This window comes from Drosophila yakuba, unplaced genomic scaffold, assembly GCF_016746365.2.
Source record: "Drosophila yakuba strain Tai18E2 unplaced genomic scaffold, Prin_Dyak_Tai18E2_2.1 Segkk50_quiver_pilon_scaf, whole genome shotgun sequence".
Classification (NCBI taxonomy): Eukaryota; Metazoa; Arthropoda; class Insecta; order Diptera; family Drosophilidae; genus Drosophila; species Drosophila yakuba.
In genome coordinates, this window is record NW_025048817.1 from 1,595,537 (window position 1) to 1,739,715 (window position 144,179).

Genomic DNA, 144,179 nt, shown 5'->3' on the forward strand with positions numbered 1-144,179 from the left:
ATTTTTTAAAAGTGAGGACGTGGCCGTTTTGGGCGGTTTGTGGGCGTTTGAGCGGGCGTAGCAACATGAATCGACAAACGCGCTGCGTCTAGTCTCTGAAGTCTGTATGCTTAGTCTCAACTTTCTAGCTTTTGTAGTTCCGGAGATCTCGACGTTCATATGGACAGACGGACATGGCTATTGATTCTGATCAAGAATATATATACTTTATATGCTCGGAAACGCTTCCCTCTGCCTGTTACATACTTTTCAACGAATCTAGTATACCCTTTTACTCTACGAGTAACGGGTATAATGAAATAGAAGTTCTGAAACTGGATCCCAGATTAATCCCAATGCCTTGGCGGTATTCGATCCATCGTGAAATATGATTAACTGCTCCTTGTGGCAGTCATCACCCTTTTTCAACTTCTCTGAAAACGGCTCCACAATATCCCAGGCAGACAGCTCATTTCTTTATAAATCCTCTTCCCATTGTGAATCACAAGTTCATCCACAGGAAATTCATAGCTTTTTTCGAGGGTTCGAGCGAGCCACGCCGCCTAAACCCGACCGTAGATGTTGTAATTTTTCAATATCTCTTAGCAAGATCGAAAAAAAAACAAGCAAACGAGATTTGGCAACCGATGCTTCCTAGATCGAAAGCCTACTTGCGATGAGCAGCTTATCCTGGGTTTACTTTCGGTCACTCGAGATCTCGGTAAAATCCAATTTATTTAACGAAGTCTGCACCGAATCAAATGCCAACTTTAAAAAATTTATCCATTCCTCTCAAGCCAGTATATCAGCATCATGATAATTAGTGATCAGTGTTTAAGTAAAATTTAACCTAGTTAATTTGCCTCAAATATACATAGATTGGGCTATTGTACGTTGAAAGTCCACTTTACTTGGGGATTCATTTTAAACCCCAAACCAAGCTTTCCGTAACAGACTGGCAAATTGCTTGCAGCGAATATAAATGGTAAACGAATGTATATATGTATGGCAGTGGTATGTAACCAATATGTCGCCCTTACGGTTATAATAAAAAAGAAGAAATATGTGTGAACCGGTGCGAGAGAACGACCGTCAGAAAGAAAGATAAGAAGAAAGAAGGTCGGAAACAAAGACTCGAAGAGCGCTACAGGTGCAGCGGTACACCTATGCGAGCATGACAAGGTTTTGTCTCCGTACAAATTTTCTAAATTTATTTTTATCACAAAGATATATAAACGTTAATAACACGTGATTTATCACAGACAATAAAATATATATATATTTAAAAATAAATATTTCTTATTGTAACTGTTTTATAAGTATGTGCTCGCTCCGAACTGCAACGGCTAGTTCAGAGTTTGTTTGTTCGACCCACCAAATTTATGAAATGGGTTGGATTAGGCAATGCCTAAGAGTAGGATTTAGATCACCAATAATAAGCCAAATATAAAGCAAAATATACAAATTAATTGAATAGTTCATGCTAAATAAGGATTACAGTAACGGTATCATTACGTTTTAATTATAAATATATATACATATACGTTCATTGTGTTTCTCTTACGTTAATTAATAGTTTTCATTAATATTTTAATTTCTTCTTTAAATATACTTTCTTTATAAATTCCCTAAACTTTTATTTCAGTGTTCATCGTGTACTTGGTGTTCTATCTAGATTTAGTTTAATTTTTATATTTCAAAATATTTATACTTTTAACAAGGATAAGTCGGTTCTGTTTGGTTCAGTTTTTAGCAGATTTTACTGATTTTCAGATGAAGATTTTAATTATCAATTTATTTTTAGCGACTAACTGGCAAATATAGGCGTTGTGTAACGACTTTTGTTTAACTTAAAATTTTTGGCCAAGTACTAGCCAATAATTATATTCTTTGTTTGTTGTTACTCACAGTGAAATCATTTTTTTCCCCAGCGGCGAAATATCGATCTCCCGAGCGGTGGCTGTAAACGAATGCGACTTAAGATCGCCAAGGTTTAATTTAAACATTAGTTTTATAAGCGATCACGAGTTCCCCACTGATTTCCCTGTGATGTGTGGCTCGCTTTTAATAAAGGTTCGTCTTTATTATCGAGGGATCACTGTATGGGGCCCACATTTTACAAATCCAAATCTAACAGCCTGGGTTCGGACACGAGTATGGGACTTAAATCTGCCTTTTGGCCACCTTAACGCTATGTCGACTGCACTGAGAACACTGAAGGACAACATCCGCACTATTTATTCCCTTTTATTCTTCTGACTACACTTGGAGATTAAATTCCCTCGATTTTCGGGTGGCCGTAGAGGGTGCTCCGCCGGATGGGGAGGCTTAGCTCTGCTTCCTTGGCGGCCGAGCTAGCTGCTGCGCCTTTCTAGGCGATGATGTTGCTGGTGCCCGCTGCCCTGCGACAGGGGTGCTCCGCTGGACGGGCGAAAAATCCCAATCAGCGTACGGGTCCGGCGCTGCTGCTTCTGGAACACGTAGTCCGTTGATTCCTCAGCTGCCAATGGCTGAGGGGGCGCTCTGCCGTCTTGTCCGCTGCGTCTGAAGGGGTGCTCCTCTGGACACTTCCTATTTCAAACGGTCGGGAAACAAAGATACTGTCAGAATTACGACAGAAAACTATGGGCATTTTGTGGCTTACCTTGCTTTCGCCAACTTATTAGAAATTGAGAAAATTTTCCCTCGTGGGAAAAAAACACTAAGTCGCTGAGGTTATGTTTAGTTATATTGAACCCGCACTCGATTAAAACGCGTGTGGTCGCTTCGGAATTTTCCAAGAAAAGAATGACACCGGAATTCGATCTCAGGCCAGTGAAGTTGGCCGTGGTTCCAAAGCTGAGCTTTGGATTGCGACTCTGTTAAAGCTGCTCACTATCGGTTGCTCCGATTCAGCTGCAGCCTAAGTGCAATAATTGGCAACGAACTATTTAAAGTGCATACTTTCAGGCCAAATATTTATATATGGGCCAAAACGCTTCAGGCGCCGTTACAGAACTGATTATTTAGAACAATAATTTAAATTGATAGCAAGTATTGTTAGGTCTTGAAAACCTATATATAGAGGTTTAGGACCAAAGACCAAGCCAAATCCCTAATTTCCCAAAGACGTCATAATAATATTCTACATTTATTTTTATCACAATGAAATTTATACGTAATCTGAACTTAAACTGACAATAATAAAAATAAATATTTCTTATAAGTGTTTGGCTTTTGGAAAGTGTCAAATTGAAAAGAAGTAAAACTTGACTATACAAGAAGTTTATATGAATTACTGGTTCTTTATAAGCTGGAAAATTCCTTGTAATAGTTAGCCGGTTCTAATAATCAAAATTATGAATGCCTTCATTACATTGAGAAGAGCAATGTTCCTTAAGTGATGGCAGGAGAGTATCTGACGAAGGCTGTCTGAATATAAATAAAAAGCGTATTACTAAAGTTTATTTTTTATCATTATATTATACCTGGCTGTTGTCATCCGATATGAACCAGGCGCTGAATTAGATCGACCTGCGCGGATAAACCGTTCTATCCTTGAGCACCCCGTAAGTGTTGCTGATTTTCCAGAACATCCTTTTACAAATGGATTGCCAAATGAATGCTTTTTTAACATCGTTTTTATTAATATAAGTGTGTCTAATTTAGGAATGCTGCGCACGACGGAGTTTATGTCTTCGTCGTCTACTTGTACCAAACAACAATTTTCTTCTTCGGTAGGCAAGGGACAGTACCCACCAGAAGTTACCCAATTATTAGTCTGAAAATAAAAATATTAATATCTAGATAAAAATCTTTTCGTTTAGCACCTTTAACTGGGGAATCGTAATTCTGTGCGTCGCATTTTTTTCCAACATTTGAACTATGCAACTTTTTAAAATTTCAGTTACTTTATGGTTTTCTGGAAATTTGACAGAATCTTGTTTAATTTTTTCATACAGTAAGGGCACTGAATCTGCCAAAAACGGTACATTTCCGAATATCAAGGAATACAGAGTTGCACCTAAGGCCCAGACATCTGCCGCCCTTCCACAATATTGGTTCTAAATATTAAAATAAAAAAATTTAATGAAGAATGAATAATTTGTATTGTTGATTATGATCTAAGAAACGGTTTACCTGTCCAGGGATTAGAGTTTCTGGAGCCCTAAAAGCTGGAGTTCCAGCCGTTGATCCATTACTTATTGTTGCGTCTTCTCCAAGGAACTCATTGCATACCCCAAGATCAGCTATTTTTACATGTCCAAATTCGGTTAATAATAAATTTCCAGGCTTTATGTCGGCATGGATAATTTTTTGATGGTGCACTGTTTGCAGAAAACACGAAAAATTAAAAATTGTAGAATTGTAACAGTAATATTTTGTTGAAGATTTAAGCAAAGTTAGCTTTTAAATAAGCTGAAAATCGTTTATTTTTAGTATATAAAATGTACAATATATATTAGACGTTCGTCATTAAATTTCTTCTTCGTGAATTCAATAAATATTTTCTAGATTTAAAGAACGGTTTCTTAAATCAAAAACAAATTTCTGTAATGTAGAAGCTGGATACCATAATTATAACTGTTACTCGTAGAGTAAAAGGGGGGTATTCGTTGAAAAGGATGTAACAGGCAGAAGGAAGCGTTTCCGACCATATAAATATATATATTCTTGATCAGGATCAATAGCCGAGTCGATGTGGCCACGTCGCGGCGCGCCGTCTGTCCGTATCTCAGGAGCTACGTACGACCGCCTGTCTGTCCGGCTGTCTGTCAAGATCTCAGGAACTATGAGCCCTGACCACTATTAATTCGCACGGCTGGTGTTTATGCAATTTTAGCACACACTATATGTGATGATAATGCAGATAACACATACAAACATATATTTTTCTGAAAGATAATTTTATTCTCTATATGATAGAATGTTTGTTGTTGTTTAGCTTACAACAACAACAGCATTTATTTACATACACTATTTTTATTATTGTTTACGAACACTTGACCACTATTTCGATTTCTTGTAGGCTTATCAGGTAAGTTGACATGTAAGTTGTTATAGTATGCGCGTCGGTATACGAGCCCAAACCACTATTAATTCGAACAGCATGATTTTTTGCAGTGCACAATGTTCAACACACAATATTTTTAATAGTATTACAGATTAGGAATACCAATATACTATACTATATACTATTGAAAATATCGTGTGTTGAACATTGGGCACTGCAAAAAAACTCTGTTACTTTAGTTTGTGTAAATCTGTTTTTAAGGGATCGGCAGTGTTCTGTGGCAGTATGTCTTTTGTCGTATAAATTTCATTTAAAACTGTTGTTGGGTCATGCAGCCGCCAAAACTATGCAGTAGACTAATCTTATACTCTTAATATTGTAAGCCGAAGTAGTCAGTAGTAGCAGTTGCGATGCCCATAGTGCAAACCGCTGTTCTCGCAGGAATTTATCTGTACGGCGCTCATTCCTTCTTATCTTTGTTATCTACCTACATTAAGCTTGGGCGCAGCATTCGGCTGTCTGTCCCGCCAATTGTCACTTCTTCGTTTTTCGGCAAGACTTGTGATTTCGATATAGCTCTTGGTCGGCCCTAGCTGCCAGTACAATAAAGAAAATAAATAGTATCGGAAATTATTCGGCTATTTGTTATTCGCAACAGCTATTGCTCAATATCCTTGTAGAGTAAAAGAGTATACTAGATTCGTTGAAAAGTATGTAGACGCTAGAAGGAAGCGTTTCCGACCATATAAAGTATATATATTCTTGATCAGGATCAATAGCCGAGTTGATCTGGCCATGTTCGTCTGTCCGTCCGTCTGTCTGTCCGTCCGTATGAACGTCGTGATCTCAGGAACTAAAAAAGCTAGAATGTTGAGATTTGGCATACAGACTCCAGAGACATAGAAGCCCACAAGCCCACTTTAACGCCCACAAACCGCCCAAAACTGCCACGCCCACACTTTTGGAAAATGTTTTGATATTTTTTCATTTTTTTATTAGTGTTGTAAATTTCTATCGACTTGCCACTTTTTGCCACGCCCACTCTAACGCCCACAAACCGCCCAAGGCTGCTACGCCCACACTTTTGAAAAATGTTTTGAAATTTTTTCATTTTTGTATTGGTCTTGTAAATTTCTATCGATTTGCCAAAAAACTTTTTGCCACGCCCACTATAACGCCTACAAACTGCCAAAAACTGTGTTTAAGACTCTCCTTTTCCGTTCCACTAGCTGAGTAACGGGTATCAGATAGTCGGGGAACTCGACTATAGCGTTCTCTCTTGTTTTTTATGTTGATTAATTATAATTCAATCCTAAATCTTTTAAGTTGTCGCCTTCTAATAAAACTTCCAAGACAAACGTCTTGAGTATGGGGACTAGATAAAAGACTTTATTAACGTATTTGGGTTTTTGAATAAATTCACCATCTTGCAGTGAGAGATTAAGTGGCTTACAATTTATAGCTCGTATTCGTCAAGTGTACAGTTTTAATAAAATTAAGAAGGATTTTTTAGACCAACGGTTCGTCTTTGTTGGAAATTTAGGTATTGTGAAAACTGGAAATGTTGTGGAACTGTAATGGGTTTTTTTTTGGGTGGATTTATATGAGCAATAGGCTTTGCAATCCTTAAAACACTTGGTCATAAGTTGTTCTGATTCGGCGCATAATTCCATGCCGACAATTTTATTTAAAATCATCAAAAATAAATGTTTGCTTACTGTATGGGGGAATTCTTCAACAGTTTGATTTACAGCTTGTGTTATTATACCTGTTACTCGTAGAGTAAAAAAACTGCCACGCCCACACTTGAAAAATGTTTTCATATTTTTTTTTCATTTTTGTATTAGTCTTGTAAATTTCTTTCGATTTGCCAAAAAACGTTTTCTGTCTAAAAGCCTCCATAAGCTTCACGTGGTGGGTACTGTCTCTGGCTCGTTGCGCCGTTCTCCTAGCCCTAAGGCATTTAGACCGTAGCTGAGTTAGGGTGGCACTCAACCAATATATAGGTGGTTTGCGCTGTACCTTTGTCTTCCTTGTCATGGTTGCATCGCAAATTGCTCTCTGCATCCCAATTTGGGATTACCACGGAATCTATCTTCCTGGTATCCCATGCTTGAACGGCCGGGAATTCTTCTCCGCCGTCTTCAAGACGTGCCCTCCAGTGAGAGGCTGCTGACAAATGTAACGTTAATAAATGACGTACCCCTATATTTGTTAAACTTCGGCTTCCGTCCATCGTTCAGCAGTTCCAGTTCCTGAACGTGGAGAGGGCTGCAACACTTAATTCACTGACTCGTCATATTTCTGTTGAGCTGCGATACGTATGTATCTTTTTTTGAAACGCAAAGAGGCAGTCCCCTCAATGAAAATCTTTATTACAGTTCATACTCCAACATTTTAAATATATAATTTTAATAGTTCCGTGAACTTTAATTGTTTAGTTTTTGGAATATGTTTGGAATATTAATATTGAAATTACCACTATTAAAAATGGAATAGCTTACATAGAAAGGTTCCATAAATTAAATAACGAAGAGTAGAGAATTATAAATACACATCCAAACGTTGAAGATAAATTAATGAATATTTAAAAAGCCACCCATCTTAATAATCATGAAATATCCCATGTTGCCACATGTAAAACTCCAGCACCAATATTTCTTTATAGTATGGAACCAAACATAAATATGCAAAACCAAAAATAACATAAGATAGATAATAAAAATAAAACTCGCAAGGAATATGAATTTCTTGAATGGTTAAAGAGGCAATGAAACGTAAAGCTAAACTAGTACATCTATTTGAAAAGACAGGAGCTTTAAATCAAAAACTAATAGGGGTTATAAAGCTATAAAACACATAAGCAATGTGAGGAGTTAAAACTCCGCACAAATGCGAATAGTGATCGCATAAGGAGGGTCTGCCGTTGCCAGTTTGCAACAAGTCAAAGCGTAGTAACGGCAGTGCGAAGCCCGGAGAGAGAGAGTTTGGAGACTCTGGGCTGGAGAAAGAGAGTTTGGAGACTCTAGAGGAAGAGAGTTTGGAGACTCGGGAAGTAGAGAGAGAGAGGATGGAGACTCCGGACTTGCTGAAAAGAGAGTTCGGAGAGTCAGCAGGCTCAAAGGCAAATAACGAGACATATCGAACTTTGGACCGGGCCAACGGTAAAATCATGGACTTTGGATCCGGAGACTGGAGATCAAAGGGATAAACCGTTAGAGGAGGCCTATATAAACAGGCCGTGCGCTGGAAGCGGGACCGACAGTCAAGGAAAGCAAGTGTACGAGTCAACAACGTTAGAACGAAGTCAGCAGAGGAGCTACGAACGTGATAGTCACCAAGGAGCAAGATCGCTACGTCAAGACGTTCGGGACAAGAAGGTCTCCGAACTGAGACGCAGGTAGCTGAGGTCCAAACGACGAAGCACGAGTAGCCAGGAGGCAAACAACAGGAGAGGCCAGACCTAAGCGGGCACCCGAGGAAACGGCAGGGATTGTGGTGTAGACCCGGTGGGCTGTGTAGGAGATCGCGTGCTTGAACCAGGCGATAGCCTGGTGTGTCCGTGCAATCCAAGCAGGCGTGGTACCGGAGCCACCAGTCCGAACCAGACGTGGGGTTGACGCGTTGCTGTTCCACAGGCGTTTGCCTTGGGGATCACAGCCGTGAGCTTCCGTGAGTCTGCGTACGACAACAATTCTCAGCCCACGCGACGAGCGCCCAACAACGAAGGTCCGCGCCACCCAGGACGACGAAAGCGGTAAGACAGTGGAACCAGGCCGCCGAGCAGGACATCCAGGTCCGACCGCACCGGCAGAAGAGAAAAGGTAGGGTGGAACGTTCGTCTTTCACTGGGCGTCTTGCTACAGGGACTGCGGCGTATTCGGGCGATAGCGCGGTGCGTCGGAAGGAACTGAACAAGCGTCAAATACCAGGCGAAGGTCCGACGCTACGACGAGAGAGCAGAGGCGTCCGGACAATTGAAGTACATTGTAAACTGAGCTCAAATAAAGACCCGAGAACGAAACTGCGAGTGTTATTACAGGTAACCGGGTGATCACGTTATTCTATAAATTTGGTAGGACGAACGCACAAACTCTACTGAGCTAGCCGCACGTATTCCGTAGCGAGCAGACAAACAAAAACAGTTCGTTACAGCAAATTTAAAAAAGCTTAAACTCAAAACCTCTCGTGTCAGTCCAGGGAAATTTACAGCTCTGACTCTGATTGTAAAATTGACATGGACGAAAATACCATTGACTACATCCCAACAAATTAGTAGTACACCTATAACTTTGAATAACTGTTATTTACACACATAGGGACTATAAAAATACCTCCAAACTACGAACATCATAAGACAAAAATAAATCAAACAAAAATATATGAAAATTACCAAGATTACCAAACATGAAAATCAATTCAAAAAATATCCTGATATTAGCACTACTTCAATTAAAACATGAAATTAAGGTAATAATTTCCTCACAGAGACAAAAACGAGGATTAATTAACTAAGTAGGAACCGCTTATAAATATTTATTTGGAACATGAACTTAAGGTGATAAGAAGGAATTTGAAGATAAACTAGAAGTTTACAAAAAGCAGGTGAGATACGGCCTTGAATGCAAGCAAGGGACGAGATCGCTACGGCGAGCCATTCTGGAAGTTAAGATGATCCTGCAGCACACAAATCTATCCAAGTATACCATGAGCATAGTCCATCGAAATCGCGAAAACTGTACAGCGTTGTTACTGGTAACCGGGTTATCACTATATACATATACATAAATGTTTGGTGGGACGAATACACATATGTATTCTGTTGAACTGGACGCAAGTATTTTGTAACAAGCAGAGCAAGTAAATCAGTATGTTACTGTATCAACACTTTTTAATTAAACATTAAACATCTAAACACGTGATATCAGAAAATTTTTATCAAAGCCTTCTTCTGGTAACAAGAACTTTGGAAACAGTATTTTGCAATCACGGGCGTCCCTGAAGTGTACAGTGGCGCGCAAAAGTGCGTGCATGTTTACAACAATAGACTTTCATCATTCATAAAAAGAAAACAAAACCAGATAATTCAATTGATTTTCTTTACATTTGTTTAACTGCTTTATTCTTCACAAATAGGAGAAAAAAAATAACAAATTGTATTTAACAAAGAGTTAGAAAAAAAAAACAAAAAAAATCGCATATACTCACTTTTGCACGTTGCAAGAAAATAAAGAAAACTATATTTTTTTAATATTTTGTCGATAGTCCCTTATTATTAACAACTTGATTTATAATTTTAGCTGTGTGCTTCGGATCGCCGCATCCCCAAACTATTATATTTTCGCCGCCATGTTCAACCGTTTGCTTTACATGGCGTCTTTGAATCCTTCCTCCGGATCTACGCCAGCAGTATTGTTTTCCATCTAACTGATTCATCAGACCAGACAATACGTTTACAATCATCTTTATTACAATCCATGTACTCTCTTGCTAATTTCAAACGCGCCTTGACATTTTTTTCAGATAATCCAGGTTTGAAGCTTCCTTTTGATGTTAACAGCCTATTTTTCCTCATCTGGGACATCATTAGTCGGGCCCCCAAAGTCCGTTAATAAATTTTGGCGAGCTTTTTATTGCGTTATGGAGGTCACATGTCGACGTTTTTGAGCTGAAATCACTGTCGGTTGGCTAATACCGAGCTTTCTAGAAATGGCTCGTTATGGAGGTCACATGTCGACGTATTTGAGCTGAAATCACTGTCGGTTGGCTAATACCGAGCTTTCTAGAAATGGCTCGTGAAGAGCAGCCATTTTCGGTCAAACACACCCCACTATTTTCCAGTTTTATGTTTTTTAACCTTTTTTTTTTAGATTAATTAACAACTTTTTAAATATGAATGAAATTCACATTTTTTTTGTAATCGCAATATACATGTTTTAAATTGATCTTCAAACAAGAAGAATACAAAAAAGAAAAAGTGAACGCAAAGTTCTGCTGATAAGAGAAGTGGATTAGCGAAAATAGCTGTAACTAGTGAAAAAGTGAGTTGACGCGTTTTTCTTTTTTTTGCTGAATAAAAATTATTATTATTTTTTCTCCTATTTGGTAAGAATAAGACAGTTAGACAAAAATAAAAAAAATCGTTGTTCGACACACAGTGGGGTATTGTGTTCAGGTACGTATTACTATTTTTTGCCTTTTTGAAAACATTAGGTTACGTTTTTCATCAGTAACATCGTAATCAGTTTATTTCTTTACATTTGCCTATGTTTTTCATTTTATTTATTAATTAAAGCCAAAGGCTGACATTAGTATTCAAAGCGCAAAAAGCGACGAATCCGTCAATACTACCCCTGGTCCCTCATCAAGGCTTACTCAAGCGGTCACCACCGCGTAGGCTTAACTTATACGAGGTGGCTTCAGCCCCCAAGGGGTGCGATCTCTGTTCCAGGGAAAACCACCCTATTCGATTATGTTCACGGTTCCTCGAAATGGATGTAAATGGTCGGTCCTACTACATCAGAAGAAGGCAGCCCTGTTTCGCACGACGGCACCAGCAACGGGATTGCATTGGTGCCCACAGCTGCTTCACATGCAGCTGCCGGTATCACACCCTCCTGCACCGCTGTAATCCATTTGCAACCGCTCCAAGTTCGACTGCGACAGCCAGCACTCGGCCCGCACCTATTCCAGAAGGCACGGGCACCTCAGAGGATCCCTCAGATGTGCAAGTAAGCTTCGCTTCCGGTTCAAGAGCCGTTCTACTGGGCACTGCCCTCATTCACGTGTGGGGCATCTTCCAAGCGCGAGCTCTGATTGACCCTGGGTCCGAAGCAACTTTCATTACAGAACGGCTGTTCGACTTAATCAGACTCCCTTTCAAGACTATCCAGGCCCACGTTCCGGCCTAAACCAGACCGTGACTGGTCATGTCACTAAGGTGTGACCGCAGAGACCGTTAGAGACCGCAGCCTATGTTCTTCCGTACCTGACCGGAAATCTGCCCTCGAATCCAATTCCACAAGATCTTCTCAAGGATCTTCCGGACATCCCCCTTGTGAACCCCAAGTTCTTTGAGAGCTCCCTTTCCGGCCAAGAAACCATTTTTAGTTGGGTGTTGACAGGAACTCGTCAGTCAGTCCACGGCCTCCAGCCGCTCCTCGGCTCCCGTCCGCCGCCCTACGACATTCTTCAGCCGCTCGTCGGCAATCGCTTGGCGCTTCCCGACGTCTTTCAGACGCTCCGCGGCCCCCATGAGGGTGCGTCCGTTGCGCCTAGGCAGTTTTCCGCCGCCCGTCCGAGTAGCCCGCCGAGTGCATCCTCCGCTCCGTCGCTGTCGCCCCTGTTACAGCGACACTTCGTCAACCTGCTACCGACTGCTATGGTGCGGATTAATACCGAGACTCAGGTCTTCGACACGGCGGCGCCCATCGAGCCGTGAACGCCTACGACAGCGTTCAGACTGCCAACGACCAGATTTGGAGCTGAGCAGGTTTGCTCGGCCACCGTTAGCTCCAAACGGGACAACAGCGTCCGGTTCGAGCTGGTTATGAAGGTCTAGCCACACGTGCGCATTCGCACTCCAATCCGGGAGCTGAGCGAGACAGTGCGGGCCCACTCCCGGGACATTTCCTTGGCCGATGAGCGTTTTTACCTACCCGCTACGATCTCCGTGGTCCTGGGAGCGCACCTGTATCCGCGAGTGATGAAGCCAGGCTTTCTGAAGATAACAGTCCCTAATGAGCTATTTTCGACCATATGTTCTGGTGATTTTTGGCCGGGTAGTATGGTGGTGAAAGAGTTCGAAGGTAAGATTAAAAATAGGAAAAAAGGGAAAAAGGGCCCGATGGAATTAAACTTCCCTAACGTGGCCAAATCACTGCCCCATCCCCCTCTACTTCTTTATCTTAAAAAAACTAAAATCTGTTATCAAAATGTAAGAGGCTTATGTAGTAAGCAAACTAATTTGTATTCATATAGCCTTTCCTTTGCATCCCATATTATTGTGCATACAGAGACTTGGTAAAAACCAAAGATACTTAACTCTGAAGTTTAGCACCTCCTAGTCAACCAGAAGATCCATGCCATCAAACTTTCGACGTGACACTCGTCACAGGTACCGTAATAAAAGAGAGGCCAGATAAGTCAACTAAACTAATTCATTGTTTCCGTAGGGCAAACTTTCGGAGGCTAAATCTTTTTATACCCGTTACTCGTAGAGTAAAAGGGTATACTAGATTCGTTGAAAAGTATGTAACAGGCAGAAGGAAGCGTTTCCGACCATATAAAGTATATATATTCTTGATCAGGATCAATAGCCGAGTCAATCTGGCCATGTCCGTCTGTCCGTCCGTATGAACGTCGAGATCTCAGGAACTACAAAAACTAGAAAGTTGAGATAAAGCATACAGACTCCAGGGACATAGACGCAGCGCAAGTTTTTCGAATCATGCTGCCACGACCACTCTGACGCCCACAAACCGCCCAAAACTGCCACGCCCACACTTTTGAAAAAGGTTTTGATATTTTTTCATTTTTTCATTAGTTTTGTAAATTTCTATCGATTTGCCAAAAACCTTTTTGCCACGCCCATTTTACCGCCCACAAACCGTCAAACACTGTCAGTGTTGAAGACTCTCATTCGCACTTCCAATAGCTGAGTAACGGGTATCAGATAGTCGGGGAAATCGACTATAGCGTTCTCTCTTGTTATATCTGGCTTTAATTGGTCCGATCTTTATTCTTGCATAATAATTACTGATGCCATAAATATTTTTTATAATGCAATTAAATCATATTTTAACTTTTGTGTTCCCATGTACTATCCGTCTATCTCAAACAAACCTCTTTAATAAAGTTAACACATCTAAGAAATGTTAAGTCCAGACTTTATATAAAATTTAGAAATACCGGTTCTCAATCTATATTTTCTAAATATGTAAGTGCTCGGTTAAATTTTACCGTGCTTAATGCTCAGTGTTATAAGAATTATTTAAACCGTTGTAAGTTCCAGTTCGCACAGGATCCCAAACAGTTTTATAATTTCGTTAACACTAAGCGCAAAACAACCTTCCTCGCTATTTTTTGAAAATACTACGGTAATACCTGATCAGGCAATAGGCGATCTATTTGCGAAGTTTTTTCAAACCACATATTCTACGTTATATTCGGATTTAATATTTTGTCCCACTCTAAACGAAAGCTCACTGCTTTATGATCTTTAGCGAGTTAAGCCTGTTTATTCGTCAGGTCCCGACAAAATTCCTGGCATAGACTCTGTGCGGAAGCCTTGTGCAAACCTCTACTGAAATTGTTCAACTTATCTCTGGAATCTTCACAGTTCCTCCATATATGGAAGGAGTCCTTTGCGATTCCTCTCCAAAAAAAGGTAGCAAATAGGAGGCAAGCAATTACAGAGGAATCTCCAAATTGTCTGCTATCCCTAAGCTTTTTGAAAACTTTATCACTCCTCATTTGCACCACCTTTTTAGGTCTAGAATATCACCATGTCAGCATGGGTTCATGAAACACAGAGAAGCATTAAAGCATTCGACTCTGTTAATCATTCACTTTTAGTAATGAAACTTGATTTATTAGGTTTCCCTGTTGATCTCCCAACTTTAATTCTAAGTTATCTGAATGGCAGGACGCAACGGGTCCTCTTTAAAAATTCTCTATCTCAAACAAACCTCTTTGGTTTAATAAAGAGTTAACACATCTAAGAAATGTTAAGTCCAGACTTTATATAAAATTTAGAAATACCGGTTCTCAATCTATATTTTCTAAATATGTAAGTGCTCGGTTAAATTTTACCGTGCTTAATGCTCAGTGTTATAAGAATTATTTAAACCGTTGTAAGTTCCAGTTCGCACAGGATCCCAAACAGTTTTATAATTTCGTTAACACTAAGCGCAAAACAACCTTCCTCGCTATTTTTTGAAAATACTACGGTAATACCTGATCAGGCAATAGCCGATCTATTTGCGAAGTTTTTTCAAACCACATATTCTACGTTATATTCGGATTTAATATTTTGTCCCACTCTAAACGAAAGCTCACTGCTTTATGATCTTTAGCGAGTTAAGCCTGTTTATTCGTCAGGTCCCGACAAAATTCCTGGCATAGACTCTGTGCGGAAGCCTTGTGCAAACCTCTACTGAAATTGTTCAACTTATCTCTGGAATCTTCACAGTTCCTCCATATATGGAAGGAGTCCTTTGCGATTCCTCTCCAAAAAAGGTAGCAAATAGGAGGCAAGCAATTACAGATGAATCTCCAAATTGTCTGCTATCCCTAAGCTTTTTGAAAACTTTATCACTCCTCATTTGCACCACCTTTTTAGGTCTAGAATATCACCATGTCAGCATGGGTTCATGAAACACAGAGAAGCATTAAAGCATTCGACTCTGTTAATCATTCACTTTTAGTAATGAAACTTGATTTATTAGGTTTCCCTGTTGATCTCCCAACTTTAATTCTAAGTTATCTGAATGGCAGGACGCAGCGGGTCCTCTTTAAAAATTCTCTATCTCAAACAAACCTCTTTGGTTTAATAAAGAGTTAACACATCTAAGAAATGTTAAGTCCAGACTTTATATAAAATTTAGAAATACCGGTTCTCAATCTATATTTTCTAAATATGTAAGTGCTCGGTTAAATTTTACCGTGCTTAATGCTCAGTGTTATAAGAATTATTTAAACCGTTGTAAGTTCCAGTTCGCACAGGATCCCAAACAGTTTTATAATTTCGTTAACACTAAGCGCAAAACAACCTTCCTCGCTATTTTTTGAAAATACTACGGTAATACCTGATCAGGCAATAGCCGATCTATTTGCGAAGTTTTTTCAAACCACATATTCTACGTTATATTCGGATTTAATATTTTGTCCCACTCTAAACGAAAGCTCACTGCTTTATGATCTTTAGCGAGTTAAGCCTGTTTATTCGTCAGGTCCCGACAAAATTCCTGGCATAGACTCTGTGCGGAAGCCTTGTGCAAACCTCTACTGAAATTGTTCAACTTATCTCTGGAATCTTCACAGTTCCTCCATATATGGAAGGAGTCCTTTGCGATTCCTCTCCAAAAAAAGGTAGCAAATAGGAGGCAAGCAATTACAGAGGAATCTCCAAATTGTCTGCTATCCCTAAGCTTTTTGAAAACTTTATCACTCCTCATTTGCACCACCTTTTTAGGTCTAGAATATCACCATGTCAGCATGGGTTCATGAAACACAGAGAAGCATTAAAGCATTCGACTCTGTTAATCATTCACTTTTAGTAATGAAACTTGATTTATTAGGTTTCCCTGTTGATCTCCCAACTTTAATTCTAAGTTATCTGAATGGCAGGACGCAACGGGTCCTCTTTAAAAATTCTCTTTCTTGTATTCTCCGAGTCACATCCGGTGTCCCACAAGGGAGCCACCTAGTTTCGCTCCTCTTTACCTTATTTATTAACGACCTTCCCTTAATAATAAATCATTCGCGTGTACTAATGTACGCTGATGATGTAAAATTATGCTTGCAATATAAGGACATTTCTCGCCATTTGGACTTAAAATCCGATCTAGATTGCTTTCAAACCTGGTGCCGTGATAACATATTAAACTTAAATGGCTCTAAGTGCAAAGTTGTGACCTTATGACTCAATGCACGCAACTTACACTTTAAGTGGGTGCTCTTTGGACACATGTTGATGATCTTGGTGTTCTTCTGGACCCTAAACTTAAATTTTCAGACCATATTTCGTCTATTGTCAATAAGGCCAGGGGTGTGCTTGTTATTATAAAACGGTGGTCAAAGGAATTTGATGGTCCTTACATGACCAAAACCTTATTTATTTCTCTAGTCCGTCCGATCCTCGAGTGTGGATCACCTGTTTGGAGTCTACAATATGAAGTTTACTCGGACCGCATCGAATCGGTTCAAAAGAACTTCTTACTTTTTGGCTTACGGCGCTTTAATTGGGATGCAAACCTTAGATTACCTCCGTATTCAAATAGATTAAGTTTAATTAATTACCCTCCTTAGCTAACCGTAGAACGATGCTTGGAACAGTCTTTATTTTTAACCTTATTCGTGGTGAAGTGGATAGTCCCGACTTGGTTAGTCGGCTAAACTTCACTGTTCCGTGCAGATTTACTAGGAATTACGTACCTCTAATTTTAAATCATTGTAGATCTAACTATGAGTTGCATGATCTCTACAGAGTATTATGTTCTGACTATAATAGATTCTATCCTATTATCTCTAATTCTGACTCTCTGCCGTTTTTAAAGCGATCAATACTAACGTACTTAACGAATTCTTAGATCTCACTACTATATACATACATATACATCGCGCGTTTCCAAAAAAAAAAAAAAAAATTATATAGTTAAATCTTTGCCAGATTTTGAGGGTAAAAGTGAAACACACGTGTCGTGGAGAAATGCGGCTCATGTCGCTTTTAAAGTTTTTGAAAACTACGAGGGAAGTTCAACATTTTACCGAGCTCTTGGTATTATGCGAAATAAAATAAAAGGTCCAGCGAACACTGTATTGGCTTCTTTTAATACTCCGTTACATTCCAAAGAAATAATCAGCCGTCTTGATTTTACATATGCCGACCAAAGACCGATCTACCTAATCGAACAAGAGCTATCAACTTTGCGGCAGGGTGACATGACACTTTCTGAGTTCTATGATGAAGTCGAGAAGAAACTGACCCTACTTACTAACAAGACAATAATGACATTCGATAGTGCCTTGGCGATGTCACTGAACGAAAAGTATAGGGTGGACGCTTTACTATGAATTAAAGGCAATTTAAGGTTTGTAAGGAGTCTTGAAATCTTTATGCAAAGCGTAGGGAAGGCTCAGGGATTTTCACAATGTCAGGTACCCATGTGACAAGTCTGCGAAGTTCAATGCCGGATAGAGTCCGAATCGGAAAGCGAATAGATAGAAGGAAACATAGATTTAGCCTTGCAGAACTTGCAGTGTTGAAACGGCCAGAAAAAGGGACAGACGTGTTGTCTGTTATGGCTGCGGTAAAGCTGATCTTCATGCAGCAAATGTGCTAGATACGCCAAAGAAAAAAACAACTAGGGCGTGCCACAAATGCACAGATGGTTCCTACAACCTACAACCAGATGGACCAGATCCAACAAACGCTAGAATGCACTAATACACCCAGTTCGCAAAACCATAGGTATAATAGGGATAAGCTGCTTCTCTCAGTTATAGTGGGGATGTTATGACTTAATACTTATACTCAGAGGAGTGAGTTCACTGGATACAGGGGCATCAGTTAGCGGTAGTCTGGCCGCAGAGCTTCCAGGACTCAATATTATGCCAGAAACTAGCCACAGGCTTTTATGTAGTCCTGTCTTTAGCATCTGATACCCAATCAGCTAAAAGTGTATTAAAAAACTGTATTACTAATTTGCCTTAGAAGAGCCTTTCGCTCGAGAGCTCACTCAAAGTCAGCAACATGCACCTCTTCAGGTTGTTTAACTTTTACCGTCGTACGCGGAAAGACCCCCATCTGATCACTTACTGTATTGGTGTTGTTCAATCAAAACCAGTGAAGCAACGGCACAATACCGAATCGACCGCAACAAATAAACTAATATACAAGTATGCTCAAGTGAGGTGTTATTGAAGAGACATCCAGCGCTTAGACCTCTCCAGTAATCCTTGACAAAAATCAAAAAATAGATAAAGTTAAACTTTGCATTGATAGCTGAAAGCTTAATTAGGTGAAGGTTAAATATGCGTATCCCATGCCCTTAACAAATAAATAAAATATATGTATAAAATATAAGCTTAGACCCTAAGGATGCATTCCTGCAGATCCCGCTTGTTTTTAAACCGTATTTACAGTGCCAGGGAGACCTCTTTACCAAGATGTGGTTAAACCATTCGCGTAAACGAATTCTCCCCAGTCTACGTGCATGTTGATGGATAAGGTGATACCTACAAATTTGCGAAACCAGGTGTTCATTTATCTAGACGACCTGTGCATAGTTTCAGATACATTCAAAAGACACATAATAGTTTTGACCCTTCGAAAAGCCAATCTGACCATAAACGTGGAAAAGATTAATTTTGGAAGCACATTCGTCGGTTTTTAGGGATGATTGGGTGTTTCCACAATTACCAATACCGATTGCGGCTTGTATTCGTTAAAGTGGGCTTGGCAAAATAAGGGGAGAGAAAATTTACCGCAACGGTAGAGGAATAGAGCGCGGCTCAAAATAGTGGCCCAAAAAGATCTTTCTTCAAAGCTTAAGGCGACTTAAGCTCTTCTTCCCTTTTACAGGCAGTCTACATGAAACGCTTCGTCGTAGTATGTATTAAAGTATGAAAAACATTAAACTTATGAGAAACACAGCAATTTTATTAACAAATATTGTGCCATAGCACGCGAATTAAATAAGGACGTTGATTCGTGGTTGGCACTAGTCGACATTACAACCAAAATTGACGTCCCGCTAAAGAACAGCATGCAAAGAAAAGGAATTTTCAACGCACAAGCCAATAACAGGAAACAGCAGCGGACGAGTTTGCAAAGTAAAAAGTTAAATTGTGTGGTGAGATAAAAAGGACTGTCCGGCTTGTGCCACTTTTTCGCCACATAATTTTTCTGTCCTTTTACAGACATTAAATATATTCCACTTCTCGATTCTTTACTGTGCCCTTACATATGCATATGTATTGTTTTTGTGTGTTCTCCCTCTATCTTACGACGGCATAACAGCCAAGGCTTGAATCCACCGTTCCGGGCTCGCAATTATTTAGTTGAGAATAAGTACATTTTTGCGATTACTATTTTCTGAATTATTAATTAATTATTTTTTAATTACGGGACAAGATCAACCTTTCGTGGACTTAATTTTCTGACCCAACAGAATATAAGAAAGCTCAACGTCCGAGCAACGAAATATTAATATTTGCATTCACATTTTCATGTCCGACGACATTGAGATCTCGGATCTTCTTGCCCGTTTCCAATTCTGTTGTCCATTCCGCAAAGAGCACCATCCCGCGCAACTTTCGCCAGTTTTAGATCCGCTCCGGAGCCGCGGCGCACAATTATTCGTGTGCCACACAGGTCGTTCGCCGCCGGCGAGTATATTTTCTGGCCCATTGGTTTGCGGGCAAGCGTTTTCTAAACCCCTTTTTTTGGCTTTTCCGCCGTTCTTAAATAACCCAGTTTTTTCAACCGGCTTCAGCGGCCGCGTGCCGTTTGGCTGTTCACGTAATTCTTCTCATCTTTTGGCGACGACAAGCTTGTCGTTAGTATGACCGTCTAGCCGCCTCCTACCAAGGCACCCGTTGCCCAAGACAGGTAACAAGCCCTGATCAGCAGAAGTCGATTCTGAGAATGCCCACGGGACGCGACAAGAAGCCGCATACGATCCCTTCGTTCCACTTGGACAGGTCCCAATCCGTATCTCCGCGGCCGTCTCAGTTAAGGCCAAAGGCTACCATTCAACGGGCAAAAAGTGACGAATTCGTCAATACCTCCCCCGGTGCATCATCAAGGTCGACTCGACCGGTCGCAAAAATGGCGCAAAGTGCGTTAGATGTCGCCCTAAAAAGGTTCATTGCCATGACGGACCGAGTTAGCTTATTCGAAACTAACCTCCACACTCCGGGCGCCTCGGAACCTGAGAGATTTTCCCGGCAAATGTGCCGATGAATGTGAAGAAAGGGCTCTGATAGCTGATACCTTTCCGTGCCCGCCGAGGATCCCGACACCTTCACAGTGCTGGAATCCAAATACAGCTACTGTTATTCCGTCTATTTGAGGTCTGTTGCCAAACTTCAGGAGATAATAGAAAAGGCGGCAGTCCAGTCCACTCAGGCTTCCGTCAGTGTTCCCACACCTTCGACGACAGGGTGTCGTCTACCGCCAGTGGACATCGGTGGAAAGGTTGTTTCACTTGCTTGCCAAAACGAGTGGCGATGCACACGTGATTGTGTCGAAGGCACCGGTGACGAATGAAGGGATCGCTATGAAAATAGACGCTTGCTGGTTAACAGCCACTTGAAGATTTTACACAGCCTCCTAACTGTCCACCAAGAGTCCGGGACCGCCTTAAGAGACTTACAGAGCACACTTCAAAGCTGTTTGACAGCCTTGAAGACGTTTTCCTTTCCAGTCGAGGCTTGGGATTGCCTCTTGGTGTTTATGGTGTCCGCAAAGCTTCCTAAAACCACACTATTCTTGTGGGAGCAATCCATCCACAACAAGGCTGAAATTCCAACTTGGAATGAGATGGATGCGTTCCTGACCGAGCGCCATCGTACTCTGGAGGCCGTCGACGACGTCCGGCCTAGCGTTTCGCGGCAATTTCCGCCAAGATCGGCAACTGAGAGCGTCCCACCGCGCAGGCTCAACTCATAGGAGACCAGGGCGACTTCCGCCCCCAATGGTTGTAATCTCTGCTTCAGGGAGAACCACCCTATTCGCTGATGTCCACGGTTTCTCGAAATGGATGTGAATGGTCGCTCCGACTACATCAAGAAAAGGCAGCTCTGCCTGAACTGTTTCGCACGAGGGCACCAGCAACGGGATTGTACTAGTGTCCATAGCTGCTTCACATGCCACAGCTGGCATCACCCCCTCCTGAACGGTGACAATCCATTTGCGACCGCCCCAAGTTGGTCTGCGAAAGCCAGGACTCGGCCCGCACCTATTTCAGAAGGCACTGGTGCCTCAGAGGATCTCTCAGATGTGCAAGTATGCTTCGTTTCCGGTTCAAGAGCCGTTCTACTGGGCACTGCTCTCATTAATGTGTGCCATCTGGGGTGCATCTGGGGTGCAACTTCCAAGCGCGATCCCTGATTGACCCTGGATCCGAAGCAACCTTCATTATAGAACGGCTGTTCAACTTTATCAGATTTCCTTTCAAGACTATCCAATTCCTATCCAGGTCCAAGTGTCCGGCCTAAGCCAAACCGTGACCGGTCAAATCACTAAGGTGTGTAATTTTTTCGATTTAATCGTCTTCCAAACCTGGGATGCAGTTAGAGACCGCAGTCTATGTTCTTCCGCACCTGGCCGGAAATCTGCCCTCGTATCCTATCCCACAAGATATTCTTAATGATCTTTCGGACATTCTTTTTGCGCACCCCAAGTTCTTTGAGAGCTCCCAGATCGGTGTCTTGATAGGAGCAGACATTCTTCTGTCAATTCTCATTGGCAACAGCAAACCATTCCGTCCAGATAACCATTTTTGATGGGTGTTGACAGGCCCAGTCTATTTGGCCGACCTCCGGAGGGTGTCCGACTTCCCCACGCGAGTTACCTGCGCCCTCGAGGACTCGCTGGACCTGCTCCTCACCAAACACTGGTGGAGAAAGGTCCACACAGACCGTCTCCGAGTCTGATTCTTATTGCGAACACAACTTCGTAAAAACCACAAGAAGGGACCATCCTGGTATGTTGTGACGCTCCCCTTGCTTGACCCCGAGCACACGGGTTCCGATCTAGCAGCTTCACGATCCTTTGCTCTGACTCAGTTCCTCCGCAACGAGCACTGGCTGATCTCTTACTCAAAGCCCAGTATGACGCTGTGATCCAAGAAGCCGAGGTTTCTACGACGAGCAGTTCCTGGCAATACGGGTCCTACTACAGCTCGCCGAAGACGAAGAGTCGAGGTATCCGCAGGCGAGTCAGATTATCCGACATTTCATGTCTGGGGCAGACTTAAAGACGGAGGCGCAAGCAGCTATCCGAGAGCTCCAGGGTGACCTTGGTTTGGAAGTGGGCGTCCAATATCAAGGCGATATTGGCAGACATCTGACTGACCATCTCCTTTGGGCTGATTTTCTCGTAATGGACGAAGAGAGCACTGCCAAAATTCTCGGTGTGCGGTGGAAGGCGACGACTGATGAATTTTCCTCGGGGTCGTCGTTCTCGAAGCGCCAAGTCCTTTCCCAAATTGCCAAGTTATTCGATCCATCCGGCTGGATAGCCCCCTTCATGGTCCGAGCAAAGATGTTTATGCAGGACATTTGGTCCCAGTTTCTAGGCTGATCTCGCTGATCTCGTAAGACTTCGCGGACAGTCGGCTGGAGTGGCATGGTCCTGCCTGGTTGCAAGGTCCGCGTTGCAGTGGCCCACTAAAGGCAATGACTCCCCCGAGACGGAACTCGAGAAGCGAGCAGTCAAGGTCCATGTAGCGAAGGCCCCCCGTACGATATTCTTGAGAGTTTTTCCACCCTCGACAAGTCGTTGCGAGTGCTCGCTTATGTCCGTCGCTTTATCAAGCGCGCGCGAATGATCAAGGCTTGGTTTGAGAACCACTTGGTGTCTACTAAGATTGCGTCGCACAATGGCGCAAAAGATACAGATACTATACAAAAATCAAATTTTTGATGAAGGGTCATCAAATCTCGGTAAAACCAAGATAGAATAAATGTATAATATTCTTTGCACGTGCAGGAATACTTGTTTTCCCGAAGTACTAATTTTCACATATTCTTCAACTTTGATGGAAACAAAATCATCGATCGTACGCCGACTTATGGGTTTGGCGTCTGAGGTAAATTTTTTCCTGTATTGGCTGCTTGTTTTTAATAATATTAAATGAAGTAAAATTGAATGATAAAATGAATTATTTGTAAAAAAAAAATAGGTAAAAATAGATGCAAAATTGAAAAAAAAATCCTTTAAAATTTATTTATTTTTTGTTTTTAAAACAAGAAATATGTACCATATTAGCATTTTCAGAGAAAACAATTGAAAAGCATTGGTCGAAATTTGATAGAAATTGAGAAAACTGCCTCCAAAAATCGAAAGGTACTTAAATTACATTTTATTAAAAAATTATGAAATATCTCAACTGGTTCATGAGTTATGATTTTTGTAAGCCAAAATTATCTAGGGCGCCACTGTGCTTCGGCCGAACGTCTCCTAATTTCCGTCACGCAACGTAAGCATTTCATCCATGATTCACAAGTTTCGAGTCGAAGGCCCCCGTAGCTAGTACTCATTAAATTTATTAGGTTTAGTATTGTATACTAGATTTAACTTTGTTAAATAAATAAATAAATAATTTCATCCATGAGATCGGCTGTTTAAGGGGCAAGTGCATGCATCCACTCCTGTTCAAAACTTGAACACGTTTCTTGATTCTCAAGGGCTCATGAGAGCTTGCGGCCGGGTTACGACCTCCGAATTTCTTCAATATGACGAACAGCATCCGGTAATCCTTTCGTTCAGCTGACATCTATCTTGACTCCTCGTCTATTTTACTCATCGCATAACGCTGCACGGCGGTAATCGATTGATGATCCGTCTGCTCCGTTCCAAATTTTAGATTCCGAAGGTAAGAAATTTGGTCAAGTCCGTTATCTATTCGTGCAAGGTATGCGTCATTCTCAAAAAGATAATGCAAACTCAGCTCACGGGAAGGGCTCAAGGAACGGGCGTCCTATTTCTTACTGCTTTCGCCCATTTTGTATCACGAAGAGGATGCCTCCGTCAAGTTCAGTCGGACAATGGAAAGACATTTGTGGGTGCGGCGGGCCAACTCTCCCGCGGTTTTCTCCAAGCACTCAAAGCGGCTGAGACGGGTGCCTATAGGGGGATACAACGTCCATAATAAACCGCTGGCAACTCCTTCAGCAATTTCGTCTGCAATGGAAGGAAGTGTACCTTAAAGATCTCCATAAGCGAAACAAGTGACGAGTCCCTACTAGAGACCTCTGTGTCGGGGATATGGTGTTTGTCAAGGAAGACAACCTTCCGTCCAATGAGTGGCGATTAGGCCGAATAGACGCGGTGTTTCCAGGATCCGACGGCCATGTCCGTAAGGTTGACATCCGCACTGCGCGGCGGCTCATAAAACGTCCCAGAGCAAAGGTCGTCCTTCTTCCGATGGAAGCAGCCGGCTGCCCTCAACAACCAGTAGCCTTTCCACTCCAATGTTCCTCGTCACTTTGCTGTTTTGTAGTTAGTCCAATCCGTAGTTTTACCAGTACTGATTATCGCTTTTCTCACCGTCCTATTACTCCAGTCATATCAAGCACGATGTCTCCACGTGCGCGCAGCACCACCGCATTGGAGAGCAGATGTACACGAGGTACAAACTCCTACCGTTGCCGAGTCTGCAGTGGGATCCATCCGTTATGGAAATGTTGCCGATTTCTTCGCTTGAGTTCCGAGAAGCGGCTACGGGCTGTCCTCGCCAATCGGCACTGCCCCCGCTGTCTGGCCCACGAGCACTCCGATGGAGCGTGTCGGCGAGGGGACTACTGCAAAACGTGCGGTCAGGGTCACCACACGCTGCTGCTCCTCTTTGAGTGCAAGCCGCGTCAGGAGGCGCGCCGGTCGCAGAAGCACTGCCCGCGGAACTCTTCAGACGCGTTCTTCAGCAACTCGTCGGCAATCGCCCGGCGCTTCCCGACGTCTTTCAGCCGCTCCTTGGCCCTCGTCCGCCACACCACGACGTTCCTCGGCCTCTCATGAGGATGCGTACGTTGCGCCTAGGCAGTTCTCCGCCGCCCGTCCCTGTTGCACCGACACAGCGTCAACCTGCTACCGACTGCTCTGGTGCTGATTAATACCGGTCTGGTCTTCGACACGGCGGTACATTTTACATTGTATTTTGTAATGCTTTTTAGAAATATCGCTCCACCACCAACATGACTAAAACGATGTAATTATAACCATGACACATAACAGATAAGTCGCACAAATCTAACGTAACGATATGTCAGACACACACACAGGTACCCGTTACTCAGCTTTAAGTTGGCAATCGGGAAATTTCAACGTATCTATGCATATCGAAAGAAATGCGCATGAAAAGTGTAAAAAGAATCAAACTTAAACAAGAAAAACCGCTAAAGTCGAGTTACCCGACTATCTGATAGAGTTTGCGTTTTGTCCGAGACTGCATGCTGAATATAAACTTTCTAGAATTTATGGTTCCTGAGATCTCGACGTTAATACAGACGGACATCGAAAGATCGGCTCGGATATTGATCAAGAATATATATATATACTCTATACGCTTCCTTCTGCCTGCCACATACTTTTAAACGAGTCTAGTATACCCTTCTACTCTATCTTTGGGAAGATTTGTGGGCGGTGCCGAAGTTCTCTGGTATATTGATAGATAATGGCAAAACAATTGATAAAATTAAACATTTTTATACCCGTAGAATAAAAGGGTACAGTCGATTCGTTAAAAAGTATGTAACAGGCAGAAGGAAGCGTTTCCGACCATATAAAATATATATTCTTGATCAGAATCAATAGCCGAGTCGATATGACCATGTCCGTCTGTCCGTCCGTATGAACGTCGAGATCTCAGGAACTACAAAAACTAGAAAGTTGAGATTAAGCATACAGACTCGAGAGACATAGACGCTGCGCAAGTTTGTCAATTCATGTTGCCACGCCTACTCTAACGCCCACAAACCGCCCAAAGCTGCCACGCCCACAGAAAAATGATTTGATATTTTTTGTGTTTTTGTATTAGTCTTGTAAATTTATATTGATTTGCCAAAAATCTTATTGCCACGCCCACTCTAAGGCCCACAAACCTCTAAAAACTGTCAGTGTTCAAGGCTCTCCTTCGCACTCCCACTAGCGGAGTAACGGATACCAGACTATAACTCCACTATAGCTTTTTCTTTTGTTATACCCGTTACTCGTAGAGTAAAAGGGTATACTAGATTCGTTGAAAAGTATGTAACAGGCAGAAGGAAGCGTTTCCGACCATATAAAGTATATATATTCTTAATCAGGATCAATAGCCGAGTCGATTTGGCTATGTCCGTCTGTCCGTCCGTCTGTCCGTCCGTCTGTCCGTCTGTCTGTCCGTATGAACGTCGAGATCTCAGGAACTACAAAAGCTAGAAAATTGAGATTAGGCATACAGACTCCAGGGACATAAACGCAGCGCAAGTTTGTCGAATCATGCTGCCACGTCCACTCTAACGCCCACAAACCGCCCAAAACTGCCACGCCCACACTTTTGAAAAAATGTTTTAATAATTTTTGTATTGCCACGCCCACTCTAACGCCCACAAACCGCCCAAAGCCTCCACGCCCAGACTTTTGAAAAATGTTTTAATATTTTTTCATTTTTGTATTAGTCTTGTAAATTTCTATCGATTTGCCAAAAAACTTTTTGCCACGCCCACTCTAACGCCCACAAACCGCCAAAAACTGGCCTTCGCACTTACACTAGCTTAGTAACGGGTATCAAATAGTCGGGGAACTCGACTATAGCGTTCTCTCTTGTTTTTAGATCAAAACATTGTTTAAACGGGCGTTGCCTTATCAAAAAGCAAATTGTGTTCCAATAAGGAACCATGTAAATGCTCCATTAGAGAACGGAGACATGTTGACTGTTGAAAGTATTGTTGGCTGAACCCATATTGTCGGTCATTGTTTATTGTTTGTTGTTTATTGTTGGCATATGAAGAAGAAAAAAAATTGTAAGTCTAGTGTAAGTTAGTTTAGGGCGAAGGCAGGAGCATAATAAAGCTCTTTCTCGCTCTTTGCGAATTCGCCTCGCCTTCGCCAACCTCTGTTAAGCTAGTCCTAAGAACACATATGTTAAATAGAGATGTATATGTAAAATAGAAGATCAGATCGAAAATTGAATTCACCCCGAGCATAAGCGTTTCTTTTTCGTTCTCGCCGTTGCGAAATAAAGATTAATTATTCTTGCCACCAAATCCGGTTAATATTTTTCAAGTATGTTAAGGTAACGTGGAACACCTCCGGCTATTTGTTCAATTTTTTCAGTTTGAAAATTTTTTATCAGTGCAGAGTTGGTGAGAAGTAATTTAGCGTGTGAACAAAAAAATGTAAGAAAAAACAAGAGAGAACGCTATAGTCGAGTTCCCCGACTATCTGATACCCGTTACTCAGCTAGTGGAAAGGAGAAGGAGAGTCTTAAACACAGTTTTTGCCGGTTTGTAGGCGTTATAGTGGGCGTGGCAGAAAGTTTTTTGGCAAATCGATAGAAGTTTACAAGACCAATACAAAAATGAAAAAATATCAAAACATTTTTCAAAAGTGTGGGCGTGACAGCTTTGGGCGGTTTGTGGGCGTTAGAGTGGGCGTGGCAAAAAGTTTGTTGGCAAATCGATAGAAATTTACAAGACCAATACAAAAATGAAAAAATATCAAAACATTTTTCAAAAGTGTGGGCGTGACAGCTTTGGGCGGTTTGTGGGCGTTAGAGTGGGCGTGGCAAAAAGTTTTTTTGCAAATCGATAGAAATTTACAAGGCCAATACAAAAATGAAAAAATATTAAAACATTTTTCAAAAATGTGGGCGTGGCAGTTTTGGGCGGTTTGTGGGCGTTAGAGTGGGCGTGGCAACCTGAATCGACAAACTTGCGCTGCGTCTATGTCCCTGGAGTCTGTATACTTAATCTCAACTTTCTAGCTTTTGTAGTTCCTGAGATCTCGACGTTCATACGGACAGACGGACAGACAGACGGACGGACAGACGGACATGGCCAGATCGACTCGGCTACTGATCCTGATCAAGAATATATATACTTTATATGGTCGGAAACGCTTCATTCTGCCTGTTACATACTTTTCAACGAATCTAGTATACCCTTTTACTCTACGAGTAACGGGTATAAAAACCCCGATACGTAAATAATGGTACAAAACAAAAGTTTTATTCCATCCGATTAGTAATCAGCGGGGAGAATCATACATCGCGAGGGAGATAGAGAGAGAGAGACTGGTAAATATTGGAAACTAAAATGGAAAGGTAGAAAACTTGTTATAAAAACACCAATCAATGAGACGCAATCGGCGAAGATGCTGAGGTGCATGTCTACCAGTAGCTAGATGCACCCAATCCGAGAGCACAGACGAACAGAGACACATTAACACATCTTCCTAAACCTATAAAGCCAAGACAATCCACCAGATTCACTCCAAACTAAACTGTAGTATAACGTAGCAAAGGGTAATCCGAGTGGAGTGGAAATTACAATTTGGTGGAACCGACCACAGAGTTGTATGACAACAAGTCTTTAGGAAATTCCATAACCTGCTAGTACGTGCACCCAGAAATAAATTTCTCAACTGGTCGAGAATAGAGCAAAATATTGATTTAGACTAGTTTTCCCTTTTCCAAGACCAAAGGTGACTGTAGAAGTGACACACAAAAACAAATGCACAGCCGACCGATAAATGAAATCCAGGATTTAAGCAGGAAGATATTTCCGACTGTGTCAATGCGAAAGAATTCCATTGAAATCAAAAAGAGTAGCGTCTGGACAACAAAACTTAATCGGGCTGCAAGAAAATTCTTGCACAACATGGTTCGCCATGTGTGCTGCGGAGAAAAAAAAAATGCGTAACAATATAATGAATAAATCCACATGTTATTATAGTAGCTGTTTTTAAGAACAATTTAATGTTTTACAGAAAAGAGACAGTTTATTGCAGAGCAAACAGCAGATCGCTAAGACAAGAGAGCCAGCGCAAAGGAGCTCCCACGGCTTCCCTCAATAGGTAACGAACAATATAATAGCATAGAGCATAGTTGTGTTTCCAAAATTGCACTGTTTACAAAAAAAAAATTTAAGAATCTATGGCGACTTCGAGACCCAACATGCTCCGTTGCACTGTAGTTGGACTTGTAGGGAACCGCGGCCATCAATACGTAGTTCCCGTTGAGATATCGTTATGAAAATATTTGAACATGTATTGGCTGATTGGCTGATTCGGACGACGATATATCAAAAGCTCTCACAGTATGGCTAATATGCCGATGGTGCCAAAACACTTCCAATAGAGTTGCAAGGCTAAACTTCTTTTATTGGCAATTATATAAATTATATTCTGTATACATTTGTGAAAGTTTGACTCCTCACTCTCTCCTGCCCACGGCCCCTCCCATAAGTATGAACAAATAAAAAATCTCTAGTTCTTTCAATCATATATGTATAAGAAAAAATGTATTTTTAATAATAAAAGTAAAATTGAAACGAATTTTAATTTGAATGCAAAAACTTAACAAATATCATCCAACATATCAAATGTCGATGACAAAAATTTAGACTTATCTAAAGGGGTCAAAACGCAACAGAAGTGTATTAATTCTTCAAATCGGTACTCGTCAATATGCGAGACATTTTTCGAGTATGTTGAAGCCGGCACTGGGTTGACGTTCATATCTATAAGTGGCAATAATAGTAGTGGTGGAAGTCAAGTATTCACATTGTAATATTTACTGACAAGCCACCTGTCACAAAATTTAAATCGCCAATTCCGGTATCAAAAGCGGACGATTTTTCGAGTATGTTGAAGCCGGCACTGGGTTGACGTTCATTTCTATAAGAGGCAATAATATTAGTGGTGGAAGTCAAGTATTCACATTGTTATATTTACTGACAAGCCACCTGTCACAAAATTTAAATCGCCAATTCCGGTGTCAAAAGCGGACGATTTGGTTAAAAGTTGAAACAAATTTTCTGATCAGGAAGTTAAAAGGTGCAAAACAAAAATTCCTTTACCTAAATCATCTGCAATAACTGCAATAAGATTCTTAGGCCAGCGGTTCTGTAAGCTATAGATGAGGATGAAACCAAGTGTTTGACAAAGTTCTGACAATAATAAATTGAGTGTCCCGTTGAAATTAAAATTTTAAAAAAGGAAATAATAATAGATATTTACAATACTAATACAATTCTAATATTACTGACATGGCCAGATCGATAGTCGACTGACTATTGATCCTGATCAGGAATAGTCGGAAACGCTTCCCCTACCTGTTACAAACTGTTACTCCTAGAGTAAAGAGTTAAAAAGTATGTAACAGAAAGAATGTATGTAGAAGGAAGCGTTTCGGACAGATTATATAATCTTGTTCGTCTGTCTGTATGAACGCAGTGATTTCTGGAACTATAGAAGCTAGAAAGTTGAAATGAAGCATGCAGATTCTAGCGAGTCCTACGCTGTACAACCTTTTGAAAAAGAATTTATTATTCCCGCTTCTTGTAAAGGTAAAGGTATACTAGATTCGTTGAAAAGTTTGAACAAAGCGTATCCAACAAAATATATATATATTTTTTTTATTAGAATCTAAAGAATTTGAAAGCTAGAAAGTTGAGATTAAGCATAAAGACTCCAGGTACATAGACGCAGCGCAAGTTTAGCGAACCCTGCTGTCACGCCCACTCAAACGCCCACAAACCGCCCAAAACTGCCACGCCCACACTTTTGAAAAATGTTTTAATATTTTTTTATTTTTGTATTGGTGTTGTAAATTTCTATCGATTTGCCAAAAATCTTTTTGCCACGCCCGCTCTAACGCCCACAAACCGCCCAAAGCTGCCACGCCCACACTTTTGAAAAATGTTTTGATATTTTTTCATTTTTGTATTAGTCTTGTTAATTTCTATCGATTTGCCGAAAAACTTTTTGCCACGCCTACTCTAACGCCCACAAACCGCCAAAAACTGTCAGTGTTAAAGACTCTCCTTCGCACTTTTACTAGCTGAGTAACGGGTATCAGATAGTCGGGAAACTCGACTATAGCGTTCTCTCTTGTTTTGTTTTATTTATTACGTTTAACTTGTCGAAGCCAACTTCCTTTCAAATTCTAATTAAATCAAATGTCTTTTACTTTATATATTTTATATAAATCAATTTAGAATACCTAAGGCATTTAAAGCCATTGTTAAATTTAAGACAATCTAATTTTTAATAAAACGATAGCCTAGCTGGAAGAGAGGTTGAAATAGTCAAATTTAATTTTCCAAAGCTTCCACAAGGTACATAAGGTGTCCATTTTAAAAATATTTTTGCACTTAAAAAAAGTGCCCAATTACGTAAAATAATTTTGATTTTATTATTTTTGTGCAAAGATGTTTATATTTGCTGTGTTATACTCACAATATTCCAATCCAAGTAAAGAGTCCCGAAATATACTCCAAGCTCTTTTTTCAGACAAGGGATTATCTGTTGGAATCCTTAAAACTTCACCTTGCTTTACCAATTCAAAAACCATATACAAAGAATCCTCAAGTGGGTCATCCAACACTTCTACCAACTTCACGACGTTTGGATGATCGAGTTTTTTTAAAACTGCTATTTCTCTGTAAACTCGATCTAAAGGTGATGTTGCTTTTCGAGGTCCTCGCCTCATAAATCCAGCTTGTCGTAGCAGGCGCTTTTTTGAAAGAATTTTCATTGCATAATGAGTTGAATCTTCTTCGGAATAAGCTAATTTAACGAGCCCGTAGGAACCCTAAAAGTATACAATTCTCTATAATTTACAATTTAAATCAGTCTAAGCATACTAGAAAACAAGAGAGAACGCTATAGTCGAGTGCCCCGACTATCTGATACCCGTTACTGAGCTAGTGGGAGTGAGAAGGAGAGTCTTTAACACTTACAGTTTTTGGCGGTTTGTGGGCGTTAGAGTGGGCGTGGCAAAAAGTTTTTTGGCAAATCGATAGAAATTTAAAAGACTAATACAAAAACTACTCCTGCCCAACCACTTCACCCCCTCTTCACGGTATATGGAGCAAAACGGCGTCCCCCACATAGTTACCAAGTGCACCCTGTGTTCTGCGAACAGCAACAACACCCAGCAGGGCCTGACGCACGTTAACAGACTGTTCGCTTTTTTACGACTAGCAACATTAACGTAGACGCCATTCCCCGACGACGTTAGGTGGCAGCCCCACCACTGTATAAGCCGCATCTGGCCAATCACCAGATCGGTCGAAAAACTTAAACCGATTACCGAAACGGAAACGAGAGAATTAAACATAAACGGCCCCCCAAATTCGATGACGACCATAGGCATATCAAAACGTACACGAATTGGACAATGGAATGTTAGAACTCTGAGAAAACCATCTAGATTAGCACAGTTCGAGGCGGAGATGGAGAGACTCCATATTGCAATAGCTGGAATCAGTGAGATGAGGTGGTCTGGCAGTGGGGAAAAAACAACATCAAACAGCAATCTAGTCCTACACAGTGGCAACAATGACGGCAGCAGATACGAGGTGGGGATTTATGTGTCCAAGCGCATAAAATAGACACGGCACTCCTGGGAAGCAATTTCTCATGACAGCCAGATTCATGCTATGCCCCGACGGAAGACGCCAAAGACGACACCAAGGACGACTTCTACACTGCTCTCACAGCAACCCTCAGCAAGACGCGGCAAGGTGACATTACCATCCTCATGGGTGACTTTAATGCGAAAGTAGGAACTGGGACTCGCAATGACAACAGAGAGAGATTAGTGGAACTCTCCTAGCTATTCCAACTGGTAATCGGCGGCACAATATTCTCACAAAAAGATGTCCACAAATACTCCTAGACATCTCCTAGTGGTAACACGCGCAATCAGATCGACCACATTTGCATTAGCAGAAAAAGGAGACACTCACTACTGGACGTTCGGAACAAAAGGGGAGCATCTAAAGACAGTGATCATGAGTTGGTCATTGGAGAACTTGAAATAAAGTTGAACCGCAACTACTCAAGAAATACTGATAACAGCCAACACCGACGAGCGCCCCTCCTGAACCTGCATCTCCTTAGCGACTCCACTCTGAGGACGAGAATGACGTCCACATTGCGGGAACAACTGATCCCCCTAGAAGACCACCCTTGAGAGCGCACCTGCAGACAGCTAAGGACCGCAGCTGAGCAAATAATTGGACTGCAACAACGTGGAAGAGCAGACTGGATATCTGAAGGTACCTGGGACCTGATTAGAAGGAGGAACAATCTGAAGCCTCTGGCGGACAAGCTCACACAGAATCGTGATAAATATCGCGAACAGTACAAAGCTGTGAAAAGAGCGGCCAGAAAGGACAAACGAGCGCTACTGGATAGACTTGCCACAGACGCTGAACGAGCAGCCGGCGAGAACAACATGCGCTCGTTATACCAGCAGATTGCACGGATTGCCGGAACCCGCCAGTCAGAGACCTAGAAGGCAACCTCTTATCCAATGATGATGCACAAATCCGGAGATGGCGCCAACACTTCATAGGAATTAACCACACCACCATTAGACACTCAGCTGATGGCTGATACGCATTTCAGAACTGAACTTGAAACGTGAAACGTGCAAATGTTACATTCGCGAACCGGATAAAAAAAATGCCGTGGTGTCTCACTTAATGGAGTTTAAGAGCATAAGAAGATTAACCTTTGGAAGACATGTCACCTCGGTTCAGCAGGCATTCATGTCCAACCTTGCAAAATTTTCCTGGCTGATGGCACCAAGAAACAACCTGTTCTTGAAAAATAAAGTTAGGATTATAAGTGCATACTAGCTTCTGGCCTTTTTTATGCTACCCGGTGTACGGTATTGCTGCCAAAACCCACATAAAAAAATGACGAATACTACAGTCAAAGAGTGGTACATAAGAAACTTCTATATCGAACGTGATCTCAAACTCGCAAAAATAGGAGACAAAATCCTGGAGGTGACCCAAAAACGACTAGTCAACACTGCACTGCGAATTGCATATTCCCGGACAAGAACACGAAGAAGTCTCAAACGTCACCACCTTGATTATCTGCTAGACCCGGTATTGACTTAACATGTATGAACAAAGTTTCTGTTAATGTTATTCATGTTGTGTATAGTTCCACAAAATAGAACTTTATAAAAATATGTAAATAGCTGTATACGTTCTCATTAGATTAAGTGATGGTAGTACGAGTAGTACGATTTTCCTTCAAGTAAGCATTTCCTTCTAAAGATTAAAGAAAAACGGAAGAACAATTTTGTTTGAGGTACGTAATTTCTAGTGAATCTGCTTGGAATAGTGAAGTTTAGCCGACACCCACCCATACAATACATGGGTGGTTTAGTAGAGCTGCGGGATAAGACAACAAATGAAGCAAGCAAGCTAGTGATATAGATATACGGATCAACCCAATCGCGTATTGTATTGTATAACAAAACTACTTCAACTGGCAGCCCCAAATGGGGAAATCCAACATTGGGGAACCACAGAGCACAGATTGTGGTGGCCCTAACAATCATTTCCCCCAAGCCTGCCGCGACAGCATCTCACTTGGCAGTCGGATCATGCAACGCAACAAGTGGAACCTATCGTATGAAGAGGTAATGGCATTCAACAGAGAATCCTAGGTCAAAAGATCGCCTTTACAGAACCCAAGTGATCGCACTAACAAGAGATCAAAAGAAAAGGATCAAAGATCAAGGACCTCCAAGTCAAGCTGCATGATTGGCAGAAGGAATTTGTGCAAGTCGAACGCACTTCAAGAGGTCAGGTGGACCGCTCCGCCCATAAGGAATGCGGACGCATGAAGGAGGGAATGTGGCCGAAACTACAGTTTGTGGGGCAGTCAGGACTGCTAACTGACGAACGGTACGAACTAACGGTACAGGCACTACTAATATTTATTCTCGTTATGATGGAGAGGTGAGGGGCTTACCAAGATCCCACGACCCAAAATCGACGAGCTTACGCTGGCATCATGGTGCCTGAACATCGGAATCCCCTCCCTCGGCATGAGTCCTTATCCAGGACACGGGCACTAATACGCCGACGTAACAATGCCAAAACCCATTAAATTTACCAAAAACTTACAAATCGCTTCATATATAGAAAATAGAAAACAGCAGCAATAAGATCAATTATAGGAAAACTTTGGCACAGATTCTACAAAAAATACAATACAAATACCACCTTAAAAATACAAGTGTCAGACTACCCAAAAATCTGCTATAAGGAGCTCGACAGGAAGTGCTAAAAATTCATCCTATTAAAATTTTCTTAAAAGAACACACACATTTTGCGTGACGACTGCAAGTCTAATCTAAAATTCATTGATGCAGGTGATTATTACGTATTCTGGGGCCAAAATTGTATTCCACTTTCACCGCAGATATACCCACCCATAGAACAGATGTAAACGAAAGTGCTGACGACACTGCAGTCTTAACAAGAAGTAGCTGCATTAACCTAGAAATTAGCGCACTGCAGCAGTACCTATACGCATTTCAGAACTGAACTGAAAACGTGAAACGTGCAAATGTTACATTCGCGAACCGGATAAAAAAATGCCGTGGTGTCTCACTTAATGGAGTTTAAGAGCATAAGAAGATTAACCTTTGGAAGACATGTCACCTCGGTTCAGCAGGCATTCATGTCCAAGCTTGCAAAATTTTCCTGGCTGATGGCACCAAAAAACAACCTGTTCTTGAAAAATAAAGTTAGGATTATAAGTGCATACTAGCTTCTGGCCTATTTTATGCTACCCAAGTGTACGGTATTGCTGCCAAAACCCACATAAAAAAATGACGAATACTACAGTCAAAGAGTGGTAAAGAGTGGTGATCTCAAACTCGCAAAAATAGGAGACAAAATCCTGGAGGTGACCCAAAAACGACTAGTCAACACTGCACTGCGAATTGCATATTCCCGGACAAGAACACGAAGAAGTCTCAAACGTCACCACCTTGATTATCTGCTAGACCCGGTATTGACTTAACATGTATGAACAAAGTTTCTGTTAATGTTATTCATGTTGTGTATAGTTCCACAAAATAGAACTTTATAAAAATATGTAAATAGCTGTATACGTTCTCATTAGATTAAGTGATGGTAGTAGTACGATTTTCCTTCAAGTAAGCATTTCCTTCTAAAGATTAAAGAAAAACGGAAGAACAATTTTGTTTGAGGTACGTAATTTCTAGTGAATCTGCTTGGAATAGTGAAGTTTAGCCGACTAATCTAGTCGGAACTATCAACTTCACCACGAATAAGGTTAAAATAAAGTCTGTTCCAAGCATCGTTCTACGGTTAGCTAAAAATTAGCTCGATACAAGAAGATAGAGATGGAAGATTGAAACAAAAGAGGTCTCCGACCTAAAGCGGAGGAACGCCTGTATTATAGCACGGGTAAAAATAGAGGGGTATATTTTTCAAGCTACAACCAAAATTGGAACCAGCAGGAGTTTCGTGAGCATGCGTTTACATGTTTAGATAATAGTATAATCATCGAAACCACATAAAATCGATAAAATTCCGTCAAGCGTGAACGTGGGTCATAAGCATGTCCAGATTTAAAATTGAGATTTACTTCACAGGGAATGCCAGCAAAATATAGTCGCCGACTCTCTTTCACGTCAGCCATTAGAAGTACTAAATGTGATCAAGGAGACCCCACCTTCGTTATCGCGTCAGGAGATTCGATCTGTTGGTTGATTACGCTGATCTAGTGCAACGGAAAGAGTTCCTAGCTAGCGGATGTGGAATTGTGCATACAATAAATACATGGGTGGTTTAGTAGAGCTGCGGGATAAGACAACAAATGAAGCAAGCAAGCTAGTGTTAATTCGATTGTTTTAAGTTATAACGTACACATCGGCTGCGTATTATAACGATCAGAGCAATTCCGCAATAATAATAATTATAGATATACGGATCAACCCAATCGCGTATTGTATTGTATAACAAAACTACTTCAACTGGCAGCCCCAAATGGGGAAATCCAACATTGGGGAACCACAGAGCACAGATTGTGGTGGCCCTAACAATCATTTCCCCCAAGCCTGCCGCGACAGCATCTCACTTGGCAGTCGGATCATGCAACGCAACAAGTGGAACCTATCGTATGAAGAGGTAATGGCATTCAACAGAGAATCCTAGGTCAAAAGATCGCCTTTACAGAACCCAAGTGATCGCACTAACAAGAGATCAAAAGAAAAGGATCAAAGATCAAGGACCTCCAAGTCAAGCTGCATGATTGGCAGAAGGATGCTGTGCAAGTCGAACGCACTTCAAGAGGTCAGGTGGACCGCTTCGCCCATCGGCGCAGGCAAAAGGCCACATTCTAGTCTCAACACCGGCTGGCAGAGCCACGGAAAAAGAGACCCCTGAGAGAGAGGCCTGATGCGCTGGTCATCATTTCAGCAGTCGGGATACCCTACAGTGAAGTGCTCTCTTTGGTCATAAGTGTCCAAGACGCTACACTCAGAGCCATCGTAGTAAATGTTACCCCTATCGTCATCGGGCCCGAGACCACTGGTGGTACCAGGAGATTAAAACGGCTGCTCCCGCCTGCTTTCTCGCAAGGCGATGCACCAGATGTGCGGCCTCGTTTGCCGAGCGCCATAAAGACCCTTAAGCTGGTCATAGCGAGCGGAAATGCTTTTTTGATCTATACGACGCCCTGTGTAAGCGTCTAAAAGGTGGTGGTCAAAAAGACATACATGAGGACACCTACGCCCCTTTACTCAGAGAAACATCCCACTATAGCCGAGACTCCGTTCCCAAGACAGGCAATGCCCCGCCGATCCCTGAGCACCCGGGTACAATAAAAATTTCCGATACGGTCAGCAACGGGGATAGCCTGGAGTTGCCGGACACTGAAGGACGGCAAGCCCCGGGGCGGATGGCCCAACAGTACGCTTCGGCTCGCTTTGTTCTTCAGCCAACTACTTTGGCGAAGTCTTGGAATGCTTTTGGAGAAACTGGTGTGCTTACGCCTAGAACAGGCCCTCACTGACGGGGGAGACCTCTCACAGACCCTGTTTGGATTCAGAAATGTACGATCTACGGTGGCAAGTAGCGTTCCAAAGAGTCGATAGTGCCTAAAGGTCATCAGGGTTCAACACAAGGCGATGGGACCAGATTTTGTGTTAACGGCTGGTTAAAGTGGTGCAAAGTTATTTTTCTGAAAGGAATCCCGCAAGGGTCTGTCCATTGCCCCCAACTGTACGCCGCGCTACTTCAACTCTCTCTGGTTGGTAGACTGAGGGCTTTGCAGACGATGTGACATTGTTGGTGATCGACCAGGCGGAGGCAAACTGTTACCGCAATATTAGGGCCATCGAACAGTGGCACAGATCAACGGGCCACCAGAAAAGGCAATTGAACCGCCTATTCCGAGAGCATCACCTGCTCGACAATGCTATACGCCGCGACGGCAGAAAACCAATTGGTCTTCAACCAAACTTACGGAGGAGGTCCCTCCCCCAGCTGGCAAAGAGGTGAAACAACGGCGTTAAGGGCCGCTAGAACCGTCACCTAATCTTTAGCCTAAAGAAGTGGATTGAGAAAAACCACTACGAAATAAATTTCCACCTGACGTAGGAGCTGCTTTCGCAGCTATATGAAGCGGAGTGGATTAAGTGCCTGTAAAAAATGTCAAGCGGCTAACAGCTTTGCTGCGGCAATAAATAGAACGTGCGTGAACGAATCCAGCGTTTTCTTGCGAAGCAATGAATCACGCAAGGAGTCTTCACGGAATCACAGCGGGGCGTACTGGATATGCGTACCTTTTTATGTTGCACACTAACTTGTCTAAATAAACGAATTTAAAAAAAGGTGATATTTGGTTATACAAAAAGATTATATGTACATAAACTACCAGAATTCGAAATCTAAATGGACGTTAAGGCCAACAGAACCGAGATACACAGTAGAACAATAATTATAATAAGTATATAATAAAAGTCCATCTAGACAGTCAAGGACATCTAAAGTTTTAAAGTTCGTCCAGCAATTCAAATAGATATGGAAATCGGGCATCGGGGAATGGACCACTGCACAACATTTGTCAAGACGGTAGTGTACATATTTTACATTTAAAGTTTACTGAGCAGAAGAGATAAGAATGTTTTTTTTTATTTCCACCGGTTTTGTACAGAGTTGGATGTGGTTCAGTTATTGACGTGGAAAACGCATCGATTGGTTCGAGAAATGCATTTTACAAAATAAAGTCAGTAGATTTATATACAATAGAAGCGGGACAATAGTTATACCTATTTTAATGCAGTTACAAAACTACAACAACAGTCGTATATGTATATACATGGACATGACCCATTTTTCTGTCATTTCTTGAGAACTCACACTCTTAAAAAAATGGCCTACTTAAAAAATTTATTCTTAAAAATTGGTTATCCTTCCCACATGCACGAAGACTTAAAGGCCAGACACAAGGCAAGTACTTTTAATTTATTGTAAAAAGACCCAGTTATTTAAGCGAATAAATATCCTATGGAGCCCTGTAACTCACAGACGGTTTTGAATTGAACTTGTTGAATACCATTCGTTAAGTAGGAAATTTGTAGTAACAGGAAAAATTTTCGTTTTGGAAACGAAACCTGCAATGCAGTGCTGTTATTTTTCGGCATTTCAAGTAAGTTATTTTCTGCCTTAGTTCCGGCTTATCTCCAAAAACTAAGTATATTTTTGAGTTATTAAGTCACCGTCTGGCGAGTTCTTTGGTTTTTATTTGATGTTTCGTCCGGCGCACTTACTTTGAGTGAGCCCTCAGTAGGCGACGCTTTGTGCGCTTTTGCAGTAATTAGATTGCGAGATATATTTATTGTCATAGCAAAATCATTTAAATCTCAAAGTTTTCTGGGAGCTGAAGGCCAGTAAGTGGGACTGCCTGGTCCAGTTGCTTCGTGATGATTGGCTATTAGAACCTTTACTTTTAGGGTATTTTTTGGTAAAAAATAAAATTGTGGTTCGAGTCTCTAAAAGCTGGATCAAAATGTCCATACGTTTTGCAATTTGTGCATAAAGCAGCCCGTTTAACTAGAAACCCTTATTGCAACCCTAATTGATTTAAGTTGGTGAAATTGCAATGTATTAGTATTTAAAGACTGCTCCTGGTGACTGACTTGCAGTTTGGTGTTGCTGATGGTTTCTTTTTGTGAGTGGAATTACGTGAATAATATCTTTTCCGGCCAGCACAACAATTTTGTTCATCACTTTAATTTTCTTAAATACAATGGTGGCTATGTGGCATGAGGGCGTATGCCGTATGTCGGCAATAGCTCGATCAATTTTGGGTTCCAAATCCGGAATCGTGGTGGGCTTGTTCGCATAGACCAACGAAGCCATGACACAGGACCATTTCTGGAGATAACGCTGTTACCGGGCACAAGACAAAAGACAAATTATAGACAAATGTCTTCTAGACCGCGCACTTTTGAAAACAAAAATTCATCGAGCATGCAAATATCGATGGGCCTAGATGGGACTAGATAAATTCCAAGCAATTCGAATAAAGCATTCCCTCTGGTTATAACTGTTACTTGACTCGTTGAAAAGTATGCAAAAGGTAGATGAAATCGTTTCCGACCGTATAAAGTACATATATTCTTGATCAGGATCAAAAGACGGGTGGATCTGGCCCTAGAAAGTTGAGATTAAGCATACAGACTCCCAAGACATAGAAGCAGCGCAAGTTTGTCGATTCATGTTGCCACGTCCACTCTAACGCCCACAAACCGCCCAAAACTGCCAGTGCAGTTTTGGGAGGTTTTGAGCGTGGCAACAGGGGTCAACAAAGTTGTGCTGTGTATATTTCTGTATGCTTCTGTGTGCTTAATCTCATTCTTATAGCTTAAATAGTTCCTAAGATCTCGACATTCATACGGACGGACAGACTGACGGACGGACGGGCAGACGAACGGACAGACGGACATGGCGAGATCGACTCGGCTATTGATCCTGATCAAGAATATATATACTTTATATGGTCGGAAACGCTTCCTTATGCCTGTTACATACTTTTCAACGAATCTAGTATACCCTTTTACTCTACAAGTAACGGGCATAATGACTGAAAATGTGAAAATTTCGTGTTCGCACTTCCACATGCTGAATAACGGCAACGATTATTTGACAGTCGGGAAACTCGACTATAGCGTTTTCTCTTGTTGTTATCAAATGACAATTATGTTATTTTAAAGTACATATCATATTTAAAAAAAAAAATTAAGGATTTGCCGAACAATAGGCAAATACGAATGATATTTCTTGTCTTTAGGTTAAAACGAATTACAAAATTATATGCAATGGTGGTTATACTTGTCAATTCTAATAAAATTATATTACCTGTCCAATTTGTTCCATTAATCTATATTGATTTAACTGAAGAAAACTTCCAGATTTATCTATCGATATCCTTCTAGACTCCCGAAAAGCTGGTTTCCGTCGACTAGATCGAGGACTACTGAATGGAGTACTATAAGGGCTATACGGCACATTGGGGTAAATAGGACGACTCTCATTTACGATTAAAGGTTTTGATGTAGTATTATTTTGACGTGGTCCATTAGAAACGTTACAAGCATACCTTTCGATGTTTTTATAATCCAAGCCCAAGCACTTTTCAATTTGTTTTGAATCTACTACGCATTTATGAATATCAGTACAAAAGTTTTCCTGTACGCGTAAACTAAATACTTTATCAGCGCACAATTCCAGAGACTGAAATTTAATAAACATTGCTTGTTTATCCAAGGCAATTTTTTCCATAGGACCTACATTTAGGTTTTCATGTAAACTTTTATCGGTTAAATTTATTTCAGAACATTTATCGAAATTCAATATGCACTCGGATTTTTTTAAATTCCGAACCTTATGAATATATTCATCGGTGTTCGTTAATTCATCCGATATTTCATTAATAATTTGTTTATCTTTTGGGAATCCGTACTCGTAAGGTTTTAGTTCTCTCGAACTATTTTTTGAAGAACTTTCTGCAATTTGAATGTCAAGTGACGACTCTTCATTGTTGTTTTTACATTTTAATTGATAAAGTTTATAGTCACTACACCGACTTTCTTCGACATCGTTTTCATGGAACCTTGAAGAAAATACTTCCTCCTTAGTTTTTTTCTCAAAATCAGCTCCTTGCCTTTTGACTGGCTGAGTTATACTTCCAGATTGTGTAATTATTAATGGTTCTTTTTCTTCCATTTTTATATTAGTGTAATATAACGTTTTTTTTGTGATGTACCTAATAAAAGCCTGCAAACAGAAACATTCTTTAATGAATTAAAATGAAATTTAAATAAACGTAAATAAACATAAGCTGGGGTTCCATTTGCTTTTACAAAGTCATGAATTTAAGTTGCTTGATTGGGGGTAGCATAAAATCACATTCTAATGGTCGTTTTACCTAAGATGTTATACAATTAACCTGCTGAGCTAATATGGTATTTTATTATATAAGCTATTAGCTGTTTTTTGAAACGACGATTTCCTTGTGTAGTGATTTCATATGATTTTATTTTGACATCGGTGCGCATGTGTATGTATAAGTTACGACTTAAGGGGCGAACTAGTTGCAGCAAATTAGGTATTTTTGCAGTTATTTTGTAGGGAACTGAAGACATTTCGTTTTAAATCCGTATAATATTTATTATAAGTAAAATTTGTAGTTTAACAAATTTTTGTAAAGATTGTGTAAGACATATGGTCGCTGACATCGTACATTGTGTAACTGAAATCAACACACTAAGAATTTAAGAAAATATTTTTTGTCCATCTATGAACTAAAATTTTCAAAATTAAAAAATTAACCTTGTCAAAAAAGTTAAAAAAAAAAATTGTTGTAATTGTCAAGGTTATAAAAATATTTTTTTTAAAAGCTATATAAAAAATTGTTTATGCTTTTTTAAATGAATGCTACATAATGAAAATCGGTTCAGTATTTTTTCATTATCCCTTACACACGAGAGGGAAGAGCTTTGATAATCACGCAGTTTCTCTGCATAGATAACGAAGGACTCACACAACTGAGGTGACGTATAGATAAAAAAAAAACTAACGGAACATTTTTCTCCCAAAGTTTAATAAATAGGAAATAGGAAAAAAAAAGAATTAATTGAAAAAAAAAATATGGAAGTGCGGGCAGTTTTGGGAGGTTTGTAAGTTTTGGCCAACATGGGTCAACAAAATTGCGCTGCGTCTAAGTCTCTTAAATATGTATGCTTAATCTTCTAGCTTTTATAGTTTCTGAAATCTCGACGTTCACACGGACGGACACGACTCGGCTACTGATCCTGATCAAGAGTATATATACTTTACATGGCCGGAAACGCTTCCGTCATACTTTTGAACGAATCTAGTATACACTTTTACTTTACAAATAACGGGTATAAATATATATGTATATAAAGGATTTTTCATTGGGGGCGCTTGATCTTGGAAATGAAAAATTACATGTAATATTTGCTTAATTTTTTTTTTATTTGAAATCATTATTGACATCATAAAAATGACCGCCACGGCTTTGGTTGGTAACGCGCATTTTTGATGACTCTGCCGCACAAATCGGGCTGCATTTGATCGATGGCATGGCGTATGTGGACTTTGAGGGCATCGGTGGCTTGCGGCTTGTTGGCATAGACCTGCGACTAAAGAAAACCCCACATGAAAAAATGGAAATGCGGGGTCATTGACCATTTCCGGAAATTGCTCGTGCAGAAAATCCATCGTAATGGAACAAAGCGTGGGCTACGCCGTGCTGTTGAAACGACATGATGTCCAGATTCATACTCTGAATATCAGGCCAAAAGAAGTTCGTTATCATCGACCGCTCACCATTGACGGATCAAACAGTCTCTTTCTGCGGATGCATTGGCACTTGGTGAACCTCGTATTGATTGGTTTCGTCTCAAATACGGCAATTATCTTGTTGACAAAACCATTCATCCAAAAATGCGCCTCGTCGCTGATGATATTTTTTGCCAAAATCGGCGTCAACTTCAAACTGCTGTAATGCCCAGTCAATAAACAGACGGCGCTGTCCATGGTCATTAAGCTTAAGCTCCTGGGTCATCTGGATCCTGTACAGGTGCATGCACAAAACCCGACGCGAAATTCGCCAAGTTGTCGTCTACGAAAGGCCGAGTTCCTGTGCTCGACGCGGTATTGACTGCCGCGGGTTTTCGAGGACACTGTCGCGCACAGCGACGATATTCTCGACAAATCTCGCGTTACATTGTCGCACGGGAACCGGCTTATTGTTTACTGACGCGGTTGACTCGAATTTTTCCACCAAACCCATTTTCATAAAACAATGTTATGATTTGCACGTGCTGCTTGACACAGTAAGCTGCCATCGTGGTTCGGGAGGACGGAAGGAATATAACGTACTGCATTTGACATCTGTCATTGAAACAACATGGCCCCAATGAGCTTTCAAAGTTCGAGCCTCCGTATAACCCTTTACATATGTCAAAATGATTTTTATATTTGATTTAAATAGATTCTCGATATCGAAATTGTTTCAATCATTTGACTCAACTACATACTGGGTCACTGCAAGCAGAAATATTTTCCGTTTTTTTTAAATCTGCCAAGAATAAGTATTATGGGCATGTATAGAATGTTAATTTGTTTCAGGTCCGGGAAAACAGTTTTGCAATAATTAATGGTTTTATTTCCGACAACCACGTTCATACAATAATATGTGGTAACTTTATGTCATAATAAATATTAATATAAATTCGTTGATCTAGAAATTCAGAATACGGGTCAAGAAAAAAACATGAAATCTTTATCTATTCTTTACGATTTACTTATGAATATAAATATATCAAGTTCTTACTTTGAGATTTCAATAACTTCAGCCGATCAGGCTTTTAATTATCTACTTCGATTTAAGATGGGAACTACCTTTAGAGGCTGCAAAAAAAGACTTTGTAGGAAACAGGATACTGTTCTTTTTAAATCCATATAATATTTATTCAGAGTGGTTCCTGAGGTAATAAGAATAACTTTTTTACAAACGTGAAAATTGTAACAAAATTATTAGGGGTTATGGTAGTCACCGCTGACATCGCAGATTATGGAGGTTTGCTGTACACATTTTTAGTTTGAAATTAACAACCCAATCATTTTATTACTCAGGTGGGCTTTTTAACGTCGATGAACTGTAATCTTTTCAAAATTCAAAAATTATCTATTATCTTATTTTAGTCTATAAAAAATAGTTTGTATACCGAAAGCGTTTGCGGAAAGCGAGTTTAATATAAACAAGCAGTTATGAAAATTTAAGGTGCTCTATAAATCACGGTGCTCCTTTAAATTTTGCTGATTGTTAAACTCCTAAAAATATTTGTTTCGTTTTGATGTCTTCCCAAATGTTGTTGGCCATATATAGAAAAATCCCAGAAATCCTACCGAAAATGTATTATTTCATAAGAACTTAATCTTGTTTCACTGCTTTAATTCAAAAAACTTCTTATACCCGTTACTCGTTGAAGTATGTAAAAGGCAGAAGGAAACGTTGCCACGCGCACCCTAACGCCCACAAACCGCCCAAAAAAACTTTTGGCCACGCCCATTTTAACGCCCAGAAACCGCCCAAAACTGCCACACATATACTTTCGGAAACACTTTTAATTTTTTTCATTTTGATATATATGTTGTCAATTTCTATAGATTTGGAAAAAACGTTTTGCTCAAGCACTTTAACGCCCACAAACCGCCACAGACTGTCAGTGTTAAAATTGTCCTTCGCACTTCCACTAGCTGAGTAACAGGTATCAGATAGTCGGGGAACTCGACTATAGGGATCTCTCTTGTTTCGAACTGCATACGCACAGGTCTAAAAATACTAACGAGTTTCGGGCGTTTTTTCTTATCAGGGGTTCCACTTCTGGCAATTGACTGGTATCAACTTTAACTATGACACTATTACTTACTAGCTGTTGAAAATAACGAACATGTTTTCAGGTGGCAACGCTGCACTATGGGGCAAACGACCACCTTATGTGGAAAAAACCCATTTTTTAAAAGTCGTTAAAAAAATTATTTAAATTATTTCAATCTATCATGTTACGTACTTAAAATTTTAAAACAGGGCGCCACTGTTCAGTGAACAGCTGTTTATTCAGCTGTTTCGTTTGCGCTGGCACACCGATAACCGAATTTTTGTTAATCGCTAAAAAATCTTACAAGTATCAAAAGTGTTACTTATACGTGAAGTCGAATCCTTGTGGTTTTTAATATGTGTTTGTGATCTTCGAATGTTAAAATTAACTGTGTTGTCCCAATAATCTTCAGTAAGTTCTAACCCTAATAATAGAGCTACAAAGTGAGTCCGTCTCACTCCTTCTCTAAAACCTGTTATATGTTGTAGAGTTATCAATTCTTAGTATATGCTATTAGTATAAATGCACACTTTCTTCAAAATTTAACTTTTAAGGGTCTAACCTCAAAGTGAAAAACAGCAAATTGTTCGAGAAATGGATAACAGAAACGACGAGAAATGCAAAAAAACGACATTTTTAATTGTTTTAAAGCTTTAATTTGTGTATGACGATGAACAATAGGCGTAAAACATAAATATATTTATTACAATAAAATTCTAGTTTCTTGAATTTTATGTTTTTTGGGAATCATTAGTTTTTAAACATATTTATGCTATTTTTAAGAATAAAAGCTGTAAAGCAAGAATAAGAATATATTTTAAATTTTTTCGATCAAAAAATTTTTTGTTGTACACAGAAATAAAATTTGGGCTGTTTTTTTTTTTTTGATGGCAAGACCACGCCCATTTTTCCTCAAATATATTACTATTTTTATCATGAACATAAATCAAAAAACAGAACTTAAATATGTAGCTTCGTTCTCGAATTATTAATTAATTCCACAAAATTGGACGTTCGCCCCATATTGCGCTGTTTCATACGTCATTTTGTAAAATAATAGTAGGCTTTTAGGCTAAATTCATAGCTGACCGCAACATGCCCATTTCTGACCACTTTTCAAAATGTTTAGCAAACACTTGATGAGGCTAACTGGCGGCTGTTAATCTTCGAAACTAAATACAAGTTTTTTTTAGGAAATCCATAAAAATTGGCATGAAAAATAAAAACAAAGTAAATAAAAACAAATATATAAAAAGCTTAGGCTTTTTCTAAGTTTTTCTCGCAGTTATTGTTGCTGAGATTTCGGGGTATACTAGATTTATTTAAAAGTATGTAAGAGTCAGAAGAAAGCGTTTCCGACGATATATAGATATATTCTTGATCAAGATCAATAGCCGAGTCGAACTGGCCATGTTCGTCCGTCCGTCGTATATCAGTATGAACGCTTCGACATAAAACGACAAAAATTGCCATATTTGATATTTTAAAATTTTGTTATTAGTCTTGTAAATTACTATCGATTTACAAAAGAAAGTTTTTGCCATGCCCATTCTAACGTAACTTACACTTTTGGAAACACTTTTAACATTTTTTTTATTTTGATATATATAAATTATATTTATATATTATTTTTATAGATTTGGCAAAAGCTTTTTTCCACGCGCACTTTAACGCCCACAAGCCGCCCAAAACTGTCTCGTCCAATCATCGGGGAAATTTTTGATATCCCCAATTTCTACCGATATTCCAGAAAATGTTGGTATTTTTGTTCGCACTTTCACTACCTGAGTAACGGGTATCTTATAGGCGGGGAACTTGAGTTTTGATCCTTATTGGCAACGCCAATCTTTTGTTTGTTGGAAAATCAAGGGAATTTTATTGGAGATGCCACAAGCGAAGCTGCAAGCAACATATCTAGGAATAACACTGGATAAACGCCTCACCTTTGGGCCGCACCTCAAAAATGCAGTAAAGAAATGTGGTCGCAGATCACAACAAATGATATGGCTCATGAACAGAAGGAACACCCTCTCGCTGAGATGCAAAAGTGCTGTGTATGCGCACTGTATCGTACCGATCTGGTTATACGGGATCCAGATTTGGGGAATCGCAGCCAAATCAAATTATAAACGAATCCAGGTGATGCAAAATCGAGCACTACGACAAATAACTAACTGCCCCTGGTACGTACGGAACTCCACACTCCATAAGGACCTCAATCTCTACACAGTTGAGGAACAAATTGGGAGACACACAAGTCGATACAGTGACAGACTACTGAGTCATAGCAGCCTTCTTGCAAGACGTCTTATCCCAGCTCGACCTCTGAGACGACTTAAAAGGCAAGGCTTTGCCAAGACATTTGGACAGCAGTAAAAACTGTATATATATATGCTCCTACTTCACTAATTTGTATATAGTGTTTGGTAACCCCTAGGATATTTCTCCCCTGTGATGTTAAGATACAATATTATGATGTACGGTTTCTTGATTTAATAAATAAATATAAAAAAAAAAAAAATAAATAAAAAAATACCTGAGTAACGGGTATCTGATAAGTCGGAAAACTCGACTGTAGCATTCTCTCTTACATATATTAGTATCCAATCCTTGCAGAAGTTAGACTTTGCTTCATTTATCGGGACATTAGCTAGATTTTGCACCGCTAAATCATTGTACAACATTAGTGGATCGTTTAGATAACGCGTTCGTAGATGGGCGAAGCGCAAACGGTACCGTTCTTTTATGCCGTAGATATGCCTTATGTCCATTTCCTGTTATGTAAGTATCCCATCCCTATTAGGAAACAATTATTTCACATATCGTGTTGATTTCACATGAGTCTAGGAATATTCTACTTATATTATTTTTCGCAAGAATGCTGTTACTGTCCCACGGGCTATTTGAAGTTTTTTTTTACTTTTTCCAGAACTCTCTTCATCTTATTTTGGTTCGTTTCACTTCGATTCGTTTATTGAGATTCTTCTTCTATCCCCCTATCTGTTAAGATATTGGACACATTGTGACTTCCAAATTTAATTCGAAAATAAGCGTTATTATTTTCTATTCAAATATTGTCATGCTGCGAATATTGCAGTTCACTGCAATCCTTAATTTTCAAGTAAAGACTCATATCTGAGTGAAATTTTCGCGTTCATATATCAAAAAACAGATTATGAGCATATGTATGATTTAAAAATTTAATTACAATTGGAAGATTTTGATCTGAAGAAATTACTATATACAATAACTTAATAAGAGAAGGAACAATTTAAGAGGATGCTATGGTGAAATCATATATCTTAAATCTTATCTTAATTTTTCAAAGAGTTTAAATATGATTCCTAATAGGATAAGTGCTCGTGTTTCTGATGCCATTCAGACTTTCTCCTTAAAAAAAAGACTTTGTGGGGTTTTATGGACGTTTTAATATAATTTGACGATGCGCTGGCTCCATTAGTTAATAATAATGGGTGCATTTCTGGTAACGGGTTTTATTATTTATGTTAAATTGGCTATAAAACTTCTATAAGGATTGCTGTTATTTTAATAAAAATTTACGTTGTAGAATTATTAAGAGTAAAACAGGTGACACTCATTGAAGAGTATAGAACAATTAATATTGTGAGGACCCTTAAAACTTCCACAAATCGAGGTGCAGGAGCTGCTTAGCAAAAGCGAAGAAGGCTGGAATGCAGGAGTCTGCTACTAGTTAAAACGGGAAATAATGGACTTCTCGGCTACGCGGAGAGACCGGGAACTAACGGTACCGCGGTGGACCTTGAACTCAAGGCGGCAAAGGGCGCAGTGGTCGAACGGTAACGGTGTGGACTTTGGACATGCACAACGAGGACGCACCGTAAACTAACTAGGCATTCGTAGACTTTGAACCCGAGCACAGAAAAGGGAAAACAACGGGATCGCTCCGGCGGAAAGGACGACGCATGCGCAGCTCTGGAACGACCTAACGGACGACACACTTTTCGGCCGGCCACCATAACATATTAGATCTCCTTTAAGCTCTGGTTCGACCTAGCGGACGATACACCTTGAGGTCCGCCTTTCTTGGTCCACATAAAATAGCCGATATCTTACAGAAATGGGGAGTAAGGTTTGATGCAACAGTTGAGAGTTTATCGAGTAAAGGGATATTGACGGTTGAACATTTCGATGGTGATCAGCAGAAACATTCATCATCTTTTAATTGGCAAAGCCAGCAGTTGGTTCTGGAGATCCCATAAAAGGGTTCCAACGTTCAATTGGGGAGAGTATTTTGCTGCTTTTCGAGAAGAGAGTAGAACGAGCAAAAGCCAGGAAAATCCTTCGATGTTTGTAAGCTTATGGATACACTGTCAGTGAGTTTTGCCGAAGACGAGTTAGTAGAGATTATCCATGGAAATTTACTAATCGGCATGAAAGAAAGACTGTAGTTTGAATGGAATTATTTTATTTATCCCGGGGGGTTCCGTAGGCTGATTCATAAGCGAGAGAATATTCTTAGGGAAACAGTCCGACTGCGGCCACCCCAAACTAAACCAACTACAAGAAAAGTGAATTTGATAATGAAATTGCAGCAATTCAACGCACAACTCCTCTGTTGAGCTGGAATTGTAGTACTCCAAGCTACATATGGGACAATTTCTAGGCTTAGATACGAATTTTTTGTTATGGTTGCGGAGCCCCGCAAATATATTAACCCAATTGCCAGAACTGCAAGCGAAATGCTGAAAAACGGTAAGGAGGGGCACCCAATCCAGGAAGGGTGCCAAAAGTAAAAGATAGCGCTAGAATAACTGTTGAAAGGCTTACAATTCAAACAAAAAAGTTAGATCAAGAGTCAAATTCTAAAGATAACATACCTTTTAAACTATAGAAACTATTATTTAGTGCGTGAACTAATTTTCGGGCTCTAGAAAGAGAGTGTACGATATACCCACAGAATGCGAAATTATTATCGTTAATTAAAAAAGAAAAGAACTAGGATTGTGTGAACTGTTTTTCAAAACAATATTGATAGTCGTAGTTAAAGTAGTGTAAAATTTGTTTGGGAGCAAACCTAAGTGGTATCGGGTCGTCATTAGCGCTTGAAGACTTTTTAGAGACTTTGTTGTCCCAAGTCCGAGCCGCTGACGCCAAGTCTCACAAAGTTCCTGAAAGTCTAAGCGTAAAAATAAAATATCAAGATAAGGAGATCCTTTCTATAGCTCAGAGATTAATATTAGGTATAGATTTCTGGCGTTTTTAGATTAGCTCCAGGGATCATTGGCTCTATCCTGAATGAGAACATAGAAATATAAGAAAGAGAGGAAAAATTATTTCCAAATTTTGAAAAACAAGGATTAGGTGGCACTGCCTTAATTAAGCATTGTATTGACGTAGGTGAAAACGGGGCTGTAAAACAGCGTTATTATCCTGTGAGCCCTGCAGTAGAAAAAATTATGTACATGGAAATTAATCGCATGCTTAGTATCAGAGTGATCAAACATATGCAAAGTTCGAGTTGTGGTAAAGCCAAACAAAGTACGTTTATGTGTGGATGCACGGAAACTAAACGAGGCTACAAAAAAAGATTTCTATCCGCTGCGAAGCATCGAAAGCGTATTTGATAGTCTGCCAAAGGCATATATAATTTCGAAATTAAATCTCAAAGATGTTTAATGGCAAATTGAGTTGACAGAGGAAGCGAAACCATTGACCGCTTTTACATTCCAGTCGAGCATTATATCACTTTACGGTCCTGCCTTTTGGTTTATGTAATGATCCCTCGACGATGTCTCATCTAATAGATGACCTAATTTCCTCGGATTTACGTCATTGAGTTTTCATATATCTCGACGACCTATGCATTGTCTCAGAAGATTTTGCGTCTATGATCATCATCTGTGATCAATTCAAGAAAGCAAACCTTACACTGAACAAAAAGAAAAGTCACTTTTTTACTAAGGTGATAGAAAATGGTGGAATTGCCATTGATCCAAAAAAAAACTCATGTGTAATAAACTGGCTCACACCCAAAAACTTCAAACAAGTGAGAGGTTTCCTCGGTGTATTTGCTTGGTACTGGCGATTTGGACTTTGCAGACCTGTTCTATTACAGAAGTCTTAAAAACCAAAAACGTTTTAAATGATCTCCGGAAGCCCAGGACACAATGCTAAAACTAAAACAGTTGCTAACGTCAGCACCGGTGTTACAAAATACGGACTTTTCTTGTTAATTTTTTTTAGTGATTATTGCATAGGCGCTGCGCTGGTACAAGTATCTAATACAAGAGAGAGAGAGAGAGAGAGAGAAAATGTGAGATTTCATTATTACTTATCAACATTTCCGATGACCGTAGGAAAGTTGCGATAAAATCCGGCAATCAGAATAGGATTCATGAAAACGCACAATTTCCAAATTTAGTAGCCGAGGCTTCCTAGTTCGATAAGAAAGGTCCGAAAGAAATAAATAAAATAAAACGTCCGAACGCGTCAAAGGCACGAAACACCCATTACTTTAACGGCAAAATTGTAGAGGTAACAAGCGTCGCCGAGATGCAATGGAACCGTTTACATTGTTGTTTTTGTTGTTGCTACCGCATAAGAACAGCGCAACTGGTAAACGATGGCGGTGGCTATATGTACATATACATATATGTATGTGTAATATGCACTTTTGTTAATAATGTTTTGCAAAACACAGTTTTGCTTTTTTAAAGCGCGAAATGTACGAAAAATTAACTACAGATGCCTCAGCGTACGCCATTGGATCTGTAATTCCGAAGAAGAACGTCTGATTACAATGATCTTAAGGTCATTGAACGTCAGGGGATTAGTTACGGCATAAATAAACGGGAACCATTAGCAATAGATTAGGCAAATTGCACAAACTACAGGACTATCAATACGCGGTTAAAGACATAAACATTTTTACCGACCAAAAGCCTCTGACCTTTGCTGTTTGGGAATCCAACCCAAACGCAATAATAGAGATGAAAAGGGCGCATCGATCAAATCGAAGGTGGAATCCTGTGTGGCTACAAGCCACAGCGAATAAGCGCTCACCCATGCACACCTTTAAATTGCTTTTAAAATCAGATACAATTAGGAGACGCGCAATCCCAGCGGGAGCGTACCTTTATATTGTTTGGAAATAAAGAATTTAATCGGCCTCGCAGACAGAGAAGCGTTGCTGAAAGAGCTCGCAGACATAATCATTCCAAAGGCCGGCTTCAAAAATCTGGCATGACGGCACAAGAAAACATTAAACAGGTACTCTCCGAATACTACTTTCCGAAATGACGAAATAATTACAAATTGAAGGACGCGCGAAAGTCGAATATGACAGACGTACGCTCAAGAACTATCGACTACCGGCCCTCTTGAAGATCATGAATGTCTGTCCAAATGACAAAGTAATCTAAGGCTGACGGCATAATGCGCGCGAGAAGCGAAGCGATGCGATAATATTGGGCGAGAACGAGCGATAAAGCTCTGCAAGCATTTTTAAGTGAAATCGCTCGAAAGATGTCAGAGTGAGAGCGAGGCGAGTTGCGAGCTCAAGCGATAAAGCGAGAGCAAAGCGAGAAAGCAGTTTGCAACCTGCTTTATCGCTTCAACTCGCTCAGAGCGTACGATTGTTGTTGCTTGAAAAAAAACAAATGGGAAAAAAGAGAAAGAGAAAGGCGACGACGAGGCATTTTTTGACAGCTTACTACCATACATGCGGAAAATGGATCCGAAATAAAAATTATTTTGCCGAATAGAAATTCAAAAAACAATTTTTAATTTTTCTTTTGACGGAATTTCCGATACCGACAAACTATAATACACAATAAATATATTAAAAACTTACCTCAATGTTATTATTAATTTTTGACAAGGCAGTATAGGGTGTATAACAAAATTTGGCCAATTCTTCATCAAACGACTACTAATTTTATTTAATATATAATCAAAAGTCGAAGTAGACATACGCGTATAGTTAAAGAACCGATTTGGGTAGTTTCGTAAATCACTGTATAAATTGTTGAATTCACCTTTTTCATTTCTGTTGGTGTTAAGGGGGTGGACGCCAGTTTTTTTTTTTTTTTAGAAAGTTTTAGCGCAACTAGCTTGATGCGAAAAATTCTTTGTCCGAATCCATGGGGTTCACATTTATAACTAAAAGAGAGCAATGTAGCACGCTTCTCGCCTCGCTCTTACTCTGTCATCTTCTCGCTTTGCTCATAGCTTCTCGCTTCGCATCTCGCGCGCACTCTGCCGTCAGCCTAAAGTGATAATGAACCATTGTTTAAATAGCATTAAGCATTTTAATCCGTAGAGATGATCCTGCTAGCCATGTAGCGGATGTAGTGCAAGAAAGCGTCAACAACCCACAGGTGGAAACATAACTCTGAACGCTTAAAATGCACTAAAGGTCAAGAAAAACCCCTCCCGTCAGAAGAATCTTTGAAGTGGGCAAAAAGGTGTTAGTAAAGTCCAACAGAAGGCTTGGCAATAAACCACGGTCCTAGTTTGTCCACAAAGACAACATAAAACAAGAGAGAACGCTATAGTCGAGTTTCCCGACTATCTGATTACCGAAGGAAGCTCTTCAGCACTGACAGTTTTTGGCGGTTTGTGGGCGTTAGAGTGGGCGTAGCAACATGAATCGATAAACTTTCTCTCCGTTTATGTCTCAGGGGTCTGTATGCTTAATCTTTTTAGCTTTTAAAGTTCCTGAGATCTCAGCGCTCATACGAACGGACATACGGACATGGCCAGATCGACTAGGCTATTGATCCTGATCAAGAATATAAATCAAGAATATGTCGGAAACGCTTCCTTCTGCCTGTTACATACTTTTCAACGAATCTAGTATACCCTTTTACTCTACGAGTAACGGGTATAATTAGCACGTCAGAAATTCACAATCTTCCCCGTAGCACATCGTTATGTAATTTTGCGGCTTACAAGTATTATAGTAACAGAGTGTAATGGAGAAATCCATTCAATTAAGGACTGTTCAATGACACCAAGAGTCACTTTCTGTGAGTTGGCAGTGGAGAGCTCAAGGGAGCAGGTTGTGTAGCGCACTGAATGATCCAATCGAGTGATCTTTCCTCATTGACCCATGTCGATGAGGGAATTATTATCATCATCAACCCGAACCCAGCAACGGCCAAATCGCTGATACAGCATTTGACCGGATACTCGTTCATAGCGGGCAAACACAGAACTTTTGCGTGACCGCTTATGTGAGCTTAAAGCAAGAATATTATGTTCAGTTCGTTTTGAAGTTTCATACAATAAAGAGCACAAGCTCTACTAAAAAATAACTCCGGCTATGCCGTTAACATTTTTTTTTTAAATTATAGCTTGACTGAGTCTCTAGGCCAGCAGGTTATAAAGGGAAGTTACCCTTCCAGCATAATCTTCATAAAGTCAACGACGAAAGACAACGGCCAGCCGGCCAACTAAGATTGCGACTAGGGTTCACACATTCGCCCAGCCTGCAGCCCCACAGCGCAGATCACGTCGTCTACAATCCAATACAGGAACTGAGTAATGGGAAAGGTGCAGTGCTCTCACAGTGCAGCCAGTTACGGCACCGTTTAAAAGTGTATATAGTTTACTCTAAATAGGGTATTTTACTAGTGCCATGATAAACAGTATATTTTTTTTTTTTCGCCATCGCAATATTTTTGGTCTCAAAAGCCACAATTTTAATGTTAAATGGATTGTAGACTACATGATCTGCGCTGCAAGTGTACGCTTTTCGATTCTAAGATGGCTTGCATACACGCCTAAAATTTAAAACGTCATATTGAGAACGCGCACATGACGCTGGCTCCAAAGCAGAAAACGAATAGAAATCAATCCTTAGCCTATATTAAATGCTATCTTTTATTATAAACCTAAGAATAAATTTAAAATTATTTAACTTTTCAAAAATTAGTTTTGTATCCCGATTTAAGCTGATAAATCGTTCCAGCATGTCGACGAACTTCTTCGTAAAACATAACCCGAACACCGAACTGAACCAAAGAAAAAATAAAAAGGGAGAACAACACCTACTTTATCGGGTCGAACACACTTCCTTTTACGTGATAACTCATCTAGTAAAACCTTTTATCTACCAATCACGGCATTCGTCAAAAGACATGATTTTGTAATCGTATCGGGTGTTTCTTTAAAATGTTTTTTATTTATCGATAGGATTTATTTCGGGCTTCTTTTATGCCAGCTGACATCTGTAGAGTGCTTTATGTTCAGTTTGGTTTGGCAATTCAGGATAAATAGGTTAACAGCTGAGCAGCGATACCAAATCGTTTCATTTTATTTCGAAAATCAGATGTCGTTTGTGAAAGTGCTTCAGCGAAAAAAAAGGCCCTGTAAAATGTGCTTTTAGCCTATGCAAACAAAACCACCACGATTCTGGCCCTACAAGCCAACATTGAACTAGCTATTGCCGATATACGGCCCTAGATGCTTGAAATGGTGGTCGGAAAATGGACTTCCAGGATGCAATTTATGCAAAACTCACGTGGTGACCATTAGCCCGAAGTTATATCCCATTATTTATGTCATCAAATTCTCTTTCAAATAAAAAAAATCTGCTCTACCGCAACCTGTGCATTTTTTTTAAATTTAAAAACATAAACCTCCTAAAAAAACATCCCTTAGTTACAGTCATGTGCAAAAACCTTTTTCGTCTCAAAATCTTAAATTTTGTGTGTTGATATTGCGATTTGTACTATTTGTCTTAAAAAAATTGTTTGCTTTGTAGTCCCAATCAGAATTGATTTTTAACGGAAGCGCGATCAAATGTGAAATTGGATTTTAAGACATAAGTTGATTATTCTGAAAATCGGTATACATTTTGTATAGCTACGATAAATAGTTTGTTTGCTAATTGTTACGTATAATAGTGAGCTGCATTTGTAAAATAAATTTCAAATATAACTTGAATCTAAATATGCAATGGTGCATCCTGGTAGTTAAATATGCATTTCATAAAGTAATGCAATTGTAATCTGACAGTGTATACCTGTTATTATACGGAACATACCCTTTATTCTGGGATAATATTTTTGTATAATGGTGTAAACCTATAGAAATTAATCTACAAAAAGTTGTTTTTGTCTGAAAAATTATTAAACAATCGGAACGATTAACCAGACCGCTGATTTATTTCGCGGAAGAAAAAATCAATTTTCATTTTTTGCTTTCGATTCAAGAAAAAATTTAACTATTTAACTATAATAACACTTAGCCCACTTCTGCAAATAGAAAAATATGTACTACCACTTTCTTGTATTATTGTAGACATCTTCCAGCTAATTTGACTATGAACAATGTTTACTATCTACTATATCCATAATGCACATTTGTGTGTACAGCTTAGTTATAACAGGATATTTCCACTAATGCTGTAAAAAGCATTTTATATAATTGTTTGCATTCCCAATAATTTTTGTTGTATATACATGTATGTATGTGTACTTTATATCCGCCACTATAAGATTATAGCAGTACCATTCAGGGACTTCATTAATATTCATATTCTATTTTATAATGTGTGCTCATTTTACCAGATACCTGCAAACGTTTTGACGGTAGGCATTCATACGTATGTATATGTAAGTATATTTATGTTTTTAACAGACTAAAACATACATACATATATGGTGATAGATGCACAAGTAAATCAAAACCAACTTGAAGCACATGCAATGGATATATGTGTAAAAATATGTATATATGTACAAACATTTATTTTTAGTACATGCATACGGATTTCTGAACGGTATCAACTTTCAATACAAACCAACGCATTTTACAATAAATGGATTTGGGTGTCTATTTTTTTAAATATATATAAATATATATAGACTGAAAATATTATTTTTACGCACTGATTGTATTTATAAACATGTTACTTAATTATTAAAGCCAATTTGCAGTTACATTGTATCCGCATTTCGTTTAAATCTCTTTATAATTCCTTGTTCATTAAACAAATTATTCAAGTCTACACTAATAGAGAAAATTACATAAAAATTATATTTCTGACTGAACGAATAACATCTAAGCTTTGAATAAAAGATGAATTAAAAGTTTCCAATTGCAGCTTTAAAAGCTTTTGTTAGTATCGATAACTTAATCGATAAATAAACTTTTTAATCTAATACTAAAACTTGTAATGGTTTTCTTCAAAAAGGTATGCCTACATTAAGGAGTCATCAAAAAATTATTTAATTACCAATATATTTATTCATATTTAAATATATATCATCATCACATATATTATATATTATATATAAGTTTATACGATATGCTTACCATTCAGTTCCATTTATAAATTTTTCAACAGAGTATAACCAATACATAAAAATTTTGAAAATTTGGGTGAATTTGGGATGATTTAAATATGCATGTCCTAGCACAAAGTCATCAACATTACAGGTTACCTTAAATTGATATTGATGAATTAATTACTTGTTAATAAAAATTTTGAAAGCATGTGACATGTCCTAGAAAATCAACAAGTTGAAAAACCTTACAAAAACACTGCTAAAGGAGCGCAGTATTATCGACTTTAATCGCCGCTTTTAAAGCGCATTTAAACGTGTATATAATCGCTCTATTCATTAACTCATACGCCCCATTTTCTAAAAAATATTTTAATTCTCCATATGAAAACTTAAACTGATCTTTTGAAAAGCTTTACTCTTCAAAAAACTCATAATAAAAAAATTCTCCCTAAATACAAACCATTAAACTTTAGAAAGCTTAAGTTATCGATAATCAATTTATTATATTAAAATAATCAATAAAGACGCCCGCTACGCACAGTGAGGCCGGGACCGGATAATGTACCAAAGAACACAGTTTAGTTCACATAAGACTCGACATACTGTAGCAGTCTTTCTCGTTTAAAAGTCGAGTTCAAAACTTAAACCTTCTTAAGGAACTTTTGCAAAGGAAAATTACGTCAATGTGAAAAATTAGAAGATAAGTCAACTATTATTATTAATAAATTAGGCTTAGAAAACAACCAAAATAATTTATTAGTTTGTTCACAACCAATGGCACCCACAACAAAAAAACACTATTCAACGGTAACTTTCTGTTGTTCATGACTCTAGCAAGGCATGACATTTCAATTGTTCAAAAATTACGACAAATGGCCCAACAAGAAAGTCTTTATGAAAACCAGATTTCTAAAAAATCAGATCATTTTCAAGTTTTTCAACTCAAACACTAATACCAACAATAATATAAATAAAAAAAACAAATGCTCCCACCCCAATCAACAATTCGTTATCCCCTTTATTCCAACGCTGATCCAAAGACCAAATGTAAGAAATCAGATCCCTTACAAACAAGCATTTCCTTCTAAACATTAACATTTCGATCAAAACAGATCAAATTTGTATAAAGAATTCAGAACACACTTAAATATAGACCAACAAAATGACACCCGAAATTATTATCGACAGCCCCAAAAAATACTAAGAGTACCAAAAAAGCGTTTTAGAGAAGGTGGCGGACAAACACGTATGAAAACAGATGAAAGTCACCATCAATACGAATTTGATTACAATAATATAGCTGACCAAGATAATAACAACGATGAACAGTTCCACGAAGATCCATTACAATTTACACAAAACGAGACGTATACAAATCAGCGAATTCAACAAGCCGAACATTTTCCAATATCAGCCTGGAAACCCACCAGTACATAGAGATCATATTCAACAATCACAAATACTCATGTATTGTCGACACACATCAAGAAACATGATGTACTCGAACTGTTTCGATCTTCACGTTCAAAATAAACAAATATTCGTCCAAATCTTGGCATGAAAAATAAATCATATGTAATTCTCCCAGCCAATCGACTATTTTATCAATCACAGAAATTCTATATTCATTCGCTTTCACCATTTTATGATATTCTATTAGGATGAAAAGTATTAATGGAAAATAACGGTTGTATAGACTATTTTAGAAAAGAAACAGTTATCAATGGAAAAACATGTCTTCATAAAGAACTCAAGTGATGTGATAAAAATCCATCAAGAAATTTCAAAGCATTTGTTCAAGAAAACAATTTTACCGCTGAAATAAACGACGCATTAAACAAACAACGACATTTACTCAGGGTTGTTCCAAAAAAAATAGATGACGCCTCTGGCAAACCAAATTTTATATCGGTCGTCAACTATCGAAACTTAAATAATATAACAATAAACGATAAGTTCCCAATTCCGAACATGGATGAAATTTTAGATTATATAGGAAAATGCCAAAACTTTAGAAAGGTTTTCACCAAAACGAAATGGACCCCTTTATAATAAAGAAAATGTTAAAGCGATCGAATTATTTTCCTTTCTAAATAACTCTAAAGAAATAAAATTATTTTTAGGCTATAGGCTTTATTTCAGATTTTGCAGCCCTTTTTCTAAAAAAAAGCATATAATAAATCTTTCTAAAAATTAAAAACCCTTGTCATTAATGACCCCATTTTCATTTGTCCTGATTTTACAAAAACATTTCAAGTTACTACTGACGCTAGCAATTTTGCCATAGGAGCCGTATTTATCAAATGATAATATGCCTATTAGTTTTGCCAGCGGAAATTTAAGCAAATAGAGTTATAGTACAATTGAAAAAAAATTATTGACAATTGGGCAACCAAATAAGGAGTCCATGAAGTTACAACCTTGGTGAACTAAGCTTAGTGACTTTAAAATTAAATATTTTGAAGAAAAACTGAATTATGTAGCAGATGCTTTATCTCGCGCTAAAATTGAAGAAAAAAGGTTAACGGAAAAAGAAAATTTTGTGGTTAATTGTAAGGAACATTTATTAAATACTGCGGCTGGATGTTAAACTCAAGAGAAGTGCACGCGCAAAAATTTTCTCCGGCTGGGCTCGTCGACTATGGGGGTGGTGGTCTTGCTACTTCTCTTGGATTTGCTTTTATTCATTATGAAGTTCAAATTTGCGTGAAGGGACAAGCCAAAAAAAAAGGGGCACGGGATAACATAAATCTTAGTCTAAGTACACGGAAAAAGGATAGATATTGATAAGAAAAGGAAAATATTGCACTATATCATCACGAACACCTACTTATCTCAGACGGAGATGAGATAATTTTTGCCCTACTTGGCCGTTCTATTACCATATTTACCCTATTTACCCTTCGGTGTTCAGGGGTCTCAAGGGGTTAATGTCATGCCGAGTCAAAAATTACTGTTTTTCTAAAACATTATAAAAGTTTATTTAAAAGCTAAAAGGAGACGTGTATATGAGGACATGCTAAATTGAATATAAATAATTGTAATAAATATAAATAAATAAAGGTGAGTTAAAAGTATAAAAAACGTATCGATTATAATTATGATTATTTAGTAAATTGAGTGGACTTTGATTGCAGCGAACGCTTTGAGCGCATTTGTTAATTTTTATTATACCCGTTACTCGTAGAGTAAAAGGGTATACTAGATTCGTTGAAAAGTATGTAACAGGCAGAAGGAAGCGTTTCCGACCATATAAAGTATATATATTCTTGATCAGGATCAGTAGCCGAGTCGATCTGGCCATGTCCGTCTGTCCGTCCGTATGAACGTCGAGATCTCAGGAACTACAAAAGCTAGAAAGTTGAGTTTGTCGATTCAGGTTGCCACGCCCACTCTAACGCCCACAAACCGCCCAAAACTGCCACGCCCACATTTTTGAAAAATTTTTTAATATTTTTTTATTTTTGCATTGGTCCTGTAAATTTCTATCGATTTGCAGAAAAACTTTTTTCCACGCCCACTCTAACGCCCACAAACCGCCCAAAGCTGCCACGCCCACACTTTTGAAAATGTTTTGATATTTTTTCATTTTTGTATTAGTCCTGTAAATTTCTATCTATTTGCCAAAAACTTTTGGCTACGCCACTCTAACGCCCACAAACCGCCAAACTGTCCTTCGCACTTACACTAGCTGAGTAACGGGTATCAGATAGTCGGGGAACTCGACTATAGCGTTCTCTCTTGTTTTTTTCTGCCTACATGACCCTCTCTATAGCTTCTTTAAGGTTTTATTTGTTTAAAGTTTATTTTGGGAATGAAATGGAGGGAAATATAATTTCTGTATAACTTTTTTTTATAGATATTTTCGCTCACCAATTCTCGCTGACAAGTCCCTTGTTGAAAGCGCTTTCAAGGGCCTGTAAACGCTGCAGAAAATAAATATCAATTTTTTTCCCAAAATTCCGTCATTGTTTCATATCACTAATTAGAATGTATATTTTTTTTTTTCAACGATAAACATATGAATTTTTATACCGAGCAGAGGCGAACAGAAAATCACTCAAAACCAAAACTCACAGAACAAACAAGAACCACTCAATTTTTCTTTGGCCAAGCCCTTTTCTTCTCTGGAATCTTGACGTTTTCCATTCTTACCGGATGGTTTATAAATTTCGCCTGCTGAACACCCAAAAAAAAACAAGAGAGAACGCTATAGTCGAGTTCCCCGACTATCTGATACCCGTTACTCAGCTAGTGGAAGGGAGAAGGAGAGTCTTAAACACAGTTTTTGGCGGTTTGTAGGCGTTATAGTGGGCGTGGCAGAAAGTTTTTTGGCAAATCGATAGAAATTTAAAAAACTAATACAAAAATGAAAAAATATCAAAACATTTTTCAAAAGTGTGGGAGTAGCAGCTTTGGGCGGTTTGTGGGCGTTAGAGTGGGCGTGGCAAAAAGTTTTTTGGTAAATCGATAGAAATTTAGAAGACCAATACAAAAATGAAAAAATATCAAAACATTTTTCAAAAGTGTGGGCGTGGCAGTTTTGGGCGGTTTTTGGGCGTTACAGTGGGCGTGGCAACATGAATCGACAAACTTGCGCTGCGTCTATGTCTCTGGAATCTGCATGCTAAATCTCAACTTTCTAGATTTTATAGTTTCTGAGATCTCGACGTTCATACGGACGGACAGACGGACGGACAGACGGACAGACGGACAGACGGACAGACGGACAGACGGACGGACAGACGGACATGGCCAGATCGACTCGGCTATTGATCGTGATCAAGAATATATATACTTTATATGGTCGGAAACACTTCCTTCTGCCTGTTACATACTTTTCAACGAATCTAGTATACCCTTTTACTCTACGAGTAACGGGTATAATAAAGAAACTAATTCTACTTAATCTACACTTAACTAAAACCAGGATATTTTTGGCCTATGACTTTCCCGCTGACAAGTCCCTTGTTGAAAGCGCTTTCAAGGGCCTGTAAACGCTGCAGAAAATAAATATTAATTTTTTTCCCAAAATTCCGTCATTGTTTCATATCACTAATTTGAATATATATTAATTTTTTTGAACGATAAACATATGCATTTTTATACCGAGCAGAGGCGAACAGAAAATCACTCAAAACCAAAACTCACAGAACAAACAAGAACCACTCAATTTTTCTTTGGCCAAGCCCTTTTCTTCTCTGGAATCTTGCCGTTTTTCATTCTTACCGGATGATTTATAAATTTCGCCTGCTGAACACCAAAAAAAAAAAAAGAAACTAATTCTACTTATTCTACACTTAACTAAAACCAGGCTATTTTTGGCCTATGACTTTCTTTATTGTTTTTTTCTTGAGTTTCATTTCACATTCGGCCAATTTTCTCTTCCCTTCTTAGATCTTTTTTTTTGCCTTTTCTCGGGCCTTAAATTACATCGCTTAGAAATGATTTTGCACTATTCAAGAAAATGATTTTCGCCTCTGCTTTTCCGTTTCGCGGCGTCGACACTGGAGCGTTTTAAAAGTGCGGGGCGAAACGGCTGCACGATCACTGAGGCGAAATTTGTTTCCGACTCCAGCTCCCGCATGGGGTCTCCAAATCTTTGAGCGCTTTTTGGCGGCTCTTCTTTTGAATAGTTTCATCTCGATGGTCGGAAGCTTCTCTGACTTCCTGTTCCGCGACTCTGGACGCAGCTGGTGGATTGGGGCGTTGGCTTGAGGGACTACACGTTGCCGTCAGTGTATGTTGGTCGAACCTATCCCCGACAAAAAAAACCCTACCTAAGTTTGACGAAAAACCAATACCGACGCTACAAGATTCGCTTACCCTGCAGTTCTGCAAATAAATGCTTGTTATTTAACTTTTCACTTTGCCACTGCCCAAACATGGTATATAACGTGGACCAATTTAAATACTTTTACGAAGCACATCGCGCACAACTGCTCTCGATTAAAGTCGGGAGGTGAAAGAAAATCTTAGACGCCACCAATCTGGCGCCAACCTATTGGCCCTAGGAAAAAGAGAGATGTGCCCCATTTGGGCCTGTTGCTCTCCTCTGCCTTTCTTTTGAGCCACTTCTTTGGCTCGACCACCCACATCTAGATAGCGCCTATGAATATGCGGTCGTCGATCTTATACTACATGCGCTACAAAAGCCCCCTGCTTAAGAGCAGACTTGGGGTCCCAGACCCGAAGGCTGATCACCAAAAAGCTTGTAGTTTGCAGAGCCTACTGCTTCATATCCATACCATGAAACTTCCCTAGGATGTGCTCCTGAAAGCCTTCTAATTCATAGCACGAATTTCCCAATTTCCTTCTAACTTTCTCTTTTAGGTAGGCTGGACCCAATTTCGAGCTGTATCCGGTGGGGAATCTACTCTGCCTAAAATTTTTTCGCCATACTTCCTGGCCTTCTTTGTATACCACCTCTCTTGATCGCAAATTATATTGGCGCTCATTTTTGTTGTTTTGTTTGCTTATGACTTCAAGAGCCTTTTTCCTTACTAACTCTAGAGAGTCCTCCCGCGAAAAGAACGCAGATCTATCCTCAAAAATTCCCAACGACCTTAGCAACTTGTAGGTAGATCCAGAAGACATAATATGTTGGCCGAACACCATATAATATGGACTGGTCCAAATTACCAAGTGGACCATTTAATAGCAGCAATCACATAACGATTAACCCTTTCGGACGCATTTGCCTGAGTAAGCTGCAGTAAGGGTATACGAAATTTGGTATTCTTTCAAGAATTTCTGAAATGCATCCGCCTTAAACTGGGAGCCATTAGTGGATACAATCGTCTCTGGAAAACCGAATGTGTGGAACAGCTCTTGATGAATATACCTAATCACTACATCCTCTGTAAGCTTCCTTACGGCCCTTTAGGACACAAACTTAGAATAGTGATCCAAAACGATAAGGGCCAAGAAAATCAACATACAACCGCTGAAAAAAACGCTGCGATTCTGGAGGGGTTCCCATCGGAGGTCTCTGTACTATATTTGGTGGTTTGGTTGATTTGCATACCTCACAGGATTGAAGTTAAGCTTTCACATCATCTATTAACCCAGGCCAATAATAATATCTACGGACGCGTTCAAGAGTCTTTTGTATACCTCCATGAGAGACCAATGGATCAACATGAGAATTTCTCATCACCTCAGGAACCAGATTTTTTGGAATCCACAATATTCAGATAAAAGTTTCATGCAACTTATCGTCGGTGGCGTGATTTTATCTGCGATAACCCGCCCATCCACTACCTTTAAGTCTGGCAACTTCTCCTGATTCGTTTCTACACGTTTCGCCAACTCTAAATATGCTGAAGATTTAAAGTGGGGTGATTGAAAATCGATCATCAGCCCCTGCCTTGCCTCCACAGCCGCTATCTCTGACTCATTCACCCTAAATAACGCATCTGGCACCACATTAAGTCTTCCACTACGATTTTCTATTTTCAAATTGAAGCCTTGCAGTTTTAATGCCCAGCACCACATTAAGTCTTCCACTACGATTTTCTATTTTCAAATTGAAGCCTTGCAGTTTTAATGCCCAGCGAGCTAAGCGGGAATGAATGTGAATTCGTGTCCTTCGATATACGGCCTAAACCGTTTAATGCAAATTATGGCAGCTAAACATTCCTGTTCAGTGACCGAATAATTCCTCTGAGCCTTTTTCAACTCTTTGGATACGAAGGCTATAGGATACTCATCTCCCTGTTCTGTTTTCTGAACCAAGCCTCCACCCACACCAGTCTTGCTCGCATCGCACTGCCCGAAAAATGGCTTGTTAAAATCTGCGCTGCGAAGAACAGGAGCCGAACATAGCATTTCAGCTGATCAAATGATTTTTCACCTTCTGGAGTCATCTGGAATTTCTTTTTGGGCTTCAGCAAGTCGGTCAATGGGATAGCTACTGAAGCAAAATTGCTAATAAATTTGCGATACCATCCTACCATTCCTAAGAAACTGCGCAGAGATTTCAGACTTTTCGGAAGAGGGAATTGGGACATTGCAGATATTTTTTTCGGGTCGGTTCTTATGACTCCTTCTCCTTCTCCTTGCCCCAAATATTTGACTGAACGCATGAAGAAATGGCTTTTCTCTACGTTGAATGTCAAACCAGCAGCTTTGATTTTTTCTGCAACTACGCTTTAAGATGCATTTCGAAATTATCCTAAACTACCAGCAGGTCATCTAAGTACACCTCATCTAAACACCTCATTTCTTAATTCCGCTGGAATAACCATATCCATCAGACGTATTATCGTTTGTGAAGCATTAGTTAACCCAAATGGCATTACTGTATAGTGGTAAAATGGCTTCCCCGGCTTTTTGAACGAGAACAACTGGAGACGACCAGGGGCTTTGAGACTCTTCTATCATCCCCATTTTTAACATCCTGTCTACTTGCGCATATAATAATTTTTTTGACAGCGGGAGACACAGGAAAATGCCGCTTCTTTACCGGTTTAGCTTCGCCAACATCAATTTCGTGAGATATAAAAATAAGTCCTTTCCAGCCCTGAGACTGCGAACGAGGGAAATTTGCCAATCACTTCAATCACATATACGACGGACGTGTTTTTAAATGCAGACGTGTTTTTAACAGTGCTCCAGTTAAACAATTCCAAAAATCGAAACAGTGAAGTGAACCAGACATTAAATCATAAGCGAAAAGACGCTCAGTGCAATGCCTGCACATATAGATTTCCTAACAAATCTATAAGTCATTAACCATCAATTAACTAATTACAAATATAAATAAACTAACCAAAAACAATGAGTGAAAACGAAGCTCACGCGCAGCGTCAACGTCAGCAAGATGAGCGACGGCTCTCTTTGCAACGCAACAACGCTTACATTTCCGTCGTCTCTGCGGAAGCGAACCGCGAGCGGTCAATCACCCTCAACCTTACAGCTGTTCCTTCTCTCTTAACACAGTAACGACAGTGAACGCTCTTGCTCCCCGTCGCCGTCGCTACTATCTTTTGGGCCGACGCAATCCGACCGCCCGCGATCGGCAACTCCCAACCCGCCAAACGAACACCTGCTTACAGCGAACGTCAAAGAACGATTTTGCTCTTTGTCTCCCTTACCAACAAAATCTGCTTACACCAAGCAAAGAGAACAGAACTCAGCTGTAACAGCAAGCACAAACTCTTCAGTTGTCGCGACAACCTCAAAAACTAAAACAACACCGATGCCGACTGTTCGCTCAACACATACAAACACCACGAAAGCTGCGCAGACAGCAAAACAAACTGCAACAAACGAAAACGAAAAGCCGGCCATACAGACTGAAATGGATCGCTACATCCAAATAAAACGAAAGCTAAGCCCCCAAAAAAATGTAAACAAACCAAAAATCACACGCGCCAACGCCAACACAACTTTAGGCGAAGTACCGAACAATGTCAACAGGTTCGACATTTTGGCAGACACTATTGAAGACCTGGCCGTTGAAGCTGATGGAAGCGACAAAAATAAGCCAAAGCCACCACCAATATTTGTACGTGAGAAAAGCTCTAGTACATTTGTAAACAATGTAATAAAGCTCATAGGTGACGCAAATTTCCACATCATTTCCTTAGTTAGGGGCAACATTCATGAAACTAAAGTTCAGACCAAGTCTGAACAACACCTTAGAGCCTTAACAAAGTCTTTGGACGAAGGAGAAAAAAGCTATTACACATACCAGCTAAAAAGCTGCAAGGGTCTGCAAGTCGTACTAAAGGGCATAGAGCCTGATGTAACACCAGACGAAATAAAGCTGGCGCTACAGGATAAAGGATTTACCGAAAAATCAGTCTTCAACATCTTAAACAAAAATAGACAGCCGCAACCACTCTTCAAGGTGGAACTTGCACCAGAAGCAAAGATGCCGAAAAGAAACGAAGTGCATCCAATCTATAAACTCCAATTTTTACTACAGCGTAGAATCACTGTAGAAGAACCTCACAAACGTAACAATCTGGTACAATGTATGAACTGCCAAGAATACGGCCATACAAAGTCTTACTGTAAGCTACGCCCAGTGTGCGTAGTCTGTGGCTAACTCCACGACAAAGCCAGCTGCAGTGCACCCAAAAAAGACTCAAGCAGAAAAAAGTGTGGCAACTTTGGAGGCAATCACACAGCCAACTACAGAGGCTGCCCAGTATACCAAGATCTCAAAAGCCGCATTAACCAGCGCGTAACCACTGTACGCTCACAAAACGCACCGATCACAAAAATACCCTCCAAAAACAACCCAGAAGTTTTCTTCTCTACCGCACCCAGATCCTCACTTGGTACAGGATTCGTTACCAAAAACGAGTCATATGCAAGCGCTCTAAGATCAGGTCTAGAGCCCCCAGCCTCCAATGCCCCATGTTCACAGGCCAAATATGTGGACTTCAACTCGGTACAAGACAAAAAGCCAATGGAACAACAACAAAACAATTTCGAAGCAATGATACTTACTTTGCAGCAGAGCATGGCGGAGTTTATGGCGTTTATGCGGACAACCATTCAAGATCTATTGCGCAATAAAAACATGTTGATACAATTGCTTGTATCACAACAATCAAAATAATCATCTTCATGGCCTCGCTAAGAATCTCTACGTGGAACGCCAATGGCGTTTTTAAGCACAAACTTGAGCTAGCTCAATTCCTACTAGAAAAGCACATCGACGTAATTCGGAAACACACCTCACAAACAAATATAACTTGAACAAAAGAGGATATATTTTCTACGGAACCAATCACCCTGGTAAGGCCCACGGCGGGACCGGGATTTTGATAAGAACCCGTCTCAAGCACCACTGTCATATTGACACTGCCAAAAACTATCTACAAGCGACATCATTAAAAATTAATATGACTATTGAGCAAGTTAACCGCATAACATCAGAAATACGAAACGCATTTGAAAAACGGGAGTACGGCTCTGCGATGTTTCGCAGGCATTCGACAGAGTTTGGGTGGACGGTCTGATGTACAAAATCAAAACAACGCTTCCAAATAACACTCATAAACTGCTAAAATCGTACCTCTACAACAGGAAGTTTGTAGTGAGGTGCAACACTGCGATATCCGACGAACACAGTATTGAAGCCGGTGTTCCACAAGGCAGCGTACTAGGCCCAATACTATACGTCCTATTCACAGCAGACATCCCTACAAGCAGCAACCTGACAGTTTCAACACTTGCGGATGACACAGCTATTCTCAGCCGCTCCAGATGCCCAATCAAAGCATCATCTCAGCTAGCCATCTACCTGGTCGACGTGGTAAAGTGGTTCTCCGACTGGCGTATAAAGGTAAACGAACAAGAATGCAGGCAAGTAACTTTTACCCTTAACAGGCAAGATTGTCCACCGCTCCCCCTGAACAACACCGCATTTCCAACAGCATACGAAGTGACGTATCTGGGAGTACACCTCGATAGAAGACTAACTTGGCGCCGACACATCGAAGCCAAGAGAACTCACTTTAAACTGAAGGCCAACAGCCTTCATTGGCTTATCAACTCCCGCTGAACCAACTTTCTGAACCAAGCCTCCACCCACACCAGTCTTGCTCGCATTGCACTGCCCGAAAAATGGCTTGTTAAAATCTGCGCTGCGAAGAACAGGAGCCGAACATAGCATTTCAGCTGATCAAATGATTTTTCACCTTCTGGAGTCATCTGGAATTTCTTTTTGGGCTTCAGCAAGTCGGTCAATGGGGTAGCTACTGAAGCAAAATTGCTAATAAATTTGCGATACCATCCTACCATTCCTAAGAAACTGCGCAGAGATTTCAGACTTTTCGGAAGACGGAATTGGGACATTGCAGATATTTTTTTCGGGTCGGTTCTTCTGACTCCTTCTCCTACTATATCCCCCAAATATTTCACTGAACGCATGAAGAAATGTCTTTTCTCTACGTTGAATGTCAAACCAGCAGCTTTGATTTTTTCTGCAACTACGCTCAACCCTTTAAGATGCATTTCGAAATTATCCTAAACTACCAGCAGGTCATCTAAGTACACAAACACCTCATTTCTTAATTCCGCTGGAATAACCATATCCATCAGACGTATCATCGTTTGTGAAGCATTAGTTAACCCAAATGGCATTACTGTATAGTGGTAAAATGGCTTCCCCGGCTTTTTGAACGAGAACAACTGGAGACGACCAGGGGCTTTGAGACTCTTCTATCATCCCCATTTTTAACATCCTGTCTACTTGCGCATATAATAATTTTTTTGACAGCGGGAGACACAGGAAAATGCCGCTTCTTTACCGGTTTAGCTTCGCCAACATCAATTTCGTGAGATATAAAAATAAGTCCTTTCCAGCCCTGAGACTGCGAACGAGGGAAATTTGCCAATCACTTCAATCACATATACGACGGACGTGTTTTTAAATGCAGACGTGTTTTTAACAGTGCTCCAGTTAAACAATTCCAAAAATCGAAACAGTGAAGTGAACCAGACATTAAATCATAAGCGAAAAGACGCTCAGTGCAATGCCTGCACATATAGATTTCCTAACAAATCTATAACTCATTAACCATCAATTAACTAATTACAAATATAAATAAACTAACCAAAAACAATGAGTGAAAACGAAGCTCACGCGCAGCGTCAACGTCAGCAAGGAGCGACGGCTCTCTTTGCAACGCAACAACGCTTACATTTCCGTCGTCTCTGCGGAAGCGAACCGCGAGCGGTCAATCACCCTCAACCTTACAGCTGTTCCTTCTCTCTTAACACAGTAACGACAGTGAACGCTCTTGCTCCCCGTCGCCGTCGCTACTATCTTTTGGGCCGACGCAATCCGACCGCCCGCGATCGGCAACTCCCAACCCGCCAAACGAACACCTGCTTACAGCGAACGTCAAAGAACGATTTTGCTCTTTGTCTCCCTTACCAACAAAATCTGCGTACACCAAGCAAAGAGAACAGAACTCAGCTGTAACAGCAAGCACAAACTCTTCAGTTGTCGCGACAACCTCAAAAACTAAAACAACACCGATGCCGACTGTTCGCTCAACACATACAAACACAACGAAAGCTGCGCAGACAGCAAAACAAACTGCAACAAACGAAAACGAAAAGCCGGCCATACAGACTGAAATGGATCGCTACATCCAAATAAAACGAAAGCTAAGCCCCCAAAAAAATGTAAACAAACCAAAAATCACACGCGCCAACGCCAACACAACTTTAGGCGAAGTACCGAACAATGTCAACAGGTTCGACATTTTGGCAGACACTATTGAAGACCTGGCCGTTGAAGCTGATGGAAGCGACAAAAATAAGCCAAAGCCACCACCAATATTTGTACGTGAGAAAAGCTCTAGTACATTTGTAAACAATGTAATAAAGCTCATAGGTGACGCAAATTTCCACATCATTTCCTTAGTTAGGGGCAACATTCATGAAACTAAAGTTCAGACCAAGTCTGAACAACACCTTAGAGCCTTAACAAAGTCTTTGGACGAAGGAGAAAAAAGCTATTACACATACCAGCTAAAAAGCTGCAAGGGTCTGCAAGTCGTACTAAAGGGCATAGAGCCTGATGTAACACCAGACGAAATAAAGCTGGCGCTACAGGATAAAGGATTTACCGAAAAATCAGTCTTCAACATCTTAAACAAAAATTGACAGCCGCAACCACTCTTCAAGGTGGAACTTGCACCAGAAGCAAAGATGCCGAAAAGAAACGAAGTGCATCCAATCTATAAACTCCAATTTTTACTACAGCGTAGAATCACTGTAGAAGAACCTCACAAACGTAACAATCTGGTACAATGTATGAACTGCCAAGAATACGGCCATACAAAGTCTTACTGTAAGCTACGCCCAGTGTGCGTAGTCTGTGGCTAACTCCACGACAAAGCCAGCTGCAGTGCACCCAAAAAAGACTCAAGCAGAAAAAAGTGTGGCAACTTTGGAGGCAATCACACAGCCAACTACAGAGGCTGCCCAGTATACCAAGATCTCAAAAGCCGCATTAACCAGCGCGTAACCACTGTACGCTCACAAAACGCACCGATCACAAAAATACCCTCCAAAAACAACCCAGAAGTTTTCTTCTCTACCGCACCCAGATCCTCACTTGGTACAGGATTCGTTACCAAAAACGAGTCATATGCAAGCGCTCTAAGATCAGGTCTAGAGCCCCCAGCCTCCAATGCGCCATGTTCACAGGCCAAATATGTGGACTTCAACTCGGTACAAGACAAAAAGCCAATGGAACAACAACAAAACAATTTCGAAGCAATGATACTTACTTTGCAGCAGAGCATGGCGGAGTTTATGGCGTTTATGCGGACAACCATTCAAGATCTATTGCGCAATAAAAACATGTTGATACAATTGCTTGTATCACAACAATCAAAATAATCATCTTCATGGCCTCGCTAAGAATCTCTACGTGGAACGCCAATGGCGTTTTTAAGCACAAACTTGAGCTAGCTCAATTCCTACTAGAAAAGCACATCGACGTAATTCGGAAACACACCTCACAAACAAATATAACTTGAACAAAAGAGGATATATTTTCTACGGAACCAATCACCCTGGTAAGGCCCACGGCGGGACCGGGATTTTGATAAGAACCCGTCTCAAGCACCACTGTCATATTGACACTGCCAAAAACTATCTACAAGCGACATCATTAAAAATTAATATGACTATTGAGCAAGTTAACCGCATAACATCAGAAATACGAAACGCATTTGAAAAACGGGAGTACGGCTCTGCGATGTTTCGCAGGCATTCGACAGAGTTTGGGTGGACGGTCTGATGTACAAAATCAAAACAACGCTTCCAAATAACACTCATAAACTGCTAAAATCGTACCTCTACAACAGGAAGTTTGTAGTGAGGTGCAACACTGCGATATCCGACGAACACAGTATTGAAGCCGGTGTTCCACAAGGCAGCGTACTAGGCCCAATTCACAGCAGACATCCCTACAAGCAGCAAGCTGACAGTTTCAACATTTGCGGATGACACAGCTATTCTCAGCCGCTCCAGATGCCCAATCAAAGCATCATCTCAGCTAGCCATCTACCTGGTCGACGTGGTAAAGTGGTTCTCCGACTGGCGTATAAAGGTAAACGAACAAGAATGCAGGCAAGTACCCTTAACAGACAAGATTGTCCACCGCTCACGCTGAACAACACCGCATTTCCAACAGCATACGAAGTGACGTATCTGGGAGTACACCTCAATAGAAGACTAACTTGGCGCCGACACATCGAAGCCAAGAGAACTCACTTTAAACTGAAGGCCAACAGCCTTCATTGACTTATCAACTCCCGCTCACCACTCAGTTTGGACTTCAAGGTGCTGCTCTACAACTCAGTGCTAAAACCAATCTGGACTTACGGCTGCCAGCTATGGGGAAATGCCAGCAACAGCAACATCGATATCGTTTAGAGAGCCCAGACAAAGATATTGAGAACTATCACCGGGGCACTGTGGTATGTTCGAAACGCCAACATTCACAAAGATCTAATCGTGCCACCTGTAAAAGACGAAATTGCGGAGAAAAAGGAAAAGTACCTTAACAAGCTATTAACTCATCCTAACCAGCTCGCGAGGAGTCTAACAAGGCTAAGCAGCCGATTACGCCTACGTCGAAACGACTTGCCAACCCAGAAGTATTATTTTTTTTTTTGGGCCGCTTTTATATTACAGTTCAAGAAATGTACTGGTAATTAGTATTTACACTTAAGATTTGTTAACTTGTTGTTAGTTTTCGGTACTGAAAAGATACAACAAATAAAAGCTCCAAACTGGAAAAAAAAAACTTCAATGAGGCTGTTTCGTTGGCTTTTGGACAGTGTGTGAGCATCCGATACGATTTCTGATATTTCCATGGACGAAGGCAACAAGTCGAAAATTTTTCAATAATGTATCCCTAAATACAGATCCTTACCAAAGAAGGCACAATGTGAAAATCGAGTTCTTTTGATACCCCTTTAAATTTTACTTCGGTTTTTAATTTCCCTACAACTTCCTGCTTTCTTCTATCCGCAGTATGCGCCACCATTGAAGCGCTCTTAAATTTTACCCTGCTACGTATAATCCGTTCTGCCAACTTGCCTCCGATAACATTTATGGCCTCTCCGGTATCCAACAATCCAACAACCATCCTATCCAACATCAAAACCTCGGCATATGGTCGCTTATCATTCTCCTTAAATCGAATAGCATTATTTGTTTTTATGGACTTCCAAAAAGTTCTTATTCTCTTAGTATTTCTTGATTTCGATCTTATATTCGCTGTGGTGTTACTAGAATTAATATTCTTCTCAACTATTTCTGGCCAACAATCTGGGAGGCCTATGGCCTTGTCTACTATTTCTGGCACCGGAGAAATGGGAACTTCTAATGGTGACTCGACTCGGGGTTTGATGCCTTGCTTTTAAGAACACTTGGCTGCAGGCGTTTGTTGCCAGTGCTCGTTAGCCCGTTTTTTTGGCAACGGGCACATGTCGGCTTATAAATGTTCGCAGCCCCACATCCGTAACAGAACACTTTTCTTTTGGATCCGCAGTCTTGGTATCTGTGTCCTTCTTTATGACAGTTCCAGCAAACAAGTGCTAAAGCTTCAATTTCCCATCCTGCCTCCTTCTCCAAAAATTCTGTAGCCTCATCCATTTGGATCTCGTCTACCAATTCTGAGACCTGTTTCCGGAACGAAATAACTTTTTAATACCCCTGCGTACGACGAACTTCATCCAAGAAGTCTTCCCTCCAACGACAAATTTCTCTTAGTTTTTCTACTGTACGGATCGGAATGTTTAAAATCTCATGCCTGATTTCTGACCTTAAATTTCGTTTAAGTATTTCGACTACTTTTATTTCTGTTAATGGCATGTCCAAGCGGTCCATCAACTCTACTACGGCATCGTAAGTGGCGTCGAAACTTTCTTTTTCTCGCTGCTTTCTGTCGCGAATGGCTTCTCTGAAATCAATATCGGTCCTCGCATCCCGAAACTGTCTTCTCAACGGCGCGCAAAGAAAATCCCAACTTAATTCTCTAAAATTTTTATGGACTCTCCAATAAAATTCTCTAGCCTTCCCTTTAATTTACAGGCTAGCGTTGCTGGAGAAAACCGCGTAATTACCACCCAGTGTTTGTTCTGTAAGAGCCTGTACTCGATAAATAAAATTATGTACATTTATACCCTCTGTATTCCCGCTAAAACGCAATTTCCAGCTGTTTAAAATGTGACCTACTTTATCGGGCCTCTGGCTTAAATCGGATGTGAAGCTTCGGGAGTCCCTAGGCCAGAACCTGATTGGTCCTCCATGTTTTCTAGTGGCATACGTCCTTTAAAACCAGCCCCATTCTCTGCCTCAGAAACAATTCTTGGTGTTTGAAGATGTGCGGCTAGATTTGTCTCTATTAATTGAGACATTTTTTCTCTTAGCTGGGTCAGCAGATCCTTATGCATGTTTTTGACAACACCTATAATTGTCTTTTGAATTAGATCTGCTTGACCGGCCCACAAAACTGCTGGATCTCGATGACCACTCGGCGTGGAGCCACTTGCAGCTAAAACTTGACCTTTTTGCGGTTTAGTAAAGAAACTAATTTTACTTATCCTACACTTAACTAAAACCAGGCCACTTTTGTCCTATGACTTTCTTTATAGTTTTTTTCTTGAATTTCCTTTCACATTCGGCCATTCTTCCCTTCTTAGGTTTTTTTTTGTACCTTTTCTCGGGCCTTAAATTACATCGCTTAGAAATAATTTTGCACTAACCAAGAAAATGATTTTCGCCTCTGCTTTTCCGTTTCGCGGCGGCGAAAAACCAACAAAAACTCTATTCAAAAAACCTATTAACCATTTTATAGACAAATATAATTTTTAAAAGATTTCATAAACCAAGTAGACATATAAAAATATTTAACCAAAACAAAAATTACTATAAAATATGAATCTACCAAATGGAAAAGACCTTTTAGTAAAATACTTTCTAAGCCACACTAACGTATAAAGACTGAGACTTTTCCATTCATCAGAATATGATGGCGAAATCTGTAATCTTTCAAAGACAGAACATAAACCAACCAAACGTATTTTTGAAATAACCCCAGAAACAAATAACCAAAAAAATCTTTACGTAATTGATTTTTATGCTATTGACAATGAAAGACATTCTCGAAAGACATTCCTCAAAACTTACTATCCGTCAAAAAGATGCAAGACTGTGGAATGACGATTGAATTAGATTCGGAAGGGATTAAAGTATCCAAAAATGGTCAAATGGTATTTGATGGTATCTGTGATGTTTGTGGATCGGTGTCGGTCAGGTCGGACGTGTCTATCAGGAATCTGCTTCCTAATTGAGCAAGTCGTTTCGCTTGCAGTGCTGCAAGCATAGCAGATGCTCTATCGTATCTTCCATTTCTTCGTCCCTACAGCTACGGCAGAAATTATTATAAGGGGCATTTAGTCTTCGGGCATGGGTGCCTATCAACCAATGCCCTGTGATGACTCTCATGGCAGTGCTGAGGCTTGCTCTGGTCAATCCTAAAAGTTTTGACGTTCTTTTTGAGCTTATTTTTGGCCATATTTGGCGTGTTAGGCGACAGTGTGTGGTGTTTTCCAATATTGTCTGTTTGTTACGGTTTAGGTTTTTCCTTAAGTATTAGTTTACAAGTGGCTAAAGGCATACTCATGCCCTCCATCTCTTGTGTGAGTGCCGCGGTAGTGCCTTCTCGAGCTAGTTCATCTGCGATGGAGTTGCCTTCTATGACCCTGTGTCCGGGTACCCATATAAGGCTGATTACGAATTGTTGTGTCATCTCGTGTAAAGATGATCGGCAATTCAATACTGTTTTCGAGTGACTTGAGATTGAGCCAATCGATTTCATAGCTGCTTAGCTGTCACTGAAAATGTTTACATGTGAGCTTTCTGGTTTTAGTGATTTTAAGTGTTTTCGGGCCTCCCTTATTGCTGCTACTTCAGCTTGGAAAACGCTGCAATGATCGGGGAGTCTGAACGAGATGCGTAGGCCTAGCTGTTCGGAGTAAACTCGGAGTAAACTACAGAACAGAGTCGCCTCCTACTCTGTTCTGTACTTTTGACCCGTCCGTATAGAAGCATATAGCATTCTGGGGGCCAGGTGTTCGTGAGTTCCAATCGTCCCTCTCTGGGAAGATTGTGTTGAAAAATGTTTGTATGTACTCCGTTGGAGTGCAGTAGTCTGTCCTGAAGGGGACTATTTTAATGTTTTTTAGAATACTTCTTGTGGGTTCCCCTGTTTGCTATCTCTAAGCCTGATTGCCGCTATTGTAGCCTGTTCCATGCCAGCTAGTTCTGGGCTTGGGAGATTGAGTATGGCATTTAGGGCTTTGTTTGGGGTGGTGCGTAAAGCACTGCTGATGCAGAGTGCCCCAGCTCTTTACATTTTGGCTAGCATTTTATGCTGGATTTCTTTTTCAGAGCCGGCCACCATACCACGACCCCGTACAGTAGTATTCAGCCCCATTTGAGCCCTATTGCTTTCTTGCACGTGAAGGGTGCTATTGAAGCTTTTTTGTATCTGTCTGTGAGGTTCAGGTTCCAGTTTAGTTTCCTGTCAAGTATTACGCCCAGACCTTGCGCTGCTACTGAAGGGAAGTCTTTGATTGTTGAGGATAGGTGGGACTAAGTCTGGTATATTATACTTCCCAGTGAAGCTCGGTCTTTGAGGGGTTAATTCCTAATCCGTTATTCTTGGTCCAGCTGGACAAAACATTGAGTTTTTCGCTCATGAGATCGCATAGCGTTTGATGGTATTTGCCTGTGAACATGATAGCAACGTAATCCGCATAGGCTATTATCCTGCAGCCCCCCCCCCCTTCTATGTCGCGTGGTATCGAATTGACTGCTATGTTCCATAGAAGTGGGGAGAGGACGCCTCCTTGCGGAGTGCCTCTGCTGACGTGCCTAGTGAGGGTTGACGCGCCTAGTGAAGAAATAAGCTTCCTGCAGGTGAGCAGTTGGTTTATGAGTCCCACCAAGTGGCGGTCCACGCCAAGGTCTGTCAGGCTCCGCTAATCGACGTTGGGATAACGTTGTTAAAAGCTCCTTCTGTGTCCAGGAAAGCTACCAGTGCATATTCCTTTTGGGACATTGATTTTTCTATCTTGGAGACGAGAGAGTGTAGTGCTGTCTCTGTCGATTTCCCTTTCTTGTAGGAGTGTTGCCTGTCTGTGATAAGACTTGGGTTGAGAGTTGATCTCAGATGCAGGCCGATGGTTCTTTCAAGGGTCTTTAGTAAGAAGGATGACAGATTGATTGGTCTGAAATCCTTGGGGGTCTTGTGTGATGGTTGTGCGGGTATGATTTTGTCTGCACCTGCAAATTTGTATGGAGGACCTTTGGGTCTATGCACAGTTCGATACTTGCCAGTGTGGCGTTTGTTTGTTGGGAAGTGAGAGCGTTTTGGCTGTTTCCTGGAAAGTGAGTGTCTAGAAGTATCTTCAGAGATTTCTCACTCGTGCTGGTCCAGGAGCCATCTGCTCTTTTAAGGTAGCCTAAGGTTGTGGCTGATTTGGAAAGGATTTTTCTAAGTCTGGCTGCTTCAGTTGTATTTTCAATTTCTGAGCAGAAGGAAAGCCACGAGAATCGCTTTGCTTTCCTGATGGCTTTTTTATAGTTTGCAAGGGCTCTCTTGTAGGCGGTCCACAGGGCCTCCCCAGGTTGCAGGTTTCTGTGAAAATTGAAACTAGTTCGTTTAGACTAGAGATTGTTTGGGGGTATGGAGGGGGATCCGTTGGGATTTTTTCCCTTAAAATATTTTTGTATTTTTGCCAGTCCTTGAGTTTGTGAAAACTGCTGGTTTTGAGGGGTTGATTGTAAGGGTCGTTTTTATATACCTGTGGTCCGTGAAAGAGTGCTTACCTAGCACCCTCCAGTGAGTTACTGTCTCTAATGGTGGTTTAGAGAAGAGAGTTAGGTCTATTACCTCTTTTCGGTTCTTAATGATAAAGGTGGGGTCATTACCTTTATTACATATGAAAAGATTTGAACTAAAGATAAAGTTAAAAAGAGTCTCACCGCGGTCGTTTGTGTCTGTACTTTCCCATTGTGTATGGTGTAGCATTACAGCCTATTAGTAGGCCTATGTTTTGCTTTTCGCTGTCTTCTACCAGTCTCCTTACCAGCTCAATCGGCGGTTCTTCCCTTTCGTAGGCCATGTACGATGACAGCACTCGGAACGGAGATGGCTGACTCTCCACGGAGGCTGCCGCGTTATCTGCATCGCTATAATTATGGAGCAGAAAAATGCTAAGGTGCTTTTTGGCTAAAATGAAGGACATTACTTTACCTTCGCTGGGAGCTGTTAGATGCTTATATTCCTTAGTCCCTAATCCTGAAACCTTTACTCCCACTATCCAAGGTTCCTGGATCAGGACTTCAGCCAGATGGAGATGAGGTGGAGGTTTATTTGCAGAAGCCTCACGGACAAATGCTGTGGGCATCTCCACCACGGTTGTATCGGCGTTCTCCTCGTCCGATGTGTCTAGGTCCGTCATTGGACCCCTGTTCACAAGGCTGCGGAGGATTAAGGCATTGGTCGAGTAGCCGTCCTCGGTTTCCGATGCCTTGATCTCGGAGCCAATCTCCTCGATCATTTCTCCACTGCCTTCCTGATCCTCCTTGGCGGAGTCCGATTTATTAACCTTTATGGTCACCGAGCTAAACCCGAAGTTTAGCTCCCCGTGAGCGGCCTCAATGGGAGCTAGGGACTCCTTGTTTAGGGTGAGGATGGCCTGGTTTGTTGGCCCCTCCATTTCGTCGACCTTCCACTCGCCAGTCCGAGGTGGGACGATGCGGGTTGCATCGCTGCAGCATGGTGAGGATCTGGTCCAGAGCCTCGATGGATGCCGGGATCCAGATCCTTGCACGGGGTCGGCAAGGTACGTCGGACAAGCTCAGCGCAACAAGTCCGGCGCCCTCATACACCTCCCCCAGCTCCTTTACTGCGGCTTTGTACAGCTCCTCTTTGCAGACAGGAGGTGGGCCAGGTTCTTTGGCTAAAATTTCAAAGCATTTTGTGGCTAGGGCTGCTTCCACCCACTTGTTTCGTGGAATCCTGCCACTCGGGTCGTTTTTATCGACCACGCCCAGGAGAATGCGCATCATGGCACAAGGGCCTGGAGATGTTCCCATTGCGACGGCTTTGGGCGGCTTGCACTCAGTCGCCTCAGATTTGAGGTGGGGTTCACCCGAACCCGATCCTGCGGTGGAGGCCAGGCAGGTGGGCTCACTCGCCAACTTCACTACCTTGAGGGTTGTTCGGCCAGACACAGTCGTCACTGCCGATTGGGTAGGTTTTCTGGGAAATCCTGACTCGTTTTTATTTATGTTTGTAGACTCCATGTGGTTCCCACGAGTTGCGGAGAAAAGAAGGGTCCACCCGGGCGGGTAAGGCTTTTAAGCTCTCCGTTTGAGACTGAGCTATTTTGTGACCCGGGCCCTCAGTCAGGCTGACTCTCGGCACGGGTCGAGTGACACCTTAGTCCGGCCCGGGACGCCCGACTACCCTTTGCCAGCATCCTCTGCCAGGGGACCTGTTTCCAGCCGCCCTCGCGTGGAGAGTATAGTCGGACTTCCGGGTGTATGGACAATTACGGCGCGTTCTTCAAGCTTGAAACTACACGTTAGTCCCCTTGTCCATCACCCGACTGACGGCCGGGCACATATTGGAAAATTTTTAGAAATTAAACGCAACCTGTTATTTTAAGATATTGATCTTGTTAAAAATGTCAAATGAATTATGTGTGGCTTGTATTAATGACAAGCAATCCAGACTTAAATTTCAAATATCTTAAAATAAATAATTTATTGAAAGGCCACTTTTTATACCCGTTACTCGTAGAGTAAAAGGGTATACTAGATTCATTGAAAAGTATGTAACAGGCAGAAGGAAGCGTTTACGACCATATATAGTATATAGTATTCGTATATATATAATATATAGTATATATATTCTTGATCAGGATCAATAGCCGAGTCGATATGACCATGTCCGTCTGTCTGTCCGTCCGTATGAACGCTGAGATCTCAGGAACTACAAAAGAAAGTTGGGATTAAGCATACAGACTCCAGAGATTGAAGCAGAGCAAGCTTGTTGATTCATGTTGCCACGCCCACCCTCAAACCGCCCAAAACTGCCACGCCCACACTATTGAAAAATGTTTTGATATTTTTTCATTTTTATATTAGTCTTGTAAACTTCTATCGATGTGCCACGCCCACTATAACGCCCACAAACCGCCCAAAGCTGCCACACTCACACTTTTGCAAAATGTGTTGATATTTTTTCATTTTTGTATTAGTCTTGTAAATTTCTATCGATTGACCAAAAATCTTTTTGCCACGCCCACTCTAACGCCCACAAACCACCAAAAACTGTCAGTGTTGTCCTTCGCACTTTCACTAGCTGAGTAACGGGTTTCAGATAGTCGGGGAACTCGACTATAGCGTTCTCCCTTGATATAATTCATTCTGATGTGTGTGGTCCTATCACACCTTCTACAATAGATAATAAAAATTATTATGTAGTTTTTATTGACCAATTTACATGTTTGATAACATACAAGTCTGACGTATTCTTTGCTTTTAAGGACTTCATTGCTAAGAGCGAAACTCATTTCAACTCTAAAGTTGTAAACCTATATATTGACAATGGCAGGGAAAATCTATCTAATGAGATGCGTGAGTTTTGTACAGAAAAAGGCATCAGCTTTCATTTAACGGATCCTCACACGCCTCAGTTAAATTGTGTTTCAGAGCGCATGATAAGAATTATAACTGAAAGAGCTCGATCGATGGTTAATGGTGCTAAGCTTAGTAAAAGTTTTTGGAGTGAAGCTGTTTTAACAGCAACATATCTTATAAGCAGATGCCCAAGTAGAGCGCTGGGAAATATAAAGAAAACACCATATAAAACGTGGCATAATAAAATGACACATTTCTTCTCTTGTGAATTCGGTAATGATTTTTTCGGAACTATCAAGAGTGGGCTGTTATACTCAGATACAGATGGTTCGACGATTTTGTCGCTAATTAATTTCCCTACATTTTTTTGAATTTCTTCAACTGGCTATGCGGGCTTCTGTAGTTTTTTATATAAATGGGTTCATAATCTTTAAGTCTTAATGTTTGTTTATAAAAAATGTTTGTTGATATTGGTTCGGTTTCCAGTCCGAACACATGACTATTCTGTGTGCATAATTCAGTTAATTGATTTTTGAATTGGTCTGGAAAATTTTTCTTTAGTTTTGAAAGTACTTGTTGGTTTCTATTTTCAGTGTTGGTATTATGAATATCATAACCTTTCAAATTTCTAATTGGGTTTTGTTTACTTTGACTTTTTGACTTTTGAATGTATAAATGTTTGGATGCTGCTATTGTATTTGCAACATAAATCCCATTGTGTATTTCCTAATTAGGAACAAAAATGTAATCATTTACAGCATTAATGTCTATTTTCCGAATAACTTGTGATATGGCTGGCAGAAGAACTGTATTGTTCCAGCGCTATATGTTATCGGACCATATATTGGATAATTAAAATTTTGGGGTCTAATTATAAACCAGTCTTCACTTGGTTTGAAATCTAGTTGACAATTGAATTTCTTTATAAAATCAATGCCTATTATTCCATCACATGGTATTGCAAAATTTGGGTCTACAAAATGAAATTCATGTGGAATAATAGTACTGAAGGGCATTGAGTCTGATGTTACGCCCGAAGAGATAACTGAGGCGCTAAAAGAAAAGGGATTTTACACCAAAAGCGTGTTCAATATCAAAAACGGAAACAGGCAGCCCCAACCACTCTTCAAGATTGAGCTTGAACCAGAAAACAAGCCTCCTAGAAAAAACGAGGTTCACCCAATTTACAAACTCCAGCTCCTTCTGCACCGTAGGATCACAGTAGAAGAGACGCACAAACGTAACGCTCCTGTACAATGTACAAACTGCCAAGAGTATGGCCGTATTGTACACTTCGCCCGGTGTGCGTAGTCTGTGGAGATCTCCACGACTCCAAACACTGTCAAACTAACAAAGAAAATGGATGCGAGAAAAAATGCAATAACTGTGGGGGCAATCACACAGCAAACTACAGAGGCTGTCCAATCTACAAATAGCTGAAAAACCTTTTAATACAAATGCTTGTAGCCCAGCAATCAAATAAATAATGGCTACCTTACGCATAGCTACGTGGAACGCCAATGGCGTTTCACAGCGCAAACTTGAGCTAGCTCAATTCCTACATGAGAAGCACATCGACGTAACGCTTCTTTCGGAAACTCATCTCACAAGCAAATACAATTTTCAAATAAGAGACTACCATTTCTATGGTACAAATCATACCGACGGAAAAGCACACGGTGGTACCGCCATACTCATAAGGAACCGTATGAAGCACCACTTTTACAAAGAATTTCAGGCCACATCTATCAACATTCAGCTGGAGTTCACACATTGAGCTAAGCCCAAAACTCAATACTGAATCTGATATAGAGAGCTGCACATGTGCATTGCAATCCATCCTTACTGCAGCAGCTCTTACTGCAACACCCAAAATAAAAAATACTACAATTAATTCAAAAGAGACCAACGTACAAATCGAGCAACTCGTCCACATAAAACGACGCTTACGCAGAGAATGCAATCTTCCAGATCCCCAACTGCAAAACAAAAGCTAAAAGTAGCCACACGGAAACTGGCCAACGCTCTGAAACAAGAGGAGGAAGACGATCAGCGCCGATACATAGAGCAACTCTCACCAACAGGCACAAAACAAAAGTCACTGTGGCGAGCCCACTCAACTCTTCGCCCACCGACTGAAACCGTTTTGCCGATAAGGAATTCCGCAGGCGGCTGGGACCGTAGTGATGCAGACAGAGCCACCACATTTGCCGCTCACCTACAAAATGTGTTCACGCCAAACCAGGCTACTAGCACATTCGCGCTACCGTTCTCACCCGTAAACTGCCACCAGCAACACACCCCAATTGTGTTTCGTCCTAAAGAAGTAACTAAAATTATCAAAGACAATCTCTGCCTGAAAAAATCCTCCGGCTGCGACCTTATAACACCGGAAATGATCATCAAGCTGCCACACTCTGCAGTTCGCTACATAACCAAGCTCTTTAATGCCATCACCAAACTTGGTTACTTTCCACAACGATGGAAGAGGTCGATTATCATAATGATTCCAAAGCCTGGTAAGGACCACACAGTCCCTTCATCTTACAGACCAATAAGTCAATTATCATGCATTTCGAAACAATTCGAAAAATGCCTGCTGATCCGACTTAATCTACATCTGAGATACCACAACATAATCCCAGCCCATCAATTTGGATTCCGCGAAAGCCACGGAGCCATTGAACAGGTGAATCGTATTACAACGGAAATAAGAACTGCATTTGAACATCGCGAATACTGTACAGCAGTATTTTTAGACGTATCCCAAGCGTTCGACAGAGTCTGGCTCGACGGCTTAATGTTTAAAATTAAAACAGCCCTACCCGAAAGCACACACAAACTTCTAAAGTCTTACCTCTATGACAGAAAGTTTGCAGTGCGGTGCAACACTGCCACTTTCACTGATCATACAATTGAGGCTGGAGTCCCCCAAGGCAGCGTTCTTGGGCCAAGCTTATACCTCATCTATACAGCCGACATCCCTACAAATAGTCGCTTAACGGTATCCACATTTGCTGACGATACAGCTATCCTTAGCCGTTCAAGGTCCCCTATTGTGGCACTTGCGGCAGAGCTAAAACTGCAACGCCATCTAGGTGTCATATTGCGAGACGTGGGCCACCTGCATAACGCGTGAAGGGGTTAGCGGCAGGGTCACGGGTCTTACAGGGCCAATTATCAGATTTCCCAGAGAGAGTAAAATTTCTACAAATCTGGCAGATGCTAGGTTGCCGCCTTATTCTGGCGTCATCAGCAGCCATTCTCAAGTTAAAGATCGGCGGAGAAAGTTCTTTTGGTGATTGTGGGCAATTTAAGCCAAATAAGTACAAGTGCTACAGGCGAACTAGATTGGCGAATAGTTTGAACCGGCGGAGAGCTGGGGTAAGTGGATAAAAAAGGGCTAAGAGACCCAGAATTTTATCGCCTAACTCTCGTGCAGGGTTTTAAAAGAACAAAGTATAGCCAGCTTACTGATCCGGAAGGAAGAAGCGCTACAGCCAGGCAGCGCAAGAAATTGCAGTTTTTTGACAGGCCACAAAAGGAAATTAAAAGGCAAGGCGGACAGCAAATCTTCGGCTGCAGCTTCTGCGACCAAGGAAGGCCTACGGACCGCGGAAGAAGTAGCCGCCGATTAGTGGATTTTTATCAGTTGACTCGCGCGCTTCGCCAGCATCATGCATAGAGATTGAAAATCGAAAGAGAAGTCCGATCCGCCCGCGAATGCGCTGAACGCGATTTAAAACTAGTGACTATTATAAGACCCGCATTGAGGGCAAATTTAAAGGAAAGAAACAAAAATCCAAAAAAAAAGGGGGAAAAAAACCCTACTACAAAAAAAAAAAAAACGATAATTATGTTTTAGTAAATTAGGTTACGATTTTTTTTTTATTATTATTGTGGAAAAATAATGTGCAAATTGATGTGAGGAGAAGTGTCCGATTTCTTTGTTTTGTGTTTTATGTTGGTGTTAAACTTGTAAGCCACACGGAAAAAAAAATGTCCCAACTTTAAAAGGAGAGAAAAAAAAGAATAACAGGGATACCTTGTAACGTATCACATTCAAGAATAACATCAGGCAGGGTGTTCGATGGGTATCGAGCGCACGCGAGCGATGGTCCGGCTGCTGCTTGTCGGTAAAAGGGGGTGGTGGTCTTGCTGCGATCCCATATTTGCCTATTTTTGATCATAAAACTTATCTTCGCGTGCTAGACAAGCTAACCTGATCCGGAAGTAGGAGAACTCATAATACAGACATCTAGAAAAGGGAAAATATGTTCTAATAGTCTACGCCAAACCGATCTCGGCCAGCCTCCGGTGTTGTTGGAGGCCTTCGTTGACCCGCCCTACCAATGGCCATCTTATCATCATGATTTTTCCCTGATGGCCCCTTCTGAAACCTAATCTATCCGCAAGGGCCTCATGCTAGCTGCGGCGAAAAACTTAAGGATTTACCACATTATAAATTCGATTTTATTACTAATATATGTAAACATTCTTAAAACTAGGCATATAAGATATAAAGGAATGAAATTGTAAAAGGATAAATTTTTGCATATATATAAATAAATAAATTATTGTTTTTAGAATTCACAAAAAAAATGAGGATTAAAAAATATATAAGAATTGACAAAGAAAATTACAAGACATTAATATACGTGAAATTAAATAGCGATCGTTCCGGATTTCTGTCAGTGTGTTTCCGTTTAGTTCTTTTACATTTACTTTGTGATCTTTGCGTTGTCATTTGTTTGGACATTTTAAGGGAAAAAATAATAGGGACATCTACGTTACTGTTTTAAGTGCTGAACTTGTTTTAATTTGGCCAGCATACATAATTAACATGATTATCTTTGGTGACTCACCCTTTACTTTGGTAACTTCCATCGGAGAAAGCGCTTTCGGCGACGGCAGCTATTTTATTGGGGAGTAAAGTTTATCTTGTTGGATTTAAAATATAAAAGTATTGATTGTCTCGCGCATATTCCTAGGAGGTATCCCTGTTATTTTTTCCTTTTAAAGTCGGGACATTTTTTTTTCCCGTGTGGTTTATAAATTGAACACCATCATGAAACACAGAACAAAGAAATCGGATACTTCTCCTCACGTTACTTTGCACATAATAATTTTTCACAATAATAAAAAGAAATCTTAGCCTAATTTACTAACACATAATTATCGTTCTTTTTTTTTTTTTTGGTAGTTGGGGTTTTTCTCCCCTTCTTTTTGGACTTTTTTTTTCTTTCTATAAATTTGCCCTAAATGTGGGTCTTATAATATTTATTAGTTTTTAATCGCGTTTAGCGCATTCGCGAGCAGACCGAACTTTTCTTCCGATTTTAATTTTTACAAATTCATGCTGCTGATCGAAGCGCGCGAGCCAACTGATAAAAATTCACTAATCGGCGGCTACTTCTTCCGCGGATCGTAGGCCTTCCTCGGTCTCAGAAGCTGCAGCCGAAGAGTTGTCTGCTTTGCCTTTTAATTCCCTTGTGGTGGCCTGACAAAAAAAACTGAAACTTCTGGCGCTGCCTGGCTGTAGCGCTTTTCCTTCCGGATCAGTAAGCTTAAGCTGGATATGCTTTGATCTTTTAAAATCCTGCACGGGATTAAGTCAATAAAAAATCTGGGTCTCTAAGCCCTTTTTCTTCCACTTACCCCAGCTCTCCGCCGGATCAAGCTATTCACCAAACTGGTTCGCCTGTAGCACTTGGACTTATTTGGCTTTAATTGCCCACTATCACAAAACGACCTTTCTCCGCCGATCTTTAACTGGAGAATGGCTGCTAATGACGCCAGAATAAGGCGGCAACCTAGCATCTGCCCGATTTGTAGAAATTTCACTCTCTCTGGGAAAACTGACAATTAGCCCTGTAAAACCCGTGACCCTGCCGCTAACCCCTTCACGCGATATGCAGGTGGCGCACGCCTCGCAATGTGACCCCTAGATGGCGTTGCAGTTTTAGGTCTGCCGCAAGTGCCACAAATACCCCCCGCCAAAGATCTGACTTGGGAGTCAAATTCCCAAGACAGATACAACCAGCACAGAAGGCAGCTCAACTATTGCTTCATATCTTTCGCATGATAGCGTCCAATATACTTTCCTTGCAGATCTTCGAGGTCATAGTTAGCCAGGCCAATTTTCTTCTTAACCCTAGCCTTCACGTAAGCTGGGGCTAGCTTGGCGTTATAACCGGCTACGAAATTGCTTTGTCTGAAATTCCGTCGCCATACTTCCTGACCCTCTGCATACGACACCTCCCTCGACCGCAAATTATATTGTCGTTCGTTCCTCGCATTTTGCTTCCTCATAACCTCGCCTGCTTTACTGCGAATTAAATCTAGCGAATCTTCTCGTGTAAACACCGCTGACCTGTCCTCGAGCAATCGCAGAGCTCTTAAGAGCTTAAAAGTGGAGCCTGAAGATACATAGTGCTGCCCGAACACCATATAATAGGGAGAAGTACCAATACTAGAATGAACAGCAGATCGCAATGCGCAGCAAATACTGCTGAGCTGCTCGTCCCAGTCCTTTTGGTCCGTACGAATGTATGCGCGGATTGCAGCTATCACAGATCGATTTACGCGTTCCGAAGCATTAGCCTGCGGTGAATAAAATGCTGTCAGAGTATGCGATACTTTATACTCCCGCAAAAATTTCTGGAATGCATCTGATTTGAATTGCGAACCGTTGTCAGAAACAATAGTTTCCGGCACTCCAAACGTATGGAATAAATCCTGCTGTAGATATTGAATTACTACGTCTGCTGTGAGTTTCTTTACCGCTTTTAGGAACACGAACTTCGTATAATGATCTAAAACTATGAAGATCCCTATGTGCCCACTCCTAGACCGCGGGTATGGTCCTAGAAAATCAACGTAGAGTCTCTGGAAGAATCTATGGGACTCTGGAGAGATACCCATTGGTGGACGTTGAATCCTGTTCGGTGCTTTCGACATTTTGCAAGTGGCACAAGCTTGTATGTAGTCCTTCACGTCCTTGATCAACCCTGGCCAAAAGTAATACCTTCGAACTCTTTCTAAGGTCTTGTGGATGCCTCCGTGGGATGCTAGTGGATCATCGTGAGCTTTTTTAAGAACCTCGGGAACTAATTTCGTTGGAATCCAAAGTTTCCAGTTGAAGTTGTCGTGTAAGGCCTCGCCGGTAGCGTGATCGGTTCTGCGATACACCAAATTGTCGACCACCTTCAAATCTGGAAGCTTTTCCCCATTCGCTTTTACCTTTTCAATCAGCTCCACATATTCATCGCTTTTGAATTCCGGCAAATCTAATTCTACTAGCAACCCGTGACTTGCGTCTATGGCCGCCAATTCTTCCTCATTCACCCTCGACAATGCATCGGGAACTACATTCAACCTTCCGCTACGATGTTCGATTTTAAAATCGAAACTCTGCAGTTTCAAGGCCCACCGAGCTAAACGTGAATGGAGGTCCGTTTGGGTCATAAGCCACTTTAGCGACGCATGATCGGTAATTACAGTGAATGCGTGTCCTTCTACATACGCTCGGAATCTTTTTATACAAATAATGGCCGCCAGGCACTCTTGCTCTGTCACCGAATAATTTTTCTGTGCTTTGTTCAATTTTTTTGAAACGAAAGCTAATGGATATTCGTCCCCTTCATCCGACTTTTGCACCAGAACTCCACCAACACCAGACTTACTCGCATCACAGTGTATAAAAAATGGTCTGCTAAAATCCGGACTGTGAAGAACTGGGGCAGAGCACAACATTTCTTTAAGCTTCGCAAAAGCCTTCTCTCCCTCAGCAGTCATCACAAATTTTTGTCTTGGCTTTAACAGGTCAGTAAGCGGAGCGGAAACAGATGCAAAATTATTTATAAACTTCCTGTACCACCCAACCATGCCTAAGAAACGGCGCAGAGCCTTGAGCGACTGCGGTAGCGGAAAATTTGTCATCGCTGATATTTTATCTGGATCTGTGCGTATAACGCCCTCCCCGACAATATGGCCCAGATACTTGACAGTACGCATACAGAACTTGCTTTTCTCGACATTGAGAGTTAACCCTGCTGTTTTTACATAGCTCGCCACTAAGCCTAACACCCTCATGTGAGCCTCAAAGCTATCTGATACTATGAGCAGGTCATCCAGATACACGAAAACCTCATTTCTCAAATCTGCAGGGATAACCTTGTCCATCAATCTAGTCATAGTTTGAGAAGCGTTGGTGAGACCGAAAGGCATAACTTTGTACTGATATAGGGGCTTTCCGGGTATGGTAAATGCCGTTTTGTCACGCGATGCAGGGTCCAGAGGGATTTGCCAGTAGGCATCCTTGAGATCGAGACTTGATATAAACATAGCCTTGGGAAGCCGCCCTAAGATACCATCTATCTGAGGCAACGGATACGCATCCTTTTTAGTAACCGCGTTGACCTTTCGGCTATCCAAGCATAGGCGAATTTTTCCCGGTTTCTGCACCAGAACAACCGGTGATGACCAGGGACTATCTGATTCCTCAATAACTCCCAAGCTGAGCATTCTATCGACCTCTTCATACAGCAACTTTTCCACTGCCGGAGAGACAGGGAGATGCCTTTGCTTCACCGGCTTTGCGTCTCCAATGTCAATAGTATGTGAGATTTTGTTCGTCTTGCCTAACCCAGAAACTGCGAAAGATGGGAATCGTTGAACTACCGACTTGAGTATGTCCTGTTGGCTAACAGAAAGTTGATGTGATTCCGGGGAAATTTCATCCACACTCATACTAACCGGCAGAAGATCGAATTCTTTCCAGAAATCTATTCCCAGGTAAAGATCCTGACTAAGGGACGGAATAATATGCAGATCTAAATCCTTGATTACTTGCTTGTACTGCACAGGAGTTCTAAGCCGGCCAATTACTTCTTGCTTTTTCCCATCCGCCGTGCTTGCAACCGATGCAGCGCGTTTAAAAGGAATTTTACTGACAACAATTTGCTCAGCTAATTTCCCACCAACTACACTCATCGCGGCTCCGGTATCGAGCAATCCTAACACTAATTTATCCAGCAAACGCACCTCAGCGTAAGGGCGTTTATCGGCCTTCTTATATCGGATAGCGTTAACAGCTTTTGCTGCTCGCCAAAAAGCTCTCATCCTATTTGCATTTCGCGATCTTTTCTTCGGACTGACTGACATTGGATTTATGGATAACTGATTAGATTTTATTAATTGTGGCCAAGGAGTAAACGGACTGACAATACTATCGGACAAATTCGGGAAATTTATTGTAGGTGATAAGTTTTCATTTTCTACTGGCTCGCATCTGGGTTCGTCGATTTCTGGCGCTGAACACACGACTGCTGACGAGGCTGTGTGTTCATCTTGGAGTTTTTTTGACATTTTACGCAAGATGGCTTGTAAGTATTCGGGCGTCCACAACCAAAACAGAAAATTTTGCGTTTTCCCTCGCAGTCCTGATACCTATGACCCTCTTTGCGACAGTTCCAACAAATTAATGCCATAGCACCTATTTCTCCTTCATCTCCGTCTTCCGAAAATTCAACTGCGTCATCCAAATGGATTTCCTCGATTAACTCGGAGACATTCTTGCGAAAAGGGATATTCTTTTGGTAGCTATGGCTTCGCCTTACGTCGTCTAAGAACCTTTCTCTTCGCCGACAAATCTCGCGCAGCCGATCGACGGTGCCGACATTCACATTCAGGAGTTCATGCCGAATTTCCGGTCGTAAATTCCTACTCAGAGTGTCCACCACATCTCGCTCAGACATTGGCGTTTCTAAGCTATCCATAAGCTGCATAATTGCATCGTGAAATGAGTCGAAATCCTCTTTCTCCTTTTGTTTTCTATCTCGGATAGCTTCTCTAATGTCCACATCAGTGCGGGTGTCCCGAAATTGCTTTCGTAGCGCATAACAAAGCGAGTCCCATCGTACCTCCCTAACGGACTTGTGAAAACGCCAATAGAAATCACGCGCTTTGCCATCAAACAGCAAACTAGAATTGCTGCATAAAGCCACAAAATTCCCTTCTAGCGTCTGCTGTGTAAGTGCCTCTACCCGATATATGAAATTATCAACTCCCAGGCCCTCTGGACTGCCACTGAATCTTAGCTTCCAACTGTTAAGTATTTGGCCAACTTTATCGGGTCGTTGCACGAGATCGGTAACCTCTGTTCTAGGAGTTGCCCTTCCAGAGCCATGTAGCATACTTGTTGGCCCTCCAACCTGAAAATTTACCGACTCTGAATATCGCCTTGTGTCAATATTGGCAGTGGTAATAGGCGGTTGCGGAAAATGCACAGCTATATTGGCTTGTATAAGCTGCGACATTTTTTCCGACAGCTGCGTAAGCAGTTCATTTTGCATGGCCTTGACTTGTTCTGCTACCATGTTCCCTATTAACTGCTGAGGAATTTCTGCTTGCCCCGAATCTTCATTGTTGGCTGGAGCAGATCTTGAAGGCGTGTTCTGCCGTTTCTGCAACCTAGTATGATGTTGAGGTTCTTTGCAAATCGGACAGGTGTTGCTGGTTTTGGAGTAGACCTCGAAACAATTTTTGTGAAACTTATGCCCACACTTGATCTTTACTACAGATGCAGATGCCAACGATTTTTCACACAAGATGCATTTGGGAGAGGATCCTGCGGATCCCTCTTCCTCGGACAGCGGCATTTTTTGCCAATTGAGACCAATGAATATAGTAAGCAACTAATAACTATTAATTAATAATGTATAAAAGTAAACAAATAAAAATATTAGAAATATAAAATATCAAATCACATAAATAAATGATAATAAATAGGACAATAAATAAATTAAATCGAAATCCAATCAGAATAATTAATTACAGAAATAATCTAATCTAACCACATAAATAAAATTCAGAAAAAAAATAATTTAAAATTGTAACATCGAAATTGAAAATAAATAGAACAATAAATCAAAAAATTAATAAGACGGAGTGTAATTTAATTAAACGAATGGAGTAATCGCCAAAAACATAAAATAAATTTAAAAATTAGTTAAAATTAATGATCAAATTAAACAAACGAAGTAACTAATATATCAAATCAGAACTAATAAAAATATTTATTGCAATCAAACGAACAAATGAAATGGCAACTCAAACAAAAATCAATTCAAATCGTTAAATCACAAAAATTCAAATGCCCAAATAATGTAAATATCAACGATTGCGTTTGTTCTTTTGCTATTCTTGCATTTGCCTATTCGAGGTTCAATGACCTCCCTTTGCTTATCAGCTGCTTGTTCGTTGCGCTTCCCTTTTTTCAGCAGCAACACATTAATATAACAGCTAATGACTTTGGTTTTAAAGTTAAATCTTGTAATTGTAAATAGATATAAAAATAACGCAAATCATGCAACCGGAACTCTTCCAAAACTTGAGAAAGATTTGATTGCTAAACAAATAAAAAACATATATTATATTTCGCCGACAAGCATAGCTTGTTCCCCTGCAAATGTGTAATTGGTTTCAAACCGAGTCTACCGTTTGACTATAACAAAAGAACATAAGGAAAACGAAGAAGTTTTGTCGCGCAATTGCAACAACCACTACACTGCTGTGCCGGTGGTCATCCGTGGTCAGTGGCTAAGCTTAAGAGATAATCCCTGACTGCGGTCCACGCGATTACCGCCTGCACCCTTCTTCAAGAAGAACGGAGCGTATCTGTTTTGCCGTCGTCTGTGGTCTGTAAACTTCTTTATAAAAAGAATGCCTACGTAAATCCTATGCAGATAAACGACTAATGATCCAGCTTCCGTATAAGAAAACATGACCCTTCATTACAACCAATCAGCCGTGGTCAGACTACCTCTTATTAAAAGATTGTTCGCCTGCTTGTCCTATGCGTACTGATAAGCTGCTCTGTGTGGCTCAGAAATAAAATGTAGGTGATAGGACAGATGTAAATCTTTTGTAATAACTGACTTGCGAGGCCGATTGATTTATTACTGATGATAAAATCTCTCGTTAATCCCATTCGCAAGACAGGAACTACAGCGGAAATAAAACGTATTTGTTTTGGGTAATAAAAGCGAGTAGCTGTGGCTTATGCTCAAATGTGGTTCGCCCACAAATGATTCTCATAGCTCATAGCTAAATAGTAATAGAAAAAGATTGTGTATGTATATATGAGTCTGTGAGCACATCTAAAGATGTGGCCAACACGTTTGGGCGCCAAAGAATTAATAATCATAATTATCTTAATTATTCATAAATGTAACGTATCACATTCAAGAATAACATCAGGCAGGGTGTTCGATGGGTATCGAGCGCACGCGAGCGATGGTCCGGCTGCTGCTTGTCGGTAAAAGGGGGTGGTGGTCTTGCTGCGATCCCATATTTGCCTATTTTTGATCATAAAACTTATCTTCGCGTGCTAGACAAGCTAACCTGATCCGGAAGTAGGAGAACTCATAATACAGACATCTAGAAAAGGGAAAATATGTTCTAATAGTCTACGCCAAACCGATCTCGGCCAGCCTCCGGTGTTGTTGGAGGCCTTCGTTGACCCGCCCTACCAATGGCCATCTTATCATCATGATTTTTCCCTGATGGCCCCTTCTGAAACCTAATCTATCCGCAAGGGCCTCATGCTAGCTGCGGCGAAAAACTTAAGGATTTACCACATTATAAATTCGATTTTATTACTAATATATGTAAACATTCTTAAAACTAGGCATATAAGATATAAAGGAATGAAATTGTAAAAGGATAAATTTTTGCATATATATAAATAAATAAATTATTGTTTTTAGAATTCACAAAAAAAATGAGGATTAAAAAATATATAAGAATTGACAAAGAAAATTACAAGACATTAATATACGTGAAATTAAATAGTGATCGTTCCGGATTTCTCTCAGTGTGTTTCCGTTTAGTTCTTTTACATTTACTTTGTGATCTTTGCGTTGTCATTTGTTTGGACATTTTAAGGGAAAAAATAATAGGGACATCTACGTTACTGTTTTAAGTGCTGAACTTGTTTTAATTTGGCCAGCATACATAATTAACATGATTATCTTTGGTGACTCACCCTTTACTTTGGTAACTTCCATCGGAGAAAGCGCTTTCGGCGACGGCAGCTATTTTATTGGGGAGTAAAGTTTATCTTGTTGGATTTAAAATATAAAAGTATTGATTGTCTCGCGCATATTCCTAGGAGGTATCCCTGTTATTTTTTCCTTTTAAAGTCGGGACATTTTTTTTTCCCGTGTGGTTTATAAATTGAACACCATCATGAAACACAGAACAAAGAAATCGGATACTTCTCCTCACGTTACTTTGCACATAATAATTTTTCACAATAATAAAAAGAAATCTTAGCCTAATTTACTAACACATAATTATCGTTCTTTTTTTTTTTTTTGGTAGTTGGGGTTTTTCTCCCCTTCTTTTTGGACTTTTTTTTTCTTTCTATAAATTTGCCCTAAATGTGGGTCTTATAATATTTATTAGTTTTTAATCGCGTTTAGCGCATTCGCGAGCAGACCGAACTTTTCTTCCGATTTTAATTTTTACAAATTCATGCTGCTGATCGAAGCGCGCGAGCCAACTGATAAAAATTCACTAATCGGCGGCTACTTCTTCCGCGGATCGTAGGCCTTCCTCGGTCTCAGAAGCTGCAGCCGAAGAGTTGTCTGCTTTGCCTTTTAATTCCCTTGTGGTGGCCTGACAAAAAAAACTGAAACTTCTGGCGCTGCCTGGCTGTAGCGCTTTTCCTTCCGGATCAGTAAGCTTAAGCTGGATATGCTTTGATCTTTTAAAATCCTGCACGGGATTAAGTCAATAAAAAATCTGGGTCTCTAAGCCCTTTTTCTTCCACTTACCCCAGCTCTCCGCCGGATCAAGCTATTCACCAAACTGGTTCGCCTGTAGCACTTGGACTTATTTGGCTTTAATTGCCCACTATCACAAAACGACCTTTCTCCGCCGATCTTTAACTGGAGAATGGCTGCTAATGACGCCAGAATAAGGCGGCAACCTAGCATCTGCCCGATTTGTAGAAATTTCACTCTCTCTGGGAAAACTGACAATTAGCCCTGTAAAACCCGTGACCCTGCCGCTAACCCCTTCACGCGATATGCAGGTGGCGCACGCCTCGCAATGTGACCCCTAGATGGCGTTGCAGTTTTAGGTCTGCCGCAAGTGCCACAACCTCCAAAGAATGTGTGCGAAATAATCAATATTTTTATATTTTTTTAAATCAAAAAAAAGAAAAACTTTACTCCCAATGAAATAGCTCCCGTCGCCGAAAGCGCTTTCTCCGATGGAAGTTACAAAAGAAAAGGGTGAGTCACCAAAGAAAACCATGTTGATTATGTATATTGGCCAAATTAAAATGAGTTCAGCACTAAAAGCATTAACGTAGATGTCCCTATTGTTTTTTTTCCCTTGAAACGTTCAAATAAATGATAACGTAAAGATCATAAAGAAAATGATAGAGAACTAAACATAATCACACTGAGAGAAATCCGAAACAATCGCTATTTAAATTCACGCATATTATTGTCTTGTAATTTTTTTTTTTGTCAATTTTTTTTATATATTGTTAGTCCTTACTTTTCGTAAATTCCAAAAACAATAGTTTAATTATATGCAAAAATGTATCTTTTTACACTTTCATTCCTATTTATTATATATGCCTAGATTTAAGAATGTTTAAGTAAGTTTAGTAATAAAGTCCAATTTATAATGTGGTAATTCGCCGCAGCTAGCATGAGGCCCTTGCGAATAGATTAGGTTTCCAAAGGGGCCATCAGGGAACATTAAGATGATAAAATGGCCATTGGTAGGGCGGGTCAGCGAAGGCCTCCAACAACACCGGAGGCTGGCCGAGATCGGTTTGGCGTAAACCATATGAACATATTTTCCTCTTCTAGATGTTTGTATTGTGAGTTCTCCTACTTCCGGATCAGGTTAGCTTGTCTAGCACGCGAAAATAAGTTTTATAGTCAGATATAGGCAAATATGGGATCGCAGCAAGACCACCACCCCCTTTTACCGACAAGCAGCAGCCGGACCATCGCTCGCGTGCGCTCGATACCCATCGAACACCCTGCCTGTCAGTATTCTTGGATGTGATACGTTACACTATCCAAGCTACAGCACAGCTGGCAATGCACCTCATCGACGTTGATAAGTGGCTCTCTGACTGGCGAATAAAAGTAAACGAGCAAAAATTCAAGCACGTGACGTTTACGCTAAACAGACAAGACTGCCCACCGCTCTTGTTGAACAACATACCACTCCCGAAAGCAGATGAGGTAGTGTACCTAGGAGTACACCTTGACAGAAGACTCACATTGAGCAGGCACATTGAAGCCGAAAAAACCCAACTTAAACTCAAAGCCAACAACTTACACTGGCTTATCAACTCTAGTTCTCCGCTCAGCCTAGATCACAAGGTCTTACTCTACAATTCTATATTGAAACCTATCTGGACCTATGGCTCACAGTTATGGGGCAATGCCAGCAATAGCAATATTGAGATCATACAGCGAGCACAAAGATTCTGAGAACCATCACTGGGGCACCGTGGTACGTTCGGAGTGAAAACATCCAAAGAGACTTCAATATCCCATCAGTTACCAATGCAATCCCGGAACTTAAGGAAAAATAAATAGCAAGCTGTACACGCACCCCAACCACCTAGCGAGATGTCTAATCCAGCTCAGCAGCCGTTCCCGTCCGGCGAAAGGACCTACCAACCCAGCGAATAAATTATTAGGGCCGTTTAACCATAGAACAGTTGAAGAAAAAAGTGAGATTTTCTATTTATGAGTTGTTCTTATTATTATTATATTATTTTCTTCTTCTAGACGTGGAAATATTAGTTGTTAATAAATGTGGTTGGCTCACATATTTGTTTACAATAATAAAAAAAATTGTCCAACCGCATTGTTAGTAAAAAGCCTAACAGATATTAGTGTTTTTCAAGCAGCTGTTTCCCGCCTCGGGAAAGGCGAATTGGGTCATTGGCATTTATTTATGCAGCCCGTTTGCGTTGTTTCGCACCTTGGGAAAGCTTGTTTTCAATGTCTTCCAGACGCTCTTTGTAGCGTTGCCGGGACGTTTCGTCTCTGGCCAACTGGGTCATTTCCTTGACCAGTCGGCGTTGTTGTAGTAGCTTTACCCTTTTTCCGGAGCGTTTGTGCTTCTTTGGTACCTTCCTTTTCTGCCTGCCCGGTACTCAGCTATTGTGAGTGGGCGTGGTCCATCTCCAGGGTTTTGCTGCAGAGCTTCTTCTAACTTTGGCAAGTCCATTTGTATCGTGGGTTGCGCGTTTAAAAATTGTGCCTCCTCTGCCATCAATTGTTGTGTGTTGTTATTATTTTTGCACAAATTTTATCGGTGATTTGGTTGGCAATTGATGATGTATTAAATGACGGTTTAAAATTAGATGTTCAGAGTATTGAAAATTCCACAAATCTAGAGAATGCCGATCCGATTTTAAAAATTGGTGAAAATTATGAAGAACTCAGACGCAGTGATAGAATTAATGAGAAGCCAAAGTATCTTATGGGTTGTTCGAAAAATGTCTAATAAATGCCTAAATATATTTAAATGATATTCCCAATTCCTATGCAAGATGAGTAAAGATCTCATTTTGAAAATTAAACTTGGTGCTTGGTGCAAAGGCCTGAAAACAAAAATTTGCAAGGGGTATTTACAAAAAAGCAAAACGAATATTTGACTGATTATGATGAAACATTTGCACTAGTTGCGCGAATTTCAAGTTTTCGATTTCTTCTTGAATTTTAAAATCAATATCAATTGAAAGTTTATCATATGGATGTAAAAACCGTATTTTTAAATGGAATCTTAAAAGATGAAATTTACATGACAGTTACACAGGGTTTGACACATGATAATAACACAGTTTGTAAGCTTAATAAAGCTATTTATGGTCTCAAACAGGCTGCTAGGTGTTGGTTTGAAGTTTTCGAAAATGTACTCAAGAAAGTTGGTTTTGAAAATCTAGGAGTATATCATTGTATGTATATTTTAAATAAAGGAAAAATTTCTAAATACATATACTTATTGTTATATGTAGATGATATAATAATGGCTTCAAATTGCTCTAGTATAATCTAATCTAATCTCAGAGTCTAAGTCCTACTTAAAGATTAAATTTAGAATGACGGATTTATTTGAAATCCGATATTTCATTGTTATTAAAATCGATAGAAATAACGATCAACTACGTCTAAGTCAGTCATCTTATATTAATAATGATTTAAGAAAATTCAATATGGAAAACTGTAATCCAGTAAATACACCCTTAACAAGCAAACTAAATTTTGAGGCTTTGCAGTCCAAAGAAACATATACCATTTAAAAATTTAATTGGATGTTTAATGTACATAATGCTATGTATTTACTCGACTGGATTTTAGTACTTCAATAAATTTTTTGAGTCAATACAGTAATTATAATAATAAAGAGTTGTGGGAATGCCTGATGGCACTGTTAACTTAAAATTAATCTTTAAAATGAATATAATTTATGATTGCATACTTGTTGGATATGTTGATTCAGATTGGGCAGGCTGCGAGACTGATAGAATAAGTACTACAGGGTACTTGTTTAAAATGTTTGAAACATGTTTGATTTCCTGGTTTACCATGAAACAAAATTAAGTCGCTGCTTCATCAACCGAAGCACAATGTATGGCCTTATTTGAAGGCATTAGAGAAGCATTATGGATGAAATAAATGAAAATTAATGAATGAAATAAAGATAGACTTGGATTTACCAATAGACATTTATGAAGATATTCAGGGTTGTATTAGCATTGCCAATAATCCAACATGTCATAAAAGAACAAAGCACATAAATATTAAATATCATTTTTCCCGAGAACAAAATGAAAAGAAACTAATTTCTGTAAAGTATATTTCCACAGACTCACAACTGGCAGATATATTGACGAAACCTCTACCAACGGCAAGGTTCCTAACTTTGAGAGATGAACTCGGACTTGCAGAATAAATATTGGCACCTTACATTTTTTATATATATATGTATATATATAACTACTCCTGATATATTTTAAATATTAATTTATGTAAATTAGCATATTATGAAGCATTGCATGGAGCAATTCATTTTTTTTATAATATTACAGTATTACGTCGTTATACCCGGAAGACGCATCATCAGAAAGCTTTAAAAAAATGGTTGCTATGTTCGTAATATATTTTAAAATAAAACAAATAAATTTTTATATCAAATAAAAAATTTAATAAATTTAATTAAATAACATGGTTTTTCATAAGAAAAAGGTAGAAAAAACTAGAAATATAACGGGACATCTCATGGAATACGAGCCCCAACCACTATTAATTCGAACAGCATGTGATTTTTGCAGTGTGCAATGTTCAACACACGATAGTATAGGCATGTGGCCTGCACGCACGCTGTAAACATATCCGGTTCAATTATGAAAAATCGCGTCGGTATAAGCGGTTTGTCACTAAAAGCGAAGACGTACTAACCGGAGGTCCTTTCGTATAACTTTGTATGGGGACAAACCAAGTCATAGAGTTTCCGTCGCAATAACCGAACTGACGCTATAAGCGGAGACGTTAAAACCGGATTCTAAATGTAGTCATTTAGTTCTCAATATTAATATTTTTTTAATAATTAAATTTTTTATACCCGTTACTCGTAGAGTAAAAGGGTATACTAGATTCATTGAAAAGTATGTAACAGGCAGAAAAAAGCGTTTCCGACCATATAAAGTATATATATTCTTGATCAGGATCAATAGCCGAGTCGATTTGGCCATGTCCGTCTGTCTGTCCGTATGAACGTCGAGATCTCAGGAACTACAAAAGCTAGAAAGTTGAGATTAAGCATACAGACTCCAGGGACATAGACGCAGCGCAAGTTTTTCGAATCATGCTGCCACGACCACTCTGACGCCCACAAACCGCCCAAAACTGCCACGCCCACACTTTTGAAAAATATTTTGATATTTTTTTATTTTTGTATTGGTGTTGTAAATTTCTATCGATTTGACAAACCGCCCAAAGCTGCCACGCCCACACTTTTGAAAAATGTTTTGATATTTTTCCATTTTTGTATTAGTCTTGTAAATTTCTATCGTTTGTCAAAAAACTTTTTGCCACGCCCACTCTAACGCCCACAAACCGCCAAAAACTGTCAGTGCTGAAGACCTCCTTCGCACTTTCACTAGCTGAGTAACGGGTATCAGATAGTCGGGGAACTCGACTATAGCGTTCTCTCTTGTTTTACTCTATCCTTATGTACTTTTTGTTTCTTTTGCTTTGTATATCTAATTACTATGTCTTCTATGGTTTCTACAGTATATACTTATGACCCGTTTCGTTCCTTAGTATAACTATTTCTCCTATTTCTAATTGAAAATCTGAAGTTTTCTTATCATAAAGTTGTTTTCTTAACTTAGCTTTTTCTAACATAAGTCTAGCTCTTTTATATGCTATTTATAATCTAAATTTTATTTCCTTAGATTAATCTTCTACATTATACAGTGGTTCTATTCTATCTATTTTATTAAAATTTGCGAACTGCCTTGGTAATCTTCCAAAGACTAGTTCATATGGACAGTAATCATGCATGACTGCATGGTGTTGTGTTGAAACAATATGTAAAATATTGTATCCAAACGCCCCAATCAGTTTTAACTGCAAAAATGTATGAACGAATGTATTCATTGAATGTTCTATGACTTCGTTCTATTGTCCCTAAAGTTTGGTGATGATATGCGGTAATGTTAGGTTTCACATATCTAAAATTACTTTATTTTTATACTCGGTACCCATGTCCGAAATGAACGTCTTCATTGGACCGTACTTTAGTATAAAATTTTCGAATATAGCTTTTGCAACAGTATTTGCGGTTTTGTTTGCAACCGGTATGGTTACTAGATACTTTGTTAAATCACATATAAGTGTGACGATGTATTCGTTGCCATATTCTGATTTCGGTAGTGGACCAACTGTGTCCACTATCACTATCATTTGGCATTTATGACATCTACGTATGTACCCTTTTATATGACGAGTCATATTTTTCCAATAATAGTGTCTTTTTATTTTCGCTAGCGTTCTTGTAATGCCTGTATGACCTCCTTGAATTGGGTCGTCATGATATGTAGACAGTATTAATTGTATCTCTTTTTCTGGAGTAGCGCTACTCTTAATGATTTCAATTTTAAATTGCCCATATTTTTAAAATTATCTATTGAAATGGTTTCAAAGATTTTTTCACTCGGTGCCAATTTGAGTTGGCTGATTTTTAGTATACCGGCTTGCATTTGAAGCCCTTGGAAGAACTGACCTAAATCAAAAATTCCATTGGTATATAAATCTTCAACATCAATTCTTGCAATAACTTTATTTCCTCGTTTTAGTAAACAAATAGATTCAGTTAATCGCAAGGTCACTACTTTTCGTACTTCATCATTTGTTATGACTTCGTGTACGTTGGGCTTAGATACATTTTGGATACTTTGCCTAGGCAATAGTTCCTTATTTGTTACTGTACAGTTTTTATCTTGTCTACTTTGTTGCCTGGTAGTGACTTTCAGGACTTTATGTTGCATGTCTTTGAGTTCTGTTATATTTATACGCGAGAGTGCGTCTGCTACAAAATTATCTTTCCTCTTTAGGTATTCTACAGTGAAGTCGTATTCTTCAAGCTTTAACCGCATGCGAGTTAATTTAGAACTGGGATTAGTCATAGAAAATAGGTACGTTAATGTTCGGTGGTCCGTTTTAATGGTGAAATGTTTTCCATAAATGTATGGTCTAAAATGGGTAATTGTCCAATGAATTGCCGCTAGTTTTTGTTCCGTTGTACTCTTAATGCTTTCTCCTTTTGTAAATGAACGTGATGCATAAGCTATTGGGAGCTGAATCCCGTTACGGTTCTGAGTTAGAACCGCTCCGCAAGCTTGTTTACTAACATCCGTTATAAAGCAAAATTCTTTGCGAAAATCAGGATATTGTAATAATGTGGGGTGAATAAGATTTTCTTAAAGGTATTCGAATGCGTTCTGGCATTCGCATGACCATTCAAAAGGGACATTCTTTTTACATCATCTAGTTATGTGCCGTGAATATTTGGCGAAGTCCCTTATAAATCGACGATAATAGTTGCAGAATGCTACAAATCGTCTTGCGCTGTTCGCATCATGAGGGACAGGATAATTTTTGATGAGAAAATTGACGATAGTCAATTACTAATCGCCATTTCTTCTCTTGTTAATTTGGTAATGATTTTTTCGGAACTAACAAGAGTAGGCTGTTATACTCAGATACAGACGGTTCGACGATTTTGTCGCTAATTAATTTCCCTACTTGTTTTTCAATTTCTTCAACTGGCTATGCGGGCTTCTGTAGTTTTTTATGTAAATGGGTTCATCATCTTTAAGTCTTAATGTTTGTTTATAAAAATTGTTTGTTGATATTGGTTCGGTTTCCAGTCCGAGCACATCCCTATACTGTGTGCATAATTCAGTTAATTGATTTTTGAATTGGTCTGGAAAATTTTTCTTTAGTTTTGAAAGTACTTGTTCGCTTCTATTTTCAGTGTTGGTATTATGAATGTCATAATCTTTTAAATTTTCATATTGGATTTTGTTTACTTTGACCAATTGGTCGAAATTAGTTGTATTTAGAAGTCGAATGTATAAATGTTTGGTTGCTGCTATTGTATTTGCAACATAAATCCCATTGTGTATTTTCTGATTAGGAACAAATATGTAATCATTTACAGCATTAATGTCTATTCTCCGAATAACTTGTGATCTGGCTGGCAGAAGAACTGTATTGTTGCCAGCGCTATATGTTATCGGACTATATATTGGATAATTAAAATTTTGGGGTCTAATTATAAACCAGTCTTCACTTGGTTTGAAATCTAGTTGACAATTGAATTTCTTTATAAAATCAATGCCTATTATTCCATGACATGGTATTGCAAAATTTGGGTCTACCAAATGAAATTTATGTGGAATAATATATTTTGTTGATTGGAGTTCTATTGAGGTTGTTCCTCGAGACTTTATCACACCTTGGCCTATGCCTTCGATGTTTATTATTTTTTCTGTTTGAATTTTGAAGTTATCAGAATTTACTTTCAAAAGTGTGATATCTGCACCATTATCAATGAGAAATGTTAGTTTATTTTCAGTTGAATGATTATGGAAAGTTACGAATATATTAAGACTATAATTGATGGAATTACCTTTAACATTTATTGGTTGTTTCCTAAAGGGTTCTGTGAGTTTTCCGACGTATTTTGCGCGATTCTCACATTGCTATTATTATTATTATTATTATTACCCTGGTAGTAGTTTCTGCGGCCTCTCCCTTGGTTTTGGCCTCTTCTACCTCCACGCTTATAAAAGTTGTTGTTATTGCTGACTCGGTTGTAATTCTTGTGGAAGTTATTTCTTCCACGATTATAACCTCGGCCTCCTCTATTATTATTATTTTCACCTCGTCGATAATTGAGTACAGTGTTACTCTGACGTGTTATCTCTGTGCAACTGTTTACAAATTTGGAGATGGCATCATTCATGTTTGTGAATGTGCCTGCTTGCATGATAAGTTTTACCTTATCAATGGAGCAATTCTGTGTCATTGCTATTACAGCTGTTGTAGTGCTGTATTTATTCGCTAAGGACTGGCTGAGACTCTCACTGATATAGGTACCTTCAAGGGCCTTTGTCAGTTTCTCCACCTCTTGGGTGTATTGGTTAGCTGTTTTATTTCTCTGTTGTAGAAGCTTGGCAGATATCACTTCTGCCAATTCTCCTTTTACTGCACTTGACAGTTGGGTAATGATTGCAGCAATTGTCTGCTCATTACTTATAAGGTTTCTTACCTGGCCTTTAAGTTTAGTTTTTATAAGGCTTATCGCAGTCGTTTCATGTGTGCTCTTTAAGCTGTCTAAGAGACCTAGAGCATCCAAAAAACTTTGTAGATATTCTGGTTTACCATCAAACTCTGGTATCAGAGATGTGGCTAGCCTGATAAAGTCTGTCACTGTCTGTGCCATTTCAGAAATTGTTATTGTTTCAGATTTAAATTCAATTCGGTTGCTTCCGTCTAGTGTTTCAATGTCACTATCGGACTCAACGCCGCCTGATTGCACAGATTCGTCTAGTTCTTTGAACTGGTCTGCGTTAAATTTAATCAATTGACTTAGACTTTCTGGTACATCTATCAGAATATGCCTTCTTTTTCTGATACTATTTAATCTTGTGTTTAGGGATTTTATAACCTTCAAACATTTGTTATTGTGTTCAGATGTGAGTCTATTTGCATATTTATTTACTAATGTAACTATATTATTATATTCTTCTACTACTATCGCTATATGATTTTTCAAACCTGTAGCGAAATTCGTTCTTGTCGTAAAAAAAAAGTTTTTATAAAGCTTTCTTCTACTCTATTTTTTTTTAAATCTGGTCTAAACGATTTTCCCTATTCATATAACGTTTTCTGATGATTTTGATATGCTTATATGCACATATAATAAAAATAATGTCCAACCGCATTGTTAGTAAAAAAACCTAACAGATATTAGTGTTTTTCAAGCAGCTGTTTCCCGCCTCGGGAAAGGCGAATTGGGTCATTGGCATTTATTTATGCAGCCTGTTTGCGTTGTTTCGCACCTTGGGAAAGCTTGTTTTCAATGTCTTCCAGACGCTCTTTGTAGCGTTGCCGGGACGTTTCGTCTCTGGCCAACTGGGTCATTTCCTTGACCAGTCGGCGTTGTTGTAGTAGCTTTACCCTTTTTCCGGAGCGTTTGTGCTTCTTTGGTACCTTCCTTTTCTGCCTGCCCGGTACTCAGCTATTGTGAGTGGGCGTGGTCCATCTCCAGGGTTTTGCTGCAGAGCTTCTTCTAACTTTGGCAAGTCCATTTGTATCGTGGGTTGCGCGTTTAAAAATTGTGCCTCCTCTGCCATCAATTGTTGTGTGTTGTTATTATTTTTGCACAAATTTTATCGGTGATTTGGTTGGCAATTGATGATGTATTAAATGACGGTTTAAAATTAGATGTTCAGAGTATTGAAAATTCCACAAATCTAGAGAATGCCGATCCGATTTTAAAAATTGGTGAAAATTATGAAGAACTCAGACGCAGTGATAGAATTAATGAGAAGCCAAAGTATCTTATGGGTTGTTCGAAAAATGTCTAATAAATGCCTAAATATATTTAAATGATATTCCCAATTCCTATGCAAGATGAGTAAAGATCTCATTTTGAAAATTAAACTTGGTGCTTGGTGCAAAGGCCTGAAAACAAAAATTTGCAAGGGGTAAGGACTGGCTGAGACTCTCACTGATATAGGTACCTTCAAGGGCCTTTGTCAGTTTCTCCACCTCTTGGGTGTATTGGTTAGTTGTTTTATTTCTCTGTTGTAGAAGCTTGGCAGATATCACTTCTGCCAATTCTCCTTTTACTGCACTTGACAGTTGGGTAATGATTGCAGCAATTGTCTGCTCATTACTTATAAGGTTTCTTACCTGGCCTTTAAGTTTAGTTTTTATAAGGCTTATCGCAGTCGTTTCATGTGTGCTCTTTAAGCTGTCTAAGAGACCTAGAGCATCCAAAAAACTTTGTAGATTTTCTGTTTTACCATCAAACTCTGGTATCAGAAATGTGGCTAGCCTGATAAAGTCTGTCAATGTCTGTGCCATTTCAGAAATTGTTATTGTTTCAGATTTTAATTCAATTCGGTCGCTTGTTTCTAGTGTTTCAATTTCCCTATCGGACTCAGCGCCGCCTGATTGTAAATATTCGTCTAGTTCTCTGAACTGGTCTGGGTTGAATTCAACCAATTGACTTAGACTTTCTGGTACATCTATCAGAATATGCCTTTTCTTTTTAATATTAGTTAATCTTGCGTTTAGGGATTTTATTTAGACATTTGTTATTATGTTCAGATTTAAGTCTTTTTGCATATTTATTTACTTATGTAACTATATTATTATATTCTCCTACTACTATCTCTATATGATTTTTCAAAGTTTCAGATTTTATTACTGCATCTCTATTGATACATTTATAAGACTTATCAAACCTATAGCGAAATTCGTCTATTTGTATCGCTATTTCGCTCCATTCCGTTATTGTCTTAAAAAAAAAGTTTTTATGAAGCTTTCTTCTACACTATTTTTTTTTCAATCTGGTCTAAACGATTTGCCCTATTCATATAACGTTTTTTGATGATTTTGTTATGCTTAACATAAATTGTAAGCAGAAATTGTAGAAATAGCACTATTGTAATGATCAGCAATAAGATCCACAACGCATTTATATCGTCTGTGTGATCTATAATTTTTACGTTATTAACTACGTTGGCAGTATTGTCTTTTGCCTCACTAGAATCGCTAAACCATCCCATTTTTTAGTTTATATTCAATGAAACGTTTTTTGAAGGAAAAAGTGAGATTTTCTATTTATGAGTTGTTCTTATTATTATTATATTATTTTCTTCTTCTAGACGTGGAAATATTAGTTGTTAATAAATGTGGTTGGCTCACATATTTGTTTACAATAATAAAAAAAATTGTCCAACCGCATTGTTAGTAAAAAACCTAACAGATATTAGTGTTTTTCAAGCAGCGGTTTTCCTCGGCTTGGATTTAGAAATTAAAACTAAGGCAAATTGGGTCATTGGCATTTTTTTATGCAGCCCGTTTGCGTTGTTTCGCACCTTGCGAATGCTTGTTTTCAATGTCTTCCAGACACTCTTTGTAGCGTTGCCGGGACGTCTCGTCTCTGGCCAACTGGGTCATTTCCTTGACCAGTCGGCGTTGTTGTAGTAGCTTTACCCTTTTTCCGGAGCGTTTGTGCTTCTTTGGTTCCTTCCTTTCCTGCCTTGCCCGGTACTCAGCTATTGTGAGTAGGCGTGGTCCATCTGCAGGGTTTTGCTGCAGAGCTTCTTCTAACGTTGTCAAGGGACTTGCCCCTTTGTATCGTGGGTTGCGCGTTTAAAAATTGTGCCTCCTCCGCCATCAATTGTTTTGTGTGTTGGCGAGACTTAGTCTTATGTCCTGATGTCTTGAGGTCCTGAGGTCCTGTCACGGTCGCCATATAATGTTCAAAAGGATTCCAAAGAAGGTTCGGTGTTGCAGAGTCAGACCGTCTGCTCAGTTAGAGTTACATTATTCGAATGTTTCTTGTGCGCTCAACTTGGGCTGAGCTGACCCGTACATATAGTTCCATATACATATACATATGTATGGAGAAGGCATGCATATGTCATATATGGCCTGACCACTTGTGCTGCAAAGTGCAGGCTTAGCATTCCAAGGTTCCGCGATCGGCTTATGTATAAGTGTTAGATCGTATTACTTGAGCGCTGGAATACTTGTTTAATTGTTGGTGGTCTTTTGGGTACTTGAACGTTATGTTTATTATGACAAAGTGTCACAATGTTTTGAAGCTAAGTTGTACCCATTAATTTAGTATTATATATTTATAGGGTAGATATGCTACAATAGGTCCGAATGATCCACTTGATAAGCCCCCTAACCTTAACGAACCAATGATTCTAATTATAAAACGTAAAGACAATGAATCTATGGCAAATGTTTCACCTTTTTTGATAAAAAAAACAAATTGACTTTACCTGTAATGAAGTAGTTATATTTGCTAAAAAGACACGTGACGGTAATCTTTTGGTAAAAACCCAAAATGGGCTTCAAGCATTTAAACTACTAAGACTTAATATCATGGGAGAGCTCGCAATTGAAGTTTCGGAACACTCAACGCTCAATACCACAAAAGGTGTTATTTACTCAAATGATTTACGCCCCCTTACTGAAGAAGGAATAAAGAAGGAAAAGAAGGAAAAGCACAAAACATACGGACAACAAAAAATAAAAAAAACACATGAAATTCTAGTCGATACTGGTTTAGTCATCCTTACTTTCGCCTTTGTCTCAACGCCAGAGAATATAAAAATCGGCTACAAATCAGTTAAAGTCCTTGCCTACATACCTTCACCACTTCGCTAAAACAATTGCTTCCGGTTCGGACACATCTCCAACGTATGCCGCCACAGTAAACTCTGCATCAACTGTGCAAGCGATTTCCATACCAATCCAGAAAATGATAAAACTTGTTCTTATGATAAAAGTTGCGTTAACTACAAAGAAGCCAAGTTAACCGACAGCAACCACTCTTCAATTTACAGAGGATCCTTGTCAAGCAGCAAGAAATCCAAGCCATAAAGACTCTAGAAAAGGTCGACGTTAAAAAGGCTATTTCAATCTACAACTCGAGGCACGCCCACGATGGATCAATGTACTCCAGTATAGTTAAGACCAATCTATCAACTAATTATAATAAGAAAGACAATCCCACTAACCACGATTCAACGTATAAATCTGATTCAAGCCCATCCACATCCAAAGATGCTGCAATTATTGCTGCTTGAAAACCTATCACCTACAATGATATTACACCACTAAATACCACTAGTGAAATCAAACACTTTTCCACCTCACCTACAACTACCCTTCTCAACTCCCCCGTTTAATATTTCCCAAAAACTTATCTAATCGTGCGAAGACCCTACTTAAGGCGAAAGAAAAAAACAAGGAGTGGCTCTGAATTACAGCGGTATTCACTGTAGTCCATGTCGGAGAGTGTAGGCCTCCAGACATCTGCATACCATCTTAACTCCGTCTCTAATAGCATTTATCTAATTCCCTACGAATCTTATGTCTCTAAAAATTCTACAATGGAACATAAATGGAACTACTGGGAGCTGCAAGCATTAATAAAAGAACATTACACACATATATTAACATTGCAAGAGACTCATCTAAGATTCAACTCAATGTACCCTATTTCCACAAACAATCTTTTTCTTACACTCAACTCATCACCTTCTTATGGTGGTGTTGGAATTCTTATTAATAAGACAATCCAGTTCAAAGAAATTAATCTCTCCACTGATTTTGATGCAATCTGCATTGAGATATGCTCCCAAAATAAAATTAATATAATCTCCACTTACCTCAAACCAAAATCCATGTTTAATATCAAAAATCTGCAAGTAGTACTGCTCCTTTCAAACAACAAGTTAACGCTAGTTACTGGGGACTTCATAGAAGCTGAGGTTCCCCCACTAACAAAAAAAAAGGAACCGTCCTGGAAAAATTCATTATGCAGTCGAACTATATTATTCTTAATGACAATTGCCCCACACACTTGAGCACACACAACACTCTCACACACATAGACCTCACTCTTTGCTCTGCTGAGTTGGCAATACAAGCAGAGTGGGAAATAGAAACCAACTTTTTCGGAAGTGATCACCTTCCAGTCATCACGCATTTATTTTATTCCACCAAAAACAACTCAATGATAAATAGATCCCCATTTAATACAGACAAAGCTGACTGGAAATTGTTTGAATCGCTGCCCAACTCATTTAATCTGACAACCCCAATAGCCTGAATATCTAATAATAATATAATTATCAATAATATTAGTTTAAAAAGTGCACACCAAAGCATACCCAAATTTTCTTTTAAAGCACAAAGATCAGTACCTTGGCGGAACAAAGAGCTCTAAACCCTACGCATTCCCAAAAATACTGCATGGCATGCTCTTAAAAGAAATATTACCACCAAAAACGTTATCGATTATAGGAAAAAACAAGAGAGAACGCTATAGTCGAGTTCCCCGACTATCTGATACTCGTTACTAAGCTAGTGGAAGTGCGAAGGAGAGTCTTCAACACTGACAGTTTTTGACGGTTTGTGAGCGTTAGAGAGGGCGTGGCAAAAAGTTTTTTGGCAAATCGATAGAAATTTACAAGACTTATACAAAAACGAAAAAATATCAAAACATTTTTCAAAAGTGTGGGCGTGGCAGCTTTGAGCGGTTTGTGAGCGTTGTAACAAGACGAATACAAAAAAGGAAAAATATCAAATTATTTTTCAAAAGGTTAAGCGTGGCAGTTTTAGGCGTTTTGTGGGCGTTAGAGTGGGCGTGGCAACATGAATCGACAAACATGCGCTGCGTCTTTGTCTTTGGAGTCTGTATGCCTAATCTCAACTTTCTAGCTTTTATAGTCCCTGAGATCCCGACGTTCATACGGACAGACAGACGGACGGAGAGACGGACATGGCCGGATCGACTCGGCTATTGATTCTGATCAAGAATATATACTTTATATGGTCGGAAACGCTTCCTTCTGCCTGTTACATAGTTTTAAATGAATCTAGTATACCCTTTTACTCTATGACCAACACAATGAATTATGTACATATGTATATTCACATGAAGACTTTTTGTCTTATTAACTTATTGTTAAAACAAGACATATTGTAGTTAGCATTACATTGCACTTCTGCAGCTGAAGGCCTGAGTTGCCATAGCTCCTAAACTCAGTGGCCCAGACTTTCCAAGCCTTTGTCCACCTTAATATAATAATAATAATAATACTGGGTTTCCCAAATAATATGCAGCAAATGCTGGATCATAATAATTGTTATCCCCAGAATGTTATCATATTTCGTCTTCTAGCTTCAAAGCAAACGGTCCTGTTTTTTTTCTGCGCTCCGAATTTAGTTTTGTTCTGCCAAATCCAGCGGTGGATTTGAATAAATTCTTGAATAATTCAATTTCGTTATCAGTACTAGTTAAAGTTCCGTGCGCTTCGCGAGTGAATCTGTGAATTTGTGCATTATTTTTATAAATTATTTCAATCTGTTCTTTTTTCTGTCTTTGCGGTCTGTTTTCTCACTTTTGTGCGTTGTCCGTAGTGCTGTTTGGTGTTGTTTTTGTACTTAACTGCACGGTGCACTCGCTCTCTCGCTTTCCCACACAAAATCCTAAAGTGCAGACTGCGCTCTTGCGGTACATTTTTGATTTTGTCTTTTGGTACAGTGGTCAGAAACCAATTAAATATGGAAAACAATGTTGTCCGCTTCCAAAACAAATTTTGTCAGGTAATTAAGCCTGAGCAGTCAAAAATGTCCTGTTGGCTATGTGATAGAATGGTGCACACTAAGTGCGCTGGTTTTGACGGCCGAACAAGTGATGACCTAGCTACAGACCCAAATCTAAAATACTGTTGTGATACTTGCCTATGAGTTGCGAATGAAATGAAATTGTTTATGCGCCAAATTAAAGGTGGCTTGAAAGAATTGATCAGCAGTTTTGGCGTGACTAGATGATCGCCAAAGCGCAAGAAAGCCGCTGGTTTCAGGCTGCCTAAGGGGAATGCCTCCACAGCTGATTAGTTGACGAACGCAGCAAACCCTCAAATGTTGCTTAGATCGGCAGCTAAAAAAGATTCGGAGCAATCCGATCAATCCGTTGTGGATGAAGTCTAGCCTGGGATTGCTACAGACTCCGTTTTGTCCGCACTGTTCCACTAAAGAAACAAATTTTCGTTTCTCGGCTTTCCCCCGATCAAACATCATCTGATGTGTTGTCTTAAATACAAGACAAAACAAAAGCCGACAACATAAAAGTGGAAAAATTTAACTTTTCTTACGCTAGACAAAACAAAAGCCGACAACATAAAAGTGGAAAAATTTAACTTTTATTACGCTAGAGACATCTCATCTTTCAAGATAACTGTCCCTAATGAGCTATTCTCGAGGATATGTTCTGGTGAGTTTTGGCCGGATAGTATGGTTGTGAAAGCGTTCAAAGCTAAGATTAAAAATAGAAAAAAGGGCCCATGGGAAATAAACTGCCCTCACGTGACCAGATCACTGTCCCAGCCCCCAATACTACTTCTACTTTATTATCTTAAAAAAACTAAAATCTAGTCTGTCTATCTGTTATCAAAATGTAAGAGGCTAGTGTAGTAAGCTAACTAATTTGTATTCAGATAGCCTTTCCTTTGCATTTCATTTTCTGATAGCTATGTTTATATTATGAGCTCTTACATTCCGCCGTCTTCTGAATTTCCAGAATATATAAACCATTTGTCCGCTATCCAATCCGTCTCAAATAGACTGTCCGATAGGGACCAACTAGTTGATCTAGGTGACTTTAATATACCAGGCACTAAGTGGTCCACAGAAGAACAGTCAAACATTCTTCTGCCTACAGCACAGCATGACTATATTGACGGCTTGCTCGACATATCGTTGTCGCAAATTGGATCGTTTATTGGATCTATGCTTTGTTACAAATCCTGAAAGTGTGTTTCTGACTAGAGTAGCACCTCTTAGTCAACCAGAAGATCCATACCATCCAACTTTCGAGGTGACAATCGACACAGGTACCGTAATAAAAGAGAGGCCAGATAAGTCAACCAAACGAGTTCATTGTTTTCGTAGAGCAAAATTTCGGAGGCTAAATCTTTTTATATCTGGCCTTAATTGGTCCGATCTTTATTCTTGCAAAATAATGGCCGATGCCATAAATATTTTTTTATACTGCAAATAAATCATTTTTTAACTCTTGTGTTCCGATGTACTATTCGTCTATCTCTAACAAACCTCCTAGGTCCAGACTTTATATAAAATTTAAAAATACCGGTTCTTAATCTATATTTTTTAAATATTTAAGTGCTCGATTAAATTTTACCGTGCCCAATGCTCAGTGTTCTAAGAATTATTTAAACCGTTGTAAGTTCCAATTCGCACAGGATCCCAAACATTTTTATAATTTCGTTAACACTAAGCGCAAAAAAACCAGTTACCCTTCCTCGCTATTTTTTGAAAATACTACGGTTACATCGGATCAGGCAATAGCTAATCGATTTACCAAGTTTTTTCAAATCACATATTCTACGTTACCTCATTCCGAACGGCCTTACTCTTACGCGGTATCCAAGTCGAATTAAATATTCTGTCCCACTCTAAACGAAAGCTCACTGCTTTATGATCTTCAGCGAGTTAAGCCTGTCTATTCGCCAGTTCCCGACGGATTTCCGGGCTGTGTGCTTAGATTCTGTGCGGAAGCCTTGTGCAAATCTTTACTGAAATTGTTCAACTTGTCTCTGAAATTTTCAAAGATCCCCCATATATGGAAGGAGTCCTTTGTAATCCCTTTCCATAAAAAAGGCAGCAAATCAGATGCAAGTAATTACAGAGGAATCTCCAAATTGCCTGCTATCCCTAAGCTTTTTGAAAACGGTATTACTCCTCACTTGCAGCACCTTTGTCTATTATATTACCATGTCAGCATGGGTTCATGAATTGCAGATCAACAACTACTAACCTTCTGGAGCTAACCTCCTACGTAGTTTAGGGCTTCAAAAAAAATCATCAAACAGATGCCATCTATACGGATTGTAGTAAATCATTTGACTGTGTTAATCATTCACTTTTATTTAAAAAAAACTTGATTTATTAGGCTTCCCTGTAAATTGGAATCTAAATTATCTGAATGGCAGGACGCAACCGGTTCTCTTTCAAAATTCTCTTTCTTGATTCTTTACATCAGGTACCCCACAAGGAAGCCACCTAGGTCTGCTCCTTTTTACCTCATTTATTAACGACCTTCCCTTAATAATAAAGCATTCGCGTGTACTTATGTACGCTGATGATGTAAAATTATGCCTGCAGTATAAGGACATTTCTCGCCATTTAAGCTTACAATCCGATCTAGATAGCTTTCAAACCTGGTGCTGTGATAACGTATTAAACTTAAATGGCTCTAAGTATTAAGTTATGACCTTTTGGCACGACTTAATGCACGCGACTTACACTCTAAGTGGGTGCTCTTTGGACAGAATAACACATGTTGATGATCTTGGTGTTCTTCTGGACCCCAAACTTAAATTTTCAACCCATATATCGTCTATTGTCAAACCTTAGATTACCTCGTTATTCAAGTAGACCAATGTTAATTAAATTACTCTTCTTAGATAACCGTAGAACGATTCTTGGTACAGTCTTTATTTATAACCTTATTCGTGGTAAAGTTGATAGTCCCGACTTGGTTAGTCGGCTAAACTTTACGGTTCCAAGTAGATTTACTAGAAATTACGTACCGTTAATTTTAAACCAATGTTTATCCAATTATAAGTTGCATGATCCCTACAAAGTATTATGTTCTGACTATAAGAGATTTTATCCTATTATCTCTAATTCTGACTCTCTGCCGTTCATTATACATTAATACAAATTACAAATTAATTACGATTAATACAAACGTATTTAAAAAAATCTTAGATCGTACTAGTATATATATATATTTTCTCGTTCTTTACTGTCTTCTATATCGCGTCCATCTTTCCGCTATTCGAGCCGTACGATACACGGCAGCGCCCCTCGGTCGGTTGGGCGAGAGGTGTAGTCGTGAAACTCGAGCGTAAAAAAAAAAATAAAAAAAATGCACAAACTCGTAGAGTAGGTTAAATATTGTATTTAAAAGATATTAATAAATCAATGTAAATTTTAAGGAGGCGTGTTGAAAATATCGATACAATATCGAATGATTCAAAAGCTACAATGATCGGTTTAACAGCTGAACCAATGAACAAGTTCTGTTTACTTTTAGTTCTTTACTGTGTGTGTAGAAGTCGCCAACGACGAGTTTCAGGAACTGCTTAAGAACAGCATTATCAAAAAGTCAAAGTCCCCATAGGGTCGTAGACAAAAAAGGTACTGATAAATTGGTAAATATAAAATGCGTTTGGTACTGGACTCTCACAAGCTTAACGATAGGACGGTACCCGACAGTATGACAGCATAATGGTATTGGGTAATCTTGGCAGGGCCAAATACTTTACGACGCTCGATCTGAATCGAGATCCAGATCATGCTTCCAAAGACGTCCATTATCTTTTCAGATGATAAGAATGACCATGTGAAATACGTAAATCGGGTTACGTATAGCTGTTAGCTATAGTCTGGGCGCTTGCCAAGTTACGCCACTTCCTCTACGTTGTAAAAAAAGTAAATGTCTTTACCGACCATCAGCCTTTGGTTTTTACTGATCTTTGCTGTTTCGGAATCCAATCCGAACGCAAAAATCTAGAGATGGAAGGCACGTATTGATGAATCGGGCGTGCAAATTTTGTACAAGCCCGGCAAGGATTACCTCGTTGCGGATGCCCTCTCAAGACAACAACTCAACGTTATTAGAGATCAGAGCCACAGACGACACTCAATTATTTTCTCGTGCAAACAATCATTGCTGAAGCAACTGACCAACATCATTAACCCTAATGGAGTTAATGCCTTTCACTGGTGGTTCGAAGATTCCCAGCCACGAAGTTTTGGTACTGTAAGAAAAGGGTTATTGATATATTTGCGGCCGCAGAAAGGAGGGAAATCCTCATAGCAGAGCATAACAGAGCTCATAGAGATGCCCAGGAAAACGGGGAGAGTTATTTAGCTTGTGTTTTTTTTTATTGGGGTACACTAGTCCATTTTTGTGGTTTATAACTCCAGAACGAAGAAAGATATTTAGTTTTTTTTTTTGCATTATTTTACACTAGACTATATCTACGCGTACCCCAAAAACGGTGGGCTTGGCACCGCCTCTTATATTTATTTTACTCCCTTTCGTAAAGGCTTCCTCTAATATCGTATGCGTCTTCTAATCTTAGCAGAAATCAACTGATTTTGTAAAAGTGTTTGCATACTAAATTATTTTACAGAAGCTAACACCAATAATAATAATTAAAATAAAAAAAACAATTCAGCAACCGCACTGAGATTACAATGAATTTGGAAAAGTAGGGAGTCCTAAAAACTATGATTTCTCCCAAAATCGTAAAAAGTCTAATTTTAAATTACTGTCCAAGTTAGGGGGCGAGGACTGTCACCCGGTCACGACCGCGCAATTACAAAAGTCTAGTGTTGGCTTTTTTCGAGTGATTATATTTCAGATGATTTGGGAAATTCCAGGCCAGCACACCCCCAGCATCCAACACTTTGATCCTTCGAGCCAGATAAGTACAAAATCTCCATTCCTTTTAATTGCCGGTCTGCAGCAAACAGTTCGAAAATCCAATTTCGGTCAATTTGCTGTAAGATTTATTGTCAAATCTAACGGATTTCTCCGACAAAAGGCAAAGAAAAAGTACTTATTCATTCCTACGGGCGCCGCCATAATACCCACCACAATCGTGAAAGAAATGTTCATCCCGAAATTTTAAATTGCAAAAAGAATAAAAAGTTCAAAAAAGTGCAAAATTCCAAATGTGAAAAAGTGAAAATATTTTGGGCCAAGTTCAGTGAAAATTTCCAAAGCTCTGACAAAAGTGGCAACCATTCTGTTCTCGTTTCACTGCGTCCAACGCAAATCAAATTCTTTTCGCAACACATTTATGCTTAAACTCCGCAGTCCACTTAATACAATTTGCTATCGAAGAGTACAATAACAAAACAAACAACACATACCCTCTGGCCATTCCAAATAAAATATAAATTAACCATTTACATGCCAGATGTAATATATCATCCACATATATAACAAAAACATATATTCCATATATTACATCAACATATATAAAAAAAACATATATTCCATATATTACATCAACATATATTCCATATAGTACATCAACATATATTCCATATAGAACATCAACATATATTACAACCGCATATATCACATATCCATTACATATATTACACCCACATATATTATCTACATATATTACAACCACATATATCACATATACAATACATATATTACACCCACATATATTATCTACATATATAACCGACATACAGCGCATATTATCTGCATTCCTTATAAACATATACCAAAGTGTAAATTGTTTACAAGTTCCAACGCAGAAAAGGCGTTTTGTTGTCCATCAATTTTTTCCATAAATTTCCAAATCAATTTCCGAGCAATAAATTAAAAGCGGTTTTTTCTTTTTTAACAAATAAATGTTTCAATATTTATTTAATTATTTTTAAATTTTCATAAAAACTAAAAGACCCACAATAATTTGTTCATTCAAAAAAAAATTTTTTTCTTTGTAAACCAAAAGTGGTGGACTGATGATTACCATAAATCACCTCACTCCAAGTCAGCTGTCCAATTAGTCCAAACGACGGCGTTCCCACTTAGTAAATTTTACACCACTTTTTTTACTCGTTACACGGTCTATACGGTCTTTTTTCTCTGCTTTCTACCGTTCACGGCTGTAATCTTAAACTTATTAAGTGCAGTCTAACGAATCTGTACAGATTTGAAAAAGTGTGATCGTGCTCCAAAGCCGCTTCCTTTCCATTTCGCATTACTTCGATTATGCCCATCGGGCATACTACAAGGGCCGAAGAGTCCAAGAATTCCTAGCATTTCGGTGAAAACGCCTGCGCAGATTTCTGACGACTGTGCTACTCCATCCAGCTAAAAATATGGCTGCTTCCGATCTAGCGCTAGCCAAATTCATTTCGGTTTCTGACCGCTTAAGCGAATTTGAGGCTCAGATCAAAACTCCGGAATCTGCAGCTCCAACCGTCACGATGCTTAGCGTCCGTCGCGACCAAGTCCAAACCCTATGGGACAAGTTTGAAAAGGAATTCGACATCTGCTCAGAATGCCTTGTGTCAGCAGGCGAAGCGGCAGCAGGCAACATGCCTATTCTCAGGGCTAAATACAGTTATTGCTATTCAGTCTATTAAAGGTGTGTTGCCCAGCTCGTTGATAAAATCGAGCAGGGCACGTCTTAGTCCATCCCAGCCGCGAACGCTGCGCCACAGGCCTACATTTCCGCTGGCTGTCGGTTGCCTCCATGCGATACAGAAGTTTCCGCAGGCGACTATCTTCGCTGGCGACTTTCCGGGATCTTTTCACAGCCATTTATATCAATAATCCTCGGCTGACTCCGGTTGAAAAGTTATTCCATTTAAATGCCAAAACAAGTGGCGACGCGCATGCCATCGTTTCGATTTCGCCTCTCACCAACGAGGGTTTCCACTCTGCGTGGGAAAACCTAACAGAGCGTTTCGAAAATAGACTATCTGATACCCGTTACTCAGTTAGTGGAAGGAGAAGGAGAGTCTTAAACACAGTTTTGCGGTTTGGGCGTTAGAGTGGGCGTGGCAAAAAGTTTTTGGCAAATCGATAGAAATTTACAAGACCAATACAAAAATGAAAAAATTTCAAAACATTTTCAAAAGTGTGGGCGTAGCAGCTTTGGGCGGTTTGTGGCGTTAGAGTGGGCGTGGCAAAAGTTTTTTGGCAAATCGATAGAAATTTACAAGACCAATACAAAAATGAAAAAATTTCAAAACATTTTTTAAAAGTGTGGGCGTGGCAGTTTTGGGCGGTTTGTGGGCGTTAGAGTGGGCGTGGCAACATGAATCGACAACTTGCGCTGCGTCTATGTCTCTGGAGTCTGTATGCTTAATCTTAACTTTGTAGCTTTTGTAGTTCCTGAGATCACAGCGTTCATACGGACGGACAGACAGACGGACAGACGGACATGGTCATATCGACTCGGCTATTGGATGTTGGTAAACAGTCAATTAAAAATCCTGATTAATGTGCAGTCGATACCACAGGAATCTGGGGCGGCCTTGAAGGTACTGCAAAGTACTGTTCAAGGTTGCTTGACTGCCTTAGAACTGTCAGGCATCAACACTGAGAACTGGGACTGCCTGCTGGTATATCTGTGTTCATCCAAGCTCCCGAAGATAACTCTCTTCTTATGGGAGCAGGGAAAGCCGACATCCCGACATGGGTGGAGCTGAACACCTTCCTCACAGAACGCCATCGAACCCTAGAGGCCATCGATGACGTGAGACCGCCCGTACCGAGTCAGTCGCACTCCAAGGCGATGAATTCAAGTGGGCCCTCTAAAAAAATAAATTCCTACGAGACGAAAGTGGCTCCAAAATCCAAAAGTTGCGACTTGTGCAACAAGGAAAAAAAACTTGTCCGTGTATGTCCGCGTTTTCTCCAAATGTCGGTTGACGACCGGTCAGCCTGCATTAAATGGAAGCAGTTATGCTTAAACTGCTTTGCAAATGGACATAAGCTTCGTGAGTGCAAAAGCACGCACAATTGTTTTACTTGCCGTGGCCGCCGCCACACGTTGTTGCACCGAAACAATCCCTTTTCCAGCAATTCAAGTCCTTCAAATCCTGCAAAGCCAATTTCTGCTAATCAAGCCAATTTCATTCCTAATGAGAAGCTGGTGTTCAAAATTATTTCGCCACGGGCTATTCTTCTTGGCACAGCCGTGATCAATATTTCCCATTTGGGTACTAACTTTAAGGCACGCGCCCTGATCGACTCCGGATCATAGGCAACATTCTAATTAGATTGCCATTCCAGGTGATTCAAGCCCAAGTCTCAGGCTTAAACCAAACTGTAGCAGCTCAGTCCAAGAAGCTCTGCAGTTTCACCATCCGATCTCCGACTAGGCCCGCATTGCAGTTGGAGACGACGGCCTATGTCCTCCCTCAACTAGCCGGAAATCTGCCTTCCTACCCAATTCCGCAAAATTTCCTTCGGGACCTTCCCGATTTTCCACTCGCGGATCCAAAATTTTATGAGAGAGCACAAATATATGTCCTTATGGGAGCCGACATTCTACCTTCGGTGCTTCTGAGTGGAGCAAAAACCAACATCCGGGGGTCTCCCTTGGGGCAAGAGACCATTTTCGGCTTGACCATTCAAATTCTGAAGTGGCGCTATTTCCGATCCGTGTTTAGCGCCGATATCGAAAAAATGTATCGGCAGATCTGGGTAGATCCAAAGCACACTCCATTCCAACGAATACTTTTCTGAAATAATAGAGGGGAAATCAGAGATTTCGAATTGAAAGCAGTAACCTTTGGAGTTAATTGCGCGCCTTTCCTGGCCATCCGAGTACTGCAGCATCTAGCAGCTGACGTAGACCTCAGCCATCCAAAACCTGGCAATATCATTCGAAATTTCATGTTGTTCATGCCGAACAGCTGAGTCCGGTATCCCGCCAGCAGAGCATCGCTGTGGGCGGAATGTTTCGGAAGTGGGACACGAAGCCGTTATTTTATGTGAAGAAATTACTTGAAAATAATTACTTGTGTATATTCTGTATGCATCCTTTCCCTTTTATGTTATCAACCAATCATCAACTTTCCAATAAAAGCACCAAATAAAAAATAAAATTCGCCACCCAAACTTTCACATACACAAAAACATACAGACATTCCATGTATGTTGGCCGATCGATGTACATACATATGTCCATTGCATCTGCATACATTGCGTACATGGCACATACGCAACGTCGTACATCTGCATGGTCATAGGGTGTTTCATTAATTGCCAAAACATTCAAACCATTCAAACAGACATTAATATCATCCAACATATGTACATACATATATTAATGTTATTGTTTACTTTCACATACACGAAAGCTTCCACACACACAACAATCACAGACGATTTGTTGGACCGGCAGATAAGAACCGGCTGCAGCCAACACTAGCGACGAACACATCCACGAACAGAACCTCCAGCGCAGTAAGAGAAAAAAAAAGAATAACAAAAAAACAAATTTTAAAAACAACCATCGGCACATTTACGACATTTACATATTGCATATATATATATATATGTGTGTACCAGCATATGTACGTATGTGTCAAGGTAGCCACTCTAGGGCCTATTCCAATAAGGGACCGTTCACACTGACACTACTTTTTTCTAGTTTCCCATAGAAAGTGTCAATGTGTGTTTATTTTTGTTTCTTTAATACTTTTTTTTAACTCCGTTCTTGATTTATTCACATATCCGATTCGCATATATCGTCTCAAAAAAATTGGCCGAACATCCACGCTTATCCAGCGTCCCACATCAACAATTATAGTCCAGTGTGATCCAGCGCCCTCATATCTGTTTTTTTTTCTCAATCGATAGCAACATTTATTCCGACTATTGTGTATTCCGCGCTTAATCCAGCGACCCCAGGTTTTATATAAAACGATAACATAATTTGTAACGATTACCATTTGTTTTTCAAGCGCAATCCGGCGCCCCCTTACCTTTGTCTAAATCGATTAATTCCGATTATTCATTTTTCTTTTGATTGTGTCTCTCGCTCAATACAGCGACCCCGGTGTTTTTTTTTTGTTCCGATTGTCACATCTTTTTTCACGCGTTGTCCTGCGCCCCCACACACTGTCTAAATTGATGCGATTATTTGGTTCTTAAATTACTTTTGTGCGCTTTATCGAGCGACCCAGTATAACTCCAAATCAACAATCCTTAGCTTTCGATTATTTTGGGTGTCCGCTTTATCTAGCGACTCCAGTTATTTTTTTCCAAATACGGAACATTCCGATCGATCCAACTGGTCGCACGCTTATCCAGCGTCCCAATATATAAGTTGTTTCGATCTTGGTTGCAAGTTTCTTCCAGCGTCCCAATATAGAAGTTGTTTCGAGCTTGGTTGCACGCTTAATCCAGCGTCCCAATATATAAGTTATTTCGATCTTGGTTGCACGCTTTATCCAGCGTCCCAATATATAAGATGTTTCGAGCTTGGTTGAACGCTTTATCCAGCGTCCCCGTATTTGTCCAAGTGGACAGACTGTTTCGCCCCCACACGGTTTTCGGCTCCTCCGAGAGCTTAATATGCCAATTGGTCACGGTGAGGAGGTAAAAACCCGTTTGACTGTTTCCAAAACGTCTCAACGAGTTAGAGCCAAGAGCGAGTCCTCTGTGCCCTTCAAAAGCCCAAGTCCCACTCGAAGCAAAAGCCCATCGACAACTCCACGGAAATCCACGAGCACGTCGCTCCAAGTTCCACGGTCAGCACCGAACACGAAACCGAATTCAGACTTCTCACCCCAAATTACTAGAGCAACCGCAAAAATGGCGCAAGCTGAGGCAGACAGGACCTTGATGAAATTCATGACCATAACCGATAGAGTAGGTCAGTTCGAGGCCAGAGTCAACACCCCTGCAGTCACAAGTCCGTCAATCCACACAAGTAGGGTGCGACTCGAGCAGATCAGGGCCCTATGGGACAAGGTGGAGAAGGAATACGAGGCGTGCTCCGAAGCTCTGTCCGGTCTGGGATCCACAGACACAATAACAGTCATGCAGTCCAAGTATGACTACTGCTATGCCGTTTACGAGCGGTGCGCAGCGAGCCTCAACGAGATCATTGAAGAAGGTTCACGCTCGCAACAGGCCGTTCAGGCCTCCATTCCGGCGCCTCCTCAGGGAGGGTGTCGCTCACCCCCAGTGCGACAGTTTCAGTGGGGACTATGTTCACTGGCCCACGTTTCGGGATCTTTTCTCAGCCATCTACATACACAACCCTCGGCTTTCAGAAGTTGAAAAGTTGTTCCATCTCAATGCTAAAACTAGTGGTGAGGCTAAATCCATTGTGGCCTTATCACCCTTAACCAATGATGGATTCGAATCAGCCTGGAGAAACTTGCAGAACCGTTTCGAAAACAAGAGGCTTCTGGTCAACAGTCAGCTTAAGATTTTGTTTAATTTTCCTTCTGTTGGCCTTGAATGCGGCAATTCCTTGAAACAGTTAGAGAGCACAATTCAAGGTTGTTTAACACCTTTGAAAATAGCAAAACTCGACACCTCTAACTGGGATTGCCTGCTCGTTTTTCTGTGCTCTGCCAAGTTGCCAAAGCTAACGCTGTCTCTATGGGAACAATCCCTTATGAGTAAGACAGATATTCCACTGTGGGCTGAATTCCAGGCTTTCTTACAAGATCGTCATCGAACGCTCGAGGCGATCGAAGATTTTAAGCCAAACGCTCAATCCAGAGCACTGCGGACTGACAATAGCCCGCGGGCGATCCAGGCCTTTGAGAATAGAGTGACGGTAACTCCACAACCCTGTAAACTTTGTTCGCAAGAGAACCATCCTATCCGAGTATGTCCGTTATTCTTACGAATGCCAGTCGGAGAGCGGGAGAAATATATAAAACAGCAGAAGTTGTGCTTAAACTGTTTTGCTAGAACGCATCTGCTTAGGGATTGCACTAGCACGCATAATTGCAATACTTGTAAAGGGCGCCACAACACTCTCCTGCACCGAAGCGGCACTCCACCAGTCCAGTCAGCGGTCAATCCTGACCACCAGGCCCACGTATCCACATTTAACCACCAGCAAGATATACAGTCCACTCCATTAACGAATCAACCGAATGTGCAAACGTTTCTGGCTGTAAACACTCAAGGGGTCCTCCTGAGTACAACTTTAATAGAGATTTGCCATTTAGGCATCAAATACTCAGCACGGGCACTTATTGACTCGGGTTCTGAGGCAACCTTTATTTCAGAACGCTTGTTCAACTTGATTAAGTTGCCTTATGAATCCATCCATGCTCAAGTTTCAGGGCTCAACCTCACTGTTGCGGCTCAGCCCCGTAAGCGCTGTCAACTCAGCATAGGTTCTCCGGTCAAGCCCCACATCCAAATTAAGACTTCTGCATATGTACTACCACAACTGGCCGGGAATCTCCCATCCTTTACTTTACCTGAGGACTCTTTAAAGCATCTGCCGCCTTTGCAACTAGCAGACCCAAATTTCTACCGGAGTTCGCAGATCGACGTTCTGATCGGTGCCGATATCCTGCCATCGATCATTCTCAGCGGCTCCCATCCCAATATCTGTGGCACGCTTCTTGGCCAGGAGACCATATTCAGATGGATTCTTTGCGGTCCGATCGCAACAAATCCCACAAGCAGAATATGCTCATTTTCGTCCCGACTAGCTGTCACCGAGTCCAGACTGGACAACATTCTCACAAAATTTTGGGAGGTGGAGGATGTTCCAGTGAAGCAGGTTAGGGAATCCACCTCGATTTGCGAGGAAAACTTTGTCCAATCTACCAAAAGGAACGAGGATGGGAGGTATGTGGTTTCGTTGCCCTTTAAAGAGCCTAACAATATCAACCTTGGGCACTCCAGGACGATCGCACTGGCTCAGATTCTCCGAAACGAGATTCGACTGAATAAAGACGTTGCGTCAAAAAAGCAGTACGACTCAGTCATTCAAGAGTATTTAGATTTAGGTCATATGCACCAAGTCTCTCCGGACGACTCTAATAATTTTTATTTGCCCCATCATGCTGTCTTCAAACCAGACAGCACCACAACGAAGGTTCGCGTTGTGTTTAATGCTTCCAATCCTTCATCAAACGGGAACAGCCTCAATGATATCCTTCATGCGGGGCCCGTACTGCAGTCCGATCTTACTATCCAGATTCTAAAATGGCGTTTCTTCAAGTATGTGTTCAATGCTGACATCACAAAAATGTACAGGCAAATTCGGGTAAATTCAACCCATACTTTCAGAGAATCCTCTTTCGCAATAAGGATGGAGAGCTCTGTGACTATGAACTCGATACAGTCACCTTCGGCGTAAACTGTGCGCCTTTCCTAGCCATCCGCGTACTACAACAGTTGGCTCAGGATATCCGAGGCCAATATCCTTTGGCAAGTGACATCATCTCGAACTTCATGTACGTTGACGATGTGCAGCCAGGCACTCACACTAAGCAGTCGGCAGGTTTAGCCATCGAGGAGCTTCGGCTGGCTCTTGAGAGTGCTGGTTTTCCATTACGGAAGTGGACCTCGAACGAAAGAAAACTCCTACAAGAGGTTCCAAAGGAGCACTTGATTAGTGCAGACTTTCTGGAGCTTGAAGAGGCTAGTACGGCGAAAACTCTTGGGATCCGTTGGCAAGCTACATCCGATAGTTTCTTTTTTATTCCAATGGTGATCCACCTCCAACTTGCTTACACAAAACGAGAGGTTTTATCTCAGATAGCCAAACTGTTCGACCCAGCAGGATGGCTATCACCTTTCGTAGTCCGAGCCAAGATTTTTATGCAGAAAATTTGGCTACGGGAGCTGGGCTGGGATCAGCCACTCCCCAGGTATCTCGCGACCCAGTGGCGGGAGTTCCTAGAAGGGTATCCTGCCCTGAAGGAGATTCGTATTCCGAGATGGGTACGTTTCCATCCAGCTGCGAAACTTCAGTACCATGCGTTTTGCGACGCGTCACAGGACGCCTATGGGGCTGCTATTTTCGTCCGAATCGAAACGAAGGAAGGCTGTTGTACCCATCTACTTACATCCAAAACCCGAGTCGCTCCTGTCAGATCCATCTCCATACCACGCTTGGAATTGTGCGGAGCAGTGCTGCTCACGGAGCTGGCAGCTCTAGTAATTTGTGAAATGCCTCCTCATGTTTATGAGACCTTTTACTGGTCCGACTCCACGATCGTTCTTGCATGGCTGAGTAAGCCAGCGTGCACCTGGACAACATTCGTTGCCAACAGGGTCGCAAAAATCGAACAGTGTACCGACGGAAGTAAGTGGGGACATGTACGATCCGAAGACAATCCAGCTGATCTGGCAAGCCGGGGCGTCTCACCCCAAGAGCTGAAGGACAGCGCACTGTGGTGGCGTGGGCCAGCTTGGTTGCACCTCAAACAGGAGCAGTGGCCGAGTGAGTTGTTGGTCCATCCGGAGACTGAGCTTGAGCAGCGCCCCGTCAAATGTCACACGGTCGCAGTGCCCTCAGCAGTTGAAATCCTAGAGAGGTTATCAGCTTTTGACCGAGCTCTGCGAGTTCTTGCTTATGTGTTTCGTTTTGTGAAAAGTTGACGGAGGGAAGGTGTAGCCTCATCGGCAGAACTCACTGCGGCGGAGTTGTCGGAGGTGCAGGAGCGGCTAATTGTGCTCACTCAGAAGAATGAGTTTCCCGCCGAATATAAGGTTTTGAGCAACAAGCAACCAGTTCCACCCGCAAGCGCAATTTCGAACCTAAACCCCTTTCTTGACGGGAATGGGGTCTTGAGAGCAAGCGGCAGGTTACAAGCATCTGAAATGCTTAGTTATGATGAAAAACATCCGATCATCCTTCCTGCACGGTGTAGGTTCGCCGAACTTCAAGTCTTGTTTATCCACCGCATATCCTTGCATGGGGGGAATCAATTAATGATCCGACTGATCCGTTCCAAATTCTGGATTCCCAAGCTTAAAATGTTGGTGAAACGAACAATACATTCGTGCCGAGTGTGTGTTATTCACAAGAAGAGACTGCAGACGCAGTTGATGGGGAATTTACCCCGTGCGAGGTCCACGTTTTCCAGACCGTTCACCCATACGGGAGTGGACTTCGCAGGACCATTTGACGTCAAGAGTTATGTCGGTCGAGCCTGCAAAATCACAAAGGGGTACGTGTGCGTTTTTGTGTGTTTTAATACCCGGGCTATCCACCTCGAAGCGACCTCGGACTTGACTACAGAGAAGTTCCTGGCCGCATTCTCCCGTTTTTTCGCTCGGCGCGGGTGTCTACAACACGTCTACTCTGACAACGGGAAAACGTTTGTCGGAGCTTCCACGTCCTTATCAAAGGATTTCATTGAAGCTACCAGAACATCGGTTTTATCGCAGCACAGTCTTCAGAATGTGTCCTGGCATTTCAACCCTCCTGGCGCACCTCATATGGGAGGGCTTTGGGAGGCAGGTGTGAAGAGCTTCAAGTCGCATTTTTACAAGTACACAGCCGCTGGGAAATACACGTTCGAGGAACTGACTACCCTCCTGGCGAAGATTGAGGCCTGTTTGAACTCCAGGCCCATCTCGCCAATGTCCGAAGATCCCACGGACCTTATTGCTCTGAGCCCTGGGCATTTTCTAATCGGTGGACCATTACTTGCGGTAGCAGAACCTGAGGTTAAAGAAGGTCCCAGCTCCATTATCAATCGGTGGCGGAGGTTGAAAGCCCTAAATCAGCAGTTCTGCCTGCTTTGGAAGGAGGAATACCTAAAGGAACTCCACAAAAGGAATAAATGGAAGTTCCCGACGCGAGATCTCCAGGCTGGAGACATGGTGGTGATCAAAGAGGAGAACTTGCCATCCAACGAGTGGCGACTTGGGCGTATCCAAGTGGTCTGTCCCGGCGTGGACGGCAAGGTCAGAGTGGCAGACGCCCTCACAGCACGGGGGGTCATCCGAAGACCAGTGGCAAAAATGATCCGCCTTCCAATGGACAGCCCGAATGAGTCGAAAGACTCCTCCATACTTTAAGTATTTGAAAACCTGCTACTGACGAGTCCTAAGTTGTGTCGTCCTACGTCGTCCATGTGTCATGATCATCCGCATCTATATCATCTAATTTTTTATTTTGCTCATTTCTTATGTAGCCGCATATACAATGGCCCCAGCGATCCGCCACGATGTATACCGCTGTCGAGTGTGCAGGGGGGTTCATCCATTGAGGAGCTGCCAGCGATTCCTGCAACTGCCGGCTGTGAAGCGGCTCCGGGCAGTCTTGATTAACAAGTACTGCGCTAACTGTCTGGCCCACGAGCATTCGGGCCGGTCGTGTCGCAGCAAAGCGAGGTGCCGCATCTGCCGAGAGGCCCACCACACTCTGCTGCACATCCGCGGTGAACAGCCAGGCTCTTCGAGGCCTCAACGGAAGCGTGAGCCACAAGCAGCGCTTCAGCCTCAACGGCGTCAGGAGGTGGGTTCGACCGGGTCACGACGCTCAGCCTCGCCGATGGATAGTTCCCCACCCCGCAGCTCATTGTCAACGCCGACGGGCGCGCCTAGCTTGGTGCGGACGAGCGTCAGCATCCTTCCGACCGCTGCCGTGCTCATTGGGTCCGAGCAGAAGAGATTCGATGTGCGAGTCTTGGTGGATCCGTGCTGCCCCGTGAGTCGCATCCACGTCTCGCTGGTGAAGGCCCTCAACTTGGCCGTCACGGGCGTGGGCAACGAAAGGCTGTGCACCACCGAGATTCGCTCAAAAACGTCCCGGATGAGCAAACAGCTGCTGATGCTGGTGGACGAGCAGATGCAGAGCCGGACGCCGGCACAGCCCCTGGATCCGAAGGTGCAGGACATGTTCCACAACATGAAGCTAGCGGATGACCGGTGGTTCCACCCAGCGCTTGTCTCGGCTGTCCTTGGAGCAGACGTTTACGCCGACCTGATGCTGCCGGGTATCATCGCGAGCCAGGACGGCCTGCCCATGGCACAAAATTCCAAGCTGGGATGGATTCTTTCGGGACGCTGTTTTCTGTCCTAAATTTGCAAGTATTCCTCTTGCAAGGGGGGGAGAATGTTCATGCCGAACAGCTGAGTCCGGTATCCCGCCAGCAGAGCATCGCTGTGGGCGGAATGTTTCGGAAGTGGGACACGAAGCCGTTATTTTATGTGAAGAAATTACTTGAAAATAAAACCCCAAACGAGAAGGACGAACTCCAACACCTTTTGTTTCATTAAACTCCGGGAATATTTGCGGCACCAGCTTTTCCGGCCCCCGACGTCTCTACACATGTATGTGGATGATGTTCTAGCCGGAGCGGACTCCAGGGAAGAAGCTCAGCTCATGGTGCAAGAGCTCCAAGACGCTCTGAATTCCGCCTGATTCCCATTGAGGAAATGGACCTCCAACCAAAAGGAAGTTTTAGCGGCCATTCAGAGCGACCATCTCTTTAATACTGATTTTCTCGAGATCGATGCAGAAAGCATTGCTAAAACCCTCGGTATTCGTTGGAAGGCAATCTCCGACGAATTCTTCTTCGTTCCGCCACAGTTGGCTATTGAAACGTCCTTCAAAAAACGCTAAGTTCTGTCCCAAATTGTTCGACCTTTCAGTCTGGTTAGCGCCGTTTATCGTTCGAGCTAAAATTTTCATGCAGGAGATTTGGCTACAGGAGCTTGGGTGGGACGAAAACATTCCAAATGAGCTTTTTCAGCGATGGCTTAATTTTCCCCAAAGTTTTCGTTTTTATAGCAGATACAATTCCACGCTGGCTTTCGTTTCATCGAGATTTTAAGGTCGAGCATCATGGCTTTTGCGATGCATCGCAAAAGGCTTATGGGGCGGCAATATATGTCCGCGTAAAAGTGGGCACCACCATTATGGTGCAACTCCTAGCCGCGAAGACCAGGATAGCACCAGTCAAAACGGTTTCGCTCTCAAGACTGGAGCTGTGTGGAGCGTTATTGCTTTCCGAAATGGCTGCAGCCATCTGTCCACAGATGCCTACGATCAATTCCGAACTTTACTGCTGGACGGACTCCACAATTGTGCTGCATGGTTTAGCAAGCCAGCGTGCCAGTGGACCACATTTGTAGCCAATAGGGTGACGAAGATCGCCCAGGCCACAAAAACAGAAAATTCGTCTTATGTTCAATCTGAGCATTATCCAGCAGACCTTGCAAGTAGAAGAGTTTCCCTCCAAGATCTAGCCGATAGCCAGTTATGGTGGCACGGACCGACTTGGTTGCAAAAACCAAGCAACCAATGGCCGACTCAGGTCGACAACGCTCCGGTGATCGATCTGGAGAAGCGTGCTCTGAAAGTCCATCTCGCAAAAGCTCCTTCTGAAGAGTTGTTGGCACGTTTTTCCAAGCTTGAGAAAGCACTACGGGTCCTCGCTTATGTTCATTGCTTCACACAGCGGTGCAGGAAGCAGACATCTCCATCTGATGTGCATTTGCTGGCCACTGAAATCGCTGCCTCCAAGCAGTTCCTAATTTCGAACACAGCGCAGAGAATGCCCTGTGGAATATCACTGCCAATGTGAAAATCGTCCAATACCAAGTTCCAGTTCCAGTCAAGTCCAGTCAAACAATGGCAAAACCCTTGTTGGCACTGCCACCCTGCTTTCCCGCGATTTCCTTTAAAAGTCGGTGACGAATGCCTATAGTCATCAAGATATGCAATGGCAATAAATTCCTCCGGGGGCACCCCATATGGGAGGCCTTTGGGAAGCAGGCGTAAAAAGTTTTAAGACGCTATTTTACAAATCACTGCCACACGAAAATACACGTTCGAAGAGCTCTCCACGCTTTTGGCAAAAAAAGAAGCGTGCCTTAACTCCAGGCCGTTCTCTCCTATGTCTAAGGTCCGACCGATTTGCTGGCTCTGACTCCAGGGTTTCCTTGTCGGGGGACCCTCATGGTGGAACCCAAAATAAAGGGAGAAACGAAATCCATTCTTAATCGGTGGCAGAAAGAAGAGAACCTCAAAGAACTCCATAAGCGAACTAAATAGCAGGCCCTTTCGCCATTCAACTACCCGCAGCATGGCCCCTCGTCAACAAAACGCACGCAGTCCTCGGGCCTTGGAGAGCAGACGTACCCGAGGTATTCAATCCTACCGTTGCCGAGTCTGCCGCGGTATCCATCCTCTTCGGAAGTGCGCGAGGTTTCTAAAGCTCAGCGCTGAAAAGCGTCTGCGAGCAGTCCTCATTAACATATACTGCGCCAATTGCCTCGCTCACGAGACCACAGGAGACTGCCAAAGCGGTGATCGTTGCAAGAAGTGCGACCGATCCCAACACACGATGCTCCATATGCACGAGCAGGTTAGTTCGTCGCGGCGGTCGCAAGCGCGCTCTCGCCTCCAACCGGTGCCAACCAGGCAAGCAGCTTCGGCCTCGTCCCAGCGTTCCCGCCGGCAAAATCCGCCAACTCAGCGTAGGAGTTCACCGCCACAACGCCCGGAATCGACCACGCCACCCCCATCGCTCTCGTTGCTGCTGCAAAGCCACAGCGTGAACATCCTTCCGACAGAGCTGGTCAAGTTAGAGACCGGAACGAAGACTTTCGAGACCGCAGTTCTCATCGATCCATGCACCCCCATGAGCTGCATCGTCAGCCTTTTCGTTACCGATGACCAATGTTGGCGACGAGAAGGTCTGTACGACGACGAAGGGCGAAAACGAAACTAGGGGTCGTACTTAAGATCGAGACCAGTGTGCGGAACCCCACACCTGTCCGGGCATTGGGCGACACAGTGGTGTCCAAGTTCCAGGACATCATGCTGGCTGATGACCAGTTCCATCTTGCTACCGTCTCCATGGTCCTGGGAGCAGACGTTTATCAAAAGGTCATCCGATCCGTATTCCTGACCTTCGACGAGAGAATGCCGGTCGCCAAAAAAACAGTTTTTGGGTGGATCGTGTACGGTGCCTGCAGCATGCCGTAGGATGGGTATGTTGCAACCCCAGTGATTGCAAGGGGGGCGGAATATCCAAGTTACGGGGCGAGGACTGTCACCCGCTCTCCGCTCCCTCTCACTCTCTCTCGCACTTTACCACAGAGTCTCCAACTCTAATCTCCCCGTGGCAGCTCAAATTGGAGTCTCCGCTGCGCTCGGGAGAGCCTAGCCGATTAGAATAAGCATTAGGGTCTATTTCGTATTCGCCGAATAAACATTACACCCGGTTACGACCGCGCAATTACAAAAGTCTAGTGTTGGCTTTTTTCGAGTGATTATATTTCAGCCGATTTGGGAAATTCCAGGCCAGCACACCCCCAGCATCCAACAATTACAATAATCTGAACAAGAATTATTTAAGCAACAGTGTTAAGTCATGCAGCCGCATGTGCACTGTGCAGTAGACTACATTTATAATCTTAATATTGTAAGCCGAAATAGTCATTAATAGCAGTTGCGATGCCCATAGTGCATCGCACTCTCTCTCTCTTTGTTTTCTACCTACATTAAGCTCGGGCGCTGCATTTCGGCTGTCTGTCCCGCCAAATGTTACTTCTCCGTTTTTCGGCAAAGACTCAACTTGTGAATTTGATATAGCTCTTGATCGGCCAATAGTATAATAAACAAAACCAACAGTATCGGAAAATATTCGGCTATTTATTATTCGCAACAGCTATTTGGTGACCCCGACGTGATCGTGTTAATTTGCATGCATTAATAAATGCACTTATCCCGTTTATAAATAAATATATCAATATATTAAAACGCAATCGGTTGGACAAGTGAGTGGTGATTTATGTGATAGTGGCTGTGTTTAAGCGAGCTAGCATTATATACTTACATACATTGCATACATATCAAGTGCAGCCGCCCCGTTACGTGCATTGACTCCGCTTGCATTTTCGGCTTTTATTTTGTACTCATCTTCCCGCTGAACCGAGTTTAAAGCGATTTGTTGCTATGCCCGCTGAAAATGACAAAAAGAGGGTGACCTTTTTAAAGCGCAAAGCCAATGCGCTGTTCAGCAGGTTGCAGAGGCTACAAACGTCGCTGTCTAATGAGACGCTAAGCGGTTACGACGAGCCCACTCTTACAGTGGGGCTGGAGCAGATTGATGAGCTGCAAAGTGCCTTCAATGTTCTGCATACAGAACTGGAGGAATTAGATTTCGACGAAATTGGCAGTGAAATGAGTGAGAGTTTCGATGAATTCATCGTAGAATTAAAGGCTAGTGTGCGCGCGGAAATAGCCAAACGCAATGTGCATTTCGCGCCGCACTCGACGCTTGCGGAAGGTGTTGTGCCCCACCAGTGTAGTGGTCATCAGACGCAGCCGCGGCCGAGGCCGATGCCGTTGCCGCCTGTGCAGCCGCCAACGTTTGGCGGAGGCTACGCAAACTGGGCGGATTTTTACTCCGTGTTCACGAGCATAATCGACAGCCATCAGGACGAAGTGCTGCTGCAAAAATTGGATGCGGTAAGCCAAGCTAAGTGGGAGGAGCGCTTGGAGGATCCGGTTCTTGTTAACCTTATTCCTTCGTGGGAATCGATGGCGGCATTCCTGGAGCAGCGATGCAAGACTTTGGAGGCCGTGGATTGCGCCATGGCAACCTATGCGCCAGGCGTTCAGGTGGGCAGTTATCGTTCGACGCTAGTTGCTACCACCCAAAATTCTCTTGGTTGCATGCTTTGCCATAGTGCAGAGCATGCCATATGTTATTGCCCGCTATTTAGAGACTTAGCGCCAGTAGATCGTCTGCGCGAGGCAAAGAGGCTAGCACATTGCCTAAACTGCCTAAAGGCAGGTCATCAGCTACGGCAATGCAGCTCGAGCCGCTGCCGCACCTGTGGAATCAGGCATCAAACGCTGCTCCATCTAGATGGTCCGCCTTCCTCGCAGCCACATGTTCCAGTGTGTTCAAGCTCCCACACTAAGCCTTCTGCCCCGCTTTCGACTTCTTCTACTCTAATTGCCCAGGATCTCGGTAGTGACCTTGTGCTGCTAGCCGCTGCAACCGTTCTAGTGCAGAATCGGTCGGGACTGTTCGTTCCCTGCAGGGCCTTGTTAGATTCTGGCTCTCAATTGCAAATCTCTCTGCAATTTAAGAGGTCGAGGTCGTCTGGCTCCGTCACTGGAATCGGGGATTCCAATTTCGCGACTGATGGATTCTCGGTAGAAATTGCGAGGCGGTCTGTCACTTCGAGTTTCTCAGCGAGCATAACAGCAGTTATCGCTCCCCATATCACGGATCGCCAGCCAAGCTTTAATGTGGAATCTGGAAGATTCCAGAAAACCTGCAGCTCGCCGTCTCGGAATTTCATAAGGCTCAGCGTGTTGACCTGTTAATAGGAGCTACCCTGTTTTATGAGCTGCAGTGCATAGGTCAGATAAAGTTGTTGCCAGGACTGCCACTGCTTCAAAAAACTCGTCTGGGCTGGGTTGTGTCTGGAGGCTGCGCGCGCCCTTGCGGTAGCGCCTTCATAGCTTCACGCGTTCCTTCTTCAGCCAGCAAGGAAAACGGCATTGATGTTGAACTTGATTCACTTCTGCAGCGCTTTTGGGAGGTTACAAATTGTCCCGGCCCAATAGTTCATGCCACTAAGGAGGAGCTAGATTGCGAGGCCCACTTTGTTAAAAATTACACCCGATTGCCAGCTGGCGATTACTCGGTACGTTTGCCGTTAAAACTCCATTTGGATTCTTTAGGAGATTCCTATCCTCAGGCTGTGCGGATATTCTTGTCGCTGGAAAGGAAGTTTACAAAGCACCCTGGCTTGAGGGTTAAATATGCGGCGTTCATGAAGGAATATCGTCATCTGGGACATATGTCGCCTGTGCCTGGGGTCACAGCTCGTGCCGATATTTTTTACATCACTGCGTCATGAAGGAGGCTCTACCACCATGCTTCGCGTTGTTTTTGACGGATCAGCTGCCACTTCCACCGGTTACTCACTTAACGATGTGTTAATGGCCGGCCCGGTCATCTAGCCCAAGCTATTTCACATCCTAATTCGATTTCGCTCGAGCCCAGTTGCCGTTACAGGAGACATATGTAAAATGTACCGATGTGTAAGGGTCTCGCAGGAAGATAGCTATTTGCAGTGCATTATCTGGATGGACTCCCCGCTCGATGACCTTCAAGTATACAAACACAGTTACTTACGGCACCAAACCAGCCTCCTTCTTATCCGTAAGGGCTACGCACCATTTATCAATCGATGAGCAGGCATTCCCATTGGATCAGAAATCCTTCGGCGCGATTTTTACATGGATGATCTTATCTCCGGCTCCGACACGGTAAAGGATGCTATCAGCATAATGGAGCAGACGGCTGGCATTCTTGTGAAGGGCAAGCTGAAGGTAAGAAAATGGTGCCCGCCGAGGACAAGGAGTCGTTCCTGAAGTTTGAAGATGGTAGCGATTTCACCAAAACTTTAGGTCTCGCTTGGGACCCCGCCTCCGAATAGATATTGCTTTCGTTCTTTGCCTTTCAGTCGCAATTGAGACCCTGCAGGCGCTCTGATTTGTCTGCGATTGCTAAATTTTACAATCCTCTCGGCCTGGTCGGTCCTGTAGTCACAAAGTGTAAAATCTTTTTGCAGCAGCTCTGCAAGGAAAAGCTGTCCTGGGATGAAAGCCTCCCGGAAACTCATAACACGAAATGGCTTGATATATGTCGCAGTCTTGAAACAATATGTCTGTTAGTTTCCCTCGGTTCGTATTTAGCGCAGAGTCTGGTCTTGAGGTGCATTGTTTTTGTGATGCAAGCATTGATGCCTATGGAGCCTGCGTTTATGTGGTTTCTAAAGGGAATCAAGGTTTTAGCCATTTGCTTTGTTCGAAGTCGCGCATAGCTTCGTTGAAGACCATAACAGTACCAAAGCTGGAGCTTTGTGGTGCGGATCTTCTGGCCAAAATCAAAAGGAAAATAGTTGCCTTGAAAGTATTTAAGGGACGCTACTATTGTTGGTGCGACTTGACACTTTCCTGGATCCGAGATGAGCCCGCCAGGTTCAACATATTTGTGGCAAATAGGGTTGTTGCCATTCAGGAGCTGACAGATGCCACGGCTTGGCGTTATGTTATCCAGAGGATCCCTCCCGTCTGAGCTTAGCGAGTCGTCACTCTGGGCTCATGGACCCGCCTATCTTACGGAGCCTGAAAGAGATTGGCCAACAGCTGTTTGTCCTGACAAACCGGTGCTTGAGCTTCGTCGAAGTGTGTTCATCTTAAAGTCGCCGAACGTGGTTGTAATTGCTAGCTCCAAATTTGCAAATTCTTACCCCTCACTGCAACGAGTGTTTGCATACATTTACAAATTTTGTAGTGGAATTCGACATCCTGGGCTCACCGTCGCACACATTCAAGAGGGTACTCAGATAATGCTGCGTTTGGTGCAGCGCGCGCATTTATGGGAGGACATGCAGTCCCTTAAAACGCTGGGAAGAGTTTCCTCGTCTAGTCCCATATCCTCGCTTTCGCCATTCCTGGATCAATTTGGACTTCTTAGAGTAGGCGGTCGCCTCCGGAATTCGTCATTGGACTTTGATGGCCGCCACCCGAAAATCCTACCAAGGTCCCATCCGGTGACTCTGGCGATTATTTCGCATTACCATGAAACCAATTCATGCCGGACCTCGAGCTCTTCTGGGTGCAATTCGATCCCAATATAGGTCTATTGGGTGGAGAAAGACGGTAACCAAGGCCGTGAACTGATGCATTAGATGTTTTCGAATTAAGCCGCGGCTGATAGAGCATAATGGCGGACCTTCCCAAGGAGCGCTTGGAAGGATCTCACGCTTTTGAGGTTGCTGGGATAGACTTCTATGGACCCTTCTTTCACAAGTCGGATACACGCAACAAGCCTGCGGTTAAATGCTACGTCTGCGTATTTATATGCTTTGCAACCAAGGCAGTTCACCTGGAGCTGATCAAGGATCTCTCGACAGTTGCGTTTCTGTGCGGACTCAAGAGGTTCATATGCACCCGGCGGAAGCCGAAGCAAATTTGGTCAGACAACGCCACCAATTTTGTCGGCGCCAAGAATGAACTTCTGGAACTTCGAAGGTTATTTCTTAGCAGTGAGCATCAAAGCATCGTTCAGAATGTTTGCCTTTCGGGGACGATAGACTGGCGGTTCATCCCTCCACGGTCGCCCCATTTCGGTGGACTTTGGGAAGCGGCGGTGAAAACGGCCAAGCATCATTTCTACTGCGCTGTGGGTACGGCGGTTCTGACCTTCGACGAGCTGAGGACGCTGGTGTGCCACATCTCGGCAGATATTAACTCCAGACTTTTAGTTCTCATTTCAGAGAACCCTGCCGATCTGGACGTCCTCATTCCGGCGCATTTTCTCAATGGTGGTCCGCCTTCGTCGTTTGACGAGCCAGATATAACGGGCCTAAACTATAATCGGCTTGACTCTTGGCAGCGCATCTCCTTTCTTCAGCAAGTCTTTTGGTCGCGATGGAAGGAAGAGTACTTGACGTTGCTCCAGCAGCGCTCCAAGTGGCGCACCCGAAAGCCTGGCGTAGCCGTGGACAGCGTCGTTCTTATTAAGGACGAGAATCTACTCCCAATGAGATGGCCTTTGGGGAGAGTCATGCAGTTGATTCCTGGCAGAGACGGCGTCGCTCGAGTTGCAGAATTGAGGACCGCGTCTGGAGTAATAAGGCGGGCATTAATAGCAGTTGCGATGCCCATAGTGCAACGCACTCTCTCTCTCTTTGCTATCTACTCTCTCTTTGTTCTCTGCCTAAATTAAGCTCGGGCGCTGGATTTCGGCTGTCTGTCCCGACAATTGTCACTTCTTCGTTTTTCAGCAAAGACTCAACTTGTGAATTTGATTTAGCTCTTGATCGGCCCTAGCTGCCAGTATAATAAACAAAACTAACAGTATCGGAAAATATTCGGCTATTTATTATTCGCAACAGCTATTGAAAAAGCTACAGATTGGGAATTAAGGCTTTGGTTAAGATATTAGAACTTTTGTAAGGGAGGAAAAACTTAACGTAGCAGTTAGTTGTTTTTGTACGTGGAACAGCAGTTTTTTAACATTTCTTTGTTGTAGCGCCATCTATTAAAATTTCTGCTATGCAGCACTAAGATTGGTTGATTATGAATGCGTACATTTAATATTATTGTAATATTCCGACTTTCAGAAATTGGGTTTTGGCCAGAAAAAGTAAGTAAATTTCCCATAGTGCCCTGTAGCAATGTTTTCCCTACAGTCAAGGCCATCTATTGTGACAATGAACCGTCATTCAACTCACATAGAAAACTACTTTGGCTTCCGATGGACAAGTGGAACGATTTTATAGCACCTTGGTAAAACTTGCTAGATGTCTAAAAATCGATCGATTTTTTTCCCCGAGACTTTATCCTTGTGATTCAAGTGAAGACTGTCTTAAAACGCTAATAACTTCGGTCAAAGGAAAGAACCCGAGGAGCGAGGACTCAATCGACCCCCAGGATAACAGGACGTAGTCTGGAAGGATCCCGGACCAATACAAGGAACACGCTTGAAGAAAAACTATAATCCTACAGAAGTCTTAAAATGTGCGGCTCAACAGATATGAACAGTGTATCGGGCAAAACAATTCGTCAATGTAAACTTACTCGCCTCCTACCAAGAATAACATGAGAGCCGGCCAAACAATTAAACAATAAATAAGTGAACTGGTGCATTTCGTTTTATGTGGATATAACATTCATAAAAACATACATAAATATACACATATGTCAAGAAAGACGACCTTTACTTAGTGTGTATTCTTTTTTTGTTTGTGTGTATTACGTTACTGTTCGGTTTACCAATTATTGGTGCACGAATTTATATGTATTTATAATTTCATGTGTATATATTATAACACCTTGGATCCAACGCGTCGAGATCTCATCGCTCCGAATTAAAGTGGGGTTAGTTTGACGGAACATTGTTCCCGTGCTTTTCTCTATATTTTTATATATGCAAGTTATCCAACCCGTAAACATAGCACTCTATCCCAGTTTATAAACAAATTTTAAATTTCAATCTAGGCGGCATTTCCTTTGTCTTTGTTTTTGTCATTGCCTTTGCCAGCGCTTAGATCCCCGCTAAGATAAACAATCAAACTCCAAAAAAACACAGCTTCCGCTTGGAGACCAAACCATGGTCAACTTATTGCGCTTCAATCCAACTGCATCGGTCAGCATAATTGAATTTCACAATGCAGAGAAATAATTTCAGCATCAAGCTTTTATTCTAAACATAATTAAAAGTTCAAGAAGTTTCCAAAGAAAAGCTTCTGGCCGAGGTTGAATGGATCAGGATTTAGAATCTAACAGTCAGTCTGTTTCGGGATCGGATCGAGAACGATCGAAGATAAAATCAGATAATAGTGTCTTGTAATATTGTTTAAGTGAAAAAGTTTATCACCAATAAATTTATTAAAATATAAAAATAAAATATTTTTTTAAATAATTTTTTAACATCAATTTTAATTGGCGCCCAACGTGGGGCGGTGTCATTTAAAAGTTCTAAATAAATATTAATGATAATAAGTTAAATATAAAACGGAACTCGCGCCGCCAACAACCCATATTTTTAGAGGAAAAATTAAAACATCCTCATTAATCCAACGACATCTAACTACTGTGACAGTGATCATGGAAAAACTTAATTGGAAATTAATTAATGCAATAATCCAATAATGAAGTTAAAAAAAGGTGGACTGAATACTTAATACAAATTACAAGAACACGATACTAAACAGAACTCAACAAAAACCGAACTCTACCAAACCAGAACTCAACAAGAAAAAGAAATGAAACCAAACCAAAAACTATAACCAAAATATTCAAAAAAATATATATAATAAAAAATCAACACCAAGAAGGAAGGAAGAGCAAAGGGCCATCCCCCGCCACAGCTGAATACAAAAAATTTTTTTTTAAGGAAGACCCCAACAGAACTGAAGGAAGAATACAACGGAAAGTATCGTTTTTTTTTTTTTTTTTTTGCTTTTTTTATTATTTATTGAATCTTCCCTTTGTGTTAAGAGACTAACAATAAGTGTTCAAATCTTAATCTAACTTAATTAACTTTCACTTAGTGATAGTTTTTTCATTAATGCCCTAATAAGTTTATTGCTGGGCTGGGAGGTCGTTGCGGTGCAGCCGGCTTTGACTGCATACTCGGATTAGTTTTCTTGCGAGGGGATTTGTATGGGTGGTCAGCTTTTCGTTATACTTCGTTTTTTTCTCAGCTATTACTTCGATTACTAATTTGATTTTTAGGTCTCTGTGTATGTTTTCGTTCCGAAGGTACCACGGCGCTCCAGTGATGGTTCTCAGAATTCTTGACTGTGCTCGCTGAATAATGTCTATGTTACTTCTGGATGCGTTGCCCCACAGCTCGGAGCCATAAGTCCAGATAGGTTTTAAGACGGAGTTGTATAGAAGAGCTTTGAACTCCAGACTAAGTGGAGAGCGAGCATTTATGAGCCAGTGGAGGTTCCTTGCTTTAAGTTTAAGATGTATCGATTTGGCTTCTATATGTTTGCGCCAAGTGAGCCGCCTGTCCAGGTGAACACCCAGATATGTTACCTCGTCGGCTTGTGGAATGCATATGTTATTCAAGACCAGTGGTGGGCATGTTTGTTTGTTTAAGGTAAAGGTAACCTGCTTGCATTTTTGAACATTTATTGAAATTCTCCAGTCGGCAAGCCATCGTTCTACAGATGTTAAGTGTCGGGATAGGAGTGCCGTGGCTTTTATTGGGCATTTGGAGCGACTGAGTATCGCGGTATCATCAGCGAACGTGGAGGTTGTTAGATTGTAGTCTATGGGGAAATCCGCCGTATACAGGGTGTATAAGATTGGACCCAGTACACTGCCTTGCGGCACTCCAGCTTCGATTGCGCAATCGCGTGAAGTGCTTGTATCGCATCTTATTGCAAACACTCTGTTATATAGGTATGACTTCAGGGGACTTGGGGCAACAGCTTGATTATTTTAAACAAAAGTCCATCGAGCCACACTCTGTCAAATGCCTGCGTGACGTCTAGAAAAATGGCTGTGCAGTATTCTCGATGTTCAAAAGCAGTACGAATTTCTGACGTGATTCGATTGACCTGTTCGATGGTTCCATGTTTTTCTGTAAAGCCAAATTGATGTGTTGGAAGTGTGTTGTTTATTCTAAGATGAGGGTTAATCCGAAGGAGTAGCATTTTTTCAAACAGCTTTGAAAGACATGTTAGTAAGCTTATCGGTCTATATGATGATGGCTGCGTTTTATCTTTTCCTGGCTTTGGAATCATTACTATGGTCGACTTTTTCCATTTTTGAGGGAAGTATCCAAGCTTGGCGATTGCGTTGAACAACAGGCAGATGTGAAGAATAGCACACTTTGGGAGTTCAATGAGCATTCTTGGAGTTATTAGGTCGTAGCCAGGCGATTTTCTTGGGTTCAGTTGCTCTTTGATAACCTTTGCTAGTTCACATGGTCGGAATTCAAAGGGTTCTTGAGGATCTAGATTGGCTGCTATTAAAGGAGGGAGAATAAATGTGTTGGTAGAGGGATTTGGTCGGAATACATTTTGTAAATGGTCAGCGAAAGCACTGGCTCTTTCTTCATCACTTCGAAACCAGGTGCCAGAGGGACTTCGTAGTGGCATAATTGGCGCTATTGGAGTCTTTAGGTTTCTGTGAGCTCTCCAAAGAGGGTACTTAGTGCTGGTGGGAGAGAGTTGCTCGATATATGAACGTTGGCTGTTTTTTTCCTCTTGTTTGAGAGCATTGGTAAGCCTGCGTGTGGCTATCTTAAGCATGTGCTTTGTAATTGGTGATCTATTAGACTGCCAATCCCTTCGTAGGCGTCGTTTATCTAATACCAGCCGCTCGATTTCGCGATTAGTTTTGATGTATTTTGGTTTTGCATACGTCACTGGCGGGGTTGAAGCCTTTGCAGCCGAAACTAAAATGTTTCCAAGAGTTTCCGTTGACTTGTCTATATCCTCCTTTGTAGATAATGCCGTCGTTAGTTCTATGTGTGAACAGACATACTTTTGATACCTTGGCCAGTTTGTTCTAAAATTTGTGAGTCTATACGGTGGGTCGACGATGTGGGGGCGAGTTAGCATATTTAGAAAAACAGGTGAGTGATCTGATGATAAATCTGCTAGTGCTTCGGCGGTGACCATGTTGCGGGGGACATGTTTAGTAATTGCAAAATCGATCAGGTCTGGGATTTTTCTTGGGTCTGCTGGCCAGTATGTAGGCTTACCCGGGGATACATAGTCTAGCTTGTTTTCTGGCTTCGTAAGCGCATTGTACAATTGCTTACCCTTTGGCGTCACAAGTCGAGATCCCCAATGGGTGTGCTTGGCGTTATAGTCACCCGCTGCGATGAACCTGTCACCTAGTGTGTTAAAGAATTCCATGAATTGATCCTCAGAGATTGGAAAGCGCGGTGGGCAGTAGACTGCGGCTAGAGTCGTTGAACCATTGTTGAGTTGTAAGGCTATGGACGTAGATTGTAAGTAGTTTTTGTCAAAATTGTTTAAGTGGTGGTGTTTTATGCGATTTCTGATGAGTATTCCAGTGCCTCCATGAGCTTTACCATCTGGATGATTTGTACCATAGAACAAGTATCCTGGTATATGAAAATTGTTTTTATTTGTGAGGTGCGTTTCTGATAGTAGCATTACGTCGATGTTTTTTTCGTAAATGAACTGTGTGAGCTCTTGTGTATGCCGTGAAACGCCATTTGCGTTCCACAGAGATATCCGTAGGGAAGCCATTATGGGGATTTTGAAGATACAAGTAGTTGAATCAGGATATTTTGGTTTTTCATGAGCTCTTGCAAAGTATTTTGCATGAACGTCATAAAGTCTTTCATGCTTTGCTGTAGGGATAGCATCATAGCTTCGATGCCACTTTGTTGTGTTTGTTGGATGTTTGTCGGTGTATGTTCGGAATGAGCAGTTCTTGTCGGTGGGGCGGGCACTTCTAGTCCGGATTTTAGGGCGCTAGCGAAAGAAATTGTTGGAGTAGTGCTTGGGACAGTTAGGGGTGGTTGAAAAATCGGTTGCGGAGAGTAGAAATTGACTTTGTTGTATGTATGTGCTGTGGCAATACGTTTGTTTAGGCGGCTCTTCAATTCTTTGTACACCACACAGCCTCTGTAGTTTGCAGTATGTTTTTCCCCGCAGTTACTGCATTTCTTCACAGACTTATCGTCCTTGTTTTTGGGGCAGTTTGCGGTAGTATGAGGTTCGCTACAGACAACACATACGGACTTAAGGGTGCAGTATGCCTTGGTGTGGCCGTATTCTTGGCAATTAGTACATTGAACTGGATTGATACGTTTGTGCGGCTCCTCCACGGTGATCCTCCGATGTAGCAAGTACTGTAAATTGTATATTGGGTGCACTTCGTTTTTCTTTAGTGCCTGGAGCTCTGGTTCGAGTTCTATTTTGAATAGTGGCTGCGGAACTTTGTCTTTGTTTAAAATATTAATAGCTGTCTTTGCAGAAAAGTTTTTGGCCTTCAGAGCCTCAATTATCTCAGCTGGTGTCACTGTTGCTTCAATGCCCTTAAGTACTACCTGTAGCCCTTTGCAACTTTTTAATTGGTATGTGTAGTAGTTTTTACCAGCATCATTTAGGTATTTAGTCACTATACGGTGGTCTGCTTCTGTTTGGATCTGTAGTTTTATTTCATGAATATTTCCTTTTTTAAGTGGGATAATGTGGAATTTGCTGTCACCAATCAAAGCAACGAGTTTATTTATAAGTGCATTTGTACTTTGTTCTCGTATGAAAATTGGTGGAGGCCTGGTCTGGAAAGTATCGTGAGCAGAATAAAATAATTTTAAGTCTTTAAACAATTTAATAAAACAAGAT

General features: G+C 41.0%; 6 protein-coding genes, 1 long non-coding RNA gene and 2 pseudogenes across 15 annotated transcripts; 4 read left to right on the forward strand and 5 right to left on the reverse strand.

Annotated features, from left to right (window-relative positions):
• Nucleotides 1-3,096: 3,096 nt before the first annotated feature.
• Nucleotides 3,097-58,448, reverse strand: LOC6535230 (calcium/calmodulin-dependent protein kinase kinase 2). 8 transcript variants are annotated; one of them, XM_002095853.4, is made up of 7 exons: nucleotides 58,266-58,448; nucleotides 41,834-42,751; nucleotides 31,860-32,214; nucleotides 4,099-4,286; nucleotides 3,789-4,022; nucleotides 3,447-3,739; nucleotides 3,097-3,390 (listed from the first exon to the last, which is right to left on the reverse strand). In XM_002095853.4, exons 2-7 carry the CDS (start codon nucleotides 42,698-42,700, stop codon nucleotides 3,303-3,305), a joined length of 2,025 nt encoding a protein of 674 aa, XP_002095889.1. In that variant the 5' UTR covers nucleotides 42,701-42,751; nucleotides 58,266-58,448; the 3' UTR covers nucleotides 3,097-3,302. The 8 variants fall into 8 exon arrangements, 6 of the variants coding, with proteins under 6 accessions (XP_002095889.1, XP_039233292.1, XP_015051105.1 ...); XM_039377358.2 differs by having other exon boundaries at nucleotides 58,178-58,448; XM_015195619.3 differs by having other exon boundaries at nucleotides 58,318-58,431.
• LOC120322297 lies at nucleotides 49,079-58,323 on the forward strand. The gene is made up of 2 exons (XR_005562071.1): nucleotides 49,079-57,989; nucleotides 58,133-58,323. It is a non-coding gene; the product is annotated as an uncharacterized LOC120322297 (long non-coding RNA).
• A 9,418-nt stretch (nucleotides 58,449-67,866) lies between the features above and the next one.
• LOC120322279 lies at nucleotides 67,867-69,939 on the forward strand. Its single transcript, XM_039377338.2, has 2 exons — nucleotides 67,867-68,371; nucleotides 68,741-69,939. Exons 1-2 carry the CDS (start codon nucleotides 67,867-67,869, stop codon nucleotides 69,238-69,240), a joined length of 1,005 nt encoding a protein of 334 aa, XP_039233272.1. The 3' UTR covers nucleotides 69,241-69,939.
• A 1,730-nt stretch (nucleotides 69,940-71,669) lies between these two features.
• LOC120322278 lies at nucleotides 71,670-73,728 on the forward strand. The gene is made up of 2 exons (XM_039377337.2): nucleotides 71,670-72,174; nucleotides 72,544-73,728. The coding sequence occupies exons 1-2, from the start codon at nucleotides 71,670-71,672 to the stop codon at nucleotides 73,041-73,043; spliced, it is 1,005 nt and encodes a 334-aa protein (XP_039233271.1). The 3' UTR covers nucleotides 73,044-73,728.
• A 3,073-nt stretch (nucleotides 73,729-76,801) lies between these two features.
• LOC122319675 lies at nucleotides 76,802-79,168 on the reverse strand (annotated as a pseudogene).
• Nucleotides 79,169-79,429: 261 nt separating this feature from the next.
• On the reverse strand, nucleotides 79,430-80,457 carry LOC122319668 (annotated as a pseudogene).
• Nucleotides 80,458-86,826: 6,369 nt separating this feature from the next.
• Nucleotides 86,827-93,193, reverse strand: LOC26534985. The gene is made up of 2 exons (XM_043207264.1): nucleotides 88,035-93,193; nucleotides 86,827-87,975 (listed from the first exon to the last, which is right to left on the reverse strand). The coding sequence occupies exon 1, from the start codon at nucleotides 93,035-93,037 to the stop codon at nucleotides 91,655-91,657; it is 1,383 nt and encodes a 460-aa protein (XP_043063199.1). The 5' UTR covers nucleotides 93,038-93,193; the 3' UTR covers nucleotides 86,827-87,975; nucleotides 88,035-91,654.
• A 1,816-nt stretch (nucleotides 93,194-95,009) lies between these two features.
• On the reverse strand, nucleotides 95,010-96,554 carry LOC120322277. Its single transcript, XM_039377336.2, has 2 exons — nucleotides 96,218-96,554; nucleotides 95,010-96,158 (listed from the first exon to the last, which is right to left on the reverse strand). The coding sequence occupies exons 1-2, from the start codon at nucleotides 96,377-96,379 to the stop codon at nucleotides 95,958-95,960; spliced, it is 363 nt and encodes a 120-aa protein (XP_039233270.1). The 5' UTR covers nucleotides 96,380-96,554; the 3' UTR covers nucleotides 95,010-95,957.
• A 19,209-nt stretch (nucleotides 96,555-115,763) lies between these two features.
• Nucleotides 115,764-129,548, forward strand: LOC120322280. 2 transcript variants are annotated; one of them, XM_039377340.2, is made up of 2 exons: nucleotides 115,764-115,987; nucleotides 128,480-129,548. In XM_039377340.2, exon 2 carries the CDS (start codon nucleotides 128,491-128,493, stop codon nucleotides 129,367-129,369), a length of 879 nt encoding a protein of 292 aa, XP_039233274.1. In that variant the 5' UTR covers nucleotides 115,764-115,987; nucleotides 128,480-128,490; the 3' UTR covers nucleotides 129,370-129,548. The 2 variants fall into 2 exon arrangements, with proteins under 2 accessions (XP_039233274.1, XP_039233273.1); XM_039377339.2 differs by lacking the exon at nucleotides 115,764-115,987 and adding an exon at nucleotides 119,876-121,808.
• The last annotated feature ends 14,631 nt before the right edge of the window (nucleotides 129,549-144,179 follow it).

What these genes read in the sequence shown, in the direction of transcription:
- LOC6535230 (XM_002095853.4), bottom strand. Translation starts at nt 42,700, where the DNA reads ATGGAAGAAAAAGAACCATTAATAATTACACAATCTGGAAGTATAACT. An exon ending in TTTACTTGGATTGGAATATT is followed by an intron (nt 4,287 to 31,859) that starts GTGAGTATAACA and finishes TTCTGCAAACAG; the next exon opens with TGCACCATCAAAAAATTATC. An exon ending in TATCGGATGACAACAGCCAG is followed by an intron (nt 3,391 to 3,446) that starts GTATAATATAAT and finishes ATTTATATTCAG; the next exon opens with ACAGCCTTCGTCAGATACTC.
- LOC120322279 (XM_039377338.2), top strand. Translation starts at nt 67,867, where the DNA reads ATGCCGACTGTTCGCTCAACACATACAAACACCACGAAAGCTGCGCAG. An exon ending in TTACACATACCAGCTAAAAA is followed by an intron (nt 68,372 to 68,740) that starts GCTGCAAGGGTC and finishes ACAAAGCCAGCT; the next exon opens with GCAGTGCACCCAAAAAAGAC.
- LOC120322278 (XM_039377337.2), top strand. Translation starts at nt 71,670, where the DNA reads ATGCCGACTGTTCGCTCAACACATACAAACACAACGAAAGCTGCGCAG. An exon ending in TTACACATACCAGCTAAAAA is followed by an intron (nt 72,175 to 72,543) that starts GCTGCAAGGGTC and finishes ACAAAGCCAGCT; the next exon opens with GCAGTGCACCCAAAAAAGAC.
- LOC26534985 (XM_043207264.1), bottom strand. Translation starts at nt 93,037, where the DNA reads ATGCCGCTGTCCGAGGAAGAGGGATCCGCAGGATCCTCTCCCAAATGC.
- LOC120322277 (XM_039377336.2), bottom strand. Translation starts at nt 96,379, where the DNA reads ATGCTAGGTTGCCGCCTTATTCTGGCGTCATTAGCAGCCATTCTCCAG. An exon ending in TGATCCGGCGGAGAGCTGGG is followed by an intron (nt 96,159 to 96,217) that starts GTAAGTGGAAGA and finishes AATCCCGTGCAG; the next exon opens with GATTTTAAAAGATCAAAGCA.
- LOC120322280 (XM_039377340.2), top strand. Translation starts at nt 128,491, where the DNA reads ATGGCCCCAGCGATCCGCCACGATGTATACCGCTGTCGAGTGTGCAGG.